This window comes from Mytilus galloprovincialis, chromosome 4 (assembly GCF_965363235.1).
Source record: "Mytilus galloprovincialis chromosome 4, xbMytGall1.hap1.1, whole genome shotgun sequence".
Lineage (NCBI taxonomy): Eukaryota > Metazoa > Mollusca > Bivalvia > Mytilida > Mytilidae > Mytilus > Mytilus galloprovincialis.
The window spans coordinates 70,476,153-70,598,048 of record NC_134841.1 but is presented as its reverse complement, the minus strand read 5'-3'; the positions used below and the strand labels follow the sequence as shown (position 1 = coordinate 70,598,048).

Here is a 121,896-nt window from a genome sequence, read left to right as displayed (position 1 = left end):
TTTTTAATTGTAGTTTCCAGTTGTGTATAATTCGGAGTTTAGTATGACGTCCATTATCACTGTACTAATATACCTATTTTTAAGAGGCCAGCTGACGGACGCCTACGGTTGCGGGAGTTTCTCGTTACATTGAAGACCCATTGGTAGCCTTCGGCTGTTTTCTGCTCTATGGTCGGGTTGGAATTGTTGTCGCTTTGACACAATTCCCATTTCCTTTCTCAATTTTATGGTAGTGCTTCTAAACACTGTACATGGCGACGCCTAGCTTATTGATTGATAGTGTTGCCAAAAATCCTATAATGAACCAGAAGCTTCCACAATCAAGCATGCTATATTTCAACAACATCTGGTGGATAGTTGTCTTGAAAATACTAAATTCTCATAGTTAAATGATATTCAAGCGATTGTCGTTACTTTATTATAAGGTCAAAGTTTTGTAACATATGATTTCAAGGTTTAGAATATAGAATGTTTAATTTGGGTTTCAGTCTATTTTGGTATAGTTATGAGGGGTCTGTGGGCTTACCATAGTCATCTGCGGAATTTGAGATTAGATATGTTGGAGTTAATGTATATTATGCGGGAATTGTTCATTGTAATACTTTTATTTTTAAAGTTTTTATCATTAGCAATACAATTACAAATTAAATAATTCTTAACTGATTGTTATTCTAAATTACTATTTCGAGACTGCACTAGCTGACGTCTGACCTCTTTTGGCCGAGGATTTCATTTGAGTTAAAGGAACGCTCCGGGCAATCGTCGGCTATTTAGAGGTCTAACTGTTGTAAATTTTAACGGTTTAATAATTTAAGTTATTTTTCATTTAATGTTAAAATTAGAAAAAAATCACAATTAAGAAGTTTTGGCCCAGATTTTTTTCTGGCTCCTTTTTCTAGTTAAAGTGACAACTTCAACAACTTGGCTAACTTGACTGTGTATTACCCTCGATGTATTATATAACGATAACCAATAAACGCTATGTCATTTGAAATAATCAATAAATGCTGTAATGATATTATAATTGAAAAAATGATAATATCAAAAGATAAAAACTTAGCAGACATTTAAAAATCTACCATATATAGGATGACTAAACCTTTTCAGTAATTTGTCTTCAGCAATGCTTTTCAACTTCGTACTAACATGACCTAGCCTTTTAGAGTTTCACTGAGGTGTCTTTTGTTCTTGTGTCTGAAATTAACATACAAATCCTTTTTCAGGTCCAGCCTATTCAAGTTAAAAAAAAAATGTGAAAACTTATAAATATGAATAACATACAATCTCTAAAAAATAATAATTAATAAAAGCTATGTAAGGTGAATTTAAATCAGAATTTAAAAAAAAACATTACCACGTGTTCTTGTTTACACCGGAAGTCTATTTTTAGATTATTGAGTCCCTAGTTACACAGACAGAAAAGAATATATCCATCCGCACACGCTTATTCTTTAAATTTCACGACACAATTTTGTTAAATTCAATGCAGTTTAAAATGATGCATGCTAATCAGTTAATAAGATACTGATTTGTGGTCATTTGTTCGAATCAAGTTATATATTGACGATTAAGACTATTTTGTAGCACGCAAGCTTACAGCATCAGCTGTGGTGTGGTCAAGCTGATAATGGCGGAAGTTTCAAGAAACGTACCTCCTCAGCTGTCGAGGATGAGTACAACTTCATACTTTCCCACAATTCCTAGAGGAGTTCCAAAAGCTGCTATTTCATATTCACAGTATGTTTTGTATATTATTTCATGTGTTTATTCAGGTAACAACGTTCAATATTTCAGAAACAAACATTTTCTGTGCAACTTCAGCAAAATCATAGTAAATTATAACCTAAAATAAAATAAATAAAAATGATTGAGATGCCCTAACGAAAAAAAATATCCATGACAGTTTGCTCTTTAGTCTTCTCAAATTTTTTAGCTGCTTAGCCCTGCACAAAATTTTCAAATGACAAACCAAAAAGAGATTTATAAAGGAGGGTTTGGATGGGGTTAAATGATTAGAGAATAATGCCCTTAAAAAATGAAGATTAGAGAATAACGGGCCAAAAAAATAAAGATTAGAGAAATGTATGGTCTAAAAATATAATGAATATTGAATAATCAATAAAAGAAAACTCTAAAAATTAAGTGTTTACAGAATTTTCCCTTCTTAAAATTTAAAGAAAATTATCAAAATTATTTGTACAAGAGCATGTCCAAAATGCGAAAAACGTCCAACAGCTTCATGTTAACGTGACAAATGGCCCACAAGGAACCGTGTCTAACAAAACCTGTAGACCCATATAGATACTCGACTCCGAAATAAGCGAGTTGACTAGAAATGTTCACGTGTTGTCTTCGGTCAGTATCGCACAGAAGCCTCTACTTTGCTTACTTCTATTGTTGAAAACCCCCATGCCGTATCGCACCTCCAACACCAAACATTTTCAATGCTGGAATGTGCCAGGGATTTCAGTACTATCACTGGAGAATCTCTTAAAAGAGTATCTGTTTGGTCTCTAAAGTATTTCACACACCCAAACTCCTACTATCCCGTTCCTAACAGCAACATACCTTTATCAGACGTTTTCGACATTAAATTTGACTTGGAAATAAAGAAGGTATCTAAAACTGATGTACATGTAGTTGCAATGAAATCATGGATAGAAAATTACCGACCCATTAGACAAAGAAGCGTCAGAGATGAAACAACCAAAGACAAAGCTGGCACTTTACCAATTTCTTTATACTGGAATCAGGACATTCAAAACAGGGGACATATTGAATTCAGAATAAGCAATGAAGTGCGTGTTACAGAAGAGACAATGAATAAACCAAACGAAATTTTAGTTGACAAAATTTTAGATGACTCCGATAATTCAGATGAATATGACTCATCCAGCAGTAGTGATGATAGCCATGATACACAGGAACAAACTGAAAATGAAAACATTGGTCATATCAGTAGGTCAGGTCGTGTTGTAAGGGCCACTGTGAGATTAGACTTGTAAGAGACGTTAAGGACATTTTATTGTTGTATAATTGTTCATATATATATATGTTAACTCAAAAAAGGCACAATGAAACTGTATTGTTAGTTTTCTCGTTTGAATTGTTTTACATTTTCATTTGGTAGCCTTTTATAGCTGACTGTGCGGTATTGGCTTCGCTCATTGTTGAATGTCGTACAGTGACCTATAGTTGTTAATTTCTATGTCATTTTGTCTCTTTTAAAGAGTTGTCTCATTGGCAATTACACCACATCTTCTTTTTTATATGTAGTCAAAATCACTGGAAAGAACTGATGAGAACTTGGACTTGTTACTTCAAGGAACTAGCATTTATAGCATGCAGAACAATACACATCAACACGTCATTGTTGAGAAACAAATGAAAACCTTGCTGTTGTTTGGAAATCACCGTTCTCATTCATTTAAAGGAATGTTTTTTACTCTTTTTTTTAAAGATTAAAGAAAACTGGTGAAAAAATTAGAGAATAATGCGTAAAAAAACACTTTTAAAAAATAGACTTATTTTTTGAAGATGAGAGAAAAAAGGGGTGAAAATTAAATGTTTACAGAATAACAGACCCCCCATCCAGACCCTCATAAAGACATGTTAGAGGCACAGAATAAAACTATTTCAAACTAAATCTTTAAGTCAGAGATAAAAAGCTGGAGTGAAAATGTAAACAACACTTTGTGTATTAATTATTTATGCTTCTGAAACTCTTTTCTGAATTCACCTGCATCTGGAATGCTGATATTTGAATTTTAAAAGTCAAAGATAGAAATGAAACAATTGACGACTAGAATAATTTGGCAGAAAGGATAGTCAATTTGTCTCTGCAGGGTAGGGGAATTAAAACCTTGTTTTCCTATAATTTTCAAAATTTATTAACGGAAAATCTTATATAGTGTTGTTATCAAGTACTGTATTAGTCCAAATAATTATGCTGTCTGGCAACACGGGCAAGGCTCTATTTTTTCCTTCTTTCTGGGATGCCTTTGTTGTAAGAAGACGTCCCAGAAAAAAATAAAATAGCCTTGTCAGACGTCATAATTTTTGGACTTGTATTGTAGGTTCATGTACATATACTTAAAATTTTTAATTCTCCCTTATTTTTAAGCACCCCTTCAAAGCTGCAATGGTCAGACAGGTCCAAGGGAATTTGTGAACACTCTCTCATTGGATTTATATAGAGAATCAGCTGTATCACTTACTTTGATACTTTGTTTATAAATATACTTACTTATTCTTAGACACCACAGACCACCCTAATAGTATTATACCAACATGACCAAGGGTGCAAACCTCTTTTTTTTGGTTCTAAGTCTAGAATTTCTTTAGCAAAACCAATAAGAGATGACCTTTTAGATTTTAATTTAGAAGAAATGCATATCTATATCACTAAATTATCTGATGACTTAGGAATATCTTTATTGTTGAGCATGAAACATGCATTTTTCATTGCTTTGATTAAGCGTCATATTGGCCTTTAATTTTTATCTATATTAGCTATATAGTCAAATCTCATTTTGGAGCTACTGTTTAATGTTAGCATTAAACAAATGGTAAATGGATTAAAACTTTAATCATATAAACATTATTTTAACAAATATTTTACCATCATTCATCATATCATATTATGCATGTGTTACCCCATTCCTACTTTCTGAATTCATGTATGTAAAATGAAGTGTACATGTGTTCATAGTCTAATGGTTAAAACTAGGTACAGTCAGGGATCTCCATGGATGAAAATTGAACGATGGAGGAACTTTCACCATCACAAACCCTGTCTACGCTGTACAGTGTAGCGCGATCAAAGTATTTCATCCCTCCGTATAAGGAATGGTGAACATGCTAATTAATTGCTTATTTAAATTATGTTTATTTGAATTTTCCTTATAGAAGTTAGTGTTGAATATCCTGGGGTCGCTCCTAACTCTGGAAGTTTTAGTACATTTAATAGTGTGTACTGTACAGTGTCATTTTGACCTGCCTTTACTACATATATATATAATAATACTAGTACCAAAACTGGTGTTTCAACTAGAATGGGTCTCTAGAAGCTGTGGTTGTTCACAGAATCACACTTCTTTAAACCTGGAGATCAATCTGCAGAGATGGCTTTGGTTGTTCTGTTCCCACTTAAGAGCCCTGTAAAATTATGTGCACATGATATTGATGTTGGTGCCTAGTATATTTATTTCTACATTTGTCTTTCTTCTAATGAAGCTCAAATGATTATGATAAATTATGTAGTTTTGTACTATGTTATTAAAAAAAATACTGTGGGGTGTTTCTGCACTTTGGTGGATTGTTGTTATTTCTATCTTAAAATACATAATGTTTTTTTTTGTTGCAGATCTGTCAATGAAGCACCATATACAGCATTGATGGGTGTGATTGTGGATGGAAGATATCCAGAAAGGGTAAATAATTATTAAATCATCTGACAAGCTATATATATAACTTAGCTTGATGGTGATTGCTTTGATGGCATTAATGATTGTAGATTTATAAATTCAAGAGATTGTTCGATATCATAACTTATGTTTCCCTATGCTCACATTGGCTTCTAAAATTGAAAAAGTTTTATCTGGTTTTAATTGCTGTAAGATATTATTTAATGATAAATGTGTACAGAAATCTGATGATTAATACTGAAGTATTGCTTATGGGAAGGGATACGAATGATATTCAATATTAAAGTCTGTTATGCTTGCATTGGAGAAAGAACTTATTAAGGAGGGGGCATGCATCTGATATTTGTCAGTGTACTGTGCTTATTATATCAGTATTATTGTAGAGAAAGCTCATTCTTGAAATTAAAAAAAATACAGATTAAGCAATATTCCAACAAAATAAAAAAAAGATACAAGAGGTTATTTACAGGATACATACATGTATGAGTGAATCTTCATATATATGTAGGATAGGATAACTGTTAGAGCTACATGTATCCCAATTTGAAATATAAATGCTTGTGTACACAGTCATGATAGTAGGATTGCATTTATGAAAGAAACAAATCATTTTTTTTTCCATCTGACCATTATGTTTAAGATTTTTTTATACAATTTACAATGACCAGATCAGCATCACGGCCTGAGGCTCGATATTTAATTTAAATGGCTTAACCCCTGGCCAATACTCAATATATATTAAAGTTACATGTTTATACATTTGTATATTGTAATTATAAATGCAATTGATCTTAACCAACTGATTATTATAGATTGTTCTAGTGGCAGATCCAGAAATTTTCCTAAGAGGGGGCCTGCTCCAGTCATGCTTAAGTGAATTCCTATATAATCAACCTTTTCCAACAAAAGGGAGGCCAGGGCTAAATTGGGCTGGTAATTTTTTTTAATTGAATTGTTTTATATTTTTCATGTCAAGCCATTAAAAACCACCTATACAAATTTTTTTTTCATCTTTTGAAGGTTGTATGGTTCCCTATAATTGCATTCATCCACTTCATTGAATCTTTGGTGGAGAGTTGTCTCATTGGCAATCATACCACATCTCCTTATTTTCAAATTAATGTTTTAAGACTTTTTTAATATTAAAGTGCAGGTACATGCAGTGGTCCTGCATTCTGCATTTGTTGTATATTCTAATTTAAATCACAAGACTGAAAACTAAAAATATTTTGACTGTGAAATAACTGTGTAAACACAATAACACAAGTTTGATAAAGTTACATTTGTAAATTTAAGGTTTCATTTTAAGTAAATTATAAAGTGCTTTAAACCCTCTCTGTTATGTTTACTTGACAAATATTGATTTTAAGATTGGCAGGTTGTTCATATTAAATCTAAAATGACTAGGGACATTTAATTGTTTACAGACTACCTAAGTTATAAAGAAAATACTTCTAACACTTATATTTAATAAGGTAATAAGATTATTGAAGTACGTTGAAATTGATTTTTGATATACATGTGTGTCGATTATATGATAGGGAGTGATACTGAATACTAAAATATTAATAAATTGGATTTAGTTTTCAGCCAATTAATATATATGTCAGCATTGCTTTACATTTTCTTTCAGATCAATTTATTTCGGATCAGAAATGAACATCTGATATTTGAATATAATTTGTTAAAAAGCTAATACACATTTCTGAATTACTTGACAAATGAATACCAGGATTAATTACTTTTCTTTGCCATGTGGGTTGCTATTGAACATGTTGAATACAATTTGATCCTTCAAAAATTAATGTCAAGTGAATTATAAAGAAATCTTTGCCCATGTAAGCAAATTTCAACATATTGAAAATAGGAATAAATTAAATAAGATCCTTTAGGGTATAACTTGATAATAAATGGCACAAAGAATCTAATGACATCTATTAAAGCAACAAACACTTCAACTATAGACAAGAAACAAATATAATTTAATTGTTTGATTTTGCCCTACCTACGAAGAAGAAGATATTTTTATTCCAATTATGGGCCTCAAAGGGCATTAACATTACAACATCAATAATTTTCATAATATGTATACCAACCTAAAAAGTAGCCTACCTGAAATTTTTTATGATCTTTTTTTTTTTAATTTGTTCTTTTATTATCTTATGTCATTTTCTTGTCTAAAACATGCAACTGACATAAGAATAGTAAATCCCCTACCTACATTTCAACATCACACAAACCATTTTTTAAGGGTGACCTAAAGACATCTTTTTGGCAGCAAATGCTGTATCAATAGATTGGTATATACATTTGTACAAGCTGCAAATTGACCCAAAATTAAAAAAAAAAGTAGTGATCTGAATAAAGATAGTTTTGATTTAAAAAATGGTAAAGCACTAGTGGTAGAACCCTTACTGTCAGAATTGGAATATTTTAATTTCAAAGGTTACTCGTTAGGAATATATGTACTGTCACCAGGACACACTAAGTTTATTTAGTATATGAATGAAATACATGCAAACAATTATGAATAAACTTTGTAAAGTCACTAATAGGAAAAAGCTGATGATCTATGAAAATGTTTGTCAAAATCTATGTATCCAACCCCTCTACAATACATTTTATACATTGTTGAAACAAGTGATACTTTCCTTTCAAAAAATATATTTCTACAATCTTTTATATCTTTAGAATTTATATATTTGAACAAACATAGAAAAACTTGGTACAATTAACTTAATTTCGTGAGGATAGGATTACTTGGCAGGAATTATAACAACCAAGTTGGCCACGTTTACAAGGTTGAATTGCTTAATTATTCGTCGCAAGGTTATATCACAAGAACTCTGACATTGTATCGATATTTTATAAAGTCGAGATCTCAAGGTGCAAGCAAATTGACTTGCGTTTATTCACCAGCGTAGACAAGAGCATTTAAAGTTATCAACTAGAGTAGGCTATTTATTTTATAGCCTTTTGAAACACCTCAATAAGTTGAAGATTGATTTTTATCAATTTAAATATGTTCAATGCATTATTATGTCTATAAATGATCTGTATTCATATCAATAAACTGAAAGGACTATTAGTTGAGACACCCGCTGAATAGCGCCATTTAAATTTTCTGATCATTTAAACATCTATTTAAACCTTTTATCTACGCAGTAAATTGCAGTATCATGAAACAGTATTAAAGTATTGAACTCCTTAAATGGTACATCATAACAATGAAATTTTATACATTGATGTTTTTTTTATTTTCTTGATTCATTGAATTTTGTTTGAATACTTTAATGATGATTTAAGCCATTTTATTGAACAGTGTTCTAGTTCAGGTATTTCATCCTTATGATAATACTGGTACATACATGAATTATTTCATCTATATCTATTATTTGTTTTGTTCCAATGTCAATGATGGTACCTGTACATGTATATGGTCATAAGGTATGAAATCCACATTTTCAATTTGTTTTTTAAATTAATTTGTAAACAAGATTATAAGATCAACTAAATTAAATAATGAAATGACAGTTGTAATTTTTATTTCAAGACTGAATACGTACATTTTGGTCATTTTATGTTTTAAAAGTTATTTAAGGTTTGATTGATTAAATATACATGTATTTTACAGTTTTATAATAATTAGATTTTTATAGTACAAGTCGCATCTTGTTTCATTCAAATCTTGTATGTTCCAATGGATGACATATATGTATATGTATAATAAAAAAACAGGAAACAATAGGCCTAATCACAATTTTGAATCTTCTGCACTTGACTTAAGAATTTGCTGCACTTGAACTATTGACGTTATACACATATCACTTTTCCTCTGCGGCTTCTGACATTTTCTATTGTGACGTCATAATTTTACTGAAAAATTTGAGATATTTAACTTATAAGATCTGTAAAAGACCTAGCATATCAATATGTGAAACAATTTTAAAAAGAAAACAAGCAACAGAATTGTTTGCTAATACAATTATGGCAGACTGCAACCACATACATCATGTGTACATCATGTACATATACAATGTATAAATAATGTAATAGTGTCAAAGATGTTGTTCAGCCCTCAACTCTACCCTAACCTGACACAGTAGAGTTAAAGCACAACATACATGATTTCACTAATTTCAGATACACTAGATTTGTAAAATCGAAGCACACAAAAAACACATTGTACTTAAGTGAACTGGCATTTACTGAAAGCTAGTTTAAAGCCAATTCCAACTAATGTATAATCAAATTTTTCAAGAAAACGAAAATGAAATTACAAATATTTTATTTTGTTGGAACAGCAAAATAACGGGTGTTATATAATATGTATTTATTATTTCAGCATGCAGTTACACCACGATGTAGAGTTAGGAAACAAGTTGGAGGCACCAACAGATGGCGCTTGCCAGATTCCCTTGGGAGCGATCTCCTTGGTAGTAGGCAAGCCATCAAATCTATCAACATGCCATACAACTCAAATATGATAAATATTATCACAGGTTAATATTTTATTGATTTTTATCAAATTTAAACATTTGATATGTTTAATTGGCATGGCTAAATCTTTAGTTTATAGATAGTTTTTCATTCTTGTCCATGAATCCATTGCTTGCTGGGTATCGGTTTTGTCTGTGTTGACCTTTGATAATTAGAATGAAAAATACTGTGTAAATATAACCTTTGAAATGATAATGCTGACAATAAGATGTAACGCAAGTTCAAATTTGGTCTGGTTCTTTCTAAAAAATTTGCTTATTGTAGTACTAGTGTTACAGTGCATATTGATTATCTCTAAATTTTAAGTGTTTTTTTTTTGTGTAGATTTTTGGGTGTTCTGCATAACGATATCATATATAACAGCCATACAACATCCCTGATAATCTGTTTATCATTCTACTTCTGGTCTTTTTCTCCTGCTTCAGGAAGTTTTATGCTTAAAAAACTAAGCTTTATAAAGATCTACACTCGTTGTACATTAAATCTCAGACATTGTGACATTATACTGATTAATATGGCCCACATCTAAAAGCCTTATATAAAAAAAATTACAGAGTAACTGAGAAGGATGATATAGTCAGGAAAGACAATAATTGATTATCTATCTTAATTTATAGAACTAGATTAGATTATGTTGTTGAGAAATGGGATAATCAATCATTGTTGTATTTAAAGTCAATGATTAGTAATTTAGTTTGAAGAATTTTTTTTTTTTTTTTTGGTCATTTGTTATTTCCTAAAGGATGATTTCATGTTTGCTATACAAATACATATCTATTTTCAGATGTTTATGTTAATTGTACAATGTCAAAAAAAATGAATGTACTAGATTCAGAAAATATAGGACAAATGTAAAATGTATATAAATTGCAAATATTGGTTGTAAATCAATATGATATCTCAAATTATTTTGGATAATTGTTACAGTATTTCACTTTTTATACCATTGATCAGCACAAATACATATATGTGGTGAAAGTGATCCCCATGTGCACCCATCTTATATTGCATGAAGTAAAATGTGTTGTTAAAGTATCAAAAGTGAAAATGAATAATTGTAATAGAAATGAGAAATCTTAAGCTATATTAAAACACAAATAGGGGAGAAAGAAAAAAAATCATCAAAAACACTTGGCTTTAAATTTTGTCAACATACATGATTTTAGTCTTCGAAAGACTGGTCAGTGACGCTTGATTTAAAAAAGTTAAAAGGCCATTTAACAAATGTTTAAAGTAAGAAGTTGAACATGAAGAGTACAAATATTGGAACGAAATTTCTAAAACAGAGCAAACAGATTGCATAATATTGGGAAAAAAAACCTAATAACATACCAAATATGCAACCAGATGGTTAATTAGCATTCTGAAGAAGTGTAACACGGAAGTGGGAGTTAAAAAAGATTCTGTAATGAATAGCATTATAAACATTAAAACCTTAAAGTAAACAAATGATGAATATCTTTTAACACTTAGAGAGTTATAATATTTACAAATACTTTTTTGTCAATATGAAAAAGTGGTGATAATTGTGAGGGGTAGGATTTTCAAGCATTATGATATCGCTAGGTGTGAAATAATTCTGTACTGTTAGAGTTCTACATGAACTTATTTTAACGTTTGCCTGAATAAAATTTAACTTGTCCAAAATAAAAAAACTACCAGTTTGAATTCTGTACTTGCTTCATGGCATATGATATAGAGGCAGGGACAGATGATAACTCATCGAATGTTAAGCTCATTATTTTTTTGGCAACATTGCTAATAATATGCATCAGCATTTCCCAGAAACATCTTCAAATCAGTTGCATGAAATTGAAAGCTGTAGTGAGCTACACACTTTGTGTAGAAATTACAAAAAGAAATATTATTAGCGTTGTTGTATAGGCCTGTTTTATTGTACACTACATTGTAGATCAGTAACCTTTCACAGAGTATTAAAATTGTAATTCAATATGTGTTATACAAACACAGAATACATTTTTTTACTCAATTGCTTAACTGTCTAATTGACATATACCTCAGATCATATCTCCTTTTATTTTGATTTATAGAATGTTTTTGTCATAATTTTGTTGATTCTTTACAGCTGAGAATCCTCAGTCATCTTTACACCTAGAGGCTGACAGACCTTATGTATTCCATCAAGTAGTAGATCGTCCTGTCACAGTTTCTCAAGTACCAAGTACCGCTAGCAGTAAACTAGGTTTAGGACTACTTTCCAGGGAATCTACTGTACTGGTGAGAGCTCCTTCAAGGCTAAGGGGGTATGTACAACTACTGGCTAGACAATGAAAATATGGTAAAAAACTGAACATAAAAACATAAAATATTTACTTTTGATTTAAAACATGTTTTCCGTGGTCAAAGCATTTCTTTTAGTTCAATAAATAAATCTTGTACTAATTTTTGTGATTAGATTTTATGTCTACCAGAACCTGTCAAAATAGCTGTATACATTTATTACAGGTTGTACCGTTTTTTTTTTTTTAAGAATAAATGGCATTATTAAAGAATTCAAAGATTAAATATTTAGAACTCAGAAACGAACTATACTGCGTATTTGTCTCCTGGTGAATTTTTTTTAGAGAACTTTGATTTTGATTTTATTGATGATTCCTTTTTTGTAGACCAACACCAAGTACTTCAGGTCCAATTAGGAAGTTTATACCAGCTAATGCCAGACCAGCTACACCTAAAGATATATTTCTGTATCATTCCAAGAAAAGTCAGAGTTTTATTGGACCAGGTATTGTACATGGATTTATTATTTTAAACTTCCTAGCAATGCACAATATACGACACAAGCAAGCAGTGTGATGAATAATTTAAAATGAATTAAATGATAGCCTGCTTACACACATCATTTGCACATGCACAAGATATCTTCACAACAGTCTCATTTCAGATTTAGTGATACCAAATATAACCCCCCAAAAAACAAGAGGAAGAAAATGTATAGATACCATAAGCATCAAACAAGAATTATGATAAATTAAGAAAGTATAGTTATCTATTAACCATGTTAAAGAACCGATTTGGACTGGGAATTTTTGTTATATGTCTAATGTTTATAGTTAATACTGCAAACAGACATGAAAGAAGTATAAACAGATTTCCAGGTTCAATTTACTTCAATTTTAACATGTTTTACTGTCTTTATTATACTTTCAAAGAAGTTGGAAGAAGAACAGTGTCTTTTATTGCACAAACTGTTTTCATAAACTTTACATATATTGGTATACAGCAATAGAACTCAATTGCAGTAAAACTAGAAACCATTTCCAATTTCCAATTTAAAGATTTTATTGCATAAATTATATTATTTATATTCAAAGAAAGGGATTGGATAAAGGTTCAGCCTATATAAATCCTTTCCTGTTTTAGGAATTATAGAAATAACATAAATACTTCAAAAACAGAACTGATTCTGTATCATATATCAAAAACTTTGTTTGCCCTATCTTTTAATAAGTTTGAATTATTTTCCATCAGAAAATTCTTGAATGAACAAAAAAGACAAAGAGATGATATATAACTGTCATGATTCCTGACTATGTATGGCACAATCAAATTAGCAGGGTTTTCATTTCTAAAATAAGTTTTATTCAAACATTTAAAATTACAGTTAGAAAAATACCAGACCATGGTGAGTTATAGTTTTTGATGTTGGGTAGCTGGTAGTTTGATTTAGGTTTTTATATGTGTATAGATATATATCATATTGATTGGTCTGTTTTGGCAGAATATAAATGTGATTTATGACATGCATGGTTTATATACAGCCAATTATATTTTAATGTCCATATTCTATAGATTAACATCATACAAGCTGATCAAATATATATATATATTTATTTAGTTTAATCACATATACAAACATGTACAACTAGCAAGTTATAATATGAATTTCTGTAGAAACATTGCAACAATCGTAAATACTTGTTTTAATTGCTTACTTCCCATGTTCTTTAATATTACTTTAATTTCAATGTTGTGTTTATTACCTTTTTCTATATCTGTACAGTAATTTCTTTTTAATAACCTAAAGTAGTTTTTTAATTTAATATTTATAGTTATAGAGCAATAAATATATGATATCATTGCTGTATTTGTGATATTAGGCCACGGTGTGTCACAGTTTTATAACTGGAAACTAGAAAAATTAATCTGAAAATATTTTTGAATAATCAATATATTGGTTTATAAAACTGACTGTTTCTGTAATGTTTATTGATATTTTTGGCTGTATAGTGTTACTTTCTTTATTAAAAACTTGAAATGTATGTATAAAAAATTTTAAAATGTACATCGACAATTTGTTTTAATCCATTGTTTTTATACGACCGCAAAAATTGAAAATTTTTTGGTCGTATATTGGTATCACGTTGGCGTCAGCGTCGTTGTCGTCGTCTTCGTCGTCCGAATACTTTTGGTTTTCGCACTATAACTTTAGTTTAAGTAAATAGAAATCTATGAAATTTAAACACAAGGTTTATGACCACAAAAGGAAGGTTGGGATTGATTTTGGAAGTTTTGGTCCCAACAGTTTAGGAATTAGGGACCAAAAAGGGCCCAAATAAGCATTTTCTTGGTTTTCACACTAGAACTTTAGTTTCAATAAATAGAAATCTATGAAATTTTGACACAAGGTTTATGAACACAAAAAGAAGGTTGGGATTGATTCTGGGAGTTGAGATCCCAACAGTTTAGGTATTAGGGGCCCAAATAAGCATTTTTCTTGGTTTTCGCACCATAACTTTAGTATAAGTAAATAGAAATCTGTAAAATTTAAACACAAGGCTTATGACCATAAAAGGAAGGTTGGGATTGATTTTGGGAGTTTTGGTCCCAACAGTTTAGGAATAAGGGGCCCAAAGGGTCCAAAATTAAACTTTGTTTGATTTCATCAAAAATTGAATAATTGGGGTTCATTGATATGCCGAAACTAACTGTGTATGTAGATTCTTAATTTTTGGTCCCGTTTTCAAATTGGTCTACATTAAGGTCCAAAGGGTCAAAAATTAAACTTAGTTTGATTTTAACAAAAAATTGAATCCTTGGGGTTCTTTGATATGCTGAATCTAAAAATGTATTTAGATTTTTGATTATTGGCCCAGTTTTCAAGTTGGTCCAAATCAGGATCCAAAATTATTATATTAAGTATTGTGCAATAGCAAGAAATTTTCAATTGCACAGTATTCAGCAATAGCAAAAAATCTTCAATTGCACAGTATTGTGCAATAGCAAGACATTTCCAATTGCACAGTATTGTGCAATAGCAATAAATCTTCAATTGCACATGATTGCGCAATAGCAAGAAATATCTAATTGCACAATATTGCACAATAGTAAGAAATTTTTCAATTGGAGTTATCTTTCTTTGTCCAGAATAGTAGTTGAATCAAGTTAAATCATTGTTTTATACAATATACAATGTATATTCACTTTTACTACCAACTGATAAATTTTAAAAAACAATCTTTACCATTCAGTGATAACAAGCACTTTTTTTACATTTCAATATTTTATGATGTATTTAAATGAGTAGTTATTGTTGCAAACTCCATTAATAATTTGAATTGAGATCAGTTTTGGAATAAGGGAAAGGGGGGTGTGGAAAAAAAAATGGGGGGGGGGGTTCAATTTTTCTCATTTCAGATTTCATAAATAAAAAGAAATTTCTTCAAACATTTTTTTGAGAGGAAGAATATTCAACAGCATAGTGAATTGCTCAAAGGCAAAAAACAAATTTTAAGTTCATTAGACCACATTCATTCTGTGTCAGAAACCAATGCTGTGTCAACTATTTAATCACAATCCAAATTTAGAGCTGAATCCAGCTTGAATGTTGTGTCCATACTTGCCCCAACCGTTCAGTGTTCAACCTCTGCAATCGTATAAAGCTGTGCCCTGCAGAGCATTTGGTTCCTAAGTATTTGTGTTTTGATCTTTTAAAGTCAAACAGGGCTGTCATAATTAGATTTGATAAAAATTATTGTTTTTTTTTTGAAAAACATTGCTTTTCATCCTGAAAACATCAGCACTGCTTACATTAATTTTAACAGTTTATTTTTATAGCAAAAACACATTACTATCGGTGACATAGGTAACTAAAGGACACAAACACATTTAATTTCAAATTGTATGTCCACCACATGTATCAGACTCAGTTTTCATGTATTGAACACAATTACTTTATTATACATGTTTATGATATCTGCACGTAATATATTATATTATAACATAATAGGTATAGTTATGTCCATCTGTTTGTCAATTCATTTGACTTTATAATACTTCCCATTAAATTGCCAGATTTTGATTGGTTTATTAGAGGGAGATATTCTACTCTATCTCATAGCAAATATTAAAAGGTATTTAGTCTTAAACCATATTTTGATATTGCGTATAACATTAAATATGCTGTGTAAAAACGAAAGCCCAATTTAGTATTTTTGATGGTAATTCTAATACAATAATATAATTCCACTCAGGTAATTCTATGACAAAAAGTCATTCTAATCACTATTTTTAACGAAGAAATAAGTATGATATTTGCTTTGTAGGATACCTAGGACCTTTGTCTAAATATGGTTTGTTTTTCTTTTTCATACAGGATTTATGATTGAGTGTTATTGTGTGGTAACCCAAGCTTAATATTAGGTTAATAAAAATGCATGCTAACTGCATGGATATAATGCAGTTTGAATAGTTTCTTACAATGAGTTGAAAATTTTGTTTTATCTGTATAGCATGTACTCATTGAATAACATACTTATAAATATTTATAACGTATAATATATAAAGTGAAGGAAGTAGGTGATGTTGAAGTAACATGTATATGTTTTCATACACTCACATTTAATAGATGAATACATATTTTATGATATATGTGGCATGATTGTTGGTAGCTATTTAAACTTGCATGGAGATTTTAATATGTAATCTGCATGCCAAATGTATTGCATATTTATTACTTCATTTAAAAACTAATCTACTGTAAAAACAGAAATAAATTACATGTTAACATATCTTTTATGTATTTGCCCTTTGTTGGTTCATGATAAGCATGTTAAGAAGTTATAAATGAAAATAAGAAAAGTAGATATTTGTCAACCTTTCAGATTGAACACTATAGAGTCTAGACTAAAGGACCTCATCGTAAGGATTTTTATTGATAAATGCATCTAGCATAGAATTTTGATGCACTTTTATTTTTATTTTTTATTATCAGTTATTGCTACACTTGTTCTATGCTTCACAAACTTTTTTATTGATAGGTTGACCAGTTAATAGATTGACACAGACTAATTATGAATATAAAAATGTTTGAAATTAATTGTCAAATCCATTAAAATGATCAAATTGATTCAAATTAAAAGTTTATCACATTTTCTATCAAGAAGTTAATAAAACTCAACTATTTATTGGTTATCACATATCCTGTCTTCATGTATCTGTATACTGAGGTACTAATAATATGGAAAGCCACAGCTGTCTTATGTGGTTCTCTGATATTACTTTATGTTGTTTTATCATTACTTAATAATAGTTTGTCTTTATTTGATATAGTTTTGACATTACGTAATGATGTTTTAATATAACTCAATATGGAATAGTCATTACTTAATGATATTTCGATATTACACGATATGGTTTCATATTGACTTGATATAGTTTTGTCATTACTCAATATGGTTTTGTCATTACTCGATGTAGTTTCACCATAATTTGATATGGTTGTGTCAATAGTCAATGTGGTTTTAACATTACTTGATGTGTGTTTGACTTAACGTAATGTAGTTGTTTCATTACATGATGTGGTTTTGTTATTTCGTAATGATGATTTGTCTATTCTTTATATGGTTTTAACATTACGTAATGATGTTTCAAAATTTGACCATTTTACACTACTTGATGTGTTTGTTTCATTATTTGATGTGGTATTGTCATTCTTCGATGTGGTCCTGTCATTCTTTGATGTGGTTATCCCATTACTTGATGAGGTAAAACCACGTGACCAATTCGGAAAAACCTGTTCTATTTTTAGATTGATTTCTATGTTGTATGACTGTGCCTTTAATGCATTAGGCCATCCATCTAATTAGTATTCAAACTAAAGTTCGGGTTACTGTTTAAGTTAAACTTTGAGTGAGTTTTCGAATGAAAGTCATACTTATAATTAAAGTTCTAGTTAGAATTGATTTTCGAATTGGACTTCGAGTTTCAATCACATTTAAAGGCAGAGTTCTAGTTTCAACTTTGAATTTGAGTCACTTCTTGGGGTAGAGTTTGAGTTGGATTCGAATTTAAGTCTCATTTAGAAATTATTAAGATTTCGAGTTGAAATTCAAGCTATTTTATATGTCTTTTTGAGTTCGTAATTAAATTTTCTATCGCCTGGAACAAGGGCTTTTGCTTGGGCTTCCGAAAAGAGGGCTCAGGGATATGCGTACTAAATAAACAATGTTGCAGTATACAAAACGCAACATAGGAGTTGAAATAAAGTTAAATGTGGTGTGATTGCCAAGGAGACAACTATCCACCAGAGTTTAAATGCAGTGGATGTAAGAAATCATATATCGGCAACCGTACAGCCTTCAAAAATCTGTATAGTCAGCTACAAAAAGGCCACCATGCACTATGTGAAAAAAATTCAAACGAAAAAACTAACTGTCTATTTTACAAAAAAACAAATATGACACATATGTATACAACGACAAAAATTGAACTTCATGCTCCTGACTTGGGTCAGGTAAATAAAGAAAGTGCACGTGGCGGAGTTTAACATGTATGTGAGAGAACATCGAACTGTAACAGTAGTGTAACAACACAACACGAGAAAAAAATGTAAACTAGACAAATCGATGCCCCGCATTCCACTCATTGAACCGCTTGTACCCCAAAAAGGACAAAGTTCAATTATTTTTCTCCCATAAGAGGAAAAATAATGAAAAGAAAAAACCCTGACCACATGCACACCATCAATACATGTACAAACAGCTAGCAGAGTGAAAAATTCCTAGCATTCAATTTGTAGGAGGAGTTATCTGGAAACGCCCTACTTATGCAAGTAAATGTCCCAAAAATAACAAAGTTCAACTCTCTCCCGAAGAGCACATCTTAATAAAAATTAAACCCTGACCACATACAGCACACCTTCAACATATATGTACAAACAGACAGTAAGGAGAAAACTTCCTAGGATTCAAACTGTTGGAGGAGTTATGCGGAATAACTACATGTATATACCCATAATGGGACGGAAAGACGGATTGACAAATGTTAAACACTATGCCCCAACTTTCAGTTGCTGTAAAGTTGCGGTGGCTTAAAAAACATATCAATTGGCTGGCTTAATAGATCGGTATGACTTGGTAATTTAAATCCATCGGGGTGATCTCGGGTTCCCTAGAAAGGTAAGGAGATTCTGCTCAACGTGTGGCATCCGTCGTGTTATTTGCGAAATTACAAACCGAGTGATGTGGTCTTATTTGGAAGTTCACATTCGAGTAAATGATGAAGGAACATGTTCGCCGTCACATGTGAAACAGATGTTTATTTTTCAATTAGTGCGAGGTAGATCAGAATTCAATTGATTAAAAGTAAAAAGATTGATATTTTTTTTAGAGAATTGTTATTTTATAGTATTGATGCTTTGTCGCTTAGTCCGAGCCACCCTCCTCCAATTTTACTGTGACTTAAGTTTGAGTTGATTTTTTTTAACGAAAACGTATTAGTCTTTTGATTTGTGTCGAGCCTGTGACATAAATGTAGCGGCAGTGAGACACAACAACGTCATCGAAAGTGGCGTCATTTCGGGACCTTTTATAGCTTACTATAGGGTATGGGTTTTGCTCATTGTTGAAAACCATACAGTTTTGTTTTAGTAAAATAAAACCGAATTAAACTGTTTTGACCTGATAAATTTATTACCTCCATGAAGTGTTTTAAAACTTGTATAGGAGTTTTTCTTCAATATCTAGAAAAAGCATCTACAGAAAAATATTTTTTTATATTTTTTGACCGATGAATGTACAGCTCATCAACATTATGCTTTTACACTGAAATCAGCAATATCAGGCGAGACACAGCGTTCCGTGTACTTTTTTACAAATTTATTATAATACTGCTTCTATTTGAAAACTTATAGATCAAATAACAGGACCAAGTGGTTTGGGGATATCCCAATTATGTCCAAAATACTGTAAAATTTTTAGGATTTTTTTTTTTTTTTATTGTCTGCCGTTCCCTTTTTTCATACCAAATAACTCTGAACAACCACTCGAACTTTAATTTGATTTTTAACTTTGGCGATACCCATCCAAAGCACATTAAACAAACGACATATTGAAATCTGTTAAAAAATAGATTTTTTTCACATTGTGCATGGTGGCCTTTTGTAGCTGACTATACGGAGTGTTGAAGGCTGTACGGTTGCCGATATATGATTTCTTACATCCACTGCATTTAAGTAAAACTCTGGTGGATAGCTGTCTCATTGGCAATCACAACACATCTAACTTTATTTCAACTCCTATGTTGCGTTTTGTATAATCAACATTGTTTATTTAGTACGCATATTCTGGAGCCCTCTTTTCGGAAGCCCGAGCAAAAGCCCTTGTTCCAGGCGATAGAAAATTTAATTACGAACTCAAAAAGACATATAAAATAGCTCAAATTTCAGCTCGAAATCTTAATTAATAAAAATTAGACTTAAATTCGAATCCTACTCAAACTCTACCTCAAGAAGTAACTCAAATTTAAAGTTGTAACTAGAACTCTGCCTTTAAATGTGACTCGAACTCGAAGTCCAACTCCAAACTCAATGCTAACTAGAACTTTAATTATAAGTATGTATTGACTTGAATTCGAAAACTAACTAAAAGTTTAACTCAAACAGTAACCCGAACTTTAATTTGAACACTAATTAGATGGATGGCCAAACGCATTCAAGGCACATACAATATGGAAATCTATCTAAAAATAGAACAGGTTTTTCCGAATTGGTCACGTGGTTTTACCTCATCAAGTAATGGGATAACCACATCAAAGAATGACAGGACCAAATAAAAGAATGACAAGACCACATCAAATAATGAAACAAACACATCAAGTAGTGTAAAATGGTCAAATTTTGAAACATCATTACGTAATGTTAAAACCATATAAAGAATAGACAAATCATCATTACGAAATAACAAAACCACATCATGTAATGAAACAACTACATTGCGTTAAGTCACATACACATCAAGTAATGGTAAAACCACATTGACTTATGACACAACCATATTAAATAATGGTGAAACCACATCGAGTAATGACAAAACCATATTGAGTAATGACAAAACTATATCAAGTCAATACGAAATCATATCGTGTAATATCGAAATATCATTAAGTAATGACTATTCATATTGAGTTATATTAAAACATCATTACGTAATGTCAAAACCATATCAAATAAAGACAAACTATTATTAAGTAATGATAAAACAACATAAAGTAATATCAGAGTTCCACATAAGACAGCTGTGGCGTTCCATAGAATAAATATACCAGTTATTATTATTAAGCAAATAATAGTAGTGTTGATGTGGAAGAATCCAATATTTCTTATTCAATTTACCGAAAGAAAACAACACATTTAAAATATTTCATAATCCTTCCAATTTAAAAAATAATGCATTCATTATATACAACCACAACTATATTACTGTTGATTTTTTTTGTAATGTAAGCGATTGTAAGAAAATCTCATTTAAAAGCATAAGTTGTTGAAAATTAAATTTTTTATTTGAACACTTAACAATTGATGCAAAAATCAGGTTACACATGTGTCTTTTTGTTTGTTATCTTCTGTAAACATGAAAATGTAAAATTGGTAATATGATATTTTTATTCTAACCTATTTTTTATACTCTTTTCAAAATTACTTGATATAACTTTACTGAATTCTAAAGAAAACTCAGATATAAAAATGATAATGATTGTTGAGAAGAAAACAATTGCCAGCTGTCAAATAACAATTAAAAAAATTTGATTCCTATGTTTCAGATGTAGTATTAAAGTGTCTAGGAATGGACTGGGAGTTACATCGACCATACCTACAGAAATCTGAGGTTCTATCACAGTTACTGAAACAAGCAGGAGAGCCTCACATGCAGAAATATTATAGAAATCCAGCCTCTGAAACATTGGATACATACATCAAGAAAAACAATGTTTACAGTAACGAATACAAAGATATAAGCAATAGGTATAGACATGATAAAATAACTAGAGACTTGTCTAAACGAATACAGGCTCTATTTTAGGTTTTTCAAAAACAGTCTACAAAATGAAAAATAACTTTATAAACTAGTTAAAGTGCTTATTTGACTTTGTCTTCTTCAAGAATGTTGATAATGATTGAAAACTAATGTTGTGAAAATACTTGAATATTTGAGTAGCTGTATAACCTTAGGAAACCTAAAACAACCTTAGGTCAACTTTACCTTTGGAAGTTAAATGTTTATCAGAAATTTCTAAAACATATTGTTTTTATAAGAGGGTAAAAACACTTGTATGAATGACTTGATAGTTAATAACTTGTCAACCTTATCACTACTTTTGAGATAATAAAAAAATCCTACGTTAAAATAATATTTAAAATCAGAGTTATATTCCTTTGTCTTGACTGTAGTTGAAACAACTTCAATTATGGACAAAGAAGATTATCCAAATATAGGTTTCAAATTTTAATATATATCTGTTATACTTCTTACCTTTTGAGGGGCCTCAGAGGCCAAGTTACTACTGGAATCACTAGCCAGTCAACACTTAGATTTTGAGATCAAACCCTGCTTGTGTGGGCCCACTCCACTCCAATCTTAATTGACTAGGAATGTCAGTTTTCCTATGGAAGGTCATGAGTTTTCTCTGGGCACTTTGGCTTCTTTCATCATTAAAAACTGGCCGCCACTACATAGCCCAAAAGTGGTGTTTAAAAGTTGCGTTAAAACACCAAAAAATCAAAATCAAATATTACCTTATGGATCAGTATTTTGGATATCATCAAGTTTCCCAAGGTACTTCTTTACCTTTTACTGAATGTATAACCACAAAAAATAAGAATTACTTTCATTTAGGAGTTGTAATATTACATCACTTTTAGAAATATAGCCTTACCTTATTCTCATTTTGATTTGATAAAAAAAAGACGTTTTAACCATCATTCTGAAGAAAAAAAATGTATTCTGAATTTGTCTAGGCATGTTATTTGATAGGAAAAACATAAATCTTTGAAATGGTTACAAATTAAGTTTATAGATATTAGAAAAACTATTTTTATTACAGATTAAGCATGGTAGAAGGAGATGAAGAAGGACCTAAGAAACTAGATCATCCAGCACATACATCAGAAAAGAGAATTAGTAGTGTTACAATGATCAAACTGGATATAAAAGATCCACTCATCACTAAAACTGGTAATTATCTTATTACTGATAAGTTGCTGCATATGTATCATACTGGGAATTCTGAAATTATTGCATGTATTTGTTATAGCGATAATTAAGAAAAGACAAAAATGCAAAACTTAATTATTGCAATTCCAGGAAAATCTGCATACAGTCATAAGTACTGTAAATTCAGATATTATTGCAATGTTTTTATTATTGCGAAAAATGGGACAGGCTTATAGTCACAATGATTTAACCTTGCATTTTGAAATTTTTAATATTAATTATACTGGATTTTTTCAATATCGCAAAGATAACAATTGCATTTTAGTCTTAAATGACAAAATTGCAATAATAAATGCATGCAATAATTTTTTGAATTTACAGTATTTGATATCATTATGCGAGTTCTTGTTATTCACATTATAAAGTTGATAGATTAGGAGTTATATTTTTTACAAGATACAGAAAAAAGTATTTTGAATCTAGCACTGTACACTGATTTTGGTAAGTCTCTCTGTTGTATAAAACTAAAAAAAGGGTTTTGATGAAATTATTTTTGTGCAGGTAAAAGTATCCAAGTCAGTTTAGAATGTTTAAGCCTTATTGTTTTATTGGATGAACCTCTCTACACAGCATAATGTATCAAAGTAATAATTATGGTTATTAAAAAAATAATGAGATGTGGTATAATTGCCAACTGTCCATCAGAGCTCAAATAAAAAATATGTATAATGTTTCTTTGCTTCAGGTTTTGTCGTGTATGTACTGTAATTTCAGAAATTATTGCATGCATTTATTATTGCAATTTTGTCATGTTAGACTTAAAATGCGATTTTAATTTTTACGATTTTGAGAACAATCCTGTTAAATTCATATGAAATATTTCAAAATGCAAGTTTGAATTATTGCGTTTACAACTATGTTGCATTTTTCGCAAAAATAAAAAACCTCGCAATAATTTCTGAATTTACAGGATATGGATTTTTTGTCATGAATTAGTACACTATCTTTTTAACCGGATTTTTGTGACAAAAATGTCGGTTATTGATTTGGGGATGTACGGCGGGCGGGCGGTCGGGCGGGCGGTCGGTCGGTCGGGCGGGCGGGCTGCAATCAAATGTTGTCCGTGCATTAACTCATGAACCGTCCAACCAAAGCTTTTAAAATTTTAATATGTTGTTACTGACAACTAAATGAAGGTCAAGTTCAATAATGGCGATTTTGACTTTTACCGTTCAGGAGTTATGGTTCTTGAAAGATTGAAAAAAGGTTGTTTCCAGTCGTGTCCCTGCATTTACGCATGAACTGTTGTACCTAAGCTTCCCAAATTTTAATATGTTGTTACTGATGACAAAATGGAGGTCAAGCTCAATAATGGCGATTTTGACTTTTACCGTTCAGGAGTTATGGTTCTTGAAAGATTGAAAAATGGAGTTTCCAGTCGTGTCCGTGCATTTACGCATGAACTGTTCTACCTAAGCTTCCCAAATTTTAATATGTTGTTACTGATGACAAAATGGAGGTCAAGTTCAATAATGACGATTTGGACTTTTACCGTTCAGGAGTTGTGGTTCTTGAAAGATTGAAAAATGGCGTTTCCAGTCGTGTCCGTGCATTTATGCATGAACTGTTTTACCAAAGCTTCCCAAATTTTAATATGTTGTTACTGATGACAAAATAGAGGTCAAGTTCAATAATGACGATTTTGACTTTTACCGTTCAGGAGTTATGGTTCTTGAAAGATTGAAAAATGGTGTTTCCAGTCGTGTCCGTGCATTTTCTCATGAACCATTCAACCAAAGCTTTTGAAATTTTTATATGTTGTTACTGATGGCAAATTAGAGGTCAAGTTCAATAATGACGATTTTGACTTTTACGATTCAGGAGTTATGGTTCTTGAAAGATTGTGAAATGGCGTTTCAATTCACGTTGTTGCATTTACTCATGAACCATTCAATCTAAGCTTTTCAAATTTTAAGATGTTCATACTGATGACAAAATGGAGGTTAAATTTGATATTGACGATTTTCACTTGCACCATTCATCAGTAATGGTTCTTGTGATATTGCCAGGACACAAATAAATATTAATAAATCCGGTTTGCTGTCGTTGTGACAGCCTCTTGTTTAAATATTGGAATGATTTTGCATTGTAAAGTTAAATTTTAATTAGATAAAACTCATATTGAAAACATACAAATGTTTTTCAGCTATGGCAGTTGCTCTGGGTAACCTATACCATGATGAGTTAGATGTTGACCTTGAAGACGTAGCTAATGTCCTTGCTGCATCTTCACAGATTGGTTATAAAGCTTTACAAAATGGGTGAGTAAGAATTTACTGGAGAAGTATGATTGGGAAAGAGACATTTATATGTTAGAGTTCAAGCGAGGAAGATAAAAGCAAATATAGGCCAGCCTTCAGCAATGAGAAAAACATTTACGTTAAAGCAGCTGTAAACGGCCCCAACATGAAAACGTGAAAAAAATTCAAACAAAAAAAAATAATGGCCTAATTTATACTTTACAATTGATGAGAAACAAATATGAGAGACATGAAACATTGACTACCACTGAAATACTCTTCTCGCTTGGGACAAGCACAAAAAGAATGTGGCAGGTTTAAACATGTTTGTCAGTGCTCAACCCTCCCCTAACCTAGAATAGTTGTGTTACAGCACAACATAATAACAATCTCATGACATCAATTGCAAAAGGCTTAACTTAATAAATCGATACAAAGCACAAATCAAACAACTAACATTACAACAAAAGTCAAAATCTTGTATAAACAAATCTGTTACAGAGTTACATATTTTTTTGTATAAACCCTGCTTAGAATCTTTGGTTATGGACTTACCTTTTTAATTAATTATTTTCTTTTCAGATGTGCAAGATTAATGCTAAATAATATTTCCTATAAAACTGTGTGTAGATATCACCATGCTTGTACAAAGGTAGGTTATTCTGATGTATTTTTATTTAGTCACTTCAGATTTGAAGAAGTAAAGACAATAAGTGAATTCACTGCTAACTACTGATATGAGGATTTCTGTTCCAAGAAAGATAACTCAATTATCAATTTTTCCAATACTGAAAAACTCATATTTATGCAGCAGCTTTTAATGAATTATTTCCTGTTGAAAATAAAGTTAAACCAGTGAATGTAGAAGAATCAAACATAATTGTACCTTAGTTCTACCTTGTAAGATTGTAATAATAAATAAAAATATGCAAGAATATTCTCCAAAGTATTCTCTAAAGTTAATCTGTGTTATTTAAAAAATTGTTTGTATTTTGTTGTAAATGATTGATTTTTTTCAGTATCAACAAGAAGAAGTTGTGAAAGCTTGTGAAAGGTGGTTAGAACTGAACTTGTTACCAGAGGTAGGTATTAGAGATGTTTTTATGCCCCATTTATGGGCATTATGTTTTCTGGTCTGTGCGCCCGTTTGTTTGTTTGTAAAGTTTTTGGTCGAGGTAGTTTTTGATGAAGTTGAAGTCCATTCAACTGGAAACTTAGTAAACATGTTCCCTATGATATAATCGTTCTAATTTTAATGCCAAATTAGAAAACTTATTCCGTTTTCACAGTCAATTGAACCTAGAAAATGATAGTGCAGATGGGGTATCAGTGTTCTTGGTACACATTCTTGTTCTTTTTGTATTTATATATAACAACTTTCCTTTATGATTTTGACTAGTCCATGATCTTTTTTCACATAAGCCCAACAATGTCTTTTTCATTATTCAAAGAAGCCATTTTATTTGAAGAATTTTTGTGGTTTCCTTGGCAATTAAAAGCATTCAGCATTCTACTTGACATCATCTGAGAGTTGTCTAGTATTCTCTCTTGATATGAACATTAGCTGAAGAACCATGTGATACAAATTGAACAATCAAGTTTTCTTATTCAATGAAAAACTAGACTTATTGAGATTACAAAATAGCCTACAAATCTGGACCATGGATGTTCAAATTCTTGTTATAAACTGATTTATTTTCTTTTCAGTTGTCCAATCAGATATACCTTAGAGAAATCAGTATGGAACTGTTACAGAAAATACTCAAGTCTAATAGGTTAGCTATTTAATTAAGAATTTAACAAGGCACAGTTTTTTACATCTTTTTAAATGTCGATTCAAAAATCAGATTGCATATTTACTTTTATTTTGTTCTTATGGACTGGATTGTATCTCCTTTGCCATTCATTTCCAATTCTTTTTAACTCAATGTTAAGTGTATGATTCTAATGAGGTCTATTTATACACAATACTAAGAAAACTATTACTACAGAGAACATATATGGTCATTGAATAAATTTTTAAACCATATTGCACAACAATATACAGAAAATGATTTTGTATTTTGATAATACATGATATACAATTTTTGAACGTCTTTAAAAAGATTCAAGTTTTGGACTTCGATTTTTGATTTAATATTGAACGTCAACTTTAGACAGGGCCTTCATCTGAGTCTAACATGTACCAAACAAGTACACTCAATATTTAACCTATACATGTATTAACATTTTTACAGGTTATATGTACCAAATGAATCCACTGATTATTGAACCTAAATATATATTACATTTTACAGGTTATATGTACCCAATGAGTATACTGTATACAGAACTTTATCGTACTGGTTATTCCTACAACTAAATTCAAGTATCCAGTTAATGCCATCTCATAGTACAGTATTATCATACTTTAATAGGTAAGACTTTACAACTCTATAAACTATACTGTTAAAGAAAGGTGCAGTATTATTACAAAAATATTGGAATAGAAATTTGCAAAAGTGGTTAAAAACTTATCTTCCAATCCCTGGAGTGAATATATTTATTATCTCTAAACAAAGATATTGTTTACACTAAATTACGAACAGTAAATTTTGGAAACATTTTGGTACCTATATGATCTTTGCATAAACGAAACTTCACACTAGCTTCATGTAAAGATTTCTTGTTGCAACTTTCCGATATTCTCAATAAAGGGGAATAACTTTGAAACCCAGTTGAGTATAAGTAAGATTTTTTCTTTGAAATTATTTTTCACATTTAGGTGATACTGATAATTTCAAAGTGTACCTAATATTACATATATTTTCTACAGAAAGGATTGCAATAAGGTACATTTCTCTGTGGTAATGATTCTATTCTTGTAGCTATTAGAAAAATTCAAATTATTTATGTAGATGGTTTGAGGTTGTGGGTAATGATCTATTCCCCAGAAAAGGCCATTTAAGAAATATGAAACAATGGTGAGGTTTAGAACAAACATCTACCAAACTAGAATAGATATATATTTTTATTAATTTGTGTACAATTGTCATTCAGTACACATGGAGTGGTCATTACACAAGTTTTTAAATTCAATTAAAGTTTTCTGAGCTAGCTACAGTAGCCATGTTTACTTTTGAATATGAAATTTCCTCCCAAAAAAGCATAATATAAGAAAACAATAATCAAAGGAGATATAATTAAGGAGTGTTTTAAGAAAATGTTTTGTTTTCTGAAAATGAAAGACATTGTTTCCTTTCAGTTTACCGAAAACAGGATCATTCCTAGAAAGAGATGATGGCCAAATTTATGGACCATTGTTTTCAGCCGTTAGATTACAAGGCGTTACAGATAGTAAGTAAACATTCATATATTAGCAAAGCATCAGAGAAGTATAAATGATATAATTTTTATGTATTTAAACATGGAATTTACTTACTATGACTTATATGGCAGTTTCCCTCTTGTGATAGAATCATAATACAGAATTTTTTTTATGGCCCCGCAATGAAGTTGTTGGTGCCATTTAGTTTTACCCTTGTCTGTAATTCCCTATTTCGGTAATTCTGTCATTCTGTCATTCCGTCATTCCGCAACAAACCATTTTACAGAGTTTTTTTCTAAACTCCTTCAGGTATTGGGATGATTTTTTGCATGTGAGTTAACTATGATGAGTAACAGATCAAGTTTAAGTTTAGTTCCGCTCCCCCCTTCCTAATTTTTACTGAAATTACGGGCTTTGAACTTTGATAAATTGTTGAACATCACAGTTATATGCACTTTTTTCTAAATGCTTTCAGATATTGGGCTGATTTTTGGTCTGTGAGCTAACCATGATGAGTTACAGATCAAGTTTTAAGTTTTGTTCCCCTCCGCTAATTTTTGCCATAATTAAGGGTTTACAACTTTGAAATTGTTTAAAATCACAGTTATACAGATTTTTTTTCTATACGACTCCAGATTTTTAGCTGATTTTTGATATGTGAGACTACCATCATGTTTGTGTCCACATGTGTTATTGAAATTACAGATTTTTCAAATTTTTGAGACGGGGCCATTCCTGTGGCTTTGACACATCTAGTTTTTATGTAGTGTATTATTTTAACAAATATAATCTGCATTACTTTATAACCTGTGCAAAAAGTAAAAAGTGCTTTAAAACTATATTTTTCAAAATTTAAATGTCTCCTATATTTAATTTCAGCTAATCAAATCCGAGATATGCAGTTGATGAACATCTTACCACAAAGTCAGTTGATAGATTTATTAACACAACATTACCATGCTGTAAGTTTACCATATATGGAGGTTTTATTGTGTCACCTGACAATCCATTTCCCACAACACATTGGGATCACCGCTGTTTTATGGAATCCAAAATGTCATCCATAAAGAAAGGTAAGATGTGGTATGATTTCCAATGAGACAACTTTCAAATGAAAAAAAACAACATATGTCCTTCATTATTAAATAAACCCTGTATAGTTGGCTATTTAAAGCTATCTGAAAAATATGGGACAATTTAATTGAGAAACCTAACAACCTAATTTATTACAACATAATTTACAAAATACAAATATGACAAGACATAACCAAGTCAACCACTGAATTACAGGCTCCTGACTTGAGACAGACACATGTGGCAGGATAAAACATGATACCAGACCCCAACCCTTCCCATAACCTGGAACAGTGGTGTAATAGTACAACATATGAACATACTACAAAAATCAGTTGGAAAGGGATTACCTCATCAGATCAATACATAGCAGATAACAACCCACAAATACAGACAGGACATGGCAGGGAATTTATACATTCCTCAATGCTTTTTTTTTGTTATTCACACATTTTCTATGAGGTCAAGAAATGTTTACATACTTACATCTGTTTCAGCTACAAGGAGGAGGTGATATGTCTGCATTAAAGCATTTCAACACAGGAGCTATTAGACAGGGATTTATTATAGATGAGGTAATACTAATGAAAAAATCTACACAGTTTTGCATGTCTCTATATGAAAGGACTTTAAGATTTTGTATGTGAATACTATAATTGATAGGTTAATTGATGATTGACAGTTGCTCAAGGCCCAGCACCAAAAAATACGATCAATTGTTTTAAGAATTTTCTTTTGAAAAGCCCCAGTTCATTTGATTTCTTGCTTCAGAAGGGGAGATATTTCTACTTTGAAAATTGTTCCATCACACAACAAATGCATTATATGTATTGAAGTAAAAGTTGTTTGTTGAGAGAAATCTCTACAAGCATCACTGTAAGCTTTGGTGTCAAACAGGAGAAAATTAGTCTGAGAAGTACCTTTAAAGGCTGTTGCTGTTGTTTCAAGTATAAGGTTAGCAAAGATATAACACATTTTCTTGTCTACATGGTCTAGAATTTCAAATTTCAAATTTTTAATGAATTCTTGTGTATAGAAGTATCCTGTATTAAATTAGATTGTATACAGATATAACAGTGTTAAAATAATGTGTGTACTTAAAACAGTGAAACGTATGTAATTATTTCCCAACACTGAGTGTCATTGACCAATACTTAAGATTTCAGACCTCTGGCTGATTGCAAGCATCCTTTCAAAGTGAGGTACAGCTAGGTATTAATTATATGTCCACACAGTGAATTATTATTTTTTTTTGTGTTTGCAGGAAAAGAAAATCTTTCAACAACCAAATTAAGACTGGTAATATTGACTTTAATGAATAAATGATTATATATTTGTAGGAACCACATTATCATTCAGAAGTGTTATCCATACATGGATTTCACTTTGAATTAAAAGCTGCTAGAAATGCTATAGGCCAATTATCTATATATATGCAGGTATGAAAAGATATATCTATAGTCATTGTAACCACTATTTTTTTTGCATATATATGCAGTTATGAAATGGCAGATTTACAGCCATTGTAATAGCTACTTTTTTTAGAATTTATTATACATATAACATAATAGTATATATTATTAGTAAAGCTAGTTTGCTGACGTAATGTTATATTTCTTTTCAAGCTAAAGTGTGTTTTAAGTTGTGTAAAAGAGTGAAAATTATCTGCATTTTAGTCACTTAAGCTTATGTAAGTATATGACATGGTTATTCCTTTCCACACACAGTTGCTTTCACACAATAGTCATATGTATCAACTATATCTACAAAATTTATCCCTTGGAATCTGTTTTTAACTACCTTTTGGTTGGTCTCTAGATGTCTTTTGGTTTATGTGTGTGTGAGTGGTCGCCCTTTCTTTGATATTTATATGCATCTACTTTTATTCATATTTATAAATCCTTCTTTAAAAGTATTTGGCCAATTTGAACCAACTTGAATGTCCAGTAAGTATTCTTGTTTAGATTATAAGTGACAATTTTTCTGACCACTAGACTGACCATTTTTACATTTTATAGAATATTTTGTTAAACATCTGCATTATGTTATTCTTGAACAAAGATATTCATACCAAAAATTTACCCCAACAAAGATTCAGAGTCTTGCTGTTAAAATTAGAAACAAAGGTATCATATATTTCACCCCTGTTTAAATTTTTGAACTTTCATTTTGTATAACCCTGGCCGACTTAAAATATGGCCACCACTTTTCATTAGAAACTATTAAATCCACTTTTGAAATTGGAATCAAACATTGCTTGGATGATCTTTACATTATAAGCCTGGTACCTTTGATAACTTTTTACAGATTTTTATTATGCCCCACCTACGATAGTAGAGGGGCATTATGTTTTCTGGTCTGTGCCTCCGTTTGTTCGTCTGTCCATCCGTCTGTTTGTCCCGCTTCAGGTTAAAGTTTTTGGTCAAGGTAGTTTTTGATGAAGTTGAAGTTCAGTCAACTTGAAACTTAGTACACATGTTCCCTATGATATGATCTTTTTAATTTAAATGTCAAATTAAAGTATTGACTCCAATTTCACGGTCCACTGAACAAAGAAAAAGATATATATAGTGTGAAGCTCAGGTTAAAGTTTTTGGTCAAGGTAGTTTTTAAAGCAATTGCTTTTATGCCGTCGCGTATGGCCATCTTTGTGACCCAGATCAGAGACTCCGCCCAGATCAAGCCATAGTATTTTGTTAAACAGGCTCCTGGTCAGTCATTCTTTAACACCTATGTATGTTTTCTAATGCAATACATAGCTTGAAACTTTAAAAAAAAGTTAGTGGATTTAAGAAGTTTCAGAATATGTTCTTGTAGATGTATTTTTGTATTTAAAGGGTCAACCGTTTGACTATCAAATAATATAGAAGTCCGAGTGAAAAAAAGTACATTTTTATAAATGCGATTCCGTTTTCCGCCGATTGTACGATGTTTCAACAAAATATGGATTCATTTCAGTTGTTGATTTAGTATTGAAAATTTAACTGAATTATCTCCTAATAAATACGTTTTTTTATGTTTAATTTGTGTTTCTTTAAGAGGTCAGGTGCTCTTGTTCATTCATAAAATTATCGTTCATTCATACATTTATCGTAAAATCAAAATCACTACACAGGTTAATGCGTAGTGTCAACTTATTACCTGTAATCTAAAAATAGACAAACTTTATTTGCGCAAATAATTTAGCGGAACGAAACCCTTGTTGAAAACACATAACAATAAGTTCGTTTTCCTTTTCTGTCAAAACTCCGTAATATTTATCGATCACCTTACTAATGAAATGGACCCGTCCAAACGTAGTAGATGCCAAGTCGGTCCAGATGAAGAGATATTTACAATTTGGAATTTTCTAGTTTATTAATACATAGATTGAAAAAAAGTACGTCTTTTTAAATATCATGATCAAAACTGGGTTTGCATAACAAATGTCAGATGAAACCATTATCCTCGTCTTTTCAGTGAACAAGTCTACTACGTTTGTTGACACTCGACGGTCCACCGTGTTAGCAATTTTATTTCACATGTTTTCGAAATATTGAAGATCATTTTTCGCAATGTTTCCTGAAAATTGATAAATATCAAAGCAACGTAGAGCTGTTTGTTCTTGTTCGTATAATAAAATTGAGAATGGAAATGGGGAATTTGTCAAAGAGACAACAACCCGACCATAGAAAAACATGCAACAGCAGAATTAAGGCTCGAGAATTAAGGTCACCAACAGGTCTTCAATGCAGCAAAAAATTCCCGCACCCGGAGGCGTCCTTCAGCTGGCCCCTATACAATATATATACTAGTTCAGTGATAACGATTTAATGTCATGTTTGTCTGTGATGACCCCCCTTTTCGGGATTGCATGAGAATTGTAGTTATCTCGTACCCACATGCACTTGTTTCTATCCATAGGAAGGTCGACTATCCATATAAAACTATTTATATGGATAATCGACCTTCCTATGGATAGAAACAAGTGCCTGTGCTCGTACCGCATCAGAAGGACACATATCAACTGAGCAATAATGTTTGGAACTTAGTTTTAAAAATGATGACAAAGTAACATTATGAAAATATTTTTATTAAGCTGAAATATACATTTATTCTTTACATGTTTATGTCTTGTAAGATATTTTATTTCTTTCCCGTTTTTTAACATTTGCGTCTGGAAAGTTGAAATGTTTTAACTTAATCATTTGTGTTAATGGTTAAATATAAATTAATAATGAAAATTGTTAAAATTAAATCAATAAAGGAAATTATTGCCAAGGAAGTTACAAACACTACCAGGGGATAATCCATGATGATTTCTTTTTGAGTTATATGTTTCAGCACATGTATATTTGACCCCAACTTTAGACTGTTGTCTCCTTGTGAAATATAAAACATATTAAAAATGACTTTCTGCTAAAGTCTTTTATCTATATAAAGTTAAAACCTTCTTACTTTTAACTAGACAACACTCATGTCAGGTTTAATTCTTGTATATATGTGGATGAAAAATAAAAGTCCCCAAAAATTAACATGGCAGCAATTGCTTTTACAGCCTTTAAGGCTTTGATTGATGAAGTTGAAGTTCAATCAACTTGAAACTCAATAGTACACATGTTAACTATGATATGATCTTTCTAATTTTAATGCCAAATTAAAGTATTGACCCCAATTTCACGGTCCACTGAACATGTAAAATGATAGTGCAAGTAAGGCATCCATGTACTATGGACACATTCTTGTTTGTTCAGAATTGTTTGTAAAACCCAAACAACTGGAACAACAACTTGTAAATATTATGACAAAGAATAATTTTAAGAGAAAGAATACCAATGCAAGTAGTGACCTTTTTCTTTAAGTATCCTAAGATAATCTTGACCAAATCTTGAAACAATCAAATATAACAATTCTGAATACACCTGAAGAGCATCTGTATAAATTTAAAAAAAGAAAATGTCACCAAAAAATTAGAAAAGTTACTTCTACACTCCTTTGATCATGTGCTTGTTTTTTGACTCGAAAATATTATTAATAGTACATGTATTCAGTATAAATTTTATACTATTGACAATATTGAATGGAAAAAAATGTATTTCATAGCTATGTAGTTAAATGTAGATTCCTGGAATTTGTTGATTTTGGATAAATATTTTTTCAGAGATTAAAACCTGGAGACCCCATTTTAAGTTTCCGTCAATGTGAGCGTCACACATTTTCAATAAGGACTGATCGCGAAGTTAGATACTGTATAATGGTACAAGACTCAGGGGATGACTTAAAAACAACAGGAATAGTATCACAAAAGTTTGGATTGGGTGAGAAAGTAGGGAAAAGTGAGGTAAGTTTTTGTGTTTAAATACAATTTATACTTTCTATTGATGTTAATGTAGCCTTTACCACTGTCAAAATGGCCCAGCTCAATGAATAAAAAAATCATATTGTATGAACAAGTTTCAATTCTTGAAGATCATTAAGTTGAATACAGCTGTCATTGATTGTATACTGTTATGGAAAAACAAAGCAAAAAATTTCAGATTATTTTTCAATTTCATTGTCCAGTTATAACTATTGAAAAGGAAATAATTTTGATATGCTTTTAACACTACATTATGTTAATAAAATTGAGAATGGAAATGGGGAATGAGCCAAAGAGACAACAACCCGACCAAAGAGCAGACAAAAGCCACCAATGGGCTTCAATGCAGGGAGAAACTTCCGCACCTGGAGGCTTTTTCAGCTGGCCCTTAAACAAAAATATATACATTTTGTACTAGTTCAGTGATAATGGAAGTCATACTTTACTCTGAAATATACACAAGAAACTAAAATTATAAACATACAAGACTAAAAAAGGTTAGAGGCTTCTGACTTGAAAAATATTTGAAATTCTGTTTTTCTGTTTTTGGGACATTTTCAATATTTATTTTGCCTTTTATACAAATTTGTGTTACTTAAATTCATAATCAGTAGCCCAATTATCTATTAAAGTCATGTGTACTTATTGCCAGAATAAAATGGCTTCTGTGAAAGGAGTAGGTTCAGTAAGACCCCTTTCTGGCCTCAAAATATAGCAGTTTTACAAAATTGTGAAAATGTTAGCTATTTACTGGAAAGTAGAATGCTTCTGCTACACAAATATGGGCTGTTTTTGACAATACAATGCACATATATCAAGTACTAGCATCATTAAGTCATGCTAAATTACTGAAATCTTCACAATTTTAGCATTTTAGTTAAATTTTAGACGGTTTCCGTCATAAATGAAAGTGGCCGCATTCGTGTTCATTCATAATATTGAAATGGAAGTTGTATTTGATGATAATACATAACATAAATAAAGATTGAGGATGAACATGGATGCGGCCACTTTCATTTTTGACAAAAAACATCTGAAAAGTGACGTTTTTTGGCATATTTGATAGATTTTTCATATTTAAGCTCAAATCGGCGTTTTTAATGACTAAATTAGTTAAAATCTTTTACTTAAACTAATTGAATCAATTGAAATAGACACTTAAGTGTTTAAAAAGTGTCCAAAATCTTTCGTTAGATGAACCTGAAATTTGAGGCCAAAATAGGCCCTTACCGGACCTACTCCTTTGTGAAAGATTAAGCACTGCTAATAGAAAAGAGATATATAACTTAAAGTTATTTTGAACTTGGATGCTGGTTTATTGAAATTGGTTGTGTTTCTTTCACCTTGTTATATACAAGTCTGTCTGAACAGAAGAGCATAGATTATCGTTCTTAGGTCATATTGTATAAAAAAAATCTTTCAAGAAACCAGACAAAGTAAAAGTTCCTTATTTAATAATTCTCGTGCAAGAAGAATGAAAGTGTGAGAAAAGTGAATAATCATATTTCACTTTGATGATTTATGTTTGGCAGACAGAAATGGATTTCTTTGCCAAATACAAATTAAATTTTATTCTTCAGAGAAAATCTCCCTTGACAAAACCTGTCTTTCTTTATCGCCAGGAAATGAACAATCTATCATTACATACTAGGTTAAAATTGTCTTCATGTCTGTCTTACTATATACTTGGGTAATTTTTTAATCAACTTAGGTCCTATGTTATAAATGATACTTTTGTACGATTATTTCTAAACAACAATTTAGCTGAAAACTTTATCGAATAAACTTTTAAAGATATTTCAAGTTGAACTAATTTAACATTTATTCTTAATTACATTTTTTTTCTGTTTTTAAAAAAAGATGTTGAATGATACATATTTAGCGTTGTCTGTTATTTAGTGCTAAAAGGATTCTCTTCATCTTTTGATATATTGCTTTCTCAACAGTAAACTTGTTACAAATTCTGCGTTCACTTTGTGTTTTCAACCTTGATAATATTTTTTATTAGTCTGGTGCTTATTCAAGCAGCTTCAAGAAAAAATGTTTGAATGGCAAAAAGTACTCATAAAAAATACCAAGCACTTAATTTTGAAACCTAGACACTTGTTTGGTCTACGAAAGGCTCATCCTTTAAGCTGGAATCAAAAAGTTATGGAGGAAATAGGAGGGGATAGAAAAATGTGATATAACTACCCAAAAAGAATCTTCAAATATTAAAGGATATATTTTGATTTCTGTTTTGATTAATGACTGTTCAATCCCAAGTGGCAAATATTACATGCATTTTCAGGAATACATGGTATTTTGATAAGTAAATGAAATCTCATTTGTTGTATATAACATTTTGTGATGGACTTCAACCATTATATCTCACAAAGTAGTTGTCAAAAATTTCCTTTAGTTTTTTACCAATTAATGAACTTGCTTTATTCAAATTTATCTATTTTTTTTTTTTAGATATTACAACTGGACAAGATTAGAACACCTCTGTATATAAGTTTCTCTCTCCTGTTTCCTGCATCATGAAACAGTTTATATTGACAGATAACACTTGTATTATAAAACTGAGCATTGCTGGATTAGTGTATTCTACACATGTATATGTTATGAACTTACTAGATTAAATGTACTGTGGATTAATTATTAATTGTGAGGTACTCATACTTGTGGATTTCAAGGGTAAAAATAAATCTTAAATATAAAATTTCAATTACCGGTATATACAAATTTATTGTGAACTTCTGTGCAGAGATTGTCAAAATTGTTAAACCAAAGTATCATTTTTTTCTAAATGTGCAAACAAGGTTTAAGGGGGACAACTGTGATGTCACCATTAAGTCTGATTTTTGAGAAACCTCCTCCATTTGAATAGATATGTATGCATGTTGCTTTCTTATACCATGGAATAATTTACAATGATTTTGATAGCCATTTAAGTTAGGGGGAGACACACTTTTAGGATGTGGGATATTATGGGTGAAATTTGTGGGAAATGTGAGATAAAGGGGGTAGAATAAGGTGGGATCTGGGAAACAGAAGGGAGAAGTGGGAAAAAAATTACCTAGAAAGTAGTTTTGGAAATGAGCATTCCTGTGTTTCCCCTTCTATGTATTTGAATCAATTTGTATTTGTATTTAACAATGTATGCAAAAGATATATTTAGGAACTTTTTTAATGCAAAAATAAATTTGATTTCAGCATTTAATTTATAGTGTAGAATATCATGAGATGTATTACATACTGGGATAAGTGACTGCCAGGTTTTGCTCAAAGTGCTTGTGTGTTGTCTTTTTGCACATTTTAAGCTGTGATATGACACCCTGTTGTTGTGATCAAATATGTTTATTTTTTGTTATTGACTAGTCAATTTCTAAATTGCTTTACATTGTAAATAAAAAATAGTTCACAATCATTTATAACCCTTTTGCACAAAATGTTGTTTGTTTAATAAAAGGTTGGCATATTTCCAATTTAGTTTTTTTTTTGTTTTTCTTCAGATATTGAATATGAAATTTTAAACTTATTTTCACTTTTCGTATGAATTATTTATAAATCATGTGCAGTTATTCAGACCTTATATTTTTACATTTTCATAGTTGTCATAGTCCTTTATTTGTTTTTAAAAGTATTATCTAAATGCAGTTCTGTTTGACTGATACTACAGGGTTAAATCTTTGTTGCTACTTAGATAAGATATTTTGTATTGATGGAAAGTTTTCAATCATTCCTTGTATATCTATTTATTTCATTGACTTTTTTATATTTCTTTTATATATATTTTATTTCAATCATTTTGTTTTCATATTTGATTTTAACATGTATGTATGTGTGTTTGCGTGTATGTATGTATGTATGTATGTATGCGTTTTATTATGATAACTTAACATTATTACAAGATAAGTTTTCAAATTTTGAAAGCTTGATTACAATTTGTGTTGAGTATGAGTGGATTAAAATTTTTTAATTTTTTTTTTTTTTTTTGCACAACTGATGTCAATTTGAAACTTAACCCTATTCATACATTTGATCGCCAAAAACTATTTTCTGTTCAAAGAATAAAATATTCTATCTGATATTGTAGAATTTACTAACTTCTAACATATTTGGTTTTTTTTTTACAATTTTTAACCTTTCATTTAGAAGTAGGATTAATCAACAGCCTGTTTGTTTTTCATGGGATAATATTTTGTCCTGGATTAGAAACAGAATAAAAAATTTGACCTGGTGATTTATCATCAGTTCGCACGATCTTACAAAACATAGCGATGGATGGTAATTTTCTTCTTCTTATAATTTCCCAGTTGGCTAATTTACAAATATAATTTTTCACCCTGGATAGAAGTGGTTAAGAAAAGGAAAAGAATGTAAAAAAAAATTATAAGAGAGTAAAAAATATGTTTTATATTGAAGATGATATTTTACTGAAGAATATTGATTATGTTATTATTATACCATAATTTCTAGTCCACGGGGAACCTAAATCAATAATAGATGATGGATGATATCACAGTTCTACGATGAAAAAAAATGGATGTCATCTGGTGTCATCTTTCTTAAGCACCGTTATGATTAACATAATCTTATTATCTCCGTAACAATACTTTCGTCAATTTACACGGTGCAGATTGTTCATCTTGTGGGCGAAAATCAGAGAGCACGTCTAATTGTGCATACTTCTTTGTTGTTATATACTAAAAAAGTGATTACTACCAGAAACAATTGAGTTACTTGGCAATTCAATCAGTTTCTACCAGATACCACACTTTACGTGCTATTGAAATTATCACAACGATTTCATGTCCCTTTAAATAGAGATTACTTCTCTATATATGAAACTTTGCCCTTATATTTCAAAATATTTCTGTCTGAGAAAGCAAATTTCATTATTCCCATACACACTATTTTTATTTATACAAACATAAGCACTTTTTAAACAAATTTAATTGTACTTTTATTTAATTGTTTTTCTGTAAGTTAGACTTCAAGTGGTCTTACACTCCAATTTGATTACTGCACTCTACTTTAACTGTCAAGGATGTTTTTTCCTCTCTTGAATTATTTAAATTATTGACGCAGCTGAAATCTTTAAATTAGAGAAATGACGAACAGAATTCATGTCAGGCTGTACTTGAAAAATAAAAGCAACAGAAATAAATTCTATCAAACTGTCTTAATAAGTTGAGGAGTTTCTATTTCTAACTTATTATTAAAATATAAGGGGGTGGGATATTTTTATGTTACTTGGTTTAATATCTGTTTTAATTATTGTTTTAATTTGATAGTTTTTTAGTTTTGAAATATATACTGATTGACAAATAAATGGTTTACTATTTGAAAATAGGTAACTTTGATTTGAGAAAGTAAAGTGTCGTTTAGATGATAATACAGTACAAGATTTGGGGGAAAAAAGAGAATCAAAACATATCCCATTTTATTTTTTGGTAAAGCGTATTTTTGAAAATTGTAATGAATACAAATCAAAAAAGATCAATATTATCAAAATCATTTAAATCTCATTTCAATGTAATCATTATTTTTCCTTTATGATTTAGAGGTACCAGTTATATAATAATTGAAATTAAATTACACTTTTGTTTACATAACTTACTTACTTCAACCGAAAGGTCTGTGTTTCCAGTTAATTATTTCGAATGAAGATGAATGATGTTGTTTTGTTAAGTCTTAAAATTTTGTGATAATGTTTGCATTTATATAATTGTTGTTATTACATTACCTACAGTCTTGTTATTTTATTATATAACAGCAAAACGAATCTGTGTTGCACATCACAATAATTATATACACTTTTTTGCTACATATGAAGTCAACTCCTTTATTTTGTTTTGTTTTGTGAAAATATCTAATATTTATTAACTTTTTGCACTCAATTTCATGTATTCAGACTGCAGTTTATTGGTTATATTTCAAAATAGAAAATTATTGTTTCTATTTGTTTTCTTAATTATTTGATCTTTTGATTTATATTTTTCATTTTGATATCATTTTGAATTTCTTTATTGAATAGTCCATTGATGGAATAATAATATTGATAAAAAAAAATTCAATTACAGGTATTTTGCATTCTTCTACAGATAGCCTTCCCACAAATCTGAGTGGCTTTTCGATATACTTTGCATATATTGCATAAACTTTCCAGTTTTTATACAGTAATGTGGATTCATTATTTTATTTGTGGAGTACTATCGTTTGTGGATTTAATGATATAGGAAAAATTCAGCCTTGGGTTAATTTAATCCCAACTATTTTTATAAGACAAAATACTATATGGTGCCATATATCTTAATTTTTTATATAATTTTTATATTAAAATATTTGGTAATACATTAATGTATAAACCACATGGTACCTTCATTTGTCAAATAAATCATAGTACTGTTGAAAAACATATTTAAATTTTTTTATCAAGATACAGCCAAGAAACCTATATATTTCTTCACTAACTCCCGAAACATTGAGAAAAACATTGAGACATGTTTTGGATACTTTTTATATATGAACTTTATGGTTTTATTTTCATTTTTGCTCTGTGTAAGTTGACAACTTTTTAAAAATCATTCAGTATTTTGCTTATACATAGCTGTGATAAAACCTTATTTATTTTTGTATGATTTCTGATCAGTATTTTCAAATTTGCTGTGATATTACCTGTATTTTTATGTGCTTCTTCCTGTTGAATAAAATGAATATTACTTTTATTTAGATTTTTATGAAAGTAAGGTGGCATATGATTGTTTTACCACTGTCCCTCCTTCTGTCTGTCTGTCTGTCCTGCTGTCCGTCCATCTCATTATGGTATATAGTTATTCCAGATAAAACTCCCTATGGTGTAAAAGCTAGAAAGTTTTCACTTGGGTATCTGTTTGTACATGTTTGAAAGGTGAGCATGTGTTCAGGGTTTTGATTTTTATTAATATTTGCTATTTTGAAAGAAAGTTGAAAGTTATTTCAAATAACACTTTGTATCTGCAGGAGCATCACTTGTGTCTCCCAGACACAATAATATCTCAAAGAAAGTTCTACAATGACTTTATTATAATACAGTTACTTTAGAGTGGGACATAACTTTACCTAGTTTTTAGCTCACCTGGCCCGCTTTTCTCATCACTTGGCGTCCGTTGTCGTCCGTCGTCTGTAAGCTTTTACAAAAATCTTCTCCTCTGAAACTGCTGGGCCAAATTGAACCAAACTTGGCCACAATCATCATTGGGGTATCTAGTTTAAAAATTGTGTCCGGTAACCCGACCAACCAACCAAGATGGCCACCATGGCTAAAAATAGAACATAGGGGTAAAATACAGTTTTTGGCTTATAACTCAAAAACCAAAGCATTTAGAGCAAATCTGACATGGGGGTTAAATTGTTTATCAGGTCAAGATCTATCTGCCCTGAATTTTTCAGATGAATTAGACAACCCATTGTTGGGTTGCTGCCCCTGAATTGGTTATTTTAAGGAAATTTTGCTGTTTTTGGTTATTATCTTGAATATTATTATAGATAGAGATAAACTGTTAACAGCAATAATGTTCAGCAAATTAGGATTTACAAATAAGTCAACATGACCGAAATGGTCAGTTGACCCCTTTAGGAGTTATTGCCCTTTATAGTCAATTTTTAACCATTTTTCGTAAATCTTAGTTATCTTGTACAAAAATCTTCTCTGAAACTACTGGGCCAAATTATTCCAAACTTGACCACAATCATCTTTTTGGTATCTAGTTTAAAAAATGTGTCCGTTGACCGGGCCATCCAACCAAGATGGCCACCACGGCTAAAAATAGAATATAGGGGTAAAATGCAGTTTTTGGCTTATAACTCAAAAACCAAAGCATTTAGATCAAATCTGACTGTGGTTAAATTGTTTATCAGGTCAAGATCTATCTGCCCTGAAATTTTCAGTTGGATCGGACAACCTGTTGTTAGGTTGCTTCCCTTGAATTAGTAATTTTAAGGAAATTTGCAGTTTTTTGTTATTATTTTGAATATTATTATAGATAGAGATAAACTGTAAACAGCAATAATGTACAGCAAAGTAAGACCTAAAAATAAGTCAACATGACCAAAATGGTCAATTGACCCCCTAAGGAGTTATTTTTTTCCCCTTTATAGTCAATTTTTAACATTTTCATAAAATTTGTAAATTTTTACTAACATTTTCCACTGAAATTACTGGGCCAAGTTCATTATAGATAGAGATAATTGTAAGTGGCAAGGATGTTCAGTAAAGTAAGATGTACAAACACATCACCATCATCAAAACACAATTTTATGATGAATCTATCTGCGTCCTTTGTTTAATATTCACATAGGCCAAGGTGAGCAACACAGGCTCTTTAGAGCCTCTAGTTATCAGTTGCTGATGAATTGAAAAGTTGTAGGAAGATGAAATTATGGATAAATTTTGAAAAATAAAACATGTAATATATATAGATTTGACTGTTGGTTTTTCAGTATGAATGGTTTTACACTAGTCTTTTTGGGGGCCGTTTATAGCTTTCTGTTCGATGTGAGCCAAGGATCCGTGTTGAAGGTTGTACTTTGACCTATATTTTACTTTTTACTTATTGTCTCTTGGATGTAGGGTTGTCTCATATGCACTCATACCACATCATATATCTTTTTTCAAAACCTCCACAGAAAATTATGACAAGACCAGGTTGATCATCCTGAGCATAAAACAATGATGTCAATACAAAATGACACGCAGTAAGCCAAACTTCCATGGGAACCACCACTGCTTAGCAAATCATACCTGAAAAAATACGGAAATGTCAAATTGATATCAATATTTAAGTAAAATAATACAATTGTGGCCCTCTTTCATAATTGTAGTTTTTATCTTAAATATGACATCTATTGATACTATTATGAAACAGAGTCCAGTTTTCAATAATCTGAAAATTTCAACTATGTGAACTTATATTACTGATATTGTTCTGTTGCGTTAAATTTCAAAACAATGCTTTAATATTATTTAAATTAAAATGGTTTGAAGACCAAAATATTTACATATTTGAAAACGAATTAATATGTTTTTATGAAAGTTTACAATACTTTTTTAATGTTTCATGAAGCAGTTTCACTACAAGTGAATTACCTTCATACTGTAAACCTTCATACTTATGTTTCATAGATATTTATTTATTTTATGTGCAATTTTTAAAGTGTGAACATTGGTTTCATTCTTGATTGTTATCTGACTCCACTGTTTTGATAATGCATGACCTTAACATGACCTTAATTCAATTGCCTATAATTATCAGCTTTGTTGACCAGTTAACCTTGATTGTTTTTCTGTGATTGAATTCCGGTTATTTTAATGTACATATAACTGCATTAGGATTACTTTCATTAATCAGTTATGTAGGATATTACACCCGATACAAGATTGTTATTGGATGCAGATAAGTGATAATAGAACTGAGTATCTAATTAGTTATCAAAAGTACAAGGATTATAATTTAGTACGCCAGACGCGCGTTTCGTCTACATAAGACTCGTCAGTGACGCTCATATCAAAATAGTTATAAAGCCAAACAATACAAAGTTGAAGAGCATAGAGGATCCAAAATTCCAAAAAGTTGTGCCAAATACGGCTAAGGTAATCTATTCCTGGGACAAGCAAATCCTTAGTTTTCGAAAAATTCAAAGTTTAGTATCAGGAAATTTATAAAAATGATCACATAATTGATATTCATGTCAACACCGAAGTGTTGACTACTGGGCTGGTGATACCCTCGGGGACGAAACGTCCACCAGCAGTGGCATCGACCCAGTTGTGTAAATAGTTATCAAAAGTACCAGGATTATAATTTAAAATATTTTTCTATGCTAACACTTATGCGATACTAGTAATGTTGATGCCGACAATTTGTATCAAGAACACATTGTTTGTAATAAGCTCTAAGTTCGGATTACAAAATATTGGATAGCAATACTCATTTATGTCCGGTTACACAAGTGGAAATGTTGCGATGGTTTTTTTTTCAGACGGTGAAAAGTTGGTACCTTGTGTGTTACCTTCTCGCATATTGTTGAAGCCTACAGAAAATCAAGAATGTGATAGTTGTTTTACATTCGTTTAATGTGTTTGAACTGTTGATTTTGCTATTTGATAAGAAACATTCCACTAACTTTGATTTTTCCTTAGAGTTCGGTGTTTTTGTTACTTTACCTGTTTTTGGAACATTATTGAAATTGTGCACATTTTATTGCAATATTGCTTCAGTAATTTACAAGACTGTGGAACAAACTTAAACAAAAAAAAAACCCAAAAAATGGTACCAATATTGTTTAATCAACAACCTTTGTAATTTTCAATTCAGATTCTTGGAATTTTATGTACGTACTGTAAACTGACATATTGTAATTGATATTACATAATGGTTTAAAGAATTATGGCAATTTAGTCAGTTTTAAAAAAAGACAGTAATAATTAGTGTTATCAGCATATTTCCTCTTTTCATTTTCAATCAAGATCAAAGTTTGAACATCTATTAAAGATAAACTCCTTTCATGTAGTTTTTTTTTTATTAAATATCCTCATCGTTATAATTCAAACGTATTAAAATATTCATGAAAGCCCATTTTCTATTAGTTCGGAAATATTCTGTGCAATCTCCCGGTCCGAGTCCTTGGTTCGCTTTAAGTATTTGGCATGACCTGTGCCTCTCTCTTGAGACACACTTTCCCTTTTATTTAATGATTTAGTGTCCGTAAATACAATCAATTCACCGATTCATTTTTCCGAATATTTTGATTGATGATCATCCGTATTTCGATCTTTGTTTGATTTGTCTTAACTCATTTTTGACACGTGGTTGTTTTCAGCATGGCTGAGTTTGTGTTTACAGTATTAGAGATGTCAATCAACTACTTCTACGTCTTTTATTTGATTAGTGAAGTAATTACTCTTTGCCACATATTATTATTCCTTCTTCCTTCAAGGACAGAGAAATTTTTCAAGGAAAAAACACAAATATAGCCATCAACAAAATCAGGAAATTTTCATTCATGAGATTTTTAGCAGGTATCTTCTGAATGGTTTTGAATGGCAAAAGAATATTTTGTTATTGTCTTAATATTTCACTTAAATTTCTTCTAGTGTATAAAGTTTTTGCTTTATGTTCATGAAGTAATTATTTGAGTAAAGAGTTTTCAAACAATGAACGATATTTGCAATATAATGTATAATTATATTATAAATAATTATTATGAAAAAAAGATTACGTGCAATCTTGCAGTAATCATGAAATAGTTTATCAGATTCTGTTACATTGATAGATTTCTCTTTTTCAGGGAATAGAATGATTGCTGACAGGAAAACTATCCATCAAAGATCAAAGGATCTCCATTTTTCTACAAATTTTCCTTTGGGTTTTTATCTTAAATGGCATTTGAGATTCTAACCCACATACTTTTTTTTAATACATTTTCTGGTGTTTCTTTTACAGAATAACTTAACAAAACAACAATAATATATGCAAAAGTTGTATTTCCCCCCACATGATATATGGTAATGTTTCGTCAAAGTTGTTTTATGACATTTTAAGACATTTACACAGCCCACATACCATGTCGATAAATAATAGTCGAGTGGAAGCTATCATTTAAGTTAGACTGGAACCCGACCGTTATTTAACGAGTAAGATATTCCGAAGGCATACCGAATATTTTACGGAGAGGACAAACCTAACACGAAGTCGACTTCATCAGTAACAAGAGAGAGCTTGGTCACAGCCAAAAGTCATGAATGCAGTAAAATGTAGGCCATATCCGATCTATTCACTCGTCGTCGGAATCACACTGAAACTACACAAACCAACAGGAGATACGAATTGAGAGAATAATGTGTGCTATTTAAAGCGTTGCTGTAAAGCCCTAAGCAGTTATTAAATGAGAAATGAACACTCGATGTTCAGGTTGGTATTGAATAAAATGATGTCCGATTTTGTTTTGCAGTCATATTTACTTTTGCATAGGTTGGCATTGAATCCCATATAAATGATTTGAATTAAAGTCATATGTAACTTCAAATAAAAAAAAAAAAGTTGAGCATGTTTTATATACTTGAATGGAGTTTCACTATAAAACAATTGTACGTGACAAAATCCTGTAGATTATCAAAATCTTAAATGTACTGTTATTTAATTATTGTCTTCCTGTACACATATTCGTCGAAATTCTCTCGTATGCAGTGACCTTAACTTCGAGACCTCTCGTTAAAACAGTTTAATACAACAAATCATTACACACTTGTTAAGGAAAAGTTGAGTTAACAAATGGAAATGCATGGACAAAATAAAAATAAAACATCAATGCTTTATCAATTCACTTTATATGTGTTACGTGCACCATGCTTTCTGTATTACCATTATCACGATTCGATAAACATCGGCAACACAATCCAAAGACTATAAGCCTGCGATTAACAATCACTGACTGAACTATTATTTATCGATAAAACATTATCGATTCGTAATTATTATACAAAACGTTCACACAGGACTTAGTTAAGTGTATATATGCATGTAGGGGACAGCTGAAGAATATTTGTTCCAAAAGGAAAACTTATTCTGGAATATTATTTCCATAGGAATAAATATTACAGTATATGTTCCTAACGGAATAAATAGTATAGAATATTTGTTCCAATAGGAATAGGTATTATGACATTGTTTATAACAAAGTTTCCAGTGGAACTTCTGTTAGGCGGAACAAATATATATTGACAGGCTTTTGACTGTTTTCTGTCCTTGGATATTGGTTTATAATGATATTTTAGTTTTTTTTTTAATGGAAGTAATCTTGATTTAACTAGTGAATTGTCTAAACATTCTGTGATTTCGTTACGTTAATTACTAAAACTAAATTCTTGCAAAGATTTTAATAAATTTGTTGAAAGTATATCTTTACATGCTGAAATATTATACAACCTAGATATCGGCCCCAACTCCCATTTTTAAGGTGATTCTGTTAAAGAGCACGCTACTTTTGGATGCATGAATGACTGATTTTTGTTTCATAATAGTTATCAAAGGTACCAAGCTTATGATTTGATACGACATACGAGAATTTCGTCTACATGTGACTTATCAGTGAAGATCAGATCAAAATAGTTAGAAATCAAAAACAAGTACAAAGTTAAAGATCCTAATTAATATATATGGCTATTATTATGGTAACTATTGGTCCTTCATCTTTTATAACTATTTTGATCTGAGTGTCACTGATGAGTCTTGTGTAGACGAAACGCGCGTCTGGCGTACTAAGTTATAATCCTGGTACCTTTAATAACTATATATTCATATCGGTACTTCTCTTTTGGCATTGCTCAATGTCAAGTATTTCTCATACTTTTCATGACATCTTAACACTTTATCCTTATGTATTGATTTAAGTTTACCTCTCGACAATTATGATTTATTAAATATAAATTATTGAAATTTGTATACCCTAGCTTTTCATAACTGCTAGTTGTATGTTTTTATGTTAAATTTTTGTGTGTTTTGTGCATAACTGATGAGTTTTATCCTTAACTCAGTTTACTCTTACGTGCGTTATGTTCTACGTGAAATGGTTAAATTTTCATAACTCCAGCACCTTATTTTTTTCAAAGTTTCAATGGTTGTCTTTTGTTGATGTCAGCTATATCAGTTTTGTCATGCATCAAGTAACTAGTTTTATCTTTTGATTCATTTTCACATTTAGTCATTCCTGAGACCTTTAAAGCCTACTATAAGGTATTAGTTTTACTAATTGTTTTCGGAAGGCCTTATGATGACGTTAAGTACATTTACTAGGTTATATCCTTTATATAGTAACTGTAATTCGAAGGCCCATGCTAGGTTATTAAGAAAACGTACAAAAAGGGAGAAAAGTATGATATTGATTTCAATGAAGACGACTCCTTTTTCTGGTTCGTAATTCAACCCGAACTTGTTTCTTTTGAGTACTTCGTTTTCATTTTAACTTTATCTTAACAAATTCATGTATGTGCGGATTATTTAGTTCGTTATTGGTTTATTTCCAGTTCAATAAGTAAACATTGTTCCATTAATTTTAAAAAACTGTGACGTTGGTAAAATGTCAATTATATCTGCTAAAGTATTAACCATCTAGGCATGCCTTTAAATCATCTACATATCAGAGTGTATCTAATTCTAGATACCAGGCATGTTTAAATCAGGTTTTGTCCCTCATAATTATGCGAGATTGCTCTAATTATAATTTTCTATATAATTTGACAGAAACTTTAACGAGTTCCTGTAGGCACATCTCTCTTAATCGTTCATGATTATATTGATTCAGCATAAAAGAATGTCTTTCTTTTCTTCAGAACAATCAGCAATTGTAATCAAAAGTTTAAATTTACCACAAAGATTACAGGAAGATGCTGGTTTTTCCTTAAAGGGTCGTCGAAGAAAATATATTTACATTCAATCATTCAGTAATTGTATAAATATGAATGCTTGTGTTGTTTCCTGACTTAAACCCAACGTAGAAACACACATCTTGCTGTAATAAGGGAAACATTATATATATATATATATATATCAATCAAAAATCTGCTCTTATTTTAAGTTCTTTGAAGCTTGACATTTTCAAGATCGTTGATAATTTTTGAAAACAAACAGTCGAAAATCTTATGTGACAAATAGTGATTTTCTTCTCGTCCACATGTACCTATATCCATATGAGATTGGCTTGTAGTTGTTTTTCACTTGTTTTGTTGATTGAAAGCGTTTGTTTTTGTCAGTTTTTGGGGTCTTTTCCTAACGAATTTGACTTGGATGTGGTATTTTTGTAATACTTTTGTTCTCTTGCACAGTCTTTTTCTTTCACTTTACCTGTGTTTCTTTAAAAAAAAGAAACTGGTGTTGTCTTTTATTTTCAAAGTCTGTTATGTAGATGATGAATATCTGTCACTCTTTTCACTCTCGCTACAATATATATTCGAAGTGAATTGTCAGTACAAATTCCTCAACAATCGGTTCTTAATGTGGTTCTTTCGTTTTGGATGTTGTTACGAATGTTTTTTTAAATTGGTACCAATATCCTGCAGAAATATCAAATGTTTTAAGAACATTCAAACAGCACATGTTTTGAAAGTATTTATCTTCATGTTTGATACGATAATACAAGGCTGATAGAGGGTTGTATTTTACAGGAATTTTCTAAACCTAGAGTTCATAATGGTAAGGCTAGAGTCATCTATTTGAATACTTTATGGAAGTCACATATGTTTGTTGACCGTTAAACAATACCGGCATAAGATGACTATAGATGTGATCCCCTCGTATATTATTTAAATTCCTGTCCTCGTTTTCTCGTTTATGTCACACATTACCGAATAAGAATTGTCTCCGGATCTCATAAGCAACAAAGGAGTTATTAAACCTTCAGAACTTGAAATCTTCCCATGTTTGTGGTAGGTCTCTAATCATCTGTGTAGTTATCAAATATGCATTTAAATTTGATTGATAAAATATGAGACAAAAATAAACGCCAACATACATGTACATAGAAACGGGCTATTTGATAACAACTGTCATATTACTGACTTGAATGTCCATCTTTTTCAAACTTAACAAATTTATATGGTTAATGACTCTGGAAGATACAAAAATTACTTTGAAATTAAGTGACTTTATTTTAGAAAACCTTCCCACTGTATGCTTATTTAAATATATATTGCGCCATGAAAGTATTATACAATATATTGTTTGCTTCATTTTTAGTACTGAATAATAATTTGTTTTGCAATTATAATTTAAAATGTAAAACTGTTGTATTTTGTGTATATGCCCCTTGAGGGCCCATGATTAGAAAATAAAAATCTTGAATCGTGAATCGTTAATCTTGACTTGGTACAAGACATTGTTAGAAACACATGTTGGGTTGAACCTCGTATTATGGCTAGCAAAACCTCCTGCTTATATGGAAAAATACCGCTAAAAAGACAACATAACGTGACAGGAATACAATACAAATCAACGCATGAACAAAGAATTCCGAAAACAGATCTGGCATGAAAAATGTCTTTTAAGGAGATACTTTCACAAAAAAAAAAACACAAGGCATTAACATATTTTATTTTTTAAATGTCAACGACAAAGTAGAGGCAGTTTAAACTACAAATTAACAACATGACAGTAAACGAATAACATATTATTTTAGTCAAGAGATTTTAATTGAAACGTGAAATACTTAAACCTACACATAGTTTTTAAACGGTTTCAAACTGATATGTTTGTACTGACAACAACGAATTAATTGGTAAAATAGGTTAACTTTGTGCGGTTTAATAGGTCAGGGCGGATAGAGCGTTCATAAGTATGTCTTACCCCCCTACATTCTTAATTTGCCTCTAGTTCACTGGTTGGCGTTTGTTGATGTTGCTAAATTTGCTTTGTATTTGTCGTTTAAGATGCCTCAGGTCGTTGTGTTCTCTCTTAAATTGTTTCACATTTGTCATGCCGGAAACTAAGTTTGTGACGCACTGGCACCAAGTTCATAAATTGATAAACCAAAAGCAATTTTGCGGTTGGGGTGGGAATACAACTTACGCAATACTCAATTATAATTATTCAGAGTCAACAAATTCGATTCACATTTATCATTCTACATTTAAATTCGAGAGGGAGTGAACAAAACACCTGGTTCCGTATCTCCAATTATATAAAAGACATATTGTGTAGTCAAAACTAAAATAGCATGGCTTTAAGTATATCAAATTACGTTTAGAATAGAAACAAACACATCTAAAATAGTAAAAACATGGTATTTATAGAGATGATAAGGATAAAACGGACATCAATTAGACCTAACATAACTCTAAAAGAGTATTGTGTTGTTAACAAGTACATGTGAAAACAACAGTGTTTCCATATCTGTCACCATAACAACCGAAATTATTTCCTATAGATTTATCAAATGCAAAAAAAAAAACAATTATGTAATTGAAGATTTTGGTTTGACAAATATTTTATTTGACTTTAGGGAAATGATGATATGTTCCTTGTGGAATTTTCTTGCAAAAGAACATAATCATTTCAAAATGCCATTGTTGAATTGATTTTAACATCAGACTTGTTTTTGATTTTTAACATTTTAACCTCGAGGATTATTGTCTAATACAATAACAATTGTTATCAATCTGTTTCTGTCTGATGTAAACATTTTCTAGGGCACCTGATGTTGTTACTGCCATGATTACAATGTATAAGAATATATTTTTGTCAAGGGAAACAATAGACGTCACTGAGAAATATGACCCTGCTATTACTTGAGTAGCCAGTAAATAAATGTTTTCCTATACAGAACAAAACTGGTATACATTTCAAGACAATGTATGGCTATTCTTTAATACAACAACTCTCATTCTCTGGTATCTTTTGTTCTTACTTTACAACTCTGTCAAATGAATTATTTGGGGAAACAGTAATTTTTTCCACAATTTGAACCCCCATATACATACTTGCATACAACTGTTAATTGGTAGTTTGTCTTTTTACGGGAAAATGTTTCCAGCGAAAAGTTCATATCCGGTAAATAGTTTACACTTCTTTTTATATTACAGACATTTCGGTAATAATATTAAATTTATTCTTCTATATTTTTATAAAGTAAAATAAAAACTGAAGTATCATAAATCATACTTGTGATTTTAAGGCCGTAGATTGTAGTTATTGTTATGATTCAGTTTTGTGTCAATGCTTTTATTTTGTAGAACTGAATTAATACACAAAACACCATATCAATCGTCAAAAAAATGCATCTGAATATCGATACTTGTTATTCTTACAAAGTATGAATGTCCCAGCAAAATTTACTTTTGTATGCATGCTGTCTTTAGAGCCCTATGACCATCCCAAAAATATCAGTTGGGTCTTATTGTACTCCTAATTTTGACATCTTTACATATTATGTTTGTTTGTTTTGTCAACACATCGTTATGAATATAATGAAATTTTATGCGACTGTCATACAAGTGAAAGGTTTAGCTGGTTATAAAACCAGGTTTAAGTCACAATTTTCTTCATAAGAAAATGTGCGTACTAGGTCAGCAATATTACAGTTGTTATTCATTCGTTTTAGGTGTTCACCATTTGATTTTGCCATTTGATTATGGATTTTCCGTTTTGAATTTTCTTCCGTTTTAGTTATAAATCCTTTTCTAGTTTACTTTTATCTTTGCATGATCACTTCTTTTTTTTACATATTTTGTTTATTTTGATATTTAACTTGTATATGTAACTTATAGTAGGAAGAAAAACTCGGAGTAACCATCCAATATAATAGGACCAATATTTATAGCAACGGTAGCGGAATATAACGACTGAACTATTAAGGGCAACAGTTTATGTTTTGATGATAAAGATCGGAATAGCGAGGAGAGTATTTCATTTTTTCTATAATTTCATACGACTTGATTGGAACGACTCTAACAACTATATACCCCTATTATCATCGCTCGACAATCATTAACCCTGAAATACATTATATATACTAGTATACAATAAATATAGCTATGTAATACATAAACAAAGATTATAACATCTATTTATCTATATCGATATCGATTTTCATTTTTTTATGTATTATATAGTTATTACATAACAAAGTCTTGGAGTTCGGCAAATCTGTTAATCTGATTTCTAATTATGCAGATGTTTTATAATCAAAGAAGGTAAAGTGTAGTCATGTTTTAACATTACTTTTTTGGTCTATTACATAATCTGGATTTTATTTTGAAATAAATGTCAATCATAGAAGATTTACTGTTTTGAGTTAGCCTAGTTTATATGTATTTTAAATAAAATTACTTTTTTAAAAACTAACGCTGCAAATTTATATTGACATTTATTAAATTCAACTATATCTGATTCTTCCTAAAAGCAAGAGAAATTATTGTCCAGGAAACATTTATTAACATAACTATATAAATTATTATATTCATTAAAATAAGAAGATGGGGTATGAATGACAATGAGACAACACTCCACAAGAGATCAAATAACACAGAAATGACCACCTATAGGTCGCCATACAGCCTTCAGCAATGAGTTGCATTGTCTTAGTATGTAGAAAAAAACTGATATACAATCATCGTGAAGATAAAGACAGGGAAACTGATAACAAAGATAAATGTGACCTTCTGAAATAACTATTTTGGTTGTAGTTTCATGAACAAAGATACAAAACAAAACTATTTCCTACCAACACAACACAGAAATGAAAACAAAAATCACACTAAAAATACTAAAAGAATATCAAAATTAAAAAACAAACGCATCTTGATAAATTGAGGGTTGAAATTAGGCACTCCAGAGTTAAATGTGTGCTCAACTATTTCGGATGGTAAGTAAAATCTAGAGATTAATCGAGTCTGTGTAAGCCATTTACAATGAGAGGATGAAGGTGTTGGTGCTACGACTCATGGAATGCACTTATATTCGTGGTCATCTGTAGTAGGTTAGTTCAGGTAAGTTATAATGACGTCTGTAAAATTTCATAGGAATCACTTTAAGATTAATGCATACGCAAACTAAAATGTGTGTGGTTCATTTTAATGAACCAGCAACCAAACGGCAAAACAAACCGAAAGACATATAGAGGTGAACGTATGATGTACAATTTCAAACTCTTATTGCAGTAATTTCATTTTACGCCATAACCCTCGATAAAATATCTTGGTAGCATAAAACCATTAATTAATTATTCAGGAATATATTTGAATATAGATATATGATCAAAATAGCGAACACACTGACTGGTAATTTTTCTGTCTACTTTTTATATTTCAATTTCATTTTTTTATTTTACACTTAAAGGATGATACTGATGTGTTTTCCTTTAATTGTTGATTCTAAATTTAATGTGTACCCAAAATATCATTTATATCGGCTTTTGATATTAGTTGTATTAACAATAAAGTTGCAGCACCAAAACAAATGTAAAACAGCGAATATAACTGATAAAAACATTAAATAAGAATCAAAACGAATCAGATTGAGTTTTGCACAATACAGAACAAATGTCAAATGAAGGGTTATTACGACATCGACTACCAAATGGATGTCACACGGTATATCCTTAATGTTTCGTCAACCACCGTACGATTTTATAAGGTTTATATTTAAAGCATCAACATGCATATCTAAAATCTTATCGAAGATACCAAAGTTTTGATTTTTTACGCCAAACGCGCGTTTTGTTTTCATTAAATTCACTAATGGCGCTCGAATCAGAGTATTTGGAAGACCCAATCAAAGTTAAAGAGGAGGCATAAAAAACATTGTTAAGAGTTCAATGACTAGGACAATTTATGCCTGGGGGATGAAAAAACCTATGTATTTCCTATAGTTCAGTAAATTTACAGAAAAGGAACATATAAATGGTTTTTCAATTGAACACAAAAGTTTTGAATGCTTGGCTGGTATTGCTCTTGGGGACGAAACGTCCATTAAGTAAATCCATCCTATGGTTGAAAAACTTCTCAAAGATAAAAGGCAATTTCGAGAAAAAAACAATTTGCGATTGGTTTCCATTGTCCTGTTCAACAATTTTATTTGCCAGTTTTCCTGGGTCTCTTTAGATAGGAAATTTGAAATCATTATGTAAATATCAAATCAGAACTTTTTTTAACGTCACGTGTTTCTCGTGCAGACAGTAAAATGTGAAATCAGAAGCCGGAAATTTCAGGAAACCTGTGTCGTAACTTATGAAATGTCTGAAGTTTTAATTTCCGCAGTCTTCTACGTTACAAACGGTATCCGTTATGCATCTCATGTTCCCACAATGAATTGTGTTGATAACCCTCATAAAATGTATCATTCATATATAAATAATGACCTAATAATGTTTGATAGAAAGTTTATCATGTGTTTCTAACTATCAACAATTATGCAATATAGTCTAAATAAAATGTGCATGAAATTGGCAAGCAGCAACTGCGGGTTGCTTTATCAAATGCAAACGAACAAGAAATATTGCTTTACACAATTATTAGACTGTTTATTCATTTGTCAGTCGCTTCAATATATCAGCTTGTACATTGCATTGTTACATTCAGATGTATCTCATATATTAATAGTTATCAAAGGTACTAGGATTATAGTTTAGTACACCAGACGCGTGTTTCGTCTACATATGACTCATCAGTGACGTTCAGATCAAATAGTTACAAAGCCAAACAAGTACAAAGTTGAAGAGCATTGAGGACCCAAAATTCTAAAAAAGTTGTGCCAAACACGACTAAGGTAATCTATGCCTGAGATAAGAAAATCCTTAGTTTTTTGAAATATTTAAAGTTTTGTAACAGGAAATTTATAAAAATGTAAAACTGTTTTAATATAAAGACATTAATTGATAAAGATTCATATCTTAAAATTTATAGGAACAAAAACAGAGAATGTCTTAGCTCGAAAGGTAAGCTGTATGTGCTTCTTGGAACATATAATGTATATTATTCTATAAGGCCAGTTATCATCCTATCAATTGATTACCCATTTGTGATAAGCAACATGTATGTGCAATAAGTATTGGTCGTCCTTTTTAACTCCAATTTGCACTACCAAATAATTATATTTGCACTCATGTTTATCTATTTTATGGCTTTCTGTTTTTAAAATTTTTAATAAAGACAGACAAGTTTAAAAAGGCTTTAAAGCAATATAATCAGATGACATAACATATATTATCCCCTTTTTTCTGCATTGTATCATTGTAATTGTGTACTTTTCTGTTTCGTAGAGAACATTTGTCAGCTGACTTTTACATATAAGTGTCAGAGTTCATTGATTAAATGGCTACATTGTGAAACGTTTTATAAAAAAATAATTGGCACTTAAATATCACACCGTACCGCTGGAATATTACGATCTCGACTACGAATAGGATGTTTCACGTTTTATCCTGAAACCAATCATAAAATGATTTTATAAATACTATATTTAAAACATCAACATCTATTTAAAAAATTTCATTGAAAACTGGGCGTTGGATTTGTTTCTCCAGACACGCGTTATGTCTTCATAAGGCTCATCAATGGCGCTCAAATTCGAATAGTTAGAAGTCCAAATCAAGTACAAAGTTGAAGAGAAGAACAATGAGTTGTGTCTGAGGGTAGAGTATTTTGAATAACTCAACCTTTTATAAGCAGTACATCAATAATATTTCATGTGAACACACAAAACTTCAATACTTGGTTATTTTCTCGGAGACCAAATATCAATCAGTAGTAGAGCACATTCTGTGTAGAGAAAACATGCATTAACAACACTTGACACAGCTTCGATGACATTGCATTTTCACGGCTTTGATATGATTAAAATCCGAAATGAAAATGTCAAAACAATCGATTTGTATTCTTATAAAGTATATTAGGGTTTTCAAAGCCTTCAATTTATGAATGTTCACAACAAGTATTCAAAGTTCAAGGTAATACAACTGATACTTGTTATATTTCTAGGGTTTTGAAATACATGTTTGGTTAATTAATGCTTCCATTTTTTAATTCTGAAAATAGAAGAATCTTCCAGATTGTTCAATATAGGTGAAAGGTTGGACGTTGTTTAGAACACATTTGGCCTAAAGTTAACAAAAACAAAATACTTTCAGATAAAACCATCAGGGGTTAACCAATTTGTTTCCAACTTGTCAAATAAGTTGAGATAAAAACAATTTACAGATAAGAAAGTTGATATTGCGTAGATTAAACCACTAGATGCAGGAGTCTTTTCTAAATTACACAAGATTTACTAAGATTGATCATTCCATATGAGCAATTTGGTGTTGCACCTGACAGTTTTTACTGCAGGTCATGCTAAAATTCACTTTAAACCTTATCACTGGCAATTGTATATACATTCATGTATCGTCTATGTTGAAAGATTTGTTAGTTTTGGGGTTCTTTCGACAAAAATGTTTAATTAACGAATTAAATGTGGGTAATTATTTCCAGGTACTGATTTGATAAAGTCATTTCACCGCGTACTTTTCACAAAAATTAACCGCCACTTTTTATTGTTTCTTTTACTCATTAGGGGATGGTCGATTATCATTATTGCAACTATCAACACAAAAAAAAACAACAAGAAAGATGACAAACATAATATATACATTTATATTAGTCACAAGCCAAAACAGCGAACAAAGATCTACATCGTATACTAAAAATACAACCATTGTACTGCCGCATAGAATGTAACCATGTTTCATAACTTTTGTGCGAGTGCTCTTTACTTCTTTCAACTTTGGGCACTGTTCCCGCATACATGTTGCATCCAAAAAAACTAACATGAGAGTGTTCATGTCTTTTTAAATTTTGGGCAGTAGTTCTGTAAAAACAAACAACATACAAAATTGAAAAACTAGTGGAATTACAAAAAAAATCAGAATCAGACAACTACTACTGTTTTTACATATTATATTTGTAAATTATTTCACCTCCTAGTAATTTAAATAGTACCAATTATACTCACATTTCACATAATTCCAACATCTGCAACACTTAATTATTAATTTCTTATCGTCCCTATTTCCTGTTAGTGTCCATACCATTCTAATACACCAATTGCATCTGCTATAGTTCGAAATTCAGGACTTTTAATGCCTACCGATATAAAATGAAGCAGCTGGTTAAGTGCTTGATACTCATGCACTTTTCAATCATGATCATGGTATGCATATTGCTATGTTTGTCTGATGTCATCACCTTCTTCAGCGATTCTTCCCCTGGCATGCGCCATCAAATCTTATTTTTTAAAATCCTGCCATATTCTAGTTTGTCTTTATGTTACATCGGTTGAGAACAGTTCGAATTGGCGTCGATCGTCAGAAAGACATGTTTATGAAATGCGTCAATGTGGGTTTAAAAACGTGTTCAGAATATTTCAACATTCAATAAACAGAAACCCCGAAGCAAAATTAGAAGCAATAAAAGTCATATGTAGGATTCATAGAAACGAAGAAATAATAGTACTTTTTTTATACATTTCAAAAGGTGCTTCTTTTCACAACCTGTTCTTAACACCACCTTTCCCGTTACATCATTCCAAACATGACACTTGAACACGATATATATATATATATGCATAAATAATACACATTATCAATAGATATCTCAATTTATTATATAATTAGAAGTAAATTCAAAAACAGTGTATGTGTAAAGAGAATATCATATGGCTTTTTCAATATCACATACCGTATAAACCCTCAACCAATATAATCCCTCGAGCAGAGCTCTTATGTAATAATTTCTATTCGGAGGATGTCTTTGATGGCAGCTGCATTATAAGATCTTTTGGATTTCCTGAACTTGATAATTCTATAACTACAAGTAAACAAACTCAATCGTAGAGAAATGTAGAAATATTTATCAGAACACTTCTATGTATGTTAAACATTGATTACAAGAATGAAAAACAATACATATACAGAATCTATCATTTCATGTCACAAGAATGAAAAACAAAACATATACAGAATCTATCATTGCATGTCACAAGAGAGAAAAACAAAACATATACAGAATCTATCATTTCATGTCACAAGAATGAAAAAACAAAACATATACAGAATCTATCATTTCATGTCACAAGAATGAAAAACAAAACATATACAGAATCTATCATTGCATGTCACAAGAGTGAAAAACAAAACAAATACAGAATCTATCATTTCATGTCACAAGAATGAAAAACAAAACATATACAGAATCTATCATTGCATGTCACAAGAATGAAAAACAAAACATAATTATACAGAATCTATCATTTCATGTCACAAGAATGAAAAACAAAACATATACAGAATCTATCATTGCATGTCACAAGAGTGAAAAACAAAACATATACAGAATCTATCATTTCATGTCACAAGAATGAAAAACAAAACATATACAGAATCTATCATTTCATGCCACAAGAATGAAAAACAAAACATATACAGAATCTATCATTTCATGTCACAAGAGTGAAAAACAAAACATATACAGAATCTATCATTTCATGTCACAAGAATGAAAAACAAAACATATACAGAATCTATCATTTCATGCCACAAGAATGAAAAACAAAACATATACAGAATCTGTCATTTCATGTCACAAGAGTGAAAAACAAAACATATACAGAATCTGTCATTTCATGTCACAAGAATGAAAAACAAAAAATAGACTAACATTTCATGTCAACATGACAAAGAATAATACATTTACATTAAAATAAGAGAAAGCTGAATAACATGAAGCATTATGAAAGTAAACATATATACCAGAAATTATCTTCTAAACAACATCACGACTAAACAGCACAATGCGGATTAGAAATTGGTCAAGAACTTTGACTTAATTATCCAAAGGTTGGAATTTGTAAAATGAAAATAACTCTCCATTATTTGTTTGAGTCCGAATGAATCACTTTTCTGGATTTGTCGTTACAACGGAACGGTCAAAGCAAAAACAAAAAAATGACAGGAAAAACAGAAACATATAAAGAGCTCAATGATGAAAATGAAATTAAAATAATAGTCAACTCCAACAATTATTAACTTGCTCTTAGTAAGTTTAAACCATTGTTTTATGTTAATTTACTAACGATATTATTTTAAAAATGACATGTTATAAATCATGTCAGACCGGAGTACTGACAAATAAGTGACACATGTGGAGCAGGATCTGCTTACCCTTCTGGAGCACCTGATCTCATCCCCAGTTTTTGATGGGGTTCGTGTTGCTTAGTCTTCATGTTTCTATGTAGTGTCTTCTGTAGTATTATTTGTCTGTTTGCCTTTTTATTTTTAGCCATGGCGTTGTCAGTTTATTTTCAATCTATGAGTTTGACTGTCCCTCTGGTATCTTTTGTCTCTCGTGGATGATACACTCAAGGGCCAAAAATTCTAGCAGCAAAATCAACCAAGTGCTAGTAAAATAAATAATTCATTATATATTGTAAACGTCCGAATTTTATTTCCGTATTTACTTTTATCAGGAACGAATTATAAGACCCGAAACATGTGCAGAGCGACATGCAAAACATAAAACAATAACCAAATCTACTTGAGGTCACCTTTGCATGAAGGAGTTTGTACCTTAATTAAAACGGAAAGCATCGAGTTTGTTTACGTGAAAACAAGTTTGTTTTTTGTAACTGTGTAGGAAAGTGACCGTATGACTACTACTACGAAGACAGATTTCGAGGGAAATGCTTCCACTCTAAAAGGAACGAGACTGGATGCATTAGCAGGGTAAGCGTCACCTACTTTGTATACAAATTGCCCGCCATGCATATCCACACTCAGTCAAAATGGCATAATAGTTGGAAATATTAAATAACAGATTAGAAGTCTTTTATATATCGAAAGATCTAAAACTGCGTAGACATATCGCAAGTGATGTGAGACACAGACATATCGTACCAGTCAACCAATTCGTGACGGTAACCATTCAACTTAGCAGTGTTTGTGTGAGGTTATTAAGTCTTATAATTAAGTCTCGTTTCAAATGAGATTTGACACGTAATGTTGTTATAGTAGAGTTAAGCATAAAGAAATCAATAGTTTTGATATTGTCGCAAAATTGTTAATATTGTTATTTAAGATTTAGTAGTAGATCTTTTTTTAATTTGTAAGAATCCACATGTCATTAACACCGCTGGTTAGATATCATTTACCTTATCACAATATTTATAAAAGCCATTTTTATTGTTACATACATGAGCTTTCGGACAGAATACAAGGAGTTGCCATTATTCTTTTACTTCACTTTTCGCTGTAAATACTGTATGCAATGTCACTGAAATCAAATCAGTAGTCAGATTTTTTTTAAATTTAAAGTGCAAGTTTGTAACCTTTGTTCGTTTTTTTTCCTGATCATAATATCCTGTCGTAGCATACATGCATATAGAAATACTTATTTTGATAGAGGGTATATCTCAACCACGGCATCTCCTTAGGTAAAAGTATATAAAAAAATCAGTTCTTTGTCTCTGAAGTATGCGTCTCAAAGAAGGACATAATCATAAGCAGACTCTTGACTTTTACAGAATTGTGAGGTTACACGAAACTGATATCAATTCCATGTGTTTTTGTTTTGTTTGCGTTTATGAGGAATAATCATGTCTGAGTGTCACAAGAGCCTGAACATCAAATTTACATCAAACATATCTAAATGCCACAGAAAACATATAGAAAGCCAACTAGACGAAATTTGTTACAACATTGACACCAAAACATTATTACTTTTAGAAAACTCGGTTAAATAATGAGATCACAATTGTAATGAGTAATCTTTTAATAAGAAAGATGTAGAATTGTAAAGGAAAATTAAGCACTAATCGGAAAGCAAAAACTATTACATGTAACAATCAGTATGAAATATGTACAAAATGATAGTGTTATTGAAATAAGTGTCCTCTTATAAGTGTTATTAACCTTATTTAAAAAATCTGTTGGATAATTATACTTCTCTTATTATTTCAGATCTTATATTGACAACTATAGTCTTGTTACCATATAAGTTTACATCAAACGTATTTTATTTAGTGAACACATGTTGAATATGAGACAAGAAGTCGGCTAATGAATTCAAATTGTTCTACACCGATTAATTTGATTAACTAATTACACTTACAAAACTGCACCTAATGTGATTTTAGATCAGCAGTACATTACTTGTAAGGTTTCAAGTGTGACCAATCACCAATGTATATTTGATACTACAATGAAGTCATCGGCCAAAGTAGGCACGGTTGACACAATAACAATCAAATCGGAGTCTGCATCAGTTTCCTCGAAAAGTTGCGGCAATAGATACATCACCGTTATCTGAAATTACTTTTCACTTCCCTATGTTAGAAAAATAAGCCACTTTTGTTTCATCAATTCAATTATCAGACATATAGCACTTGTTTATATGAGATAATGCATTGGTCAGTCACTCGTATTATGTTTTGTGAAATCTAATTACCGAGCTATTCGCACTATCTCTCTCATCAGACTAAATGAAACGAGGTCAACAACTTCTTACTAGCGATATTAACCTGTATTGCATTGATGTGAAGGATGATATACACTACGATTACCAATAACTGGAAATCAATTTCGTCCGGAACCGACTCCGTAATTAATATCTTGTTCTGGTACAGTACATTAGTATTTCATAAAAGCAGGTGTCATTGTTTGATGAATTAGTCGGTTTGTTGTAGAGTCTCTTGAGAAATTGTGTAAAACTGACAATTTTAATAAATTCAAGTAAACAAAGGATTGACCGAAACATTTACGATGTAACTGTTTAATCAACTTTTCTAAGATCTACAAGATTTTTTTTGTACACCCCCAACTTAAATTCTATTAGTAAGAAAAAAAAGCTTATTCAAAGGCTTTGGTAATATATAAACAAATCAAGAGGCTGCTTATTTCTATTGCTTAATAGAAAACCCCGCAGTTCTAATAACATATGTGGCTAAAAAGCAATGTAAGCCCAAACATGAAGAACACCTTGTCTTTTTTCATATGTTTGTAATAGTTTTCTTGCTTATCATGATAAAGACTACAATCATATTGCAACTTACAATAAAAGAATATAAATCAGTGTGTACCAGACTCTCGATCTAAAGTACTTGGCCTCATTTAATGTTTATGTGCAATTAAATAATGTAAAAACAAACCATTCATAGTGATAAAATTATAAATCCGTAAAAGACTAGTTCACAATCTGCCCTACCGAAATACAATTTATAATTTGAAAAATCCTTAGAATTCAAATAAATCGATTTATACTCGATGTATTCCACCATTATTATTTCCTATTATCTTTTTACTTGATTTATTGTGATTTCTATGCATGTTTCTTTACCACTACCTTAGTATTAAGACCATATATCTGTTATAAAAAATCAGTGACCTTGATAAAATCTAAATTTTTATTTATGAGGGATTACGGGGGAAAATTCGAACATCCGAAGGTATTGATAATTATATATTTTTGTTAGTATCTACATAGGCAATTGTAGTTATATCAAGATTCAGACTCTTGAATTTTCTCATAGATATTTCTGATGAACATCTTTAATACTTAATACTTTAATTGCCATATAACATTTATATCAATAACCGATCAATCTAATTTCATTACTGGATTTACTGTTTATTGAATGTACATCCCCTCAGTCTTAAGAGGGTGACAGGACCTTTTTTGGGACGTCGGGTTCGGGTGTTTTTAGGCTCGGGATTTCGGGATTGACCATTTCGGGATCCAGGATTTCTTTTTTCGAATTTTGGGATGTCGGGATTTATTTTTTTTTAAATTCGGGACCTCGGGATTTTATGTTTTTAAGACCAGGATTTCGGGATGGGGACCCTCCGAACCCTTCTTAAGGAACAGGTATATAACGAAAGACAACTCGTTTTAGAATGATGAATCTCAGGTAGGCAGCATGGTCACGATAATAGTCTAAATGCTGATATATGTTTGATGTTGCTTTTTTTTAAATTTATTTACGCCATCCATGGCCAAAAAATTATTTGATAAAGAAAACAGCAGTATACCAGTGTTCAAAGGTCATAAATCAATCAAAAGAAAACAAATCAAGGTTACAAACTAAAACCAAGGGACATGTATAACTATAAGAGGGACACACATTAATAGCTGATACAAAAGTACATGTATGTTTCGCAAAGTTGGTCAGTATTAATACAACAGTTTTCCGTTCGTTTGATGTGTTTCAGCTTATGATGTTGTCATTTTATAAAGGACTTTTTGTTTGATTTTCCTTTACCGTTAGATAATTTTGTTATTCTACTTTTTATAAATCATTTCAATACCGAAATACAAACTACTGAGCTCATGATACAAAGTGTTTATTCGATAAAAACAACACCATATATATAACAGTCGAGAAGAATAGTAAGTAATAGATGTTTCCTGTGCAAATATGTATCCTTTAATGTGTTATCGTCTTATTGCACTTATATAATGATGTAATACTAATATAATGTTCATTTTTTACTGATACGTTTTAAGAAGATAAAAGATACTTAAACGTAACACGTAATATCACAAATCTATGGTGTTTATTATGCATATGTTACATCAGTACAAGGAAGCACAAATTACGAATGTCTGGTAGTTCAAGGCTTTTTCTAGTACAACATTTATTGAGTTTCATTACATGGCGTCTCAATGGATTTCATTGATATGTACCTTACATTTTTCATGAAAAACATTTTACGATTTCATTGTGTTTTCATAGATATAGGAGATATGTTATGAGTGCCAATGAGACAACTCTTCATCCAAGTAACAAGTTATAAAAGTAAACCATTATAGTTCATGATTTTTTTCTCTCTTTTTTTTGAAATCATACATTTTTAGCAAGTTTGATAAAAAAAAAGATATTTAGAAAAACAAAACAAATATAGTGTCTTTATTGGTTACCTTTTCCACCATGTTCATAAAACTAATCTAATTTATGAGGAAATTGCTTGAGAAAGATTGATAGTATCTTTATATATGTAACAGAAGCTATTTCTAACTAATAAATCTAAGACAATTCAATAAAAAAGGGATCCTTAATTGACATTTATCGGCTCTAAGGCTGAGTATTTTATGGACGGATAAAGAAGAATGTGAAATTGACAAATTTGTCATTCGTCTGTAATACCCACGTTTTCTACACTGTTGCACAAACCTCCATTACTTGTAATGAAATTCTGAAAGGTTTGATTTAGCTCAATATGTATAGTATTGTTTATGGTCATATTAAATAACAGGTGGTTGGAGCGCGTATATTTGCACAGCGATTAGTAATTATCGGTAGAAATTAAAGTTATACGTGGCCTTACAAGAGGGTACCCATAAAATATCGTTGGTTTGATTACTGAGAATTCTGACACCGATTAACATGTTATTTATTGAAGAAGATGTTTCAGTAAGGAAGATATATTTTTCACCACATTTAAATAGGTTTGTTTTGCCGATAAAAGGCATACTAATAAATCACGGAGAGTTAGATATTGAAAATAGATGGTTTATTTGTTTAATAAAACAAAATCTGCATATCATAAAACAAGTTTATCAATTAAAAAGTAGATCTAGAAAATCCTGACATTAAAAACCTATCAAAGGGAACAGTTTCAACAAAGCAAAGTTATATATATTTATAATTGGCTTTTTAATGATTTGCAATCATATTGAAGATTACCTACAACACAATACATTTCTAAGATTCGATTTAAATATTTTATTCCTAAAAGTTTTATATCATTATGTTTGTGAAATAAAGTGAATTTTGGTCGATAAAGGAGTGTTATCTTAAGCACATTTTGCATATTTGTTGGGTAACAATTAGATATTTATGTCAGCTACTTTATGTAATACGATCTTGTTGCAAATAAAACTTGCTTTCTTTGGTAAATAATTTTAAGAACAGACAAATTGAAGTAATTTGTAATTTAACAAAATTTTCTTAAAACGCACTTTATGTTGAATGTCGATTTTATTCGATTTGAATTTGAATCCGAATTTGATTCCAAATTGAATAAGTCACTGTATTTCTAAACTCAACAGAAAGAATATTGTGGTAATACAAATACGATATTAGACTTTGACTTCCTTTTGATTATTGTCACACAATGCTACATTGGTCACGTAACTTCTCCCATTAGATTAGTTTGTCATCATATGTAGTTTCTCATGTTGTCAGCTATTGCAGTCTAAAGCAGTGAATCGGTTGGTATTTAAGACCATGTGTACGTGTTTTGAAAAGTTCATTTGATGCGACTGTCATACAGGTGATAGGTTTAGATAGTTATATAATCAGGTTCACTCCACCATTTTCTACATATGAAAAGTGTACTTCTTAATCAAAACATGTGCTATTTCTGAATCATCAAAGAACGATCTTATAGCAATAATGAATTGTAAGATAACAAACATAGTTTCAAATGCTTCGTAAAGCAAATACAAGTTAGCCACCGTCAAATCAAAATGGTTCAATAATTTTTCCTGTTTAGTTTTAAATTATATACACACTTTTCTCAATTTTTTTTTGCCTCTATCCTTTCTTAAGCACTTACTACTCAAAGCAACTTTGGAAGCGTATGATGGATGATGCATATTTAACATGAATAGATAAAGGCAACAGTAGTATACCGCTGTTCAAAAGTCAAACATCGATTGATAGAAAACAAATCTTGGTTTCAAACTAAAACAAACATAAACTATAAGAGGAAAACAATGAACTAACAGAACACAGAAGTGAAACAAAAAATTGGATATGGAAAGGAAACATATGTTTATAAAGTAGTTTTCAAAAAATGAAATAAGATATGAAATAGATTTGCATAAAACAAATAAACCCGTTCATTGATTAGTGTTCCTGTGACGCTAAAAATATGAACTTTTTTTAATGAATGAAAGAGGAAATTTTTAGTCTTTTTAATGTGCTTTCATAAAAATGAAACCCAATATTTTTTTGTTCCGATATGTTTTCTATTTGTTCGTAATAATGTACTCTCTAGGTATTATAGATGTTATAAATGTTTAGTCGAAGTCAATTAGGAGAAATTTCTTTTGATATAGAGTGACAGAAAATGAGTGATTTTTGTTTATGTAAATGTATTCATTTACAAAGAACATATTTTGTTTACTTAAATGTGTTTCGGTAGATAATGTAAAAAGGCACTCATTATTGCTGATTTATTTTTGTATACTTCTTAATCAAAACATACGCTATTTCTGAATCATCAAAGTTAACGATCTTATAGCAATAATGAATTGTAAGAAAACAAACATTGTTTCAAATGCTCCTTAATGCAAAAACAAGTTTGTCACCGTCAAATTCAAAAGGTTCAATACTATTTTCCTGTTCGGTTTTGAATTTAATTCACATTTTTGTCATTTTTATTTGGCCTCTTTCCTTGCTTAAGCACTTACTACTTGAAGCGACCCTAGAAGAGTATGATAGATGATGCATATATAACATGAATAGATAGGCAACAGTAGTATACCGCTGTTCAAAAGTCAAACATCGATTGATAGAAAACAAATCTGGGTTTCAAACTAAAACAAGCATCAACTATAAGAGTAAAACAATGAACTAACAGAATACAGAAGTGAAACAAAAAAAGAGACGAAATCTTATATAACAACTGCCATATTCCTGACTTGGTTCTTACCATGCTTTTTAAACGCAGTTTATCTTAACATGGAATGTATGTTAGTACACAAACACTCTGGTTGATACTCATATGTTTTCTTTTTAATATGTGATCAACTTACATCGTAATATCATTTTTATACTATTTTATATAACCGTTATACTCTCGTTTTGCTATTTTAATATTATTCTTATATTAGAATGAAATTCAAAACAGTGTAGCTGTGGCCATTGATTGACACATTAAAATCATCCATTGACTGGTACAATTTACGTGAACGTTTGTCTGTAACGACCACTGTTCACGACGTACCTACGATAGACATTTAAACTGTGGGGTCACCAAAGGTTTCTTAACGCCTTTAATTATAAAATAATTCGAAAAATTAATCAGGAATAACCTTTGTGTTTTGATTTATATAATTGATATAAATCAAAATATCGTGTTATTTCTGATTAATTTTTCGAATTACTTTATTTAGGTGTTGAGAACCTTTGGTGACCCCATAGTTTAAGTGTCTTTAAAAAGTACATAGTGAGCATTGATCGTTACATACAAACGTTCACCTAAATTGTCCCAGTCAATGGATGATTTTAATGTGTCAATCAATGGCCACAGCTACACTGTTTTGAATTTCATTCTATCTTATATTATTATTATACTATTGTTATACAATCTTTATATTATTCTTACTCTATCGTTATATTACCGTTATAAAATCGTGATACTATCAATTGTATTACGCCTATAACCGACTTCATTTTGTTGTATTTAGTTTTGCCATATCTTCTTTCAAAGTTCAAGTTCAGAGCGTTTTTTAAGTAGATCTTATTCATAAATATGACTCGAGAGGTTTATATTTCGCATTAATTTCTCAATCCAAGGAAATAATTTATCATATATTCTAATATAATTATACTGTTGCTTTCTCTTTTTGTTTTACCATTGGTGTATACAATTCTCACTTTGTTAATTTATCATCATCCATTTTTATTCATATTTCATGATTGTACCACGAGGTATTTATCTGTATAATTCATTTTCCTCGTTTTTCAATGTCCAGTTTCAAGTGTCAACAAATTTAACAATATTACGATATCCACATGATATCAAAAAACATGTGTTAAGCAATGATACATAAATATAATTTTCACTTATAGACCTAAATATAAAATTAGGAGATGCGGTAGGATAGATAATGCGATAACCATCCACCAGAGACCAAATCATGGAAAATGACGTAAATAGGAGCAAATATAGGTCACTAAAGATCGGTAAACTTGTTTTAATTCAATTTTCATATTTTTTGTTATCTAATTTTCTAATTTCACTGTGTTTTTATCTATTACAATATTTCACCTTTTTGTGTTACATTTTGTGATAACTGGCTTGTTTATTGTAAATTAAGTTTTCATTGTAATCATACAGGTTTTGTTGTGTATCGTCTTTTTTTCTATTTTGATGTTTGGTTTAGTCGAATTTGTCTTGTTTTATTGAGAGATAAACAATAATTTTATAAATTTCCTGTTTAAAAACTTTGAATTTTTCGAAAAACTAAGGATTTTCTTATCCCTGGCATAGATTACCTTAGCCGTATTTGTCACAACTTTTTGGAATTTTGGATCCTCAATGCTCTTCAACTTTGAACTTGTTCGGCTTTTTAAATATTTTGATATGAGCGTCACTGATGAGTCTTATGTAGACCAAACGCGCGTCTGGCGCACTAAATTATAATCCTGGTACCTTTGATTACTATTGAAACAGTCTGAAACTAAAGACGTTATGTTAAGTGAGTTTACGTAACTTTAAGATTTTTTAAAGATTATGCTGACGTTCAGTTGGTTGCATATAATCCAGTTCAGTTGGAAAGCTTTTCATCAAATTAAGAATTTTTGTTAAATGACAAAATTGAAATTGCCTTTGCAATTCCAGGTTTTTTGCATAATACGTAATACAAAAGTAAAATCACAAAAATACTAAACTCCGAGGAAAATTACAAACGGAAATTCCCTAATCAAATGGCAAAATCAAATGACAAAACCCATCTAACGTATGGACAACAACTGTCTTATTCCTGACTTGGAACAGGCATTTTCAAATGTAGAAAATGGTGGATTGAACCTTGCGCTAAACCTCTCACTTGTATGACAGTTGTATAAAATTCCATTAAATTTATAACGATACGTGAACAAAACAGGCATGATATGTAAAATTGTCAAATAGAGATACCTCAATCATCACCGTGTCACAATCTCAATCAGAACAAAAACAAACAAATAATTAACAAAGAAGCAAAAATAAGGATATATAAGATTTAACAACCACATGCATTGCTTACTCATGTATGTATTTAAAAAATCACCCAAATATTTGAAGTCCTGTGACTTCATGGCAAGGTTCACATCAACTCTTGTTGAGAGTCGCGTGTTTGACGTTTGAATGTTACGTCACACAGGAAGAGATCAAAGTATTTTATTGCTTACTTATATATGTATTTAAAATCAACCCAAATATTTGAAGTCCTAAACACAGTATGTTGTAAAGAGAATAATCCTGATGGGTTGGTAAAATTTAGTTTATTTAGAGGGTATATGCTGTCAAATTCATGTTAATCGATTTTGACACTAAAACATATATCTGAATTACAAAAAAGTCTAAAATGGACTATTAGCAAAACATGACTAAAAAATAAGGATCAACATTTTGTTTGTACTTTTGTCTAGACGTCATATAATTCACCATTGAGATTAACTAAAAAGAACTGCGTATACCCGATATAAACATAAAAATAAGTAGATAGCAACCATGTGTAATTGGATAATAATAGGTCTGTTTGATTTCATATTTTGGGTTAGAAGGATGATAATCATAACTTACCTGTATAAATAATAACATAGACAGTTTTAATTTGTCTGCACCAGATGCATAAATATTTTTTCAGTGATGCTCTAGACCAAAATATTTCAAAATCCAAAACAAAGTTAATGTTTCTGTGGATCGAATCAGTCAATGAAAAAAAATCATCTTTGTTTCACATTCATTGTAGATATTATTTTCCTTTCAATAGCTGAATACATCCGTAAGCCAACCTAAGCTAATTCTTTTTTTTCGATTTTTTTGGCTTATTTTGACAGGATTAAATCACATAAGTTTATAAAAACTAAATTACAATCTCACAATGTCACTGCTATCTACACTGACTGAACCAAAGAAAATCAAGTTTTATTTTTTTTTATATCTCTTTTAACCCCTGTTAAAAAGACCTATTGGGAAAACGTGTACATCTTAAGTGAGTTATTTTTGTTGAAACTACTTACTCTATGTACTTGTATCCTGTATTTCAGATAGTAATTTTATCGGTTTCTTATCATGATGTCAATAAAAAATGATAGACACTTAATCTAAAGGTCTTTAGTATAGGGACAGAACTTTTGTCTTCCATCCTGTCACCTAGGAACGGTCAAACAGAGACTGTGGCACTCTCTTCATACGAGGCATCATAATCGAAATCCCGTTCAGTATGTTTACATACTGCAAAAACAAACGGGTATCCCTCTTTAGCATAGCTTTCACCATACATAGTCGCGCTTGATTGTCATGAAAAGAAATGAGTATCGTCATCATACAACCGGATGAACTAAGATGACAGTAGTTTACTAATGTATGAATCTCGAAAATCTAACAGGAAGAGATCAACCAAGATAACCGAACAAAACATGAGGGAGCATGACTCAATAGGAAGCAAGACCAGTTGAAATCTGAAAAACGCCTGTAAAAAAGTGAAAATATTAAATGCCTGAATCTTATATGCATTATAGAAAATGTTTTAAGTTTTCAGACATTGTAAATAATGCTTTAAGTAAATGCCTAAGATATATACGGATAAGGTATCAATATTAACACGTTTAATGATGTGCATCTATGTTGTCCATTTGTTCAATACTTTGAGGGTAAACCAATCCCATGGGATCGCTGTAAGTTGATAAAAGCTGATAATTTGTGACATCCAGTCTATTGTTAAACATGTGAAAATCTAGCATGTCCATAATTGCATTGCAAAAAGAGACAAAAACCCTAATATTCAATTCATCAGATTATTTATCTTTAGAGAAATACTGACAATATGGCGCGGGAAAATAAATTGGTGTTCTTGTTGAACAAATACAATTTTCTGCTGGTTTGACAGGCGTAACTTTGATAAATTACATGTTAATACCTAAGCTGTTTGATAGATGAAAATTGAAAACAAAACAGAACAATTAGAAATAGAATTTCACACAAATGTCGGTATCAACTAGTCGTTAACAGCAAAATATAAATGAAATTTAGCAACATGGTTAAAATAAGAAAGCATTTGGTTTCCTCTTGGGGAGATTACTTGAGACAAAACACTCCTAAGAATATTTCTGTTGCTCTAAATTGACTGTGAATATATAGATTAACCTTATTTAAAATAATGCTTATATTGCTATTGGTAGTATGATTAATATCGTAAAAGTTGCTAAAAGATTAATATTACAACATACGTATGTAGGGAAAATATGATAAGAAGACAAATATTAGTTTTGACAATATAATCGAGGGAACAATAGTGTAAACAAATTGACCATATTCGTCTGAGACTCGATTGGAATATTGACTTTAAACTTTATTGCATATGGAAAGTGCTGCGCTCTCAACACGTGAAAACTTTTTTTTCACAATTTTTTAATGGCTTTATTTGTAGTATTTGCAAGTGAAAATATCTGTACCTATACTACAACCTCATCCACTATTTGAAGTATCCGAAACCGCCCTACATCTCGCCGGCCCTATTTGCCACCTATATCTTTGGTATTTATTGCAAGTTTCGCGTCCTGAAAAAGAACATTTGACATACCAAATAAATCAGTTTTTGAAAATAAAGAAAATTGCTTAATTTGAAAAAAAAACCATACACTTATTTCTTAATAAGAGGAAATTCAATATGAAACATGTTCTTTACCGGTTTTATCGATCAGTTCGTTTTAAATTTCAACGGAAAATCAAAAGGTAAAGACAATGGTTCTAGTATCCTAATCTTTTTGTAAGGGTTTACACTACAATCCAATTATATAACAAATGATTAAATAAAATGCTCTGCATTTTCATGTGAATCCAGAGCTCCGTTTATTTTTTCACTACGAGTGCAATGTCCACCGTACTATATCATTATTGTGAGATTTGTTAAACCAAGAGTTCAAAATGGTGAAGTTGAAATCGTTCCTTCGTAAATTTTACGGACTCCATCACGAGTTGGTTGACCGTTATGGAATAACCGTTTCACAAATGATATCGATATGTTCCTTATGTCGTAACTACAATCCCCTTCCCTTTCATGAATGTGACCTACCGAATTGGATTAGTTACCGGATTTGTTATTACATAAGCAACACGACGGGTGCCACATGTGGAGCAGGATCTATTTACCCTTCTGGAGCACCTGAGATCACCCCTAGTTTTTTGGTGGGGTTCGTGTTGTTTATTTTTTAGTTTTTTATGTTGTGTCATGTGTGCTGTTGTTTATTTGTCTTTTTCATTTTTATCCATGGCGTTGTCAGTTTGTTTTAGATTTATGATTTTGACTGTCCCTTTGGTATCTTTCGTCCCTCTTTGTTAAATGTAGTTAACAGCCACGCCAATAACTATATATGTATACTAAGTATATTCGTAATTTTCATATACATACATTTGAAGTACTACAATGTACATATTATGGCATCCTATGATATATTCTTGAACTATCGTTACAAGCTCAATCGTCAAAACTTTGGTGTTGACATCAATTTTCATAGATATGGTCATACTTATATATTAACTGTTTACGAAAGTTCGAATATTTCGAAATGATGAAAATGTTCTACCCCAATTGATTACCATAGCTGTATTTAGAAAACAATCAGGAAATGTTGGGTCATCAAGCTCTGCAACTTTAATTTTTATTTGGTCTTTTTAACCTTTTTACCAGTGTCACTGATGATTTTGTTTGTAGATGTGCGTCTTGTGTAAACAATTCTAACCCAGGTATCTGTAATGAGTGCAACCAATGCTTGCACTTTGATGTTGCTACTGCTGTTTGCAGTTTGTATGTTCTGAAACTGTATGTTATTTAATCAAGCCTATGTATCCTAAGATGGTATTCACGTGTTCTGGCTAGGTTATGTATTTATGCAAAGACAATTCTACTCTTTAAATTGTTTGCCTTGACTGTACTGAGGAAAAGTAATTTACAAAAAAGCACATCTATCAACTTATATAATTTGTTTATTTTTTCTAATTACCATACACATCATGATGACCATTTTCTATTAACACTATGGTGCTTTTAGTGATGAGTATACTCCGTTCAACAGCAATGGATGTAGACAATATAAAGTTATATAACGCGTGATAAGTAGAAATAATTATTTGAAAAAATTAATCTTGGAGAAAAACATAATTCATAATACGTATTCATTTCAATTTTCCTATAGCATCACGACATGGCTATCCATCCATCGGAAACCCTATAGTGAAATGGAAATTATTTTCCTCAGCATCCGCCAAAATCATCGTTTTCTCAACGTTTGTCTTATATTAATCATTAAACAATGTCATTTTTGTTATCAATAATGGAACTTTTGTTAAGTCCTCATTGGATTCTTGAACTTTGTTATAGTAAAAAAAACATTCCACCTTTTTTTCAAGAATTAAATATTGCACTAGGAGCGGCGTTGATTTTCTGTCACGGAATCGTTACTTTTGTCAGTTATTTGATAACGCCAAAATGAAATAACTACATCGCCTTTACTTGTGAAATTAAACTTGATTGTCAGATATTGCAGTTCAGATTTCTATTTTAAAACATGCCCTATTTTAATTTACAATTTTTTTAAAACTTTTTGTTTTAGTTTATCATGCTTAAAATGTAGAAATACAGATTGTCATGACAATTGCATGCATGTTTTATAATACTTGTTTTTAATAAGGCAAAGTAAAATGAATTAGGTAACATTCTCGATTTTAATGAATTGTGTATGCATTTAGAACACTTTGAACTGCATCTGAATGTCGAAATTAATGTAAAATTTATACTTTTAAAAGTAGGGTCAATTTATAATTGTCAAAAAGGTCTAAAATGTATAGAATGTATATGAAAAGCGGAGAACAATATGATATGATTTTTCCCCTTTAAATAGCGATTTCTCAACATAACGTCCGCAGAATTTTGTTTAAGAATGACAAGCCGGAGTAAGTAATTGCTGTGAACATTTCTGTGTTATTCTCCTATGTGAATATAAGGATTTCTATTATTTTGCATTTTTAATCATAGTGTGTATGTGTGGTATATAAAAAATACCAGGGAAAATACGATTTGTTGTGTAACACCGCCACAAAGATACAACTTTTCGTCGTTTTGACTTTTTCCTACATATCTAGATTGTAAATTATAAATTCTATAAAAAAAACATCCCGGTATTTCTTTTATGTTTTCAAATCATTAAAATGGAAATGCTAATAGCAATACTAAAAACAAATCTTCTTTTAATACTAAAATATTGTGTAAAATTTAAAGAAAAAACGTAAATTAAATATAAACATGCATATTTATCGCTGCTTTATACCTACATTTTCAATAACGCATATAACAAGGCACATTTTCTTGATTATACTGTCAATGTTACATTTGTTTGCACATGAAGGCATTTTTTCCGAAAAGTACGTTCGTCGTTCCTCGTTCCAATCAAATATATTTGTATAATATTTCGAGTAATATAAGTAACGAAACAATTTATTTGATGAATAAAAGTAAAGATTGTTATATATTATGAACTAAAAAAATCCCATAAGATGGCTAGTAAATATTTGTTTTCTAGAAAATGGCTATTAACGTCAAAATCGATATATTAGGCAGACAAGAAAACCAACTTAATGTGCAATTGTCTCGCACAAAATGTTTGATTTACATTGTTGATAGACAGAATGTCACTGCTCCATTCTATAGTTTGAGTATATTAAACCGAGGAAAAGTAATGCAAACAAATATAGTAACATTTGTCTTCTATTCCGATACTATGACGCGAGTTTATTATATGTTGCATATACTTCTTCCCCTTATAGTAATAAATAAACATTGAAGTTAAATCATTGGGATACATCTTCTGTAATTGTTGGAGTAGGAATATACATAGCCAACCATTTCAAACATATAGGAAAAACCTATAGAAAAACGTATGATTAAGATTTTGGCGAACATGCTGCATTTTTATTGGAATAACGATAAACAGTTAGCGCGCGCATTAATCGAGCAAACATTTTGCAGTCCAAAATATACGTTTGATTACATAAAAATTAAAAAGGCTATATAAAGAACAGCCAAGACAGTAATACATTCGAAAGCAATACAAACTGAAATGTCAAACATATAATAGCCAAGACGGTGTAAGATAAATAATGATTTAAGAAGTTGAATAGTTAAGATACAAACAGATAATTTCTGCACTGGAGATTTACAGAGAAAGATATCTTTTGAGTCATGGAAGTTTCAAAGTTGATACGAACAAAAGGCTGCGCTTATTGAGGGACAATTCACCAACTACAATACCACATCAGTTAGTTTATAAGTCACATTTCACTGCATGCAACGCGTGTGTTTGTAGAATTTCTGTGTATGAAACGCGCGTGTTTGTAGAAATAATTACCCAATTTAATCACATAATCCTATATTTCGTTTAGTTAGATAGCAACCAGGCTCGAACATTATTTTGGTTGAATGGTTACGTACTAAATACAAGCAATTATACATACTAAAACTTAAATATTATTTAGAAACACATTCAACATATTTTGATAATAATAAACTCATCACAGATAACAGGTTTCACATTTTGTACGACTTTTTAAAAGACATCTGGATTTCAAATTAACCAAGTGACTTTAGTAATACTGGAATAAAAAAAATGTCGTGTGTGCAATGAATTCATCAATAGCAACATAAAAATTATATAAACTTTATACAAACTGTTTTATAAAATACAAGATTTACATAATTTTTTTATCTCAATTAAAGAAATTTTCAAGGATCTTCGGATATTGGTGTCTCAGGAAGACAAAAAATCACTCAAGTCAAGTAAATTTTCCGATGTAACAAATGCTCTTATTTCAATCTCAAAAACGGACGTAGTACACATAGATAATATTGATAAACATTTTTGATAGAATCATTGCTACATATTAGATTTCTGACATAGTCAAATTTGTCAAAACGTCATAAAAGCATTTTCTCTGACACATTTCTGTATTGCTCTATTTCATTCACATATTATTTGACACAAACCATGATTGTTATACAAGTTTAATATCAAAAAGGTATTGTTCAAAATGAGTAGATTCGTAGATGCATCGGTAAAACGCATCGATTTTGCATAAACGTTAACAACATGAAATAGATCAAACAGATTTGTTTTTTACTCACAATGTTGCTTAAAAATGTGCTTTGAAAAGTCCCAGTCAAACAAGGACATGTATTTTATATATAAAATTTATCAAAAATAAATAAAAATCTTTAAATCGAAATAATAACTGTAAATCAACCAATCACTCTTAACAAGATTTAATATAGACAATATTTATTAGCGCAAACACAATTATAACAATCCATAAAGGCTCAAAACAATGCACAATGCATTATAATACATAAAATATATGGCTCACAACTAATATCAATAGTTCATGTTAAATAACTAACATTTATATGTTAATTAAAAGCAAAACAACAAAAATACCGAACTCCGCGGAAAACTATGAACAGAAAGTCCTTAAGCAAACGGCAAAGTCAAAAGCTGACATATTCCTGAGATGGTACAGGAATCTTTTCAGAAATTTTTTTTATCATTCAAGCTAGATATGTTTTAAATACCAAAAGTAAAATACCTTTGCCTTTCAGATATAATGATACAAAGGGATATTATTCATTTGCAGTGCCACTGCTTGTTTTTTTTTTCTATGTGAAATAACGACCACTGCGAAAGTGAAATATGTATCTAGCAACTAGATATAGATAAATTGTGGATATAAATTGTCCTTAGGAATAAAGATTAAAAATGTATCATCAAAACATTTTTACATGAAATGACGAAACTCAAAGCTCCATTACAATTAACAATACTAATACGTTTCATTTATTGATTCTGCTGGGAAATCTTTTTTCAACAAGAAATTAATAAGAAACTAATTGAAATAAAAGGATATGAGTTTATGAAAAAAGATCAAATTGAAACAATAGATTCAACTGAAAATTGGATAATTTTCTAACTTAGATTTGTATATAAGTAGGCACACTATTTTGAATTTCTGCGACTGTCATACAAGTGAGAGGTTCAGCTAGCTTTTAAACGAAGTTCAACCCACCATTCTCTACAAAGGAAAATGCCTGTGCCAAATCAGGAATATGACAGTTATTATCCATTCGTTTGATGTGTTGAGCTTTTGATTTTTACTTTGATAAGGGACTTTCCCTTTGGAATTTTTCTCGGAGTTTAGTATTTTTGTGATTTTACTTTTTACTGTATAACTATTTATTCGTTTAATATAGTTCAAAATTTTAAGTCCATTGAGAGTGAAAATCAAGGTAACAGACACAAACTATGAAATCCACATGAACTGCAAAAGAAGCGAGGCCGGATGAATCGGCAGGGTATGCGATTCCTGCTATATTTGCATTAACCCGCAATGCGAATCCGCACAAATTCAAACTGTCACAATCGGGAATATAACACCATCGGTTAAATCATTAATTATACGACTATTCTGAAATCTAAACATCTAAAATTGCAAAAACATATCGCTTATGAATTAGGTCTAGACTTATGGTACCGGTCATTAATTCGCTATGTTGACCGTAACACTCTTGTCGTGTCAATTTCTTTCGTTCTTCTTAATTACTGATTCCTGATGTTCAGTTGTTGTTGTTTTTTTTTATATTTGTTTCTTGTTTCGTGTTTGTTTTTATATTTAAATTAGACTGTCAGTTTCCTGTTAGAATAGGTTTAGTCGATTTGTGACTTTTAAACAGAGGTATACTACTGTTGCCTTTCTTTACATTTTTGGGGATCTTCGTAGCGTTCTGTTTGGTGAGGAAAATGATTCTGTATATAAGGCCGTACTTTAACCTATAATGGTTTACTTGTTCAAATTGTGACTTGAATGGCGAGGTGGCTCATTGACTATCAGAATCAGCTTTAAGAATGCCAGTTTTTATTGCAATACTTACCGATTCTCATAATTTGCATTAAATAACTCCTAGCAATAACATACAGTGTCAGAAAATTAGAGAAAGTAGTATACATGTGTGTATCTAATGAAAAAGTCAAAGACATAATCTAATGGGAATAATAAAAAAAAGAAATTATATAAAAACAATCAAAATCGAAATTAATAATACAACCTTTCATTTCCCTTCCAACTTAATATGCGTAATGATAATGTTTATTGCGAATAAACTAATTGTAGCGCTTTAAATCATCATTACCAGAACATTGCACCCACTGACTGTCAAGCCACACAAGAGACATCAAATTGGGAATAAGAAGCAACAATAAAAGATATGAAAATGTTGCTTCCGTGTTCATCAGGATATTCGATTTAATACTCTCTTTAAAGCAGAATCCCAAGTGAAAGACACTCATGTACTGTAATAAAAAAGCTAGTGTAAAAAGGGAATAGTTCGTTATTACGTATTCCTTTCTTTTTAAAGAATGAAAGCATAGTTAAAACCAAATTACAAATAAAAAGTGGTAAAACAGGTAGAATCTCAATTAGAATCTAAATTCATTAGTTTTGATTCAGTATTTAGCATGATACCAATGCTACAGTCTAAAATAATGTCATGATCACAAACCTTTTAATTGTGCTCGAAATCTTTGACAGTTTTGACTCTTAATTTTTTCCTGCTCCGTCAATTATGGATCTCGAGCAATAATGATGACGTTTATCAAGACACGTATTGTACACACAAACATAAAAGTCATGTATGGTGGAATATCAGTGCCCGATAGACAACCAGACAAAACCAACACAGTAGCTAGAACTTCTGTATTGCCATGCTATATGATATATGTGACCCGCCAGGACATTTTCACGCTTATTTTTCACTGCAGAAGTTATATGATCTACCTAAAATATTGTTGTACTTATCTCAGGGAAAGTGAGCGAAGTGGGTTTTAGGTGTTCTCTCTTGGTCTTTTTATTTATTAAACTTACGAACGTTTTAAAATTTTTGCTTTCCAATGTTTTTTTTTAACGAGCGTACCTGTTGAAGGTTAATCTAGTGTGTACACATGTTGAACGAAAGAAAATCATGTCATATGATATTTTTCACAGGATAATCTGATCGGTGATAGGGTTGGGTTTAAGCTCTTTAAACAATATTTGTACTGTACTCTCAAAGCTTTTATGTTGTTGATTTCGAACGTTTGGTCTCAAAAGTATCTGATAAAAAAATGTTAAAACTGTATGTGTCTTGAACACAGAATTCATATCATATGTTACTAGATGCAAAGATATTTTTTTTATTATTTCCTTGTGAATATTTTTTTTTACTTTGATTTTCCCTCCACTTTTAAAACATCATATTTCTTCTCCGACTTCATTTTATAATTTTGTAACATGCAACATAGATCACGTTTTGAATATCAGCTTAAATATAATGATGTCTATCATTTGATTAAAAACACCGGTTAAAATATTGTTTCCATTTTGTGAATTTCTCACTTCCGCTCAGTGACCATGGTACAGTTTAAGTGATCAAGTCCGTATCACCGATACTATGAGCAATAGGTCAACTATATTTGGTGTATAGAATGATTGTTCAGTTAAATGTCCGACTGGCAGGTTACATCTAACCTTGGCCTCATTTTCACGGTTCAGTAAACAATGTCTAGTTGTTGTGGTCGTTTATTTCTCAGACACTATATACAATAGGAACACTATGTTGTGTTGTTGGCATATTTGTAACTGTATGTTTGTGTGTAAGGTTTCGTATGATCTTGGTCTCATTTATGATGCATTTCCTCTTACTTGTATGCTTGCAGTTCAGTTGCATTCACGGACACCTGTTTCTTTTCCTTTTTTTGTACAGTCCTTGTATTGTCCATCTTGTTTTAAAAAGTTGAAAATATGTTGGGTAGAATTTATCATATATAACATAACTAAAATTTGATTCGTTTCATTAGTTATCAAAATGTTATTCACAATAACTTTCAAGATTAAAGATCGAAGAGAAATTTAACATCAAGGCTAAGTGAAGTGATTTAAACGGGTTGTTTAATTTTGATTGACATTTAAATTAGAAAATTTAATGTATCATGAACTCTTTATATTTTCAATGTCAAATGCAAGATGCATTTAAAGCATTGTCAATGAAATCAGATCTAAAAGAATGACTGATATACATGACCGCTTCCCCTTCCATAGCACCTGAAATAATTCCTAGTTTTTGGTGGTTTCCGTGTTGTTTGTGTACCCCTATTTGTGACATTTTGGTCATGCATCATTGTCAATATAATGGAAATTGATGCGACTGTCATATTATACAAGTGAGATCTTTAGCGCTATAAATCCATCATTTTCTACATCTTGAATGCCTGTTCCATGTCAGGAATATGACAGTAATTGTTCAATCGTTTGATGTGTTTTATCATTTGATTTTACCATTTTATAAGGGATTTTCCTCGGAGTTCAGTATTTTTGTTTTATTTTATACATTACATATCATTGGTCTCTAATAATAACCGAAACACTACATGTCAGTTATGTCCTGTAGTAGAAAAGGATGAGGTCCTTTAGAGTTTATTGCAATTTATTCAACCTCACACATTCAGGGAAATAAATTACGATCATTTTTAAAAACCGTATTTAAAACTGAAGACAGGGGACGCTTGAAAAACATGTAATTTCATTATGTATTTCAATGATCATGTTGATATTGTTCTTTTTAAATTATTCACAAGTTATAAATATATAGTATAAAGGCAATAAAGATTTGAATTACATTAAAGACCTTGCTATGTGTCCCGTGAATTACTCATTCCAAATATTTCTATGTAATGTATTGTGGACTATTGTTTGTCGGTCGGTCCTTTTCTTTGGTCATGAGGTCTGTTTTCTTTTACTGTGTTTGTTTTTAATTATACTCTTGTTATCTTCTTATCATATTCTAAGAAAGTGAACAGCAACAAATGTATTGTTCTTCTATATGTTATTTCCTAGTAAATTTATCCGAAAAAACCTACCTTACCTTTTCTATGTTTTACTCAAACCATTCATTAGGTAAAGTATTCCTCTGCCAATCTTATTACATGTTACGTTACAACCATGTTGAGCACATACTATACTATTATAAGGCATGGGTATTAGCATAGTGTTGTTGTTTTATTTGGCAAAGGGTGTTATAATACGATACGACATGCTTTCCTCTGTGTATTTTTTTTTATAGTAGAACTTAATAAAAATGTGTTCGCATCTTTGTACTCTAGAGTTCATGCAGCTTTACGCATTGGCAATTATAGATTATTTCCTTATTTCTTTTATATGCACACTTCTAATGAAACAGTACTGTATCATTTCTAATTCGGTTTAAATAACATGTATTTATCTGAAAAGAATTAGACAAAAATAACCGGTAATAATCCACTGGAAGTCTTTATGAACCATATTGTTGCAACAATTAGAGGTAAATTTGCCCATCCTCTGTTATTTGATACCGTTGACATTTGTTTTATTTCGACTGTATCTGCAAGCAGACGACATGAACAAAAGGAAGAGTATTTATATATCGAAAATTGCTAATTAGATTATAATAAGACCGTCTGGTCTTGATGCAACATTAACATTGAAGAATACATTCCTTAATATGTTTAGAGACCTTACAGTACATATAAGTTTTAAGCTTACGTGTTCGGTGTTGCAGTTAACCTTGTTAGAAGCCTTGGTAATTATACGAATAAAAATCCTTTTAATGCTACAGACAGCGAATTAGCTTGGTATCGACTCTTTGTATCCAACATTTGTAGGGAAAAGTGTTAATTTACTTAAAAGGGTCACACACTGGCATGATTTTCAGATTGCTATTAAATCTTGTTAAATGTCGTGTTAAATCTAGGACAAGATGATTGCCTTTACTTTGCATATTTAACTGTTTAAAATCAACAAAGTAAGTTAGACAATGTAATCCTTCGGTTATCCTTCTTGTCCCAAATACGGATATGAAGATAACGATATATGGGGTATACACAGATATGCAAGTCAACAGCATGAAAACACCAACGACACATGAAGGTCGTCGAACGATTTTCAACAGCAGACACGTGTCTGTATAATATTTAAAGCTCTATATAGTTTCGAGTGAAACTTATGAATAGCAAAGACTATCAAATAACTGCAAAATTTCCGAATTGCAAATACAGTCTGGTAGAATACGACATACAAAATGGTAAACGCATACCTACAAGACATGGTACAAAATGCTGGTTTTTCATGTATGGTGAAAATATCCATAATTGTAAATCCTTGAGATAAGGCCACAACAATTTAATTTCTTGTTCTACGGATTTTTGGACTCCAAAATTTGGGGCGAGCGAGCGATTTGAAAATTTTAATAAAAAAATATTTTATTTGCAAATTTTTGAGGCGAAGCTGGAAAAGTAAAGGCGAGCAATTATATTTTCTTTTTTGTAAACATAAAATAGTAGGTTTTGAGAATAATAAAACTTGATTTATAACTTGTACTTTGACATTTGTCATTTCTTTGATTTCTGAAGTATTTTTTCCCTGTTCACCAAGAAATAATTAAATCTGGTCTATGTATGTGTGACTGACAATGAGACAATTCTCCATCCAAGTCATAATCAGTTTTGGAGCAACCCCTTAATGTTATAAATATCCATTTTCCATGTTTTATGAGGGATCAATATAAGTTATAATATATTTGTTTGTACAAAAGGGCTCATATTTTCTAAAAGAACTATATATCTATCTAGTATTAAATGGTCAAAACATGTCCAAGAATTTTGTAATATTCCTGGACTTTAACCATGTTAAATTAACACATTTACTTTAACAGTTTAATATTATTCAAAATAAGTGGACCCTCTTTTAGAAAAAGTTGTTTAAAATATGATGTAACTCTCCTCTTTTTGAGTACCAAATTTTAAGTTTTCAAAGGTTTTGTATTGAAGAACTATACAAATCCTTGGTATTTCTATTTTCTTTTCTACATCAGTAAAATGACCCCTTGTCTGAGGGAGGGTTGTTCTCAATCTGACAATAACAAACACAGGTCAAAGTACGGCCTTCTACACAGGGCTTTGATACAGACCAAACAGCAAGCTATAAAGGATCCCAACATTATTAGCGTACACAATTCGAACAGGAAAACCAACGATCTAATTTATATATCCAAACGGGAAAATACCAATGAACAACATCAACAAACGATAACTGCTGAACGACAGGCCCCTGAATCAATCAGGACAGGTGCATAAACATGCAGCGGCTATAGATAGTTTTGTTTTGCCAGCATACAATATAATTGCAGTTGAAGGCAAATCCTTGAAGTTCTTTGTACTTTATTCTAACAACGAACATTTTTTGATAGGGAATATAAGTAAGGGGGAAAGAAACCAATGTTGATATCTTTTAATAATATTTACAAAAAAAAAACGGTGCGGGAAATAGACATGATTACATTTCCGGATGCGGGAAGCGGGAATATAAAAAAAAATAAAAAAATTCTGTTTTGAAAAAAAGAGGTGCGGGCGGGTCCGTCGAACAAGGAATCAAATTGGTGTGGCCTAATTAACAGATGAAGGATTATAGTTATCTTTTGGAATGTTTGGATAGAAAAGCTGTGGTTTCAATATTTCAAATTCAATATGAGAAAAAAAAGTATAGAGAAATGCCCAAAAATAAATACCGTTTAAAATCATAGATACTTTAACAGCTCTTAGACTACTATATAGATGTCTCGATGGCACTCATACCATGTGGTGTTATTCTGTAAAAATGATTTATATAAAGCAACACAAGATGTCTGATTATACATGGGGGAGTTACAACCTTGGCAATTTTTATGAGCTGGGAAGGAGAAGATTTAATAACAATCAAGTAACATCCTTTCGATAATCCCATGACATTAGTAATAATATATATTTCAGAATTTCATATTCATATTATGACTTTGCTATCGCATCTTAAGTAAAACTACCAAAATAGCATAACAGTGAGATCTTCTTGTAAATATTAAGATATTATCCAATGATGTTTTGATTGAAGATTATACAAATAAAAAACGTAAAAGACCTTATATCATTTTGATAAAAGAGGGGCGAAATATATCAAAACGACATTCAAAGTCGAAAACTGACATTGCCATGTAAAAAAAAAAATACCGAAAGAAAAACAATTTTAGACCAAACAAATCACAGAAAACGAAAGACTGAGCAACACGAATCCGACTTTAAACAGAGATGATCTGAGGTGCTTCGGAAGGGTAGGCGAATTCTGCTCCACACGTCGCACCCATCATGTTACTTATGTTAGTACAAACCATGTGATGAGTCTAATTCGGTAGGTCATATTCGGAGACTGGATTGTTGTGGTGACAATTGATTACCGTAAAATAGCTATTAAAGGTACCAGGATTATGATTTAATACGCCAGACGCACATTTCGTCTACATAAGACTCATCAGTGACGATCATATCAAAACAGTTAAAAAGCCAAACAAGTACAAAGTTGAAGAGCATTGAGGACCCAGAATTCCTAAAAAGTTGTGCCAAATACGGCTAAGGTAATATACTCCTGGGATAAGACAATCCTTAGTTTTTCGAAAAATTCAAAGTTTTGTAAAGAGGAAATTTTTAAAAAGGACCATATAATTGATATTCATGTGAACACCGAAGTGCTGACTACTGGGATGGTAATACCCTCGAAGACGAAACGTCCACCAGCAGCGGCATCGACCTTTAAAAAACTAGCAGACGAAATGGATTGAAAAAGGCATATTTATATTAAGGTAAAGAATAGCAACTTTAGTTTAGCGACTGAACCAGAAAATGAATAAATAGCTAAATTGATTCCTCTGGTGGAAAAAAAAAAACCACGAGGACATATTTGCTTGATCTTTTATTTTCGTAACATGATATCAAGCATTAATTTGTTAATCAGTCTTGAAGCTTCTCCGATTGAAAAGTTATTTTATTTTAAACTACACAAGATAATCATCATTAATCATTGAAGATGTATATCCTTTAGCCTACCAATGTGTTTGTCAACCAGAGATATTTGATGCACCCTTTATATAGGTTCTAAAGTTGACAAATAGTTTCAATGACATGTCAAAAGATTAAATGAACTTCTTTGCTTCCTAAAGTAAATGGAGGTCATTAAAGTTTTATCGAAAATGAATTTTGAAAAAGAGGGGCAAAAGATAACAGAGCAACAGTCAAACGGTTACTGAAACATCCAACACGGAAACATCCAACACTGAAACATCCAACACTGAAACACCCAACACTGAAACATCCAACACGGAAACACCCAACACGGAAACACCCAACACGGAAACATCCAACACGGAAACATCCAACACGGAAACACCCAACACGGAAACATCCAACACGGAAACATCCAACACGGAAACATCCAACACTGAAACATCCAACACGGAAACATCCAACACTGAAACACCCAACACTGAAACATCCAACACGGAAACATCCAACACGGATACATCCAACACTGAAACATCCAACACGGAAACATCCAACACGGAAACATCCAACACTGACACATCCAACACGGAAACATCCAACACTGAAACATCCAACACGGAAACATCCAACACTGACACATCCAACACGGAAACATCCAACACTGAAACATCCAACACGGAAACAATCTGAAACTTGAACATCTTTTACATATTTCTTGGATGTTACCTCTCATCCCCAAGAAATAACTTGGAAATGTTATAATTGCTTGACTTACTTAAACAGTAGGATATTTGTGCTTATTGAAGTTTGAAATGAAAAGGAAATGATAATCGTCTTTAAAATGTCATGACTAAAAATATGACAGGAAGTGGGTTGTTTTTGGTGGTCAACAAATCTATACCAACAGCAAATTCTTTCTACTTTCTGGAAAGTTACACAACGAATTAGGCCATATGGTTTGTACTCGCATGCGCAACACGACGGGTTCCACATGTAGAGCAGGATCTGATTACCCTTCCAGAGCACTACAGATCATCCTCGGATGTAGGTGGTGAATGTGTTATTCTCTCAATAGTTTTCTATGTTGTGAACTAAATGCTGTTGTTTGTCTTATGTTCTTTTTTAAATTCTTTTTTGTCATGTTATTGGCAGTAAGCTTCCGACTTATAAGCCTACTTATCATTTTGGTATCTTTCGCTACTCTTTTAGTATTAGAATTTATGTAATATACATAAATTCGGTTATTCTAGTGGAAAGTTTTAATCTCGACCGTTGCAGTGCTTTCCTTTATAAATTCATATGTAGTCGATAAGATGTATAGTGGTGACGTCAATTTGACGTTAGCGTTCTTTTTAACTTTGAGCTGCAAGTGAACAGACGTGTATAATTACAGAGAGAAGTATTTTGAAAATATCAAGTTGAATTGCTATAGTGGATATTAAAGTTGGTATTTTATATATGTATAATAGGCAAAGAGATATATGGATAATACAAAAAAAAATTGTTTTAATAAAAAAGAATTGTAAAATAGTTAGAAATTGTTGAATTTCGAAACGGCGTGGCCGCCACGTGATGCCGAATATGAAATAAAAGAAAAATTATTTAATCACAATACGACTGATATTTTTGTTGTGACTTTATATTTGGTGAACAATTCACCCAGTGATTCTGCTGCGGAAGTAATTACTTCGTAGAACACGACATACTATCACTTCAACAAAAACGATACATACATCGTTTGAACGGCTACAGCTTTAAGATATATTGTCATTGATTAAAGACTTTTGGTTACACACACAAACAAAACGAATAAATTTTAAATAAGTAAATAAATAAATTTAATAAAAATAAATAAATAAATAAATCTATTTGTGAGTTTCAGTATGTTGAGAAGAGGTACCAGGAAGCGTACAGCATCAGCGAGAGCTGGAGTAAGAAGGACCCCGGTGGTGTCGAAGGGAGTTTCGTCACAGGCGTCAGTACAACCATCTATGACGGTTACAAGGCCTGAGGCTATCTATACAAATTATGGACATGACGGCGCTGCTATACCAACAACTTCAACAGTATCAACGACAAGAATGTTGATGCCAACATTTTCTAGCAATCAGGACAACTCCGTCCACATTCCGGACATGTTACCATGGCAACCGAGACGAGCAATAGACCTCCAGCCAACTGTTGATAACACACAGTTTGTGTCACAAACAGGTAATGTGACCAATAATGATTATGTACAAATTCTTAATAGAATTGAAAGTGTTCATGAGAATCTAGGCATAAATGTAACACAGTCAATTAAAGAAAAAATATTGAAAGGGGAATTCATAGATTTAGCTTGTCTATTAAATAAATCAGTCAACACGGGTTCTGACAAACAAAAGTTGACATGGGCTCAAAGGGAATTCATTTTACAACCCATTTCTCAACAATCAAAAATTACAAATATTGAAAAGTGGACAGATGCTTTCATCATTTTTATTTATATTTATTGTGCTGTGCACGTAAACCGATTTAAGGAATTGTTAAAATACATTCACACAATACGCCTTGGGGCTCAAAGAAACCAAGGTATGGGTTGGAAAAATTATGATGAGCAATATAGACTTAAGAAAAGCTCATGAACCATCCAGTTTATGGAGTAATATAGACAATGAGCTTTGGTTGTTATATAGGCAACCAGTGAATACTATCTCAAATGTGTCCTTAAATGTATCTAATAGTAATATTCAAGACAGTAGTGGTCAAGGTTTTATGATGTCATAGGGTCTATAAAAAATAAAAAGCCTTTTTATTCAATTAGAATAAATAATGATCTCAGAGAAGATGCAAAAATTTGGCTGATTTTTATGGAACATTTTAACGGAGATTGTTATCTATCAGAAAACACGTGGATAACAAATGAAACGTTGCATTTGTACACTCACAGCTGTGGTAACTCTGATTTAGGTTGTGGTGCATATTTTGATGGTAAATGGGCACAATATAAATGGCCGGAAGCATGGTCAAATATGCCAATCATGAGGGACATTACTTTTTTAGAGTTAGTTCCAATTGTTTTAGCTATGTTTATATGGGCATCAAATTTCCAAAATCGAAAGATTTTATTTCGATTTGACAATATGGAATTAGTTAGCATTATCAATAAAAGAACTGCCAAATCGAAGCGTGTGATGGCATTTATTCGCCCCCTTGTTCTTTTTACAATGCAGCACAATATTCAGTTTAAAGCACAACATATTGATGGTTGTAAAAATGAAATTGCAGACTCGATTTCTCGTTTTCAGTTGAAGAGATTCCGGGAACTAGCACCCGGGGCCGAGTCGGTTCCAGAAAACAACCCAGAAGAGTTCAGAGATTTGATATTGAGTCTGAAACAAACAGATTAATTAATTGTTCGCTTGCTCCTTAATACAATTCAAGCTTATCAACGAGCTTTAAATGCTTTGGCTAAATTTAGGGATAATTTTGATTTAGATCATAGTTTTCCAATACCATTGAACCACATTACTCAGTTCATTGCATACATGTCTTGCTTGGACATGGCTCCATCTACGGTGAAATGTTATATCGCAGCTATCAGTTTTTAATAAGATTAATAATTACGAAGATATGTCTCCATTAATTGTTGTAAGGAAAATGATTGATGGAATGGCAAGGTCAAAGTTGAAAAGACCTGACAGTAGATTACCTATTACTTTAGATCTGTTAAAAAATATTATAAACATTTTGCCCGCATTTTGTAGCTCCAGATATGAAGCTGTCTTATTTTCTAGTGCTTTTTCAATGGGATTTTTTGCATTTCTGCGAGTTGGTGAAATGAAAACTGCATGTGGCAGGGAAGGGTCTAATCATGCCATAAAAATTGAAAATGTGGAGGTTACTAATCATAATATAAAAATATACTTGGCGTCTTCAAAAACAGACCAGCTAAGTCGAGGGACTTCAATTTTTGTGGCCCGACAATCAGATGTTGGAATTTGTCCGGTAAAATTACTGCAAGAATATTTAAAGATTCGACCTCGAATTAGTGGTCAATTATATTGCCACTTTGATGGCTCTCCAATGACTCGATATCAGTTTTCAGGAATTCTAAAACAAGCCCTGGGGTATATTGGTTTTGATCAATCAAAGTATGGGACGCACTCATTTAGAATCGGTAGTGCTACTTCAGCAACTATGCTTGGTTTTTCTGATGAGCAAATTAAAGTAATGGGTCGTTGGAATTCTGATACTTTCAAAAGTTATATACGAATACCACAATTTTGAATAAATTTCGTTGAATTTGATGGTCAATTTAGAATATTTCATGTCAATACATACATGTATTAAATTGTAGGCCATCTTTGATAAGAAATGCATTTGTACACGCAAGAAGTAGAACAGGTGGTGTAAATTTAGGTCTCCATAGAATAGGAGTTAAAATTTGGTGGCAAGGGTATGGTGGCATGGGTTTAAAAGATTTGGAATCAACAATAAAAAGACTGATGAAATATGAAAAGCGCCGAAATATCTTGTCCTTCATATTGCTGGAAATGATTTGGGGAAGACAAAACTAGGGTTTTTAAGGAATGAAATCAAGGCCACCTTTGAGAAGGTACAAAGTTATCTACCCAATAGTTCGATTGTCTGGTCTCAAATTTTACCGAGAACAAATTGGCGTCATTCAATAAGTCAGGATAGCATGATGGCATGCAGAATTAGGATAAATAGTGCCATTGCATCATTCGTGTTAAAGAATGGGGGGCATTATATAAAGTATCCAGATATTCTTCCTAATAGTACTTTTTAAAGGAAGATGGTGTTCATTTGACTGATCTAGGAAATGACATATTTCTGAATAATTTGCAAGGTGCGCTTGGAATGTTTATTTGTTCTGGTTCTTATACATATCCAGATACATTTGGTACTATATAGTATGTGTACATCTTAAGTAATTTTAAAACAGTATTGGCCACAGTCCTATCGCAGCTTCGTCCCCACTTTAGTGGCGGTTGATCAGGTACGGTTGAGTCAGTGGCGTAGCTAGGTCATTTGCAAGTGTACGCCCGAACTTCGGTCAGGGCCTAAAGGCCCTATTGGATCCAGGCCAATGAACCAGCTGGTAGTAGATGAGCGGGTGCTAAGGCTCCGGAAGGTTTTAAGTTATCTAGAATGACATACCATTATTGATCGGGTATTAATTGTGTTTTATTGGTGATGTTGTACCCTTTTAGACTTGTTATATATTATATTTTTTTGTGTAATGTATCATAATTATATGACCAATCGCCCCGTTAGAATATAAAAGATGTTCATGCGCGTAGCTACGTTTACGTCAAAACGCCCGGGCGTACACTTGAATTTGGTAAAACAAAATATTTTCATCTAGATATTATTAAAAGAATTGGTTAACAGTACATCAACCTTCTAAGTCTTTCTTCAATTGCTTGTAATTTCGAATGAAGATGACAAAATTGGTGTCATATTTATATATTTGTTCATTTTCTGTCAAAGTCTAAATCTACCTTGATTTCTATACTCGCTTTCCCTTTTTAAAGCAATTCCTTATCTACTTCGAAATGTGGTTTGCATTTTTTTTAATTATAACTGTGTAGATGTAGGTTCAGTATGTGGTTTAAGTTTTTATATATTAATAACTTTGTCAAAACGTCGTATGATTTTACGATAGCTGGACAAAAACTGTGTATGGTCAAAAGAGTATCCAGCGCAACATGACGAAATTATATATGATCAATTTTCCCGTAAGTTATGGATTTTTAAAAGGAATTTCTTGAAGAAGTTACATTCTGAGGTTAAAATTTGGTACACATTAATTATTTGTAAAACCTTGGTCAAAGTTTAAAACGCGTATAGCGCAAGAATAAATTTCCATCCTGGTATCTATGATATCGAGTTAATTTACATGATACATTTATAAACCTGCATATTTTGTTTTGAAACTTGTGCAGAAATTAAATGAAAATATTTGATTTGTTTAAATCCTGTTATGGACTGATAAATGAATAAACTTTTACGGGGAGAAATTTCAAGCGAAAACCAGGGTTCTATTTACATATTTTAATATTGCACCTGAACAACTCAGAAAATTAATCATTTCATGTTCATTTATGATTGTAAATAAACAATGAATAGATTAAACATAAAGAATAAGCATTTTGAATCTAAAGAATGTTGTTATTGATATGAGTTTTCAGTTGAGTTGTTATATATTATATTTTTTTGTGTAATGTATCATAATTATATGATCCATCACCCCGTTAGAATATAAAAGATGTTCATGCGCGTAAAATCATACGACGGTTTGACAAAGTTATTAATATATAAAAACTTTAACCACATACTGAACCTACATCTACACAGTTATAATTTAAAAAAATGCAAACCACATTTCGAAGTACATAAGGAATTGCTTTAAAAAGGGAAAGCGAGTATAGAAATCAAGGTAGATTTAGACTTTGACAGAAAATGAACAAATATATAAATATGACACCAATTTTGTCATCTTTATTCGAAATTACAAGCAATTGAAGAAAGACTTAGAAGGTTGATGTACTGTTAACCAATTCTTTTAATAATATCTAGATGAAAATTTTTTGTTTTACCAAATTCAAGTGTACGCCCGGGCGTTTTGACGTAAACGTAGTTACGCGCATGTGAGTTTGACATATACCGTACCTAATCAATTTGGCAACTTCGCTGCGTGTGATAAACTACAGTTACAGTTGTCTATATTTTAGTGATATTAAAAGTACATTTTGTGGATCGCTGTATCCCAGGATCATACATCTATCTATCTATATATATATATCTATCTAGTTATCTGTAGGTTGCCAGAGGTAACCAAAAAATGATCTATACATCTATGAATCTAGTTATCTATGAATCTATCTAGTTGAACAATATATATCGTTGAATCTATATGTGTACATATTTAAATTTGTGTTTAATAATAAAAAGCTGTGGTCAATACTGCCAATAAATCTTAGTTTTACAAGCCATTTCGAATAATAGAATTTATGTAATATACATAAATTCGGTTATTCTAGTGGAAAGTTTTAATCTCGGCCGTTGCAGTGCTTTCCTTTATAAATTCATATGTAGTCGATAAGATGTATAGTGGTGACGTCAATTTGACGTTAGCGTTCTTTTTAACTTTGAGCTGCAAGTGAACAGACGTGTATAATTACAGAGAGAAGTATTTTGAAAATACCCACCCTCCCTCTACTATATAAATAGTTAAACCATTTAGTTTTGTTTGGGTACTGCTCTTTTGTTCTTTTTATTTTCAGGTACATGTATATTCGAGTAGTTAGAGTTCCAGTATGAAAAATTCTTCTCCATTGATGATTTGCCATGTGATGTCAAAAATTGCAGTAGTCAGTTAGATGTTGGTTGTATAGAAACATTTGATCGTTAAAAAGTGAAAAATGTGTTTGGCAACTTCGCTGCGTGTGATAGGCAACTTCGCTGCGTGTGATAAACTACAGTTACAGTTGTCTATATTTTAGTGATATTAAAAGTACATTTTGTGGATCGCTGTATCCCAGGATCCAACAGCTAAGTTAGTTGATCGCTGTATCCCAGGATCATACATCTATCTATCTATATATATCTATCTAGTTATCTGTAGGTTGCCAGAGGTAACCAAAAAATGATCTATACATCTATGAATCTAGTTATCTATGAATCTATCTAGTTGAACAATATATATCGTTGAATCTATATGTGTACATATTTAAATTTGTGTTTAGTAATAAAAAGTTGTGGTCAATACTGCCAATAAATCTTAGTTTTACAAGCCATCTCGAATAAACGACTGTTTACAAAATGTGCTACACAAATGTCGTTGAAGACAGATTTGATAAGGCCTCAGGGTATTTAAAACTAAAGATGTCTAGACAAAAAAAAACTCAAAATAAATTTGAAGTAGTTTTTACATAAATATAACAATAAATAAGAAGCTAAAGCAAAGATATTTTTATATAAAACAAGACAAATATAGCTAAATATAAATTATAATGACTTCGAGAACAGTTCTAATTATGGCTAAAGGCAAAATGTCCTGAAAAAAAAACCTCTGTTTTATATATTCACGCAAACAATACAGATAACTTAAAAAGATAAATGATTTACTATTAAGGTATTACAGCTGTTTAGAGAAACATTAATACAGATAACCTAAAAAGTCTAATTTGTTATTACAATATTACAGTTATGTTTATAGAAACCCTTTATCTTTAAATTTAACAAGTCAGCTGAGTGTCGTAAAATACAATACTTTTATATCTTGATGATAGCTTCAACCTATTCTGCCAACAAATCCATCTAGAACGACAGAGCTTCACTTTAACCTGGAGATAATAGTTACCAGTTGATTAAAATCGATTTTAGAAATCTCCTAAATGTTCTTCAAGCCATTTTAATTTTCTCATACAACCATGCTAAATGTTTAGAAAATACCTTTTTATGTTTTCATTGATATCTGACGCAGAAATAAGTAACATTTGGTTAAAACCCACTAACTATTAATCATATGCTGCCGAGATTTAATACAGTTCCAAGTAAAATGTTGCAGCAAGCATTTAATCCACAATTCAAGATAAACATATCAGAAATTGAGGACAAATATTATACATTATTGAGATTCGGAATAACTTACGGGTAAATATTGGCAACTTACCAAACCTCCTGCTTCTGCTTCTGTCTGATAATGGCCACAATCAACGAGCTGATTATTAGCCATGACTTATGGACTCCGGATTTAATAGTTTAACCTGTTCTCATCCTATTCTATACATGTAATAGATGTTCATTAAAATAATGAATTAATCAATGAACTAATTAAACTTGTCTGTAAAAGTTGTCAATGTTTTATATCGTTTTGGTACACTTTTTTTTAGATTTTATCAGTAGAACTTAAGATAATTCTGTGTAAGTGAGGTCTTGTACTGTCTGATGCCAATCAGAAAATGTCACTGCTCTCTGAGGCGGACACTAAAGGTTTCCTTTCATTATGTCTATTGTTTTCTCTGATATAATTAAGCTAATTTGTCCCTCTCCATCCCTCTGGCATTCGTACATAATTAAATACTTTCTGTAGAAGCTGCTAAAATCATTGCGTTTAACTTGACTGGTCATTTTACATTAAATAAGCGTCTAGTACATCACGGAACGAATGATTCATTGTCCATTTACAATATGAAATATAACATGCTTTGTAGCTTTAAGACAAACATAGAAAATTTGATATTCTCTCTGGTTCTCTTTCATGCAAAAAGTCTTCATTAGTTAGGGCTTGTGGGTTTATTATTTGAACATAAGTCTTATTATATCGTCCGCGTATGACATTGATAAACCCCAATTGACCGTCATGCAAATTTTACCTTCTATCCGCACGCCATCTTCGCTGACAAGCGGTTATAACCCAGTCCCCTGTAACCTTTGGCTACCGAAGATGTTGGCATCTATCCTGAACAAAAGATAGGTACGTCAACGAGAAAGCTAAGTCAAAAACTTCGACAAGTTTATAATGCCACTTTAGTAGCCAATTAATGTTGGTTTTTTTAGGACTATCACTTGTCTTTGAATTTTTAGATTTGTTATTTAACTATCGGCAGTTAATTCCACTATGGTATATTTGATTATCAAGTAAAATAATTATGACACTTTAAAAGAAATCTAAAATAACAATAACAATAAAATATGTTTTATAAAATACAAGAAAATTTGTAAAAGTGCATTTATATCGATTATATCGTTTATATAATACTGTTTTGATGCAGGGTTTTTATGCATAATGAGGTCGAGGACCCTATGAAATTGATATCGAAATAATAGTCTACTATACAATGTACTTTTACAGAGATACTGTAATTCATATCATTTTCGGTTACATCACAGACTGATTTAAAATTTGAAATATTTCATTAGCAATGAGTGGGATTGTTATTATCATTCATACCGTTTTATTCATTGTGTTTACAGTCCTTTTTAAGTTATCATCTTTTTTATATAATGTGAACTTATCGCCTCTAGTAAATAACAAACAATTGCTCAGACACGATTTGTGGCTTAACACAGCTTGAGTTATATATGTAAAATCACAATAAATGTCTTCTCATCAGTTATTATAAAGTGTTTGAGGCGTGAAATATTTTTTTAAGCATGCTTCAATGTAACGATTTGATTTTGAAAGGAGCTTTTAGTTTTGCAATTTGAGAGGCACTTTATTTTTTAAATTTCACTTTGAGAATGGTATTTTGTTACTTAACTTTTTATTTTTGTGGTTGGTGTTGATAAACTTAAATAGTGCATTACATGTTAAAGACACGTACGCGTCATATCTTAGTAAACATTAGTTTTAAAAAGAATTGCTGCATTCTGTTGTCCTGAACATAGATTAATTGTCTAAACATTTTTTGTATGAACTAAGCGTGATCTTGTTATTTACTATGATTAATTCATTTTTAGGAATTCCCCCATTTTGAATTTATTTAGAGTTCGGTATTTTTGTCCATCCTTCTGTTGTCTGGTATTCGTTGCTGTTGTTGTTGTTCGGTTGGGGTATTTTTGTCCCTCCTTCTGTTGTCTGGTATTCTTTGCTGTTGTTGTTGTTCGGTTGGGGTATTTTTGTCCATCCTTCTGTTGTCTGGTATTCGTTGCTGTTGCTGTTGTTCGGTTATTTTGTTTCTATTTAAATCACAACTTGCCAATATGAAATTGAAGAAAATGTGCGAACACATAGATTATATAAAAATATCACAAAAATACTGAATTATGAGGAAAATTCAAAACGGAAAGTCCCCAATCAAATGGCAAAATCAAATGATAAAACACATCAAACGAATGGACAACAACTGTCATATTCCTGACATGTCATGATACCCTTGCTCAAACTCCTCCTCCGACGATTAATTTAGAATTTCCAAGTTCAGAACCCTTAATCATTTTGACTTTAAAAAATAAAGCCTATTTTTCATTACCTCAACTGGACTATTCTTTTTAACATTCAATTTGGTTGATGCACAATGAATTTCTTTTCACAAGTGATTGATATTTGCCTGCAGATTAATTATCTTTGATATTTGTTTAATGTCAAATTGTGATGTGGTCTTTACTTTTGAGTTGGTTTTTTATTTACTTTAAATTTAACTATTATGATAAATATTTTTCCATCCGTTTTATGTTCGTGTGATTAATCTCATAGAATTTGAAATGCTGAATACCACAAACACATTCATACTTGCTTCAAATATTGATTGTTATGCAGATTTAACAGTGGACTTAAGTTGGTTATTAAGCTGTTCGACAAAAAGCCTTTTATTATTATTATTATTGTGAACTTCTTGTTGCAATCTATGCACAGACCAGTCGGAATCGTAGGTTTACATTATATTCTGATTTCCTTGAATTGAGAGTGACTTCTTACATGGGTGGTATTAAATCAAGCGTTTCAGTCATATCTTCTAAAGGTTTAAAGATGCTTTCAGGATTTGGTGGATCGTCATAGAGTATCTCTGTCAGGGAAAACAACTGATACGTTCCTTTTGTCATAGTGACAATTCCGTCCTCTTTTGTGATATGACCAGAAACTTGACTTGTTCCTCGTCACTAAGAATACGACGGTAATCATTATTGGAGCGAGGACTGCTTATCGCTTCCAGAACCTGGTTTGAGTTCGGCTTCTGATATCAATCTTATATTGTCTGCAGCATGTATGTAGTATTTTGTTGACTTCAGCTTGTTCGTCTTTTCGATTGATTTCTTTTGTTCGTTGTGCCGTTTGTTTTTCCTTGAATGTCTTTTTTTCAGTCTGCCTTTATTGTCTTTTAACTATACCTTATACATGCTATTAATGAAAATGAAAACTAAGAATGTAATTGGTCTAATCCTTGAAAAAGACACAGAGTATAAATTAAACAAACCTAAAGCTCACTTGCACATTAACTGCACATTAACATATAAAACTGAATATTTTTCTCCAAATGTTTAAACATATCCTTTCTTTTCAAGAATTTAGGTAGAAACACGAATTCATTTCAAATGATGCTTTAAATTGAACAAGAACATGACTATAAAACTGTAAGTAAAATTAAATGTTCTGTCTAATTAAGTATTTTGTTACAATACCTCTATTGTGTTTATTCATTACAAAAAGGTATGTCTAACAATTAACTTCTGAAAATGATTTTTGATTTCACCCAGATTTTTTTTTCTATATTTTGCTACTAAATAGAAAACTATTCTGCCATTTGTATATTGACATTTAATTCAGAAAAACAGCACCTTACCAATTCTGTCTTGTATCGCTTCTTTGTCAACCGTCATGTAATGCTCATCCGCGTGACACAACTGTAAAAGCTATTTTCTGTTAAAGTTTAATCCGCATTGTATTTAATGAGTTTCGATGTCTTGTCACGAAGAATTTTCCAACAAAATTTAAGCCTATAAAATTCAATTAAATTGCTGACAAGCCGAGTGTATAATGAGCATTTTTTTCTTACACCATTTCATTTAAATCGAATTTTGTAAATACGTAAAAAAAAAACTATTGATTATATTTTTAATAAAATACCACAAAACTCCTTTAGTGTGTAGATTGATAAATGGTTAGATGTTCTTTGATAATGCAAGGTGTCGTTAAAATACATTATTATTGCAAAAAGATGAAACTTAAATAGAAATTCAATATCTGATTTAGTGCTGCACTAGTCGATCCTCTGTACAAGCGTCTCTCAAGATCGAGTGTTATGTAAATCATAATCAATGTGCTTGTCATAAAGGTAGAACGCCGATGTATTATTTATATAATTGTTAAATAAGTTTCTAGTATCCTGTGATTTCTGTCGTTGATGGAAGATGTTCGTTGTTGTTCTGCGGTTTGCATGTTTTATCGACTATAATTTGTTTGTGCGTTTCTCTGTGAGTGTTCTTGCATGTGTTTGTGTTGAATTTCTGTCACGTTGTGTTGTCATTTAAGCAATATTCTTTAACATTGCCATTAAAGCGGGAGGTTTGGGTAGCTTTTCTATGTATTTTGGTGTTTGTTTTTGTTGCACTTAAGCGCTCCTGTTTTTCCTCTGTTCCTTAATTTTCTTTTATAGTTGATGTGGTTCCCTCGGATTAAGTTTGTAACTCGGATTTGGTTTCTCTCAATCCATTTATGACTTTTGAACAGCGGTATGCCTCTGTTGCCTTTATATCTAACAAAACTGGGGTAAATATAACTAAACAAAAAAGGAATGACAACAACTATTATCACGTGATCTCATAATGGAATAAGACCAGTTCAGTGAATATATTCCTATAAAGGCATCACCCGTCACACGAGTTTACAGGTAATATCAAATGTACCGATATGACAAAGCCAGTGTCAGTCTTACATTAAGGGACAGTTGGAATGGTTTAGTTACAATGTCACTAGTCAGCTCAGAAACTCAGACACTGTAACACTAGTCAATCAATTTACCAACGGGACTGAAGAACTTAATAATTGTAGTCTATCTTCCAAAGTATTTACTTTGTCCGTCTTCCACATACAAAAATAAGATGTGATATGATTGTCAATGAGACAAGTATCCTCAAAAGGCCAAATGATAGGGATGTAAACCACTGTAGGTTACGTACGCTCTTCATCAATAAGCAAAACCAATACTGTATTCAAGGAAAGCTATAAATATTCAATTATGAAAATCAACAACCTTGTTAACGTTAGAGTGATGAACGAACGAAAAACAAATATTACCAGCAGCAACCAATGACAACCATATAAATACAGTCGTCTGACTTGGGACAGGCACAGTAAATATGTGTCGGGGGTTTAAAATGTTCATGAGTGCTTAACCCTAATCCTGGTCTGTGATGAAACGGCAAAATAACTGAAAGAATCTGTTGGAAAGGGCTTGACAAATGAATACGGCACGAAACACAACAAAATACATGGAAGACAAGTTACTGATCTATGAGTACACTGTAAATATCGTTTTAAGAAAACAAACACTTGTAAGTTGTAATACATGTTGTGTTCTATGCATGTTGTGTTCTGAACGTGTTTAGGATACTGTTTGATATCTGAACACATTTTTAAGTAAACACGTTAAATGTGCACATGTCTAGTATAAAAAAACGAACTTTTTAAATGTGTTTTAGAATTTAAGTGTTCAGGACAAAACATGTATTTCTAAAATAAACACGATCATAAACCAGCCCTAAACATTTGCACACAATCAGAAAAACCTTCTTACAGTAATAGCTGTTCCTAAAAGGTGTAACACCACTAATTCAGGCCCGGCCAGAAAGCACATACCAGAAAGTAGTACATATTTAACACAAAATAGTTCCTACGCATGAACATAACTTTCAAAATATTTAGAATATTTTATTAGGTTTGGTATCAAATGAAAGCTGCATGACTGGTGATCATTGCAGAACAATTTTTGACTGATAAATTTGAATAATAAAAAATGGCATGAAATTTAAAAAGGAGGGTACATTTTGCCCTTACGTCAGATTGGAAGTACCTGTTTTGGTACATCCGAAGTTCCGGGAACCAGTTCTTTCTTATATGCAATGTAAGGTATGTTGATTTTTTCAGTACAGGACACCAGAAGGTGTTGCTTTGACATGCAATGATTGTCACTTTATTTGAACTTAAGATAAAAGAGCTGTGACCACTCGAAATTGAGGAATTTAACATAGAAAGGAATGGGGCCATTAATTAGTGGTGTACTTCCTATTACAGAAAATCACCAGGAATCCAATTTTTAGAAGTTGTACCTATTCCAATGAAAATAAGTCCAATTTGATGTTAGTAATTATGTTTAATCATCTTTTTTTGGTCAACCGTCCTGCTTATGGGAAATTTAAGCTCTTAAATTGGCATACTCAAGTATGTTAGCCTTTTATGGTCATACAGCATGCATGCAGTTAAGACTTGACTCCAAGTTCTTATTTTTGCATTTTTTCTGATTGAAATCAATAAAACAAGTATTTTATGACTTGTATATGGAACAAAATAGCTCTTGGTCAAAATAATCTTATGATTTTTCAAGTTTTTTTGTTTTTCTTATGGTAGCCTTTTACAATCAAGGCAAATGGTACATACTCATATAAGAATTCTAAAATCTCACTGTACATGCAATTTTGAACCAGTTTAGCAAGTTATCTAGCTGAGGGATATATAAATTGCTCTTATTAATCTATGTTTTACCACAGAATTATGGTATATACAAAAAAAAAGCCCTTTTCCAGTTTCAAGAAAAAAGGGGGGATAATTTCTCATTTATGTCTTAAGTTTAAACTGATATATTTTTATTTAATGAAGAACCTCTGATAAAAATATGACTATTAGTAAGCACATAGCTTTCCTAATAGAAATTAATAAATAAAACAATAATATTGAGAATAAAAAAGGTATATTGGCCAATGGTAATATCCAAATGCAGTTTTCTTTGAATAACCCCTATGTTACTACCAGTCCAATTTGAGCTTAAAATTAATAAAATAGTATTTGGACTAAAGCTTTATATGTTTTTTATTGCTTGAAATAGATCATAGAATGAAATAAAGTAATGCTGAAGTCAATATAGACAAGTTTGGTTCTGTTATAGGTGTAACACCACTAATTCAGGCCCGGCCAGAAAGCACATACCAGAAAGTAGTACATATTTAACACAAAATAGTTCCTACGCATGAACATAACTTTCAAAATATTTAGAATATTTTATTAGGTTTGGTATCAAATGAAAGCTGCATGACTGGTGATCATTGCAGAACAATTTTTGACTGATAAATTTGAATAATAAAAAAATGGCATGAAATTTAAAAAGGAGGGTACATTTTGCCCTTATGTCAGATTGGAAGTACCTGTTTTGGTACATCCGAAGTTTCGGGAACCAGTTCTTTCTTATATGCAATGTAAGGTATGTTGATTTTTTCAGTACAGGACACCAGAAGGTGTTGCTTTGACATGCAATGATTGTCACTTTATTTGAACTTAAGATAAAAGAGCTGTGACCACTCGAAATTGAGGAATTTAACATAGAGAGGAATGGGGCCATTAATTAGTGGTGTACTTCCAAAAGCTATATCAAAGCTAATCTCAACCAACAAATAAACCATCATGATCATGTCTATACGTAGTTTCATGGTTAAAGACTATACCTGCAATTTTTATTATTGGTCTAGAATGTGTTCTTCTATTATGATCGGGCAGACGGCATGCTACTACTTTACGATGGAAAGTTTGGTTTAATGTAAAACAAAATTGCGTGGGTCCTTATATAGGTTTCTAGGATTATAGTAATTTGTACATTCAAAGCTTGTAGAGGAAGGCCGAGTACATGGTTCTTTGTAATTGGAAAAGAAATCTCCTGAGAGAAATGTTTTGTATTTAAGTTCTAAATTTATTGTTTTAGCTAGTTAATGGATTATTTAGATTAGTGGTGATGGTCTTTTTCTATGTAAAGAAAAAAGATACATCACTTTGCAACAAGGAAACGAATTTGCAAAAGGCAATTGTTTTGAAGGGGAATTTTATCACTGTCAATGCAAATGAATTGAAAAGCAATAAATTATTGTAAATAGGATAATTTATCTTAAAAACAAATGCATTTTACTAAAACAAACTTGTTTATTGGATCATCCTATTTTCTGTACTTCAAAAATTTATAAAGTAGATGTATCTGTAAAAAGATAAAGTTTTTAATGTCAAATGTTTAGTTGTATTCAAAGGAGAAAAGGCTTGCACCCACTTAACACCACAACAAAAGGAACTTGATGAAATATATGGGAAATTGTTTCTGACAAGAAAGACTGTCGTATATATTTTGGTTTTTTGTTCAAATCACACATTGGTGGTGACGATCTGAAATTGTGATGGTATGAGTGGGTTTTCGAATAAAACATTTATTCAGTGTATTAAAAGATTGCTACTTAAAAAGTTAATAATGGTATACATATAAAGTAATTGTGAACCGTATATTTCGACTTCCATTTGCACGTTGAGTTGTTTTGCATAAATATCTTTATCTTCAAATTATTACATGATAGATGTTTTTGTTATATTACATGTTAACATTATTTCGTGAAATAAAGCAAATGCAGTTTAATTTCTTTAAATATTTTTGTTCCAAATCGGTATTATTTTCAGAAAATCAATGAAAATATCAAAAAGTAACAAAAAGCAAGATAAAATGAAGTCAAGCATTTTACCGGGAAGTTGGTTCTGTTATGTTGAGAAAACATGGAAAGTCGTTTGGTCAAAACCCAAGAGAAAGGTTGTCGCAGTGATCCTTAATTTTAAGAGACTAGAACAAAATCTGCTTTGTATTCTTTTTTTTTTTTTTATAAATCTGCTAAGAATTTAAGAGCTTTACATTTTAAATTGACTTGCAAAAGTTTGCTGCCTGTCATGTGCCTGAGGAGGAATATAACTTTACTTTCAGATCTATGGATTTTGCCCCTTTGTTTCAATTTTTTAATCATAATTATGATCTTATATTGCGTACCACACTAACCCTTATATTTCAGTTGCAATTTTTGCCCAAGCTATAGTTTCTAGTTGACACAGTTGTTTATCCCTTCATTTATTACAAGTAACTCTAACTTAAATTATGTGTTTTCATTCTTGTGATGAGGGTGTTTGGTTCAGTGTACATTTCCAAGAATTCCATGTCTTTTTGGTAATCTTTCTGTATATTTCTTTTCGTATAAAGCTTAAAAAACAAACTGTAGTATTTAATCCCATTGATCAAACGAGACCTTGGATTAATAGTAAATATTGAGGGAGAAAAACTTGATTCAGAGTATAGACTAAAAGTAATTTAATTGCTAATGTTACGGCTAGCACTATGTAGATATAACGAAGGAAAAAACTAATATCAAACTGCAAATTTGTGTTGTAGAAGAAAAATGACGGACAATTTTTATTAGAAAAATGTAAAGAAAAAATACATTCCATGTCAGGCAGTACCCTTTTTGCTAAAACCGACCAACAGTCAATTAAGTTTATGGAATAACATTATATTTTGGAATATAAAAGCATTTTATAACACTCCATGACGTGTCCGATACTTGTAACCTGTCGTCAAATTAAAACGTTTAGTTAATTACAGACAAAAAAAGGCCAAATTGCTTTGACAAATGTATATTTCTCATTTTAGATTACAAGTAGCTGGGATGTCTAAATGTCCGACAAAACAGTTCTCTTTGACTTCAGTACAAGACTTCTATGTCAATGAACTTTTTAATTTCAATATTAAAACTGGCGGGTCACCGACCTTCTTTTAATTCCCTTAAGATGGGTTTAAATTAAGGAAATCACAATAACTTTAAAGTTAACATTAGTACCAAAGAACCACCTATTACTCATTAGTTTTTGTTTGTAGCAAAGGGATATTATAGGTAGCCGAATGATCATATCTACATGACCTTATCATCACTATATTCAGGGTTTGAGCATTATGTTTGCCAGTTTTCATTCTTGAAGAATTTCTTTTCGTGAAAGTCAGTACTAGATAATCAAATTTTATTAAGCAATGTAAAACAGTATAAATTATGATCATTCGAACTTATGTATGACAAATTTATAGCAAAAAACACATCTTATTCGATAGTTCTTACAAACCAGCTGTGGAAAGATACGGAAAGAAAAGAATTACCAAAAAGCGATTTCATATATCAGAATGCCATTTCGAATTACAACAATTTTAAAGACATTCTAGCCACATACCAATGATAATTATATCTTCAAATAAAAGAAGTTATTGACAATTTTCAAAGAATGTCTCGAGGGTAAAATATCTCGCTAAAGCACTGTCAAGTAATCAGTAAAGACAGCAAATGGGACACTGTCGTCAAGAATTTGTCAACACCTTGTGATAAATGGCTTTGTCAGAAATTCATTGCTATTTAAGTTAAAAGTGTAAAAAGTGATTTCCACGCTTCATTGTAGCATTGATGTGAAAAGCGCACAACTCCATTTGACTGAAGATGTTTCAACGTTGGAATAAAATATTCACACGTCAAACAGATAACAACCCAACGACACAAAATAACCTAAACACTCAGTCATGTTAATAGTTAAATTTTTTTCTTGCTGTGTAGCTAGTACATGTTACATGTAACCCTAGATCAGTGAGTCTTCTTTCGTCAAGAAAATTTTATTGTCATTCATAGTGAGGTAAATAACTAACATCATATAATCATGCACATAAAAGTAAAATAACAAAAATACCAAACACCAAGGAAAATTCAAAACTGAAAGACCCTTATCAAATGGGAAAATCAAAACTGTTATATTCCTGACATGTTTCAGACATTTCCTAATGTAGAAAATGGTGGACTAAACATAGTTTTATAGCTAGCGTAACCTCTCACGTGTTTGACAGTCGCAGAGAATTTAATTATACATGACTTTTTTGTATTTACAAATTGATAGACATTCTTACAATAGCAATTATTTATCTGACATCTTCCTTCATCAGGCTTTTCACTTAGCTCTTAATGACGAGACTGTAATTGTCTGACCATTAGTCTTTTGGGGAATTATGGTGTTTATACAGAGATGTTCTCTCACTGATGTTTAATTGATTCTCAAATGACTTGAGGTAAGTAAACGCTTTACCATATGATGACCAAAACGTGTAAATATGGTTTTTTTTATAAATGTGGTACGATTGTAAATGAGACAACTTTCCACCTGAGACTACATTACGTAAAACTTGCTATACGGTCCACTATAAGAAGCAAAAACCATACCGCATAGCCAGTTATATTAAAGGCACACACATGATAAATATAAAACAATTCAAACGAGAAAAATAAACCAAGTGAACTATTTTAAATTTTAAAGAGTCTACAAGACATTCTTCTGAGTATTTTCTGTGTAACATCAAACTGCCACTGTGTAATAAATTGCTGTTACTAAAAGATATAAAAGGTTAAATTATTGTAACAACAAAAAAAGTGTACCTGCATTCCTATATTTTATTTGTTTGCCTTAAAGGGCATCCTGTTTAAAGAAAAGGAAAAAAAACTGTTACAGCAAAATGCATTGAGTGCATTTGTAGGTAAAGCTAATATATTTGACTAGTTTGCTTGTTTGCTGAACATTGAAGTCATTACAAGTAAGGTATACTGCCCTCCTTTCGAAGTAGTCCAGTCCTACAGACAGATAGGTTGGTAATTTGTCGGACTAGCGTAGTATATCTAACCTAATAATGACTCCACGGTTCAGCTAGCAAACAAGCTAGTCAAAGATATTACCAGTACTACCACGCTCATTGCATTTTGCTGCAATGTGTTTTCTCCTTTGTTCACACCTTTTCAACCTTTCTGTTCAAACTCGGGGAATTATTGTAACTGCATATACCCCATATGTTTGGTTTTTTCATGTTTTGTTTTTGTTTTTTATATTTTCTTTGTTTTGTTTTTTTAAATTCATTAAAGGATATCTTGAATAAAAAGATAATCACAATGTTTCCCCTTTGTTCGTACCTTTTCAACCTTTCTGCACCAACCTGTAAATTTTAGCCACTATTCAGTTATTGCTTTTAGATATTATTCGAATAAATTATTGCAACTACAAGTATCTCATGCATTTTGTATATTTTCTTTTATCAAATGACATCCGAAACTTAACAAATAACCTTAACATTTTTTTATATACTTCTTCATACAAATAGCGTATGGCATAAAGTGTGTTCTGAATTTTCCCGTGTGAAAATTCACCATATTCAGATAACCGAGTGCAAATGCAGTAATAAGTCAAAAGAAAATCACATTAATATGAATATAAATGCACGCATCGTTTATTTACTAACTTCATCAATATCAATAATAATAAATCAAAACAATAAACCATAAAATGCTAGGAAGAGGATTCAATGATCCGTGATAGAAGATTCGTAATACATACATATAACATGCACGGCACCATTCACAATTTTTTTTTATTTAATTAAAATATGTATATATACGATTGTGTACCCTTAAGAACTGATATCTCAAGTACGGAGAATAAATGTATTGACCCCAAGTTTCAGTATCTTTCATCTATTCAGCTTCATTCATCTGTTCATGTGAACAAATAAATGTATTCTATCTAAATTGCATTCAAATATCTTATTAAGAATTTCCCCAAAAAGTAAAAGGACGGCTGTAGCTGAAATGATTACAAACAAAAAATGTCTACAATACCATTTGACATCAGCGTTCCAAATGAAGAGTTGTTGAAAACTAGACTCTTCAATCGAAGGAGTTAACGTTGTCCTATACAATAAATCCGACAAAAGTCTTGTCCACAATTTGATTATGGCTACAAATAGAATTATTTTCATTTTCTAAAATACTTTTATTTGATTACTTTCTGTCTTTGGATTGTTTGTACGTGATTTTTTTTGTCTGCTGTAGACGGATCGAACTGTCTGAAATCTCATTAGTTAAAAGTCTCTAAAGCAAATTTATAATTAAACCATAATTTGACTCCTAAATCAGTAGAAAATGAATGTTTTTTTCGACATTAGCTAAATACGAAAGAAGTAAAGAGTTTTATAATAACTGCTCATACACACATATTAAGCAAAGGAGTAGTGTCGCTTTACAGTCTTTTAATTTCTGTTACCGAGTGCGTTTTTGTTTGCTTGGAGTACTTTTATACAGTAGTCTTTGTAAACGTTTACAGTGCGGGGTAGGATGTATGTTTAGGATTACAAAGACGGAAGCATCATAATATAATTAAGGTCAAATATATTCTGTTAAATTGTGAAAACAGATATCTATCTTCAATACATTTATACATTTTAAATCTTTTAATTTATTGCATTCTATTTGTTTTGACACTATTAAGTCATTTTGATTTGTCATTTTTTTGTATAGTGCTTAAACACAGTTATTGATTGTTGATAGATGTAATAAAGCCTTGAACCCGAGGCCATTGTGTTCATATATCTTGCTTGAAGCAAAAAAAAAAAAAAAAACCCAAAGAAAGACAGCACGAAGATGCGGTTAAAAATGCGATTAAAAATTGGAAAAACATTGATATTCATCTTTTGACAACTGATTTTTTTTTTCACGAATTGTGTTTGATGTAAAACTTGAAACAAATCATGCCGTGAAAATTGATGCAATGAAAATGCATATACAGTATAAATATAGCGCTAAGGTGAATCAACTTTAATAAACTAGAAAAATGCAATAAACCTAGAACTAAAAGTCTTAAATTGTTGCTTATTGGCACTAAGGTTATTTTATGGGCTCTATTTCCAATTCCATTTCAGTTAGTTTTCGACTAATGAGTTTGAATATCCCTATGGTATATTTTGCTTCTCTTTTCCATTGAAATTTTTCTCGGTAAAACACATTTCTGAATTATTTGTGTCTAATTAGGGAAGTTGCAACATATGCATTTTTCTTGTACAATTTGCAAGTTTTAGTTGTCAATAATAATATATCGGGACATTCTTACAATAGAAAATTTAATGATATTGTCAAAAAGACGTAACAAAGTAACAGAAAAATCTTTAAATATGGGTTGAAAAATAGCCTTCTTTCTGTATTATTTGACAATCTTTATTAGTACTAATAACAGTACTGTTATTTAAGAATTGAATGCTTTACTCAATAAAACTTTTTCATTCATAACACGAGGTCCCACAATAAAGTGCCCAGGTGAATTAAATAAAAATTTGATAAAACTCGTGTTCCGCGCTTCATACAAAATGTACTTCGGTCAACGCTTTTACACCCCAATGAAGTTACAAAATGAAGCATTCAATACTTATAATTATATTTTCTAGCTAGCATCATGAAAACACGAATTTTATCAGATTTTTATTTAATTCACCTGGGCACTTTATTGTGGGACCTCGTCTTATCATGAATGAAAACGTTTTATTGAGTAATGCAATTGCTTAAGGAATAACACGTGATGTGCAGTTAGCCAATCAGAATAACGTATTATAGTGAAACATACATCTAATGTAATTATTTTAAAATACGTTTTTGTCTTTTATAATTACATCCTATTACGAGAAAGAAGTATACGAATATAGTAGTCACACCTGCAGGAACGAGGATTTGGAAAACACTAAACCCCCTCGAAAAAAAATCCAACTTTTAAAGACTATGAAAGTTGACATTCCGATTAAAGTTTGACTATTGATGTCAGAGCCTATTATCCAAAAATAACTCTAAAAGAAATCTCTTCTATGAGCAAGGTGTTGTTTTTTTTCCAATAAAATCTGTCTAAAATTGATCTTAAGTTATATATATCCATCACTTACGCAGTTTTTTATCCGTTATATTTTATTTGTAATAGGTCGCTGGTACTTACTTTAAATTTTGAGAAAAATGTAAGAAGAAAAATATCGTATAGTTTTAAAATTACCATTATATTACCATTATATTAATAAGTTTTAGGTTTAATAAATTAAGTGGTAAAGTTTATATAAATATACCGTCAGAACTGTTTACAATGTTGCAAGACTGGTATCTTGGATGAGTTTTTCTAAACAATATATGATACCAGAGAGCTTATACATACTTTAAGCCAATTCCTCATATTTACTTTTATATTTCATATCAAAAAGCATTTATTTTATATTAAAAAATCTATGAACAATAAAATTGTATAGGTAAAACAAAGAAATATGTTCAAATATTTAAATTTTGTGATTCTATTCAGCCGGCAAATGCCAATACAGGAAGCCATATTTCAAAAGAACCACTAATGTCCAAAACATGAATGTAGACTTCAAAAGACCCATCATTCAATTTTAAAATGTATAGGCTTAGATCAAACAGCATTTCGACAACTGGAAATATCGTTTGAAGTTCAAATAACGTTAATACTTTTTTTCTGATTCTAACATTTTTTTTTTTAAATTCTAACAACTATAATGATGGTCTTGATCAGTTTCTGTTTCTAATTTGTATTTGTTCGTTATGAAACACTTCAAAAATTTAAGACTTGCCTCATTTACGACATTGAAAATAAAATTCGTTTTATTTGACTACTGATGGTAAATGGCTTGGAAATTGTTCATATCACTGATTTATGATCTATACTTGGCATATTTATGTAGTTGGATTGGTAGTTGCATTTTCTAGTCAATTTGATATAATGTCATATATGATAGTAACTGCCGGGGTAATGTTCTACAATTTATTTCAATATACGGTTATATTAATGGTTATGACGTTGTGTATACTGCTTATGAATTAAAAAAATCAGTTTTCAATTTCACTTCCTCTTTTTATTAACAGTTAAATACATATTTCCCAATATCCAATCGTTGAGAAATGACTTTTAGTCAAAGATGAGAACTAGTAGTCAATATTTTTTTCATCCTATAGCTTAAAATTAATACAAATCTATCCCCTGACAGAAAAGTAATGTTTTTAAAATTACCAAATAAAACCAGTTATTGTAAAACATGATGGATACATGTCAGATTGACTCAATTATGATTAATATCTTTACATTTTAATGCCATCAATAATTATGGAATCTGGAGAAAAACCTATAAATAAGACATTAACTTTTGGTTTTGGAGTTGGATGATCGGATTATCCAAGATACATTTGTAACGCATGGAAATTACGTCATACCGTTTTTATGTCATGTCAAATATGCAAATTCGTCATTGCATCTACCATGCATGGAATATTCGCAATGGTGAAGATCAAACAGAATAGAGTGTCCATACCATAAGGAGTTATCAAAAAATAAATTGTAATGAACTTTGGACACTTAGATATTTTGGCCTTGAGTATCACTTTGTCGGAAAGCACATCTGGTGCCTTAAATTTGGTACTGTGGATGCTATTGATAACACATTTTAGGAAGATGTAATTTTGTTAAACGTCGAACGATACTGGTGTCACCTGACGTTACACACTCAAAGACGTAAGCCAAAATAAAAACGTTGGAATGCATGTTGTTCAGATGGCTCTGATTACACCAAGATAACGAATTTATTTCTTATGAACAATACCTTTACTCATTTTGAAACCAGGACGTAAAATTGTAAAAATGGTAATGAAAAATTTCCAGCGTAATATTATTTCAATGTCCATGTTGCTGCACATTGTCAAACACTTTTTTACTTTATTTTTGGAAAAATTCAGAAAATTTTTGTGTTCTTTTGAGTTTACAAAAAAAAAAAAAAAAAAAAAGATATTTTTTAAAAATTTCAGTTTTTTTTTTTTTAGCATTTTCTTCTTATTATTTTTTTTCTGATTTGTTATTTCTTTATTTTGTGAAAATTTTATTTTTTAATCTTTTTTTGGCAAAATTTCATTTTTTTTTTTTTAAATTTTGGCAAAATTTTATTTATCCCCGGGTGAACAAGGGTGGGGTGTTATTTACACCGGGGTAGTCAACCAATCAGATTGAAGTATTTTTGCTGCATAAGAAATAATATATTTTACCACCGACGACTGCCGACGGTGATATAATCCGATATAAACATACATATATATATAAATAGATAGCGAACTCGTGCAATTGGATTCTTCTAGGTCTGTTTAATTTCATATAACAGTTTTAAAATTATATGTTAATCACCCTTTTTACATGTGTAAGAATGAGTGTTTTATTTAACACTTTCTCTCTTATTGATTGAATAAAAAAAATCATGGTTTATGCTTTTTATTTCTCAAAGCTAATGCCACTTTAACAAGGTAGTTTAAAAACAAATCAAAGTACATTTCTCAATGAAATTACAGTAGACATTTCGATGAAATCTTTATAGTATTATATTATCATCACAGATCAATTCTGAGTACTTACAACACAAAATGAAGTTTAGGAATCTTGTTTAGATTTTTTTTTCAAATTTTGACATGGACACTAAAGGAAATATCACTGATTACAAGAACATAATTTGCGCTTATATTAATCCCTCCAGGCTAAGTTGACGTTTTTGGAAGTTTTGTTTTTCTTCGCTTTCCAATGTTTTATATTTTTGTCTTTTACAAACATTTGATCTTAAAGTTATTTGAATCTAGACTATGACAATTATAAGATTTAGCTCCAGTCAGTACCACAGGGTGAATGTTTAAAGAGTAACTCAATAAGTCTTAATTAAACAAATCATGAAGGTACCGTTATGTGTCGTTAGATATTTTCTTAAATGAATTTTGACGAATCTTTATTGAATTTGACCACAAATGCTCAGGAAAAGTCAACTATTACAAGAGAATAATTGGAGCCCAAACGAATTCTTTTATCATGACGAAAGATTGTATAGCTGAAATGGTTGTGAATATTGTCAAGGAGAAAGTTCGTTGGTCTATTATTCTATTCCCATTTCCAGTAATGACAGTCAGTGCATTTTTTTTTTTTTTTTATGAAATCTTAATTTAAGTATTTTAACCGGTTTTTGGAAAATATTATCAAGTAGACTTACAATTCAATTGATACTGTACGATAGTACGAAGAAAAAATCACCAACATTCAAACAATAACGTTTTCACCGTTTAACAAATTTTACATTCCATAAATATCATTGAAAGCGACATTGATCAAAAGGTTTACTTGGTTTTAGAACAATGGCAACTTTGCAAAACGGCGCTTGCTTTTGAAAATGTCTGATTGGCTATGCGAGATTTACAAGGCCATGCCATATTTTTGATTTGTTGACACCATCAATACTTGGTTGAATGTTATGGACCATTTGTTTCACAGATGACGACGAATATGTTCCATTTTCTGTAATTATAATCCCATCCCCTTTCCGCCGAATGTGCCCTTCCGAGTTATACTTATAACTGGGTTTGTGTCAACATGAATAACACAACGGATGACACATGTGGAACAAGATCTGCTTTCAAAGATGATTATTTTTTTCAAAACTTTAGAAATTTTTGTCCCCCATAGAATACATTTTTATTTTATTTTTGATATTCAAATACGGCGATTAGTTGTACTTTTTATCATTGAGAATCAGAACATAAAATCTTTTTTCTGATTTATTCGCATTTGTTGGATTTATTTTGGCCGCATTTCTTTCTGAACAAAATTTTGCAAACGTTGTATGGCGTTTGTTGTTGTTTTCTAACCGCTTCAAAAGTAGAAACAAATACATCGTTTAATAAGTCTTTACTGACCCTGTTTGAACTTTCAATAATGAATGCTCATGTTGTCGGTAAACATTTTTTTTACAAAAAATGCATTGTTTAATCAGGTTGAAGTTGGAAAGAAAAGTAGCGTTTGTACTAACAAACGACGAACGACAAACTGTGGACGCATCTTTTGCGAGTGCATAGTTTGTCAGAGTTTATGTAAACTTTGCAAACGTATGTTAGAAACAAATGATCAAAACAGCAAATACCGGTCAAAATGTCAGATAGAAAAGATTGATGCAGATTTTGCAATTATATTTTGTAAGGATACTGTTTTAAATATACCCGTACTATTAATTGTTGATATATGACACACTTTATTAATCAATTAGTTTTTAAGTTTTACTGCACAAATCTTCAATAAGAAGTCTGAAGTGAGGGCTGCTTCAGGGGTCCAGAAAAAGACGGGCAGAGTATCGAGAGTGAATATAAACGAATTCTTGGAATTACAAATCATATCAACCTTTATCTATTATAATGATCAATTACATATCGATAGGGTAAAAAAAGGCAGTGTCGATCGAAACTTTGAACGGCTTTGACAAAAATATTATAATGAATGTTAATATCTTATTGAGTTCGAAATTGAATGCTTATTACAATTATTATTTTCATTAGAGTTATGTCCAATGGAAATATAGAATTATTTGCCTAAAAAATGCCTAGCAGGCCTATTATTCTCACAACTCTAAATCTTTGATAACACAGATTCGAGTAATCAGCCAAATATCTCCACACAGAAAGGTACTTTGAAATATCAATTATTAATATTTTCTCTGTCTACCATATTTTCACTAACGTTTTCCTGAATCCTTCGTTTTGACCTAACATAACCGTATTGATTCAATGTTCATATACTCTAGATTTCTTTTCGTAGAATAAAAAGCAATTTATGTCAAACTTTGATCTGTAAGTTCTACAATTATCTATATAGGAAAATTCTTATACTAAGGGTATTACTTAAAACGAACATTAACATTCAGAAACGAAACTAAGCATGAATAGATATGCAAAAAATGGCCGTCTTACATGCTTGATACTTATTTAAATTACATGTTGTTATCTGTATCAGATACATAGATTGTTGTCAACATGTTGTTTTCTAAGCTCTGTAATTACTTCCGCTGAAGGACACTTGTCCGACTTTAATAACGTAAAAGTCATGTTTCATCGTCCAGAATTCATTTGACAGAGGACAAGAAACTTGATTGAGATGATTGAATAAGTTATTCAAAAGATGTCTAACGGATTAGTTATCGGAGCAGATGTTTTCCAACTATATTCATTAAACGTCGAAATTGTATTAAGAGGATAACGCCGGAGTAAGATTAGACAGTATAATTGTCCGAGAACGAAAAACAGATACACATTATATAGGCATCTTGGTTGTATCTTTTATAACGTCTACGCGTTGAAAAATGACAAGTCTGAGGTCAGGCACACTTATTATGTATTAACGTTATATTTAATTCTATATTTAACAGGAATATTCTGCGATAGGTCTTGGTATGTACTGGAATCAAAACGTGTGAAGAAACCTTAAAATCTTTTAGAAGAAAGGTTTAAATTTAATACGAAAAATCCCACAAGTTTTAATTAAATTGGTGTATCTAAAATAGAAGTAAGAGTTAATTTTGCAACATCGACGAATAAAATAAGACTTCAAGAAACATATCGAACATGTATCATTTAGTAGGCGTTTGTACCAAAAAAAAATATTTAAAAGCAAGAAGACAAATATTTTATTAATAAAGAAAAGGACAGTGGCAAAATTAGAAAAAAAAAAAACACAAAAAAAAACCATTAGCCAAAGATATATTAATTTAATAAATATACGTAATTAGGTTATATTTTGGAGTTTTATGAAAGTTTTGTCACCTTTTCATCTCGTTGAACTGCATTTGAAAAGCGAAAATATCAATTTGTAGCGTTTAAACTCTCAGAGAAAAAATCAATTTAAAGTAAGAAGGTTAATATACTCTGTATCTTTTCACTCGTAGGGTCAAAATCTAAAAGCGGTCTAATCCTAATGGAAATGTATTGATTACGAGTATATATCTTTTATACACATTTCTATAAAATCAAATTGTTATTCAACTTTATGTGATGAATTAAATTTTAATTTATCATGTTTTTTTGTGAAACCAAAATTAATTAATTTGTATCTGAACGACACTATATGTACAATGTATAATGCGCTACTTCAACCAAATTTTGGTTTTGGTTAAGTATTTTATTTCAGATACATTTTTGTTGTGATAAATACTTAACATGTGTCAAAAAATACAAGTCAAAATAGCTGTTTTAGGTTATCTGCAGACGTTTTTGAAAAATAACTGTTCGGTAATTTGAATCCAAAAAAGATAGAAAGACTTAAGGTGGTACCTAACACCGTGACTAAAATATTTGGCTCGTTTAATTTTCATAAAATTTTAACAAAATATTTACTTTGACCCTTTGACAAAAATATTAAATTTTAAAACATTTGAACCAACCAATTTATCAGAAAATTTACACTGGTTATATAGCAGTTTGACAAATACTAATTTTGATCAATGAGAAGCTTAATACTACCTTAACAACACAACGTTATTAAAACGTTTAGCTGATTTTACAGAGTTATCTCCCTGTAGTGTTAGGTACCACCTTAAAGCACACTTATTCAGCTATATACTGAGGATTTAAGTACCGATAAAGAGACATTTTCAAAAGGCCCTGGTATGATATAATATTCATAGGTAACATCTCTTAAAAGGTTAAAAATGATAGAAAAAAATATGCTTAAATGCTTTGTTTCCCTTTTAACTATAATTTCTGTAGAACCTGTTCACAAAATGTGTTCCAAAGTGAAAATTCAGATATACATTTTTTAATAAGTGAAGGCCGTACGGTGACCTATAGTTGTTAATGTCTGTGTCATTTTGGTCTTTTGTGGATAGTTGTCTCATTGGCAATCATACCATATCTTCTTTTTTATACATTAATTTTTCTATGCACTTAAAGTTAGTAAAGTCTTAGGTTTTTGTCAAGATGTTTATACCATGATATTAAAATGGAATGTTTAGCCTTGAATTTTCCTTGGAGTTCTGTAGTTTTGTTATTTTACATTTTACACTAAGACCATCTTTTATAGCAGTGATTTTCGTTTTATGAAGAAAGAAATGGCTTTCTAGGTTTGGAATACAACGTAAAAAAAATTAACTATAAACACATGCAATTTGTTGAACAATATAATTATTTATATTTAATTATGTTGTAGTCTGGGATAGTCATTTCTGTTTTTTTTTATAGACATAGTTTTTGCATTGACACAATAGCAATATGTCGGTACAAATGCAAATTAAAAGGATCAAAAGAAAGAGAAAAACATAAAACGAAAACCCCATCCTGTTTACTTTTGATCTTATGTAAAATGTTTGTTACGGTAATTTACAACTGTATCAAAGAATATTCAAACAATCGGCTGTCACAATCGTTTGGTTTCTTTAATCTCAACAAATGGAATCTGAGAGTCATTTGTCACCTTGAACAACCTTAATTTGTTTGAAATGGACAAAAACAACTACGATAACCTAAAATAGAGTTCGATCGAGACAATTACACATGTTGCAGCATTTTTAGGTCATTTGCAGTCATAAATGACAGCTGTTAACAATATTCCACAATTGTAATTAGTAAGAACAGGTGTCTGCAAAAAAAAAAACCATAGTGGAGCGAGAATCCCCCTTTTTAATAGTTCATTGATTCCCCCCCTGATTAAAATAAGCGAGCCAAAATATGCTTCTTTATCTAACCTCTTCCGTTTTATCAAGATAAATTAAAACAATTACTATTATAAACATGGTATAAGTTACATGAATATCATATGTAATGCATTGATGGAGTCATTGCATAGTTAAGACAAGGTAAGTATAAAATTAATCATAGAGCAAAATATGTTCACGCTGTGAAGTTGTTAGGAAAAGGTCTTAGTAAAAGGGCAGCCATTTCATATTGTTTACACAAACAAGAGTTACACAAGTAGCATTAAAGTCACTTAAATTTCTTCAGTCTGGTATTGGGGATTGGTGTCTGTTTTAAACAGAATAACGTCTGTTTAAAAGTGCATTCATTGTATGTATAATCCAGTATTATGACAGTGCAAATCACATTGTTTTCTTTCTGGTCCCTTCCGAGCATCCTTGCCCACAGAACCTAGACAATTGCGTACATGGTAAGTTCTAGTATTCTAACGTCTTTTACAAAAATATACAACAGTAGTATAAAAAAATCTTCCCGTTTGATGGAGATAATCTAGCAAATTCATACTAGAAATCGGATGATAATATGACATGGTTCACAAATGATTTTTTTGTTATTTGATATAAACCATCACGATTGATTTCCGTTTCATGACTGAAAATGAATAACCAAATTCAAAAAGAAAAAAAAAGTAACTTCAAAAAATGTTTGATTCTCTGATGCATGATTTTTATAACTATTAATTGTTTATGGCTTTTAACTAGCTGTCAGTAACTGCGAGTACTCTCAAATCGAATTTTCTTGTTAATTCGACCTGTTGATACTGTTTATAATGCTTTTTTTTTAATTTTATATTTATATGGATCTTGTCTATATACCAGCTTAGATTATTTGGAATATATTCTAAGTTTCACTTCTTCATACTACATTTGTATAAACTTCAAGATTTACCTGTATTTTTTTAAAACCGGTTTTTTTTCTAAAGTGAATATTTTCGAAGGGTTAGATATTTTGCAGTGGTGACTTGTCATGGCTTTGTTTGGACTTGTTTGTTTGCCTTTTGGCCTTGAATGTTTGTCCCTAATATTTTATTAACTGTGCATTATCATTTAGATATCGCAGATCAAATTTATTTGTTTATAGTGTATTAATGTACGTTTTTTGATTGAGTTAAGCCTGCAAATTGATATTTTACCGTGTGTTTTTCTATGTTGTGAAGTTATGCTATTGTTTCAGAAAAAGGGAGAAGGTTTGGATCCATTAAAACGTTAATCCCGCTGCAAATGTTTGCACCTGTCCTAAGTCAGGAATCTGATGTACAGTAGTTGTCGTTTGTTTATGTAATTTATACGTGTTTCTCGTTTCTCGTTTCTCGTTTTTTTTTTTTTTTTTTTTTTTTTTTATTTTATATAGATTAGACCGTTGGTTTTCCCGTTTGAATGGTTATACACTAGTAATTTTGGGGCCCTTTATAGGTTGTTGTTCGGTGTGAGCCAAGGCTCCGTGTTGAAGCCGTACATTGACCTATAATGGTTTACTTTTTTTAAATTGTTATTTGGATGGAGAGTTGTCTCATTAGCACTCATACCACATCTTCCTATATCTATTGAACAATAATCATTTGTTCTTAATTCTGTTGTTGTCTGGAATAATTGTTTCTATTTCTAAAAGACATCATTTGTCATTGACGCAATAGCGAAATGTAGATAAAAATGCAAACAAAAGGATCAAAAGAAAAAGAAAATATGAATAAAACGGAAACCACGTATTATTTACTTTTGATCTTATGTAAAATGTGTGTTAGAGTTAATTAACATCTGTATCAAAGAATATTCCAACAATCGGCTGTCACAATCGTTTTGGTTTCTTTAATCTCAACAAAGGGTATGCGAGAGTCATTTGTAAAGTTTAACAACCTTAATATGTTTGAAACGGGCAAAAACGACAACCAGAACCTAAAATAGACAATTACAGATGTTGTAACATTTTTTAGGTCATTTGCAGTCATTTGTGACAGTTGTTTTACAATAATGTCGCACAGTTGGCTTTGGGAAGAACAGTATAGAACAGGGTGGCAACTTTTTAACATTTTTCTTAATACATACTTCTAAAACAATGTAAGATTAGAACAAGTCTTTTGCGCTAAGAAGATTGATATATCATATTGACAGTAAACAAAAGTAACACCATCAACACTAGAAACTCGTCAGATGCTACATGCAGAGCAGGATCTTTTTAACCTTCCGGACTATCAAACACCCAGCACTGTATTTAGTTGTTATGTAGTGTTTTGTAGATTGTTGTCTGTATTTTCGTTGCTTTTAGGTTGATTTTTGTCATGGTTGTTTCTGTCACTTTTCAACTTATTTATTTTGATTGCCCTACAGTATCCTCTGCCAGATAGGACTCACCAGCTGTCTGCACCAAAAAACAATTGTTATTTCACCTCCATTGCCAAAATAAAATATTTACCGCCACTAACACTGAAAGTGGCGTTAAACACCAAAAACCATTCGATCATAAATTTTCTGAACAATTTCTATCGACCGGAACATTATCAGTTTAACATTAGGTTTTCCATGTTTGACCAGAATGCAGCACAACAAAACATGTTTTTGTATGTCACGGAACGTCAATTTAAACTATATTACTGCAACTGTGAAACAATAAACAGCAGTTGCACATCTCTAGACAGTTAAAACAGATGTAGTAACTGATCACGTATTTCTTTCACATCATGCCTATTTATGGCATGTTCGTTTGTGATACAGAAGCGCAGTAACGGAAATTGATTGACAAGCGGAAGTTTTGTTCAATTAAAAGATGAAATTAAAAGTACATAGTTTGAACTGGATCAATTCCCCCAAATCAACTGTTGCAATTAATGAAGCCATTGCAGTTTTATAGATTGAAAAAAATTCTAATCTTGCTCATGTTTGTGAAGACCTTTACACAGCAATATATATGAAATTACGAAAACATGTTGATGACCATAAACTGACATGTTTATCGGTGCTGTATCAGTAATATTTGTCGTAGATGCAATCATTTGCCATATATCATCAATAAATTTAAGAGTTCTGACAATTTTTGGAACCTTCCATCAAAATCCTATTGATCATTTAGCTAACTTGACTTGATTTATTAACCAATATGCAGTCAAACAAGGGAAAGTGCTTTATTCGTTAAATGTTAATGTATATTTCTCCTTGCTAAAACCTACTGGGTTGCTCTGTAAATTGAAGACAAATTATTACAAGCTTCAAATTTGATTCCTTGGATCAATTTATTTAATTCTTACTTGTTCTAAGTAACGCTAGACTTCACATGTAGACGAATTGATACAGTTTTGAGTGACAAATTACCCAGTCGTTCTTACATCACTCCAACTTCTAATTTGACAAAGAAGTAATAAAAAATGAAGTCAGTCTATTTTCAAAGATATAGAATGTATGAAAGATGTTTAAATTAAAAACATTTGAACTAAATGAATTCTTAATTGTAGCTGTAACACTAAATACAAATCGATTTTTCTTTGTGGAAGAAGGTTTAACTTTCACTCAAAGATTTCAATATTAATATAAAAATGCAGGATTATTTACCACCCAATTCTAGAAATAAAGCAGTTGTATTCAGATCCAACCTGCGTTAATTCATACATATCTAACCTTTCGGTTAATGTTCTCTTTCTTAGAAAAACATACTTGTCCAACATGATTATAATGTACTTGATATAAAATAAAACATGATAATGTGTGTAAAATATCCATTTGAGTAAAACCTAAGCTCATATGTTATTCAGTTATAATAGCTTTGTAAAACCGTGTTCCGTAAAACATGTTTATGACATCACAAGGTGTCATTTTCCTCTAAAGTGTCTAGACTATATTAACCTGTTTTTTCATTAATAATATTTGCAAACTTTCGAAATTTCATTATTTTATTGGCAATTTCAGGGGCCAAATAATTATGTCTATTACCTCGTCCCTGTTACAAACAGTTTTTTTTTATCACAATCATTTTATTCTATTAGACATATATTTGAATTAGTTCATAGATAACATACATATTGAAATAGAATGAAGATCTTGTAAGTTTGATTTATTACGACAACCGTGTATGTGACGTAGCACGTTTTAAAACAAGACACGTTTCTGGTCTTATAGGTGTAATACCAT

General features: G+C 30.9%; 2 protein-coding genes across 5 annotated transcripts; both read left to right on the top strand.

Moving 5' to 3' along the window:
- Positions 1–1,471: 1,471 nt before the first annotated feature.
- LOC143072854 (BTB/POZ domain-containing protein 16-like) lies at positions 1,472–39,127 on the top strand. Of its 4 annotated transcripts, XM_076247969.1 has the most exons (20): positions 1,472–1,737; positions 5,366–5,432; positions 9,772–9,928; positions 12,013–12,190; positions 12,554–12,672; positions 13,552–13,572; positions 16,493–16,519; positions 21,987–22,188; positions 23,268–23,398; positions 25,584–25,698; positions 26,260–26,329; positions 26,697–26,759; positions 27,385–27,452; positions 27,975–28,094; positions 28,922–29,013; positions 29,864–29,946; positions 30,556–30,633; positions 31,399–31,497; positions 35,199–35,378; positions 37,854–39,127. In XM_076247969.1, the coding sequence occupies exons 1-20, from the start codon at positions 1,628–1,630 to the stop codon at positions 37,920–37,922; spliced, it is 2,049 nt and encodes a 682-aa protein (XP_076104084.1). In that variant the 5' UTR covers positions 1,472–1,627; the 3' UTR covers positions 37,923–39,127. The 4 variants fall into 4 exon arrangements, with proteins under 4 accessions (XP_076104084.1, XP_076104085.1, XP_076104086.1 ...); XM_076247970.1 differs by lacking the exon at positions 13,552–13,572; XM_076247971.1 differs by lacking the exon at positions 16,493–16,519 and having other exon boundaries at positions 1,473–1,737.
- Positions 39,128–88,905: 49,778 nt separating this feature from the next.
- Positions 88,906–91,814, top strand: LOC143072853 (uncharacterized). Its single transcript, XM_076247968.1, has 2 exons — positions 88,906–89,059; positions 89,798–91,814. The coding sequence occupies exons 1-2, from the start codon at positions 88,930–88,932 to the stop codon at positions 90,235–90,237; spliced, it is 570 nt and encodes a 189-aa protein (XP_076104083.1). The 5' UTR covers positions 88,906–88,929; the 3' UTR covers positions 90,238–91,814.
- Positions 91,815–121,896: the final 30,082 nt, after the last annotated feature.

What these genes read in the sequence shown, in the direction of transcription:
- LOC143072853 (XM_076247968.1), top strand. Translation starts at nt 88,930, where the DNA reads ATGTTGATGCCAACATTTTCTAGCAATCAGGACAACTCCGTCCACATT. An exon ending in ACAGTTTGTGTCACAAACAG is followed by an intron (nt 89,060 to 89,797) that starts GTAATGTGACCA and finishes ACTCTGATTTAG; the next exon opens with GTTGTGGTGCATATTTTGAT.
- LOC143072854 (XM_076247969.1), top strand. Translation starts at nt 1,628, where the DNA reads ATGGCGGAAGTTTCAAGAAACGTACCTCCTCAGCTGTCGAGGATGAGT. An exon ending in TAGAAAAATACCAGACCATG is followed by an intron (nt 13,573 to 16,492) that starts GTGAGTTATAGT and finishes TTTGCTTTGTAG; the next exon opens with GATACCTAGGACCTTTGTCT. An exon ending in AACTGAACTTGTTACCAGAG is followed by an intron (nt 26,760 to 27,384) that starts GTAGGTATTAGA and finishes TTTTCTTTTCAG; the next exon opens with TTGTCCAATCAGATATACCT.